This window comes from Anolis sagrei, chromosome 12 (assembly GCF_037176765.1).
Source record: "Anolis sagrei isolate rAnoSag1 chromosome 12, rAnoSag1.mat, whole genome shotgun sequence".
NCBI classification, from domain to species: domain Eukaryota; kingdom Metazoa; phylum Chordata; class Lepidosauria; order Squamata; family Dactyloidae; genus Anolis; species Anolis sagrei.
This window is the reverse complement of record NC_090032.1, coordinates 13,855,864-13,964,057: the sequence shown is the minus strand read 5'-3', so window position 1 is coordinate 13,964,057 and position 108,194 is coordinate 13,855,864. Positions and strand designations below refer to the sequence as shown.

Sequence of the window (108,194 nt, the reverse complement as noted above, 5' to 3'; positions counted from 1 at the left end):
AAGCAGAAAACAAGCTTGCTCCCTCCTCCCTGTGGCTTCCTCTCACATATTTATACATGGCTATCATATCCCCTCTCAGCCTTCTCTTCTTCAGGTTAAACATGCCCAGCTCCTTAAGCCGCTCCTCATAGGGCTTGTTCTCCAGACCCCTGATCATTTGAGTCACCCTCCTCTGGACACATTCCAGCTTGTCAATATCTCTCTTCAATTGTGGAGCCCGGAATTGGACACAATATTCCAGGTGTGGAACATTCCTTGTTTTTCTCTGCTACACAAACCTATAGCTATTTCTCTGCCATACAAGCGAGCCATGTTGGTGCAGCGCATCAGACTGTAAATCTGCAGAACCTGCTGATTGGAAGGCCGCTGGTTCGAATCCACGGACAGGGTGAGCTCCCGTTGTTAGCCCCAGCTTCTGAAAACCTAGCAGTTTGAAAATATGCAAATGGGAATAGATAGAATCATAGAATCAAAGAGATGGAAGAGACTTCATGGGCCATCCAGTCCAACCCCATTCTGCCAAGAAGCAGGAATATTGCATTCAAATCACCCCTGACAAATGGCCATCCAGCCTCTGCTTAAAAGCTTCCAAAGAAGGAGCCTCCACCACACTCCGGGGCAGAGAGTTCCACTGCTGAACGGCTCTCACAGTCAGGAAGTTCTTCCTAATGTTCAGATGGAATCTCCTCTCAAATCACCCCTGGCAGATGGCCATCCAGCCTCTGTTTAAACGCTTCCAAAGAAGGAGCCTCCACCACACTCCGGGGCAGAGAGTTCCACTACTGAACAGCTCTCACAGTCAGAAGATGACAGGAAGATAACGGTGCTCCATGCAGTCATGCCAGCCACATGACCTTGGAGGTGTCTACGGACAATGCTGGCTCTTCAGCTTAGAAATGGAGATGAGCACTAACCTCCGGAGTTGGACTCGACTAGACTTAATATCAGGAGGAAACCTTTACCTTTTTTATACAAACCAAAAAACACAGGATTTTAGAAATGGAAGATATAGGTTTGAGCAGCTCTTATCCAGAATTCTAAAATATTGTGAAACTATCGAAATGAGCAGCTTTGATAGTGAGACCTTCGGGATTCCAATGGTTTGGTGTACACAAACTTGGTTTCACTCATAAATATTGTATAAATCCTACAACACACACACATAAATTGGAAGACGTGTTTGTTTTTTTCTGCTACCCTTTTTGAGGTAATACGATAGAGTGGCGTAATTTAATGGACTGAGGCCTCATCTATACTGCCATATAATGCAGGTTAACAGCATTGAACTGAATGATATGGCAGTGTAGACATATAGAATCCAGCTCAATGCAGTTCAATTTGCATTATATGAGTCTACACCAGGCGTGGACAAGCTTTCTAACTTGGGGGGCCCATGCTAGCACTCCCTGCTAAGAGGACTCGCTGCCTGGTGATGGAAGGAAGGAAGAAAGGGAAGAGAGAAGGAAGGAAAGACAAAAGGGAGGAAGGGAAGGATGGAAGGAGGAAGAGGGAGGGAGGAAAGCGGGAAGAAAGGATGGAAGTGAGGTAAGGAAGGATGGAACGGGAAAGAGGTAGGTAAAGAAGGGAAGGAGGGAGGGAGGTAAGGAGGAAGGAAAAAGAGAAGGAAAGACAAAAGGGGAGGAAGGAAGGGAGGAAGGGAAGGAAAAAGGGAAGGAAGGAAGGACGAAAAGGTGGAAGGGAATGGAGAGAAAGAGGGAGGGAGGGAAAGAAGAGAGAAGGAGGGAAGGAAGGAAGGAAGGAAGGAAGGAAGGAAAAAGAGGGAGAGAGGGGAGGAGCGAGGAAAGAGAGAAGGAAGGAAGGACAAAAGGGAAGGAAGGAAGGTAGGAAGGAAGGAAGGAGGAAGGACGAAAAGGTGGGAATCGAGAGGAGAAAGAGGGAGGGAGTGAAAGAAGAGCGAAGGTAGGAAGGAAAAAGAGGGACAGAGGGGAGGAGGGAGGAAAGAGAGAAGGAGGGAGAGACAAAAGGGAAGAAGGAAGGGAAAGAGGGAGGGAGGAAAGGACGGAAGGAGAAAGAGGGAGAGAGGGATGAAAAGGTGGAAGAGAATGGAGAGAAGGAGAAGGAAGGAGGGAAAGAAGAGAGAAGGAAGGAATGAAGGAAAAGAGGGAAAGAGGGAGGAAAGAGAAGGAAGTAAAGACAGAAGGAAGGAAGGAAGGAAGGAAGGAAGGAAGGAAGGAAGGAGGAAAGGAAAAAGGGAAGGAAGGAAAAAGAGGGAGGGAGTGGAGGAGGGAGGAAAGAGAGAAGGAAGGAAAGATAAAGGAAGGAAAGAGGGATGAAAAGGTGGAAGGGAATGGAGAGAAGGAGAAAGAGGGAGAGAGGGAAAAAGAGAAGGAAGGAATGAAGGAAAAAGAGGGAAAGGGAGGAAAGAGAAGGAAGTAAAGACGGAAGGAAGGAAGGAAGGAAGGAAGGAAGGAAGGAAGGAAGGAAGGAGGGAGGAAAGTAAAAAGGAAGGAAGGACAGAAGGAAGGAAAAAGAGGGAGGCAGGGAAGGAGGAAGGAAAGAGAGAAGGAAGGAAAAGACAAAAGGGAAGGAAGGGAAGGAGGGAAAGATGAAAAGGTGGAAGGGAATGGAGAGAAGGAGAAAGAGGGAGGTAAGGAAGAAAGGGAGGGAGGGAAGGAGGAAGGGAGGGTGCCAACATACTGTTTGCTTACCGTTGAAAATTACCTAGGGCCGCCTCTGCCCATACCTGATCAACACTGACCATATAATGCAGCTCAAACTATACTATATGGCAGTGTAGATGAGTCCTGACAATTAAATACCTTCATAGTTTTATGTGATTGCAGTTCACAGCTATTACAAGGAAGGAATGGATGAATTGAGAAAGTCTGATTTGATAGAAAGAAAATGGAAATAGTTGTTAGTTGCTGCCAACCATTGAAATAACCAAGGATATTCATTCAGGGCAGGGAAAGTGAGCCCTTCTTGGTGCAGCACATCAGTAACATTCACTTTATGAGTTTGGCCTATGCAGAAAACATCCCACAAACACACAAAAAATTAGTTTGAAGCAGAAGAAAGCCCCGCAAGGGACCTGGCAAAAGGAAGGAGCATCCCAACATCCCTTCCTCCCCGTTTTCCTGCTGCCTCCTCAGATCTCCTTTCCAGACCTTGGCCTCCTCCTCCTCTTCCTCCGTTGCTTTGCTTTCCCATTCAATCTGGCGCTGAAAGGCTCCCGGGCCGGGCTCCAAGTCCCTAAGTCTCCCAAGGCTGTGTGAAATTGTGCACATCGGATTCCAGAGCCTACAATTTCCATTTCTGGGGGAGGGAAAAAGGGGATAAGGATGAAGGGATGCCCTTTCGAACTCCCTCCCGGCTGAGATTGTCGAGATGCTCGCAACATAACAAGCCACAGATATAGCATTGCTTTCGAGCAGACTTCAAAAGTTTTTTTTTTAATGCAAAAAGTGAGCACAAATCACAACTCGCACAAGATTTGTAAATACTGGCCAAAGTGCAATACAGTCAGGAGCCACAACCCTTTCGCCTCTCAGCCCAATATTTTCCAAATATGTCTCTGTGAAATTGCAATCTTCACAATATTCCCCGACAATTGCACACCCAACGGGGTACTGAACGCCAACAACGAACACTGCTGCTTTTCGGGGAGATATGAGACATTATACCTGCTTGCCGTTGCCCATTCGCTGATGCCACAACGAACAGGCAAAGAAATATGAAATATTTACAGAGTCAAGGAGTAAAACAAATCCCTTCAGAACCTGCTACAAAACAGGAGCTTTTTTGTTGAGTTCCAGGGCCAGAGAAGCAGATGGCGGAAACAGAAGAACGACCTGCCTCAGGAGAGCGTGCTTGCTCCATCCATGTTCAACATCTACACAAATGACCAGCCATTGCCAGAAGGGACAGAAAGTTTCATCTATGCTGATGATTGTGCCATTACTGCTCAAGCAGGGAGCTTTGAGATGGTTGAACAGAAGCTCTCCGAAGCTCTAGGTGCTCTTACTGCCTATTACAGGGAAAACCAATTGATCCCTAATCCATCTAAAACACAGACATGCGCCTTTCACCTTAAGAACAGAGAAGTATCCAGAGCTCTGAGGATTACATGGGAAGGAATCCCACTGGAGCATTGCAACACACCCAAATACCTGGGAGTCACTTTGGACCGTGCTCTGACCTATAAGAAGCACTGCCTGAACATCAAACAAAAAGTGGGCGCTAGAAACAACATCATACGAAAGCTGACTGGCACAACCTGGGGATCACAACCAGACACAGTGAAGACATCTGCCCTTGCGCTGTGCTACTCTGCTGCTGAGTACGCATGCCCAGTGTGGAACACATCTCACCACACTAAAACAGTAGATGTGGCTCTTAATCACAGGGTGTCTGCGCCCCACACCACTGGAGAAATTACACTGCTTAGCCGGTATTGCACCACCTGACATCCGCCGGGAAGTAGCAGCCAATAGTGAAAGGACCAAGGCAGAGACAGCTCCAGTTCATCCCCTGTTTGGGTATCAGCCAGCACGTCAACGACTTAAATCAAGACCTAGTTTTCTTAGATCTACAGAGACACTCGCTGGAACACCCCAGCAAGCGAGAGTCCAAAAGTGGCAGGCCCAAACCCAGCACCTCAATTCATGGCTGATACCAGATGAGAGACTCCCCCCTGGGCACTCAGAAGACTGGGCGACTTGGAAGGCGCTGAACATACTGCGCTCTGGCACCACGAGATGCAGAGCCAATCTTAAGAAATGGGGCTACAGGGTGGAATCCTCGGCATGCGAGTGCGGAGAAGAGCAAACCACTGACCACCTGCTGCGGTGCACCCTGAGCCCTGTCACATGCACCTTCTTGCGTTAACACCAGAGGCACTCCAGGTGGCCAGATACTGGTCAAAGGACATTTAACCAACTACCAAATTTGCAAAATCTGTGTGTTTTTTTCCTTTTTCTTTTTAATCTGTGTGTTTGTTTTGCTCTGTTAGAATTGTAATACAATGGTTGCTGATGACACGATAAATAAATAAATAGTAAATAAAGAGAAAGACTCAAAAAAGAAAGGGAATTCCAGATAAGAATCAATCAGGGCCAGCCAACACCTCAGGATTAATTTAGTTATGTATGTGTTTTAAATGTGCTTCTATGTATTGCCAAGATGGCTGCTACTGTGAATTAGAAATGCTGTGCAGAATGTTTACACTTTGAGGCTGTGATTAAGCGGACCTGAGAAAAGTAAGATAAGGTTTACTCTTGCTGGGAACAGAAGGGAGTAGCCAGTCTCAGCAAGAAAAGATAAGCAGATGTGAAGAGGCTTTCGTTTTGACTAGTTCCTGAATTGTAGCTCGCTGTAGTAAGACGGGTCTGTTGAATGTACTTCGTAAACTTAGTTTCTTTTGTAACTCAAAGCCTGCAGAGTCCTTATTTTGCAACTCAGTGTCTGCTGATCTAGCATTCCTTCCGTTGGGCATCATCTGACTCTGATACTCCCAACAAAGGATTCCCCCAGGCAGGAAGCAGACAGCCTTTGAAGCCGCAAGGCCATTCAATGCTAACCAAGGTGGCCAATGGCAACATTCACACTTGGCTTCAACAGACAAGAGTTCTTTCTCCCACCCTGGACATTATTCCACAGGTATATAAACCCCATTTTCCTAGTTTCCAATAAACCTCACAACCTCTGAGATTGCCTGCCATAGATGTGGGCAGAACATCAGGACCGAATGCTTCTCAATCAGGGCCAGCTAACACCTCCCAACAAAGGACCCCCCAGGCACGGAGTAGCCAGGCATTGAACCTCTAAGGTGGCCAATGGAAACATTCACACTTGCCTCGAGCAGACAAGAGTTCTTTCTCCCACCCAGGACATCATTCCACAGATATATCAACCCCACTTCCCTAGTTTCCAACAGACCTCACAAGCTCCGAGGATGCCTGCAACAGATGTGGGCGAAATGTCAAGAGAGAATACTTCTGGAACATGGCCAGACAAACAGGAAAAGACACAGACCCAGTGGTGCAATGGGTTAAACCCTTGTGCCAGCAGGACTGGAGACTAAAAGATCGGAGATTTGAATCTGGGGAGAGCGCGGATGAGCTCCTTCTGTCAGCTCCAGCTCCCCATGCAGGGACATGAAAGCAGCCTCCCACAAGGTAAAACATCAAAACATCCGGGCATCCCCTGAGCAACATCCTTGCAGACAGCCAATTCTCTCACACCAGAAGCAACTTGCAGTTTCTCAAGTAGCTCCTGACATGAACGAACAAATGAACGATCAAATGTGTGTGTGTGTATACACACATCTTCACTGCATGACAGCTCCAAGAAAAATGCAGAGAACAAAATCAACCTCTGTACATGGCATTCATCGACCTTGCAAAGGCATTCGACACAGTGAACTGCAGCGCTCTCTGGACCATCCTCCAAAAAATCGGGTGCCCAAACAAATTTGTGAACATCCCGCGGCTCCTCCATGATGACGTGATGGCCACAGTCTTGGACAGCAATGGCTCCCAAAGTGACCCATTTAAGGTGGAATCCGGTGTCAAACAGGGATGTGTTATTGCCCCAACTCTATTCTCCATCTTCATCGCTATGATACTTCACCTTGTTGATGGGAAGCTTCCCACCGGAGTGGAAATCATCTCTCGGACAGGTGGCAAGCTATTCAGCCTCAGCAGACTGAAAGCCAAAACCAAGGTTACAACAACATCTGTTATAGAACTCCAGTATGCTGATGACAATGTCGTCTGTGCGCATTCAGAAGATCTACAAGCCATTTTGCAGAAGCATACGGGAAGCTCAGCTTGTGATTGAACAGTGAAAAAACAAAGGTGCTGCTCCAGCAGACACCAGCCATCCCCTCTCCAATGCCAGAGATACAGCTTAATGGTGTAACATTAGAAAATGTTGACCATTTCTGCTCCTTCGGCAGCCACCTCTCCACCAAAGTCAACATCGACACTGAAATACAACACCGCCTGAGCTCTGCGAGCGCAGCATTTTTCCGAATGAAGCAGAGTGTTTGAGGACCAGGACATCCGTAGGGATACCAAGGTGCTTGTTTATAGAGCTATTGTCCTCCCAACCCTGCTCTATGCCTGTGAGACGTGGACTGTCTAGAGACGTCACATGCAACTCCTGGAACGATTCCATCAGCGCTGCCTCCGGAAAATCCTGCAAATCCCTTGGGAAGACAGGCGGGGAAACGTCAGTGTGCTGGAAGAAGCAAAGACCACCAGCATTGAAGTGATGGTTCTCTGCCATCAACTCCGCTGGACCGGCCACGTTGTCCGGATGCCCGACCACCGTCTCCCAAAGCAGTTGCTCTACTCCAAATCTCTTTGGAAGACAGGCGGATAAATGTCAGCGTGCTGGAAGAAGCAAAGACCATCAGCATTGAAGCGATGGTCCTCTGTCATCAACTCCGCTGGACTGGCCATGTTGTCCGGATGCCCGACCAGTTGCACTATTCCAAACTCAAGAATGGAAAACAGAATGTTGGTGGACAGGAAAAGAGATTGAAAGATGGGCTCAAAGCCAACCTTCAAAACTCTGGCATAGACACTGAGAACTGGGAAGCCCTGGCCCTTGAGCAATCCAGCTGGAGGTCAGCTGTGACCAGCAGCGCTGCAGAATTTGAAGAGGCACGAATGGAGGGCGAAAGAGAGAAGCGTGCCAAGAGGAAGGTGCGTCAAGCCAACCCCGACCGAGACCGCCTTCCACCTGGAAACCAATACCCTCACTGCAGAAGAAGATGCAGAGCAAGAAGAGGGCTCCACAGCCACATACGGACCCACAAGAATACTGGAAGACAATCATTCCCGGAAAACGAGGGATCGCCTAAGGAAGTATGTGTGTGTGTGTATTGAATTGTTGCCTTTGAGTCCCCTTTGGGGTTGAGAAGGGCGGGATATAAATATGACACATAAATAAATAATAAATAGATGCAGTTCAAATTGAATAGCGTCAAAGAGAAGAGGTCTGCCAGTTATATAAGATATCGCTGTTTTCGCAAAGAAAACCAGCCCTAGATCAAAAGACTTTGCACCCTGAGAATTTTGGGTGTCCAATCCAGTCCTTTATCCTTTCAGCAAGCGCCCAAGGCAAAGAGGCCATGTTTCTTTCACTTTTACACAGTTACCAAATACACTTTTTAATAGTCTTACTGTGCATGGATTTTATTGTTAGACTAATAAAATAAATAATGGATATCTATATGTACCTTTCAAGTTGCCGGTCAGCATAATGGCAACCTCATGAATTCCATAGGGTTTTGTTAGGCAAGGATTACTCAGTAGTGGAGTACCCTGTGCTTCCTTTGCACCTACTACCCAGAGATGACCCTGCTTAGCTTTCCAAGTTTAGACAGGATCTGGTGCCTTTCAGCCTAAAATAAATAATACACAAACTAGATTGCAGATAAAGTGCTGGCTTAGAGAAGCAAGTCGCGTGATAAGGAATGGTTGCTTACCTGTAGCCGTGTTTCTTCAAGGGGTCACCTGTGAAATTTGCACAGCCATATCTGACCAGGAAGAAGAAACACGGTTACAGGTAAGCAACCATTCCCTCTTCTTCGTGGTCCCTGTGAAACGCGCACATATGGCTGGGTGAATTTCATGGGTGACCACTCAAAGAATCATAGAATCAAAGAGTTGGAAGAGACCTCATGGGCCATCCAGTCCAACCCCATTCTGCCAAGAAGCAGGAAAATTGCATTCAAAGCACCCCTGACAGATAGCCATCCAGCCTCTGCTTAAAAGCTTCCAAAGAAGGAGCCTCCACCACACTCCGGGGCAGAGAGTTCCACTGCTGAACGGCTCTCACAGTCAGGAAGTTCTTCCTCATGTTCAGATGGAATCTCCTCTCTTGTAGTTTGAACATGGTTGCAGGTAAACAACCATTCCTTCTTCTTCGTAGTAACCCATGAAACGCGCACATATGGTTGTGTGCATTTCATGGGGACCATGAAGAAAAAATAGCAAAGGATACCTGTGACTCAACTCATCACAATTTTTATGAGAGGACAACCTACGATGGGCATTCCTTAAAGATTTCCCCTGACCCACTTCTATTTATCACATGTGCACATGTGTAATGACAAGTCATAGAATCCGAGAGTTGGAAGAGACCTCATGGGTCATCCAGTCCAACCCCATTCTGCCAAGAAGCAGGAATATTGCATTCGAAGCACTCCTGACAGATGGCCATCCAGCCTCTGCTTAAAAGCTTCCAAAGAAGGAGCCTCCACCACACTCCAGGGCAGAGAGTTCCACTGCTGAACGGCTCTCACAGTCAGGAAGTTCTTCCTCATGTTCAGATGGAATCTCCTCTCCTGTAGTTTGAAGCCATTGTTTCGCATCCTAGTCTCCAGGGAAGCAGAAAACAAGCTTGCTCCCTCCTCCCTGTGGCTTCCTCTTACATATTTATACATGGCTATCATATCTCCTCTCAGCCTTCTCTTCTTCAAGCTAAACATGCCCAGCTCTTTAAGCTGCTCCTCATAGGGCTTGTTCTCCAGATCCTTGGTCATTTTAGTCAAGGGTCTGGAGAACGAAGCCCCCTGAGGAGCGGCTTAAAGAGCTGCTTTAGTTTGAAGCCGTTGTTCCGCGTCCTAGTCTCCAGGGAAGCAGAAAACAAGCTTGCTCCCTCCTCCCTGTGACTTCCTCTCACATATTTATACATGGCTATCATATCTCCTCTCAGCCTTCTCTTCTTCAGGCTAAACATGCCCAGCTCTTTAAGCCGCTCCTCATAGGGCTTGTTCTCCAGACCCTTGGTCATTTTAGTCAAGGGTCTGGAGAACGAAGCCCGATGAGGAGCGGCTTAAAGCGCTGCTTCAGAGTCACCCAGGAGGACCTGGGACTTAATTCTTTTACCTTGTTGTGCTAAAGCAGCCAAGTGGACATGAACAGGGTCATACTTACTGGGGGATGAAGAGGGGGACTTCAGACTAAACTTGCCCAGCTCTTCAAGCCAATCCTCATAGGGCTTGTTCTCCAGACCCTTGGGACACAGGCCGTATAGAAATAGAGTAGTCTGCAAATGACACTCAGAAGTCAGCAAAAGGCTAAGAATACCCTGGAATTCCTTGCTGGATTGATGTATACATGATCCCTTTGGATGACCGCATCCAGACCTAGAGAAGGTCTTTAGAAGCATGAGCGATTATGATTTACAACAGGGGTCCTCAAACTTTTTACACAGAGGGCCAGGTCACAGTCCCTCAAACTGATGGAGGGCCGGATTATAATTTGAAAAAGAAAAGAATGAATTCCTATGCACACTGCAATAAATTATTTGTAGTGCAAAAAACACCCAAAAACAATACAATAATTAAAATGAAAAACAATTTTAGCAAATATAAACATTAGTATTTCAATGGGAAGTGTGGACCTGCTTTTGGCTGATGAGATAGGATTGTTGTTGTTGTTGTTGTGTGCTTTCAAGTCGTTTCAGACTTAAGTTGACCCTGAGTGAGGGCCGGGTAAATTACCTTGGAGGGCCATATCCGGCCCCCGGGCCTTAGTTTGAGGACCCCTGATTTACAAAGTCCTCCCGCACCCCATAACTGTTTGAGTGGATGGATTCCAGCAAATGCACCACCACCATTCTGAAATTGTGCACAGGCAAGACAAGAGTTCAGAAAACAAGCCTCCTGCTGACCTTCGCCTGAACAGGAGGAAGAAAAAATGCAACGGCATTGATATCCATCAACACTTATGGATGGGCACTCGTCCAGGATTCAATGGAAAAGTCAGAGATTGCAGCGGTTGCCTCCTCTGAAGGCTGTAGCAAATGGAGCCGGATGAAACCGAGGCGGCTGTCAGGAGTGCGCAAGACAGCCCATGTGCAAGCAGAGCAGCCAGGGAGTCTTCCCCAAGGAGCACACAAAAAAGTCACACATCGTAGTTGGGCAAATAGCTGTAGGAAGGCCTGCTGGCAGATGAGGAGTTGCAGCTGCACGGGAAGAACCAGCAGATCACAAAACCTGGAAAGATAGAATCATAGAATCATAAAATCATAGAATCAAAGAGTTGGAAGAGACCTCAGACTTTGCGCTTAACCACAACCTTTGCGCTTAACCACAACCAAACTTTGTATGACCTCTACATAGAATCAAAGAGTTAGAAGAGACCTCATGGGCCATCCAGCCCAACCCCATTCTGCGAAGAAGCAGGAATATTGCATTCAAATCATCCCTGACAGATGGCTGTCCAGCCTCTGTTTAAAAGCTTCCAAAGAAGGAGCCTCCACCACACTCTGGGGCAGGGAGTTCCACTGCTGAACGGTTCTCACAGTCAGGAAGTTCTTCCTCAGGTTCAGATGGAATCTCCTTTCTTGTGGTTTGAAGCCATTGTTCAGCGTCCTAGTCTCCAAGGAAGCAGAAAACAAGCTTGCTCCCTCCTCCCTGTGGCTACATAGAATCATAGAATCAAAGAGTTGGAAGAGACCTCATGGGCCATCCAGCCCAACCCCATTCTGCCAAGAAGCAGGAATATTGCATTCAAATCACCCCTGACAGATGGCCATCCAGCCTCTGCTTAAAAGCTTCCAAAGAAGGAGCCTCCACCACACTCCGGGGCAGAGAGTTCCACTGCTGAACGGCTCTCACAGTCAGGAAGTTCTTCCTAATGTTCAGATGGAATCTCCTCTCTTGTAGTTTGAAGCCATTGTTCCGCGTCCTAGTTTCCAAGGAAGCAGAAAACAAGCTTGCTCCCTCCTCCCTGTGGCTTCCTCTCACATATTTATACATGGCTACCATATCTCCTCTCAGCCTTTTCTTCTTCAGGCTAAACATGCCCAGCTCCTTAAGCCGCTCCTCATAGGGCTTGTTCTCCAGACCCTTGATCATTTTAGTCACCCTCCTCTGGACACATTCCAGCTTGTCAATATCTCTCTTGAACTGTGGTGCCCAGAATTGGACACAATATTCCAGGTGTGGTCTAACCAAGGCAGAATAGAGCATGGGGAGCATGACTTCCCTAGATCTAGACACTATGCTCCTATTGATGCAGGCCAAAATCCCATTGGCTTCTTTTGCCGCCACATCACATTGTTGGCTCATGTTTAACTTGTCCATGAGGACTCCAAGATCTTTTTCACACGTACTGCTCTCGAGCCAGGCATCGTCCCCCATTCTATATCTTTGCATTTCGTTTTTCCTGCCAAAGTGGAGTATCTTGCATTTGTCCCTGTTGAACTTCATTTTGTAAGTTTTGGCCAATCATCTCTCTAATCTGTCAAGATCGTTTTGAATCCTGCTCCTGTCCTCTGGAGTCTTGGCTCTCCCTCCCAATTTGGTGTCCTCTGCAAACTTGATGATCCTGCCTTCTACCCTTCATCTAAGTCATTAATAAAGATGTTGAACAGGACCGGGCCCAGGACGGAACCCTGCTTGTGGCACTCCGCTCGTCACTTCTTTCCAGGATGAAGAGGAAGATATTAGAGTGGGGAGAAGAGAGGACGCTTGATGTGGCTCATCACAGGGAAGCCCCCAACGCAGCCCTTCCCCTCGGCCACCTCTGCGACTTACCTCGGCCAAACACCTCCCGCAAGAGGGCAATCTTGGGCTTCCGCGTGTGGGACACTTCCTGGTGCGCCTTCTTCAGGAGTCGATTGCGCAACTGTTCAATTGGAGTCTCATCTGTGATGATAGAGACCAGCTGGAGGGCGAAAGGCATACAATGAGTATGGAAGAATATTTTATTTATTTATTTATTATTCGGACTTATATGCCGCCACTCCCCTGGGGCTCGGAGCGGCTTACAAGAACAGGCTAAAATCGAACACAATTTAAAAACAATTTAAAAATAACAATATCAAAGATCAAAGGCCTGTCGAAATAGGTATGTCTTACATGCCCTGCAGAAAGCTGATAAGTCCCGCAAGGCACGGACTTCAGGTGGCAGAGGATTCCAGAGTGATGGTGCCACTGCTGTGAAGGCTCTGCGTGTGGTTGCTGTTAGACGCAAGGTCTTGACACTGGGGACTTCCAATAGATCTTGGTCCTCAGAATGGAGGGATCTCTGGGGTTGGGAGGGGGTGAGGCGGTCCCTCAGGTACATCGGCCCCAGACCATGCAAGGCCTTAAAGGTGAGTAACATCACTTTGAAAGTGATCCGGTGCTCAATTGGTAACCAATGCAGCTGCCGTAAGATTGGTGTTATGTGGCATCTCATCAGAATTCCCGCAAGAAGCTGAGCACCTGCATTTTGTACCAACTTGAGCTTCCGGATCACTGACAGAGGAAGGCCAATGTAGAGGGCGTTACAGTAGTCCAGTCTTGAGATGACCGTGGCCTGGATCACCGTAGCTAGGTCGTCCCTGGACAGGGAGGGGGCCAGCCGTCTAGCCTGCTGCAGGTGAAAAAAGGCAGTTCTGCTAACGGTGAAGACCTGGGCCTCCATCGTCAGCAGAGGGTCCAAAAGGATTCCCAGACTCTTTACCAATGAGGACGGGCGTAGCGCCTCGCCATCCAGGGTGGGCAGATGGATGTCCCCACTGCCCAGTCGACCCAGCCATAGGATCTCCGTCTTTGCTGGATTCACCCTCAACCTGCTGGCACGCAGCCATCCAGTCACGGCCTCGAGGCACTGATGGAAACAATCGGGTACAGAGTCCGGTCGGCCTTCCATCTTCAGCACCAGCTGAGTGTCATCAGCGTACTGGTAACACTCAAGCCCAAAACCTCGAACCAGCTGAGCAAGTGGTCGCATATAAATGTTACACAACAGAGGGGAGAGATTGGCCCCCTGAGGAACCCTACAAGATAGAGGGGACCTCTCAGAAACCAGGCGCTCCCCTCTCCACTTTTTTTTTGTTTTTTTGTCGTGTCAGGAGCGACTTGAGAAACTGCAAGTCGCTTCTGGTGTGAGAGAATTGGCCGTCTGCAAAGACGTTGCCCAGGGGACGCCTGGATAAATTGATGTTTTTATCATCCTTGTGGGAGGCTTCTCTCATGTCCCCGCATGAGGAGCTAGAGCTGATAGAGGGAGCTCATCCGCCTCTCCCAAGATTCGAACCTGCGACCTGTCGGTCTTCAGTCTTGCCGGCACAGGGGTTTAACCCACTGCGCCACTTGGGACTCCCAGGTTATTTGGGTGACGATTCAGAAAATTTCATTGGACTGACCACATCAGCTCTAGTTTCTGATACAGAACATACGCCATCCAGTAGTTGCCATCTGTTCGCCCAAAGAAAACCATATTTAATAAGCCTCAGCACTATAAGAAGGTTTTGTGAGACCAGTTGCTCTCGTTGCACTGGTGTAGTAATGGTGAGGCCGTGGACCATATTTTAGTTCTTGCGGATCACTGGTGGTCCGTGGACCACAGGTTGGGAACCAGTTTTAAATGAATGTCCTACACCAGTGGTTCCCAAACGTATTTGGCCTACCCCCTGGAAATCAATTTTTCTAAATCTTCTCTTCTTTCTTTTATACTTTCACCACCCCCTTACAGTTATTCATGACCCCCAAATGCACCTGTAGCCATTATCCCCCCCCCCCCCCCGATCGCTGCAGCGCCCACTTTGGGAATCACTGTCCTACATCCTCTGAAGTACTCCATTTCACTACTGAACAGCTCACTGTCCACGGTTGTGAAGAAAGGAGGACAGCCAGTTTAAAGCTCTCCCCCTGACTCCAGCAACAGCAAGGCGGTGGGTCAAAAGATTGTGGTTGACTGTGTCAAATGCTGCTGTGAGATCCAATAACACAAGCAGCGCCGACCTGCCCTGGTCAAGCTGGCCAATGATCAAACCTGACGGAAGATGGACTCCAACAATCAGCAAAAGGGAGAGGGTGCCGCAGATTCCCCATTCCTGCCCTAAACACTTACCTGGTCATAAAATATGACTGTGACAAAGAGTCCAAAGAGGATGGATTCCACCAACAGGATGATACGGTGAGCACTAAAAAACAGAACAAGCAAAGGTGCAGTCCGTTTGTTAGCTAGGAACATCATTAGTTCAATTGAGGTTTCCAGGGCGATAACATGCAATGTAAGGCTGCTTTTTCATCAGTTGGCGCATGCATCACACATATATCCTCTGAAATGTTTTTATGCGATGGCTGAAACCGTGGCAGTTGATTACTGGTACCCCAATACTCCAATACCCCAATAAGTACTCTCTATGTGGGGCTGCCCCTGAAGACGGCCCGGAAGCTGCAACTAGTCCAACGCGCGGCAGCCATGATTCTAACAGGAGCGGAGCGCAGGGAGCATACAACCCCCCTGTTGCACCAGCTCCACTGGCTGCTGATTTGCTACTGGGCCCAATTCAAGGTGTTGGTACTGGCCTATAAAGCCCTAAACGGTTCCAGCCCAAGATACCTATCTGACCGCATCTCGGCCTATGAACCCACCCGGACTTTGAGATCTTCCGGGGAGGCCCTGCTCTCGATCCCGCCAGTCTCTCAAGCACGGTTGGCGGGGACGAGAGATAGGGCCTTCTCGGTGGTGGCTCCTCGGCTGTGGAATGCCCTTCCTGTAGATGTTAGGCTGGCACCATCTCTCATGACATTCCGTAGAAAGTTGAAGACCTGGATGTTTGTGCAGGTGTTTGAGTAATTCAGTGCAATTCTGGTAATTTGAACATAGGAACGGAACAATCGACGATGAATTTGGATCACGCTTGGATGATGAGGCGATTGTGATAACTGTGTATTGATGATGGTTTATTAGCTAGTAATGGAAATGTGTAATTTAACTGTTTTGCATATTAATTATTGCTGTTTTTATTGTCTTTGCTGTTTGCTGTCTGGAAACCGCTGTGAGTCGCCCTCGGGCTTGAGATACAGCGGTATCCAAGAATAGTAAATATATATATATATATATATATATATATATATATATTGCAATATGTTAAATGTATGCGTCAGGCCTCAGCAGCAGGAGAAGGCAAGGTGACATTGAGTCAAATAAAGGAAGTCGCTCCAACTCTCCCGTCTCTACAGCTCTTATCTGTCTTTTTTTTCTTTTTTTTTAGTAATTTTTTATTGTTATCATAAAAATAAAAATAAAAAGTGGTATAAAACCCCCCAAAAAACAATTTACAAGTAAAGTGGGGGAACATTGGATTATAGGAAAGTAGGAAATCTTAAAGGTCAAACTGCGTGAGAGAGAGAAAGAGAAAGAAGAAAACAAAAACAAAAAAAGCAAAAACCAAAAACAAAAAACAGAACACGCACACACACATAGTTATTTGACTTCCATTCGGTGCTTTCACTTAATATGAATCCACTTTATAGTCCATATCTATCTTATAGGCTTGGGTAACTACGGAAAAATTTGGTTCTAAACTCGTTTCGTTTTGAGGGGGGCCCTTGCGTTTCGTTTTTTTAAAGAATTCCGAAATTTCCCTTTTAAAAATTTCAAAATATACGAAATTTCGTAAAATTACGAATCGATTCGTTAATGGCGGACGCGATTGCGCAATATGCTAAAAAACCCTCCAAATGGGAGAGGGGGAACTTCTGAAGCTTTCCTCTCCCTCTGTTGTTGACTGTTGGTGTGATAATTCATTTTTTATCACTGATAAAAACAAACAACAACTATAAAACTTGCACCAGACATACGGAAATAATTACGAAACAATTTCGAAACAATTTTGAAACAATTACGAACCAATTACGAAACAATACGAAATAAATTGGAAAAATTGTTTCGATTTTTAATTACTCCTCACAGTAGTCCTGCATGGCTCAATATTGGATCGTAAGCTAATTTAAATACGAATAACGAATTACGAAATTAACGAACGAAACCGCCCAAGCCTACTATCTTAGTATCATGTCATTTTTTATTTATTTAACATCTTTCCTTCATGTAGTTTTCAAATGGTGACCAGTTTGTCTCTTTTATTGGCTTTCCCGAGCTTTTTCTAAAAAAAAAAAGTTAATTTGTCCATATCTTTTATTTCTTGTAGTTTATTTAACCAGTCCTCTATTTCTGGAATTTTGTCTATTTTCCAAATTTTAGCAAATGAAATCCTTGCTGCTGTTGAAATATAGGTAAATAAAATGTCCTTATTTGGATCTGGGGTGAATTCTGAGTCTGTAATATTTAATAGAGAATATTCTGGTTTTTTTCGGAATGACATTCCCAGTATTTTTTGTGTCTCTTCGTGTATAAGGTCTGGAGAACAAGCCCTATGAGGAGCGGCTTAAGGAGCTGGGCATGTTTAGCCTGAAGAAGAGAAGGCTGAGAGGGGATATGATAGCCATGTATAAATATGTGAGAGGAAGCCACAGGGAGGAGGGAGCAAGCTTGTTTTCTGCTTCCTTGGAGACTAGGACGTGGAACAATGGCTTCAAACTACAAGAAAGGAGATTCCATCTGAACATGAGAAAGAACTTCCTGACTGTGAGAGCCGTTCAGCAGTGGAACTCTCTGCCCCGGAGTGTGGTGGAGGCTCCTTCTTTGGAAGCTTTTAAACAGAGGCTGGATGGCCATCTGTCAGGGGTGATTTGAATGCGATGTTCCTGCTTCTTGGCAGAATGGGGTTGGACTGGATGGCCCATGAGGTCTCTTCCAACTCTATGATTCTATGATTCTATATTTTTCCAATAAATTTGTGTTTTCTTGCAGGACCACCACATATGAAAGAAACTGCCCTCTATTTCTTGACATTTCCAACATTTTTTGTCCAAATTTTTATACATTAGATTTAATTTTTTAGGTGTAACATACTATCGATGAAGCACCTTAAGCCAATTTTCCTTCAAATCCATTGCATATGTATATTTTAGTTTTTTATTCCAAATTGTTTCCCATTCTCTCAAATGGATTGGTCTTCTTAAGATTGGTCTTCATAAGAAAATACAGCTCCTGTCTTTCTGACAGCATGCGGTTAAGCAGTTATACAAAAGCGAGCATGGAGCAACCTCCCTTCCCCTCGGCCCCGAGCCAAGACTTTTGTGCTCCAGTTGTTCTTGGCAGGAACTTTGTGACATGGCAATTTCTTTTTTCTTTCTTTCTTTCCCCTCTGCATCCCCTTCCGTACCCTCCCTCCCCTTGTATATGGATTATTTCCTTGACTGGGAGGAGGAGGAGGAAAAAGTGAGTACTCACATTTGGCTGCGGTTGCCAGAAACGCCACCCTCAGCTCCTTCTGTTTTTCCTGTCGAGCCCTTGTCTGTAGGCCACAGCCAGGTGGTCAGGACCAGCCCCATGGCATACAGGCTAGCCAAGCCTTGCCGACCGGGAGAATGAGGTCAAGGAAAGCCAGGAAGGAGGGGGCAGAAAGAGGAAACATTCAAAAAGTCAATCAACGTGACCAGCCATTGTCTTTGGGGGCCATTTGTGATACATCTCCAAATATGGTCAGGAGAGAACTCTTTAGTTGATGACCTTAGCATCTCTCAAAAGTCCAGATTTCTGGACTAATGAGGTCAGCTTAAAGCACTGATTCTCAACCTTCCTAATGTCACGACCCCTTAAGACACTTCCTCATGTTGTGGTGACCCCCAACCATAACATTCTTTTTGTTCAATGTATTGTCGAAGGCTTTCATGGCTGGAATCCATGGGTTGTTGTAGGTTTTTCCAGGCTATATGGCCATGTTCTGGTGGCATTTTTCTCCTGACGTTTCGCCTGCATCTGTGGCAAGCATCCTCAGAGGTAATGAGGTCTGTTGGAACTAGGAAAAATGGGTTTATATATCTGTGGAATGACCAGGGTGAGACAAAGGACTTTTGTTTGCTGGTTGCTACTGTTATGATATACTGTTATGCTACTGGTTCTTTTTGTTGCTACTGTTATGAATTGTATGAGATTGAGATCCTCCGGGGAGGCCCTGCTTTCCGTTCCACCATTGTCACAGGCACGATTGGTGGGGACGAGAGACAGGACCTTCTCGGTGATTGCTCCCCGGCTATGGAACTCCCTTCCTGGTGAGATCAGGTCGGCCCCCTCCCTCCTGTCCTTTAGAAGGATGGTCAAAACTTGGCTGCGGGACAGAGGTGGCCCTAGGTAATTTTCAATGGTAAGCAAACAGTATTTTGCCCCCCCCCCTCCAACCAATCACTGATATATATTTTCTGTTCGTCGTGGGAGTTCTGTGTGCCATATTTGGTTCAATTCCATCATTGGTGGAGTTCAGAATGCTCTTTGATTGTAGGTGAACTATACATCCCAGTAACTACAACTCACATATGTCAAGGTCTATTTTCCCCCAAGAGCACCTCAAGAGCGCCCCTGGGCAACATCAACTATACTGCAAATGCTTACTTTGCATAATGGGTTGAGCCGCCACTGCCCCCAACCATAACATTCTTTTTGTTGCTACTGTTATGAATTGTATGAGATTTAAGATCCTCTGGGGAGGCCCTGCTTTCCGTCCCGCCATTGTCACAGCCACGACTGGTGGGGACGAGAGACAGGGCCTTCTCGGTGATTGCTCCCCAGCTACGGAACTCCCTTCCTGGTGAGATCAGGTCGGCCCCCTCCCTCCTGTCCTTTAGAAGGATGGTAAAAACTTGGCTGTGGGACCAAGCTTTCAGGACAGGGCAATGAAGCAGCAGTGGGAAAGACAACAGGGCCAATTGGATTTGATGTGGATGGCTAGGACAGTTTTAAATGGTGTATTTTAATATTTTGATAAATGTTTTTTAATGTTTATTTTATTTTATTTTAATTTCACGTATTTCTACCCCACCCTTCTCAACCCCCGAGGGGGGACTCAGGGCGACTTACAAAAGACACAATTCAATGCCTATACAACAGTACAAATAAAAAATATGTAAACAGCAATTAAAACAGTTATAAACAGTTAAAACAATCAATTATATATCACAATCAATAAAACCAATCTTATGTATTGTATGTGAATCTGTGTCCTGGCATTGAATGTTTGCCGTGTATATGCTGCGCTCCGCCCTGGGTCCCCTTCAGGATGAGAAAGGCGGAATATAAATGTTTTTAATAATAATAATAATAATAATAATAATAATAATAATAATAATAATGTAAATATCTGATATGCAAGCAGGATGTATTTTCATTTGCTGGACCAAATTTGGCATAAATACGTGATACACCCAAATTTAAATACTGGTGGGTGTTGGGGGGGATTTTGTCATTTGGGAGTTGCTGTTGCTGGGATTTATAGCTCACGTACACTTAAAGAGCATTCTGAACTCCACCAACAATGGAATTAAACCAAACTTGGTACAGAGAACTCCCATGATCAACAGAAAATACTTGAAGGGTTTTGTGGGCACTGGCCTTGAGTTTGGGAGCTGCAGTTCACCTACATCCAGAAATCACTGTGGACTCAAACAATAGATCTAGACCAAACTTGGCATAAATAAAAAAAAAGATCTCAAATACCTTTGACTTGAGCTAGGTCTCTTGAAAAAGAGTTTAGGACTCTGCAGAGGAAGGGAAGGAGGGACTCTCACAAAAGGTCCACAGAATCACATTTCCATTTTTCACGAAGCACCCAGGAAAGTATGAAGCACCCCAAATATCTCTTGTGCAGAGCTTTATCTTAACAAAACCTCACCAAAACTTGGGACTCAAGCAGTAACAGGCTGAGCAGACTGGGTGGTTTAGGAGATAAGAATTCATGGCAGTTTCAAATGAAATCCTCATATAGATGTCCTCAGCGTTTGGGGAAAGAGACCCAAGGAGCCTCAGCTCTTAGAACAGTGTTTCTTAACCTGGGGGTCGGGACCCCGGGGGGGGGGGGTCGCGAGGAGGTGTCAGAGAGGTCGCCAAAGACCATCTGTTGGTCATAGGGATACTGTGTGGAAAGATTGGCCCAATGCTCTCGTTGGTGGGGTTCAGAATGCTCTATGATTGTAGGTGAACTATAAATCACAGCATCTACAACTCCCAAATGTCAAGGTCTGTTTTCCCCCAAACTCCAACAGCGTTCACATTTGGGCATATTCAGTATTCATGCCAAGTTTGGCACAGATCTATCACTGGGTTGTTGTAGGTCATTTTGGGCTATATGGCCATGTTCTAGAGGCATTCGCTCCTGATATTTCGCCTACATCTATGGCAAGCATCCTCAGAGGTAGTGAGGTCTGTTGGAAGTAGGAAAATGGGTTTATATATCTGTGGAATGACCGGGGTGGGAGAAAGAACTCTTGTCTGTTGGAGCTAGGTGTGAATGTTTCAACTGACCACCTTGACAATAGCCTTCGACAATAGATCTATCACTCTTTGAGTCTACAGTGCTCTCTGGATGTAGGTGAACGACAACTCCCAAACTCAAGGTCAATTCCCATCAAGCCAGTATTTTCTGTTGGTCTTGGAAGTCCTGCGTGCCAAATTTGGTTCAATTCTACCGTTGGCGGGGTTCAGAATACTCTTTGATTGTGGGTTAACTATAAATCCCAGCAATTACAACTCCCAAATGACAAAATCAACCCCCCAACCCCACCCTCCATTCATGTTTGAGCTTATCGGGTATTTGTGACAAATTTGGTCCAGTGAATGAAAATACATTCTGCATATCAGATATTTACATTACAATTCATAACAGTAGCAAAATTAGTTATGAACTAACAACCAAAATAATGTTATGGTTGGGGGTCACTACAACATCAGGAACTGTATTTAAGGGGTCACAGCATTGGGAAAGTTGAGAACCACTGTCTTAGAAAGACAAAGGATTTCATTACATGCCTCCAACAATTCCAGTGTTTGTATGCGTGCGTATGTATGCAGAACACATTTAGAACAAGAGCACCCTCCAGTGGTGAAAGACAGACATTGCCAGATTGCCTTTACAGATAGAGCAAAGGCAACACCTACCAAGGTGTGTAGTGTTTTGGTGAGCACAAAAGCTTACGATCAACTAAACATTTCCCAGAGAGGAAGGCGCCTCGCTTCACTCCAGAACAAACTTACCCTTTTCTCCTCCCCCCTCTAGAATTTTATTTATTTATTTATCTATCTATCTATTTTATATACCGCCACTCCCCGAAGGCTCAGAGTGGTATCACATCTGTATGTTGTAACATACAGATGTGATACATTACATTTAAAATCAAAGAAAAAATTCAATTGAAAATGTATGGCTCATAAAAGCATATGGTATGATGGATTATTAAGGAAGGAAATCAATTCTGATTACTACCACAATGCTTTACTGCAATGCACTCTATGTGGGGCTGCCCTTGAAAACGGCTCGGAAATTTCAACTGGTACAACGGGCGGCAGTCAGGTTACTAATTGGTGGGACTTACAGAGAACGGTCAACCCCCCTGTTTAAGGAGCTCCATTGGCTGCCGTTCATTTTCCGGTCCCAATTCAAGGTGCAGGTTTTTACCTACAAAGCCCTGAACGGTTTGGGACCCGCCTACCTGCATGACCGCATTTCTCTTCGATCATCTGGAGGGGCCCTGCTCACGCTTCCACCTCCTTCGCAGGTGCGATTGGTGGGGACAAAGGTGGTGGCCCCCCGACTCTGGAACTCACTTCCCAAGGACATCAGGCATGCCCCAACATTGGCAGTCTTTAGGAGGAGCCTGAAAATGTGGCTGTTCCAGTGTGTTTTCCCAGAATAAGGAAAATTCTCAGCAATATGCCCTCAGAATGCACTTTACTACTGGTTTAGGAGTGACTGCACTCCCTCAGCTCTTTTAAAACCCTCCTACCAGATATATCCTACCTTGTTTTTAAGGCCAGCGTTTATTTTTTAAATTTTTAAACTATTACATTTGGCCCAGCCACAGGTTTTTAAATCCTTGTGTGTTACTGTTTATTGGTTATTGTTTATATGTGATTTATGTTAATTGTATTGTATTTATTGTTTTTTGTTTATTGCTTTTTGTTTTTATTGATGTGTTGTGGGGCTTGGTCTCATGTAAGCCACTCTGAGTCCCTTGGGGTGGTGGCGGCGGGGTATAAATAAAGCTTTACTATTATTATTATTATTATTATTAATTACTCCCCCTCACTTCCCAGGACACTCCTAGGAACGCGAGTCAAGACATTTTTCCACATACCTGTATAGAAGAGAAACTGGATGAAATATTTCTGGTTGAGTTCCCCAACACAGTTGTTGATCCTGTCAAGAGAGAGTATATGCTGTAACCCTCCTTCAGCCAGGTCAGAATCATAGAATCCTAGAGTTGGAAGAGACCTCGTGGGTCATCCAGTCCAACCCCCTGCCAAGAAGCAGAAAAATCGCATTCAAAGCACCCCCAACAGATGGCCTTCCAGCCTCTGTTTAAAAACTTCCAAAGAAAGATTTTCATTTTGGTATGAACGTTTGCTGAAGTTTCCCTTTTCTGAAAAGCACACACATTAATTAATTAATCTATATAAATAAAAATGCAATGTTCGTTTGTGGCATTCACATAACTCAAAAACCACTGGACGAACTGACACCAAATATGGACACAAGACACCTAACAACCCAATGTATGTCCTTCACTCAAAAATTTTTGATTTTGTCATTTTGGAGTTGTAGTTGCTGGGATTTATAGTTCACCTACAATCAAAGAGCATTCTGAACTCTATCAACGATGGAATTGAACCAAACTTGGCACACAGAACTCCCATGACCAACAGAAAACACTGGAAGGGTTTGGTGGGCAGTGTCCTTTGGTTTTGGAGTTGTAGTTCACCTACATCCAGAAATCACTGTGGACTCAAATAATGATGGATCTGGACCAAACCCTACAGGAATACTCAATATGCTCAAATGTGAACACTGGTGGAGTTTGGGAAAAATAGAATCTAGACATTTGGGAGTTGTAGTTGCAGGGATTTATAGTTCACCTACAATCAAAGAGCATTCTGAACCCCACCAACAATAGAATTGGGCCAAACCTCCCACACAGAACCCCCATGTGGGCCACAGCAACACGTGGCAGGGGACAGCTAGTCTATATAAATAAAAATGTAATGTTCGTTTGTGGGATTAACAGAACTCAAAAACCACTGGACAAAATGACACCAAATTTGGCAGCAAAACACATTCTAATCCGATCTATGGCTTTCAAACAAAAAACCCGTAAAAAATGAAGGGGAAATAACTTAAAACTCAAAAAGAAAAATGCCTTACAGAGCATGCGCAAAAGCTCCTCTCCCCATTGCGCGAGAAGAAGTTGTGAGGGAAGAGAAGCCTCGCCATGGAGTCCCTTTCCGTGCGTGGGCCCTCCTTTCTTCCTTCCCTCCCTCCCAGTCTCCTTCCTCTCTTTGTCGGTCCCACGAAACACAGACCTCCTTATTTTCCCCCTGGAGAGGTGGGCGGGTGGCTGCTCCGTGTGGACACTGCTCACCAGGCTTCACCTTCCCTTGCCAGGTCGCCGATGAGAAGGGAGCTCTGCAGCCCCCAGCCTTGCAGGGCCCGGCAGGGGGCGGGAGGCATTTTTCGAGGTGGGCCTTGCTCACCCACATTGGCTCCTTCTTTCTGCCTCAGCCGCAGGGCGCCTTCCATATCCATTCCATTTCCATCAGTGCCTCGAGGCCATTACTGGATGGCTGCGTGCCAGCAGGTAGAGGGTGAATCCAGCAAAGATCCTATGGCTGCGTCAACCGGGCAGTGGGGACATCCAGCTGCCTACCCTGGATGGCGAGGCGCTACGCCCGTCATCATTGGTCAAGAGTCTGGGAGTCCTCTTGGACCCTCTGCTGATGATGGAGGCCCAGGTCTCCGCCGTTAGCAGAACCGCCTTCTTTCACCTGCGGCAGGCTAGACGGCTGGCCCCCTCCCTGTCCAGGGACGACCTAGCGACGGTGATCCAGGCCACGGTCATCTCAAGACTGGACTACTGTAACGCCCTCTACATTGGCCTTCCTTTGTCGGTTATCCGGAAGCTCAAGTTGGTACAAAATGCAGCTGCTCGGCTTCTGATGAGATGCCACATAACACCAATCTTACGGCAGCTGCATTGGTTACCAATTGAGCACCGGATCACTTTCAAAGTGATGGTACTCACCTTTAAGGCCTTGCATGTTCTGGGGCCGATGTACCTGAGGGACCGCCTCACCCTCTACCAACCCCAGAGATCCCTCCGTTCTGAGGACCAAGATCGATTGAAAATTCCCAGTATCAAGACCTTGCATCTAACAGCAACCACATGCAGAGCCTTTACAGCAGTGGCACCATCGCTCTGGAATACTCTGCCACCTGAAGTCCGTGCCTTGTGGGACTTATCAGCTTTCCGCAGGGCATATCTGTTTCGACAGGCCTTTGACTTTTAATATTGCTGTTTTTAAATTGTTTTAAATTGTTTTTAAATTGTGTTCGATTTTAGCCTGTTCTTGTATGCCGCTCCGAGCCCCAGGGGAGTGGCGGCACATAAGTTCGAATAATAAATAAATAAATATGACCCTGCCTGCGTGCCCACACGCCAAACAGGGAAGGCGCTCTGCAGCCATGGCAGAAAGAAGAAGGGGCAGCGCTGGGTGAGCGAGGCCTGCCTCGAAAAGCACCTCCCGCCTGCCCTACGCCTGGCCCAGCAAGGCTGAGGGCTACAGCAAGGCTCCCTTCCTGCTGGTGCCCAGGCAAGAGGTAAAGAAGAGAAGGAAGGAAAGAGGGAGAGAAGAAAGGAGAGAAAGAGGGCGGTAAAGAAAGAAGGAAAGATGGAAGCAAAGAGCAAAGGAAGGGAGGAAAGAAAGAGGTAGAGAAGGAAGAAAGGAGAGAAAGAAGGTAAAGAAAAGGGGAGAGGGAGGAAGGAAAGAAAAAAAGGAAGGAAGGAACCAAGGACACCTTGTCTCCAAAACTCAGACCAACCATATTCTCACCAAGGGCAATGGTGATCCATGCGGCGCACGCAGCGGTGACAGATGCGGCAGTGGTGTGCCCGAGGTGGTCGGTATGTCTCACAGCGGTTGCACACTGTCCAGTCCTAGGGACACAAAAAGAAATCAATGCAAGCACATTTATCTGTACAACTGGGCCTAATTTGCACCAAGGTAAGATAAGGTTCTGTCAGGAAATCATCACAAGACGTAAGCATGAGTTGACATACCTAAATTTATAGGGGAAGTGGACAAAAATATTTGGGTACTGAGTCTTAACAGTGGTTTTTAGTTCTGAATATGTTTTATGGGTTTTAATTGAATTGTTTAATACTAATGATATTGAATTCCCTTTTAATGTTTACCAGCTTGGGTCCCCAGCATTGCCCAGTTAATTAGCGTATATACTCAAGTATAAGCCAACCCGAATATAAGCCGAGCCGCCTAATTTTACCACAAAAAACTGGGAAAACGTATTGACTCGAGTATAAGCCGAGGGTGGGAAATGCAGATGCTACTGGTAAATTTCAAATTAAAAATAGATACCAATAAAATTATATTACTGGGTTGTTGTAGGGTTTTCCGGGCTATATGGCCATGTTCTAGAGGCATTTTCTCCTGCATCTATGGCAAGCATCCTCAGAGGACTGAAAAACTAGGCTTATACTCGAGTATATACAGTATTTGAGCTCAGAGGAGGATGCTTGCCAGAGATGCAGGAGCCTCCACCACACCCCGGGGCAGCTTTTTTAATGTCCCTGTCAAGCCTGAGCTCATTTTGTGCTTCAGCTTTGCGGACCTTTTCCCTACAGGAGTTGGCTATTTGTTTGAATTCTTCTTTGGTGATTTCTCCCTTTTTCCACTTCTTGTGCATGTCTCTTTTGAGTCTTAACACAGAAGTTCTTTGGACATCAATTCTGACTTCTTTGCACTTGTCCTTCATGGTGAATAGCTCACCTGGCTGCTCTTGTGGGGTGCACTGTTGCTGCTTCGCAGGTCTGAAAAGTCAAGAGCAGTGTCGGGAAGCGGGACCATGCCTGAAAGAGAGCCAGAGACCAAAGGAGTGTAAATGCACATTACTTCTCTTCAAATTGGAACAAAGGGTAGAATAGTTCTGATGCACTGGTCTGTGGAGATTCCTTTCTTTTTCACTCCCTCAGACCAGGAATACAATTTGGACGCAGGTACACTCTCCAGTCCTGTTAAAGAGACACCACATACACAGTCATAAAATGGCTGCTCTCAGAGTATTTATTTAAGAAGAGTATCTTTTAATTATACGATTCTAGGTTTTGGCAAGTAATTTGTCAAGCTAACCTATTCCATAGGGCTGTTAGGAGATCAAAAGATTAATGCGGTAGTAACATAAAGGTTTCCCCTTGTCTAGTTGTATCTGACTCTGGGGGGTAGTGCTCATCTCGATTTCTAAGCTGAAGAGCCGGCGTTGTCCATAGATGTCTCCAAGGTCATGTGGCATGCATGACTGTATGGAGCACTGTTAACTTCCCGCTGAAGCGGTACCTATTGATCTACTTACTGTATATACCCGAGTATAAGCCTAGTTTTTCAGCCCCTTTATTAGGCTGAAAAAGCTCCCCTCGACTTATACTCAAGTCAAGGTTATTTATTCTTTTACTCTGTTATTAGTATTATTTTATTACATTTATTATTTTACTCTATTATTATTATATTTAAATTATTTTGTTGTAGGTTTTTTTGGGCTATATGGCCATGGTCTAGAGGCATTCTCTCCTGACGTTTCGCCTGCATCTATGGCAAGCATGCAGGCGAAACGTCAGGAGAGAACGCCTCTAGTCCAGTAGTCCTCAAACTAAAGCCCGGGGGCCAGATATGGCCCTCCAAGGTCATTTATCTGACCCTTGCTCAGGGTCAACCTAAGTCTGAAATGACTTGAAACCATACAACAATAACAATAGGATCAATAGGATTGATCTCATAAGGCAAAAGCAGGCCCACACTTCCCACTGAAATAGGAATTCATTCATTCTTTTTTCACATTATAATCTGGCCCTCCAACAGTTTGAGTAACTGTGACCTGGCCCTCTGTTTAAAAAGTCTGAGGACCCCTGATCTAGACCATGGCCATATAGCCCGAAAAAACCTACAACAACCCAGTGATTCCGGCCATGAAAGACTTCAACAATACATTTTACATTATTTTATGTATTATTATTCTATTTATTATTTTGCTCTATTATTATTACATTTACAGTATTTTACCCTATTATTATTATTATTACATTAATTGTTTTAATATTTTTCTTAGTACTATTATTATTACTACACAGTATTTTAACCGATTATTATTACATTTATTCTGTGTGGGAAGTTTGCCCCGATTCTGTCGTTGGTGGGGTTCTTTGATTGCAGGTGAACTATAAATCCCAGTAACTACAACTCCTAAATTTCAAGGTCTATTTCTCCTAAACTCCATCTGTGTTCATATTTGGGCATATGGAGTATTCATGCCAAGTTTGGTCCAGATTCATCATTGTTTGAGTCCACAGTGCTCTCTGGATGTAGGTGAACTACAACTCCAAAACCAAAGGACACTGCCCACCAAACCCTTCCAGTATTTTCTGTTGGCCATGGGAGAACTGTGTGCCAAGTTTGGTTCAATTCCATCATTGGTGAGGTTGAGAATGCTCTTTGATTGTAGGTGAACTATAAATCCCAGCAACTACATTTTTTTTGAGTGAAGGACATACATTGGGCTGTTAGGTGTCTTGTGTCCAAATTTGGTGTCAATTTGCCCAGTGGTTTTTGAGTTCTGTTAATCCCACAAACGAACATTACATTTTTATTTATATAGATTGACCCATAGTGGATGCATTTCCCACCCTCACTCAAGTCAATATGTTTTCCCAGTTTTTTATTTATTTATTTATTTATTTATTTATTTATTTATTTGCTGCATTTGTTAACCGCCGCTCTCAGCCCTAGGGCGACTCGCGGCGGTGTACAACATGTAAAAAACACATTTCACAATAAACTACAACAAAAACAACCTGTCACTAATACACTATCATCTAATTACACTAAAATAATCCGCTTCGTCTTGTCATAGAATCATAACCAATCTCGTAGTCTACATTCCGTTCCAGTTGTCATTTCCAGTTACTATAGCATTTAATTAAAGGCCTTCTCGAATAGCCACGTCTTCAGGCTCTTCCGGAAGGACATAAGGGAGGGCGCCCGTCTGATGTCAACAGAGAGGGTGTTCCACAGCCGGGGGGCCACCACTGAGAAGGCCCTATCCCTCGTCCCCGCCAGGCGTGCCTGTGAGGCAGGCGGGATCGAGAGAAGGGCCTCCCCAGACGATCTCAAGGTCCTCGTGGGCTCATAGGCTGAGATGCGGTCCGAAAGGTATTTTGGGCCGGAACCGTTTAGGGCTTTGTAGGATAACAGCACCTTAAATTGGGCCCGGTAGCAAATCGGCAGCCAATGGAGCTGGGACAACAAGGGCGTTGTATGCTCCCTGCGTCCTGCTCCTGTTAGTAACATGGCTGCCGCGCGCTGGACTAGCTGAAGCTTCCGGGCCGTCTTCAAGGGCAGCCCCACGTAGAGAGCGTTGCAGTAGTCGAGGCGGGATGTGACCAGAGCGTGTACCACCGTGGCCAAGTCAGACTTCCCAAGGTACGGGCGCAGCTGGCGCACGAGCCTAAGCTGTGCAAATGCTCCCCTGGTCACCGCTGAAACCTGGGGATCCAGGCTCAACGATGAATCCAGGATCACACCCAAGTTGCGAACCTGCGCCTTCAAGGGGAGTGCGACCCCATCCAGCACAGGCTGTAACCCTATACCCTGCTCGGCCTTGCGACTGACCAGGAGTACCTCTGTCTTGTGATAAAAAAATTTATAAAAGTTTTTTGTGATAAAATGAGGTGCCTCGGCTTATATTCAGGTCGGCTTATACTTGAGTATATACGGTACTTTCTGTCCCACCCTGCTCTTCAGCTCTACAGGAACAACCGATGAGCAACTGCTGGAGCATTGGACCAAATGGCTTTTAGATCCAGTCTACTAAGACAATCATTTCACTTCTAAGCAAACAAAGCAGAGGGGGGAGAGTCAACTTTGCCAAGAAGAACCAAGACATTCGTTCTTTCAAAGTATATCATGAACTAAATAAACGAGAACAGACTGAACTCCGAGTAATGATGCAGGCACATGACTCAACAGTAATGTTCCATTGCTTGATGGACACATTGGTGGAATAAATATTTTGATTCAGCATTTGGAGAGGCAGGAGAGACCACACAAACAAAGCAGTCTGGCTAGTTTAAATAATGCCAATTTTGCTTTTGTCCAAATGGCACCAGCAAAGAGGGTTGATGGCCTCCCTCTCAAAATATGGGAACGGGCCAGAGGACCCCTAAGATCAAGGGCCCCTTTCCAAGGTAAGGTGACAGCTCTGACGCAGCCAAAGCAATGACCTTCCACTGGACGCCGGACAGAGGCAAACGGATATGGAAAAATAAAAGGGTCAGCAAGTCTTCTCCACTTCCTGCAGCTGCTTTGTCTCAGTGTGATAAAAAGGGAGCATGGAATATTTAGCAAGCCTTGCTTGATACCGAGTTTGGCTCAGTCTGGATGACCGCAGTGGAAAATAAGACTCTGAACTCATCACATAGTTCTAGGGATCTCATATGTCACTGGTAGAAAAGAATGAGATTGTAACCCTTTGATTTTGAGAAGGAAGAAATAGAGCATGGGAAAGCTCACCTACAAAGCCCTAAACGGTTTGGGACCACCCTACCTGTGTGACCGCATCTCCATCTACGAACCCACACGCTCGCTCCGGTCATCTGGGGAGGCCCTGCTCGTGATCCCACCCACGTCGCAAGCGCGCTTGGTGGGGACACGGGACAGGGCCTTCTCTGTGGCGGCCCCCCGACTTTGGAACGCCCTTCCAAAAGATCTCCGACAGGCCCCTACTCTAGCTGTTTTCAGAAGGAATTTAAAAACTTGGCTGTTCCGTTGTGCCTTCTCAGACTAGGAATCCCCACCCCAAGTCCTAGTAGCACCTTAGCATAACTAATCGTCGCTGCACACCGCACTTTTAATCCTACGTACTTCCTGCCATTTCAGCACTTTTAACCCTTGTACCCCATTGCGCCGGCCGAACCAGTTTTAATAATGTCTTGATGTACTGCCATTGTCGTTATTTTGCTTATTGTTTTGATTTGCTTTGTTATTGTTGTGTTATGTTTTCTATTGTATTGTGTTTTGAGGCTTCGGCCTGTGTAAGCCACATCGAGTCCTTCGGGAGATGCTAGCGGGGTACAAATAAAGTTAATAATAATAAATAATAATAAAGTTGCGCTCACCATGATGGATACAGATTCTGGGACATCATTCAAAAAAGCAACTTTTCTGCACTTTGTCTCCCAAATATTATCGCTGTTTGTATATTTTGTTGTTTTCCTGGATGGCTAACTCAGTTGTTTATGGAATTTTATGGATGTTTATATGCTTTTAACTGTTGCAGCTGTATTTGGCATCTTGAAATCCTGAGTTAGCCATCCAGGAAAGAGTTGGAAGAGACCTCATGGGTCATCCAGTCCAACCCCATTCTGCCAAGAGGCAGGAATACTGCATTCAAATCACCCATGACAGATGGCCATCCAGCATCTGTTTAAAAGCTTCCAAAGAAGGAGCCTCCACCACACTCCGGGGCAGAGAGTTCCACTGCTGAACAGCTCTCACAGTCAGGAAGTTCTTCCTCATGTTCAGATGGAATCTCCTTTCTTGTAGTTTGAAGCCATTGCTCCACGTCCTAGTCTCCAAGGAAGCAGAAAACAAGCTTGCTCCCTCCTCCCTGTGGCTTCCTCTCACATATTTATACATGGCTATCATATCTCCTCTCAGCCTTTTCTTCTTCAGGCTAAACATGCCCAGTTCCTTAAGCCGCTCCTCATAGGGCTTGTTCTCCAGACCCTTGATCATTTTAGTCGCTCTCCTCTGGACACATTCCAGCTTGTCAATATCTCTCTTGAATTGTGGTGCCCAGAATTGGACACAATATTCCAGGTGTGGTCTAACCAAAACGGAATAGAGCATGGGGAGCATGACTTCCCTAGATCTAGACACTATGCTCCTGTTGATGCAGGCCAAAATCCCATTGGCTTTTTTTGCCGCCACATCACATTGTTGGCTCATGTTTAACTTGTTGTCCACGAGGACTCCAAGATCTTTTTCACACGTACTGCTCTCGAGACAGGCATTGTCCCCCATTCTGTATCTTGGCATTTCCTTTTTTCTGCCTAAGTGGAGTATCTTGCATTTGTCCCTGTTGAACTTCATTTTGTTAGTTTTGGCCAATCATCTCTCTAATCTGTCAAGATCGTTCTGAATCCTGCTCCTGTCCTCTGGAGTATTGGCTCTCCCTCCCAATTTGGTGTCGTCTGCAAACTTGATGATCATGCCTTCTAGCCCTTCATCTAAGTCATTAATAAAGATGTTGAAGAGGACCGGGCCCAGGACGGAACCCCGGCGGCACTCCACTTATCACTTCTTTCCAGGACGAAGAGGAAGCATTGGTGAGCACCCTCTGGGTTCGTCCATTCAGCCAATTACTGATCCACCTCACCGTAGTTTTGCCTAGCCCACATTGGACTAGTTTCCTTGCCAGAAGGTCATGGGGGACCTTGTCGAAGGCCTTCCTGAAATCCAGGTACGCTCCATCCACGGCATTCCCCGCATCTACCCAGCTTGTAGCTCTATCGAAGAAAGAGACCAGATGAGTCTGGCATGACTTGTCTTTGATAAATCCATGTTGACTATTAGCGATGACCACATTTGTTTCCAAATGTTTGCAGACCACTTCCTTAACAATCTTTTCCAGAATCTTGCCTGGTATCGACGTATGTCAACATAATAATCCCAGAGGAACCCCACATATCAAAACAACATAAGAGCCAGGCATCAATATGTACCGCTTCTGTGGGAAGGTAACAACAATCTGTGTAGTCATGCTGTGTCTCTGTTCAGAAGATCTCACCTCATGTTCTGTCTCTGTGAGAACTGGATTTTGAAAAATTTGGTTTGTTGTGGAGACAAGGATTGGAGAAAAAAGCTTCAGTGGAGACATGTTTTCACCATTATAAGAACTCTTTCAGGAGTGAATTTCCCTTCTGGGGAGTAGATTTCTCTCATTTCCTGTTGTCCCAGCCCTATTCTTAACAAGGAGTCGTTTGCAAGTCATATGTTTGTAACTCAAGGACTGCCTATATAGATTGATAATTCTAACATCATCACCCTTTTCCTGGAAGTTCGTAATGTCTTTGCCTTATGAGGACGCCAGTGAAATTTCTTCATAAGCAACACAATTTATGCTTTGGAGTTGGGCCAAAAAAGCTCTCACTGCCTGCCAACAAAGCTTTGAAGTATAATTTGTTACAGATAATTGTGTTCAGACAACCTTTGGATTTGAAGCTCTGTATTAGCAATAGAAAAGGCAGCCATTCTGCATGGCCACTGTGGTCACAACTGAGAGACCAAAGAGTTTACCTGGATCTGCAAAGACGGCTCTTGTGTGGCAGGCCAGGAGCATCACGACAATGAAGTTGAACGCCACCGCATGGAAAGGGCACCAGAGGCTGCGAGAAAGGGAAGAAGGGAAACCATGAGCTTCTAGCAAGTTTTCCACTGACTCCTCTCCAATATTTTCCCATTAAATCTGAAAGCTCATTCTATTCCTATGCCCCCATGAGAATCTTCCCTGATATGGTTGAAATGACAATCATCTTACCAAAGTTTTGAGTAAAATTCGCTGTTAATTGTGTTTTAATGTGGATATAACATCATTTTATTTACAGGAGAATTAGTTGGACATGTGGGCTTATTAACAAAAGACCCTTCTCATAAATGTACTGTCGGGACACAGACGCCTTAAAGGGCCAGACTCAGATTTAGTTCCAAAATAGAGTTTATTCAACAAAGAAAAAGGACTCAGAGACACTTCTCGTCAAAACTCAAAGGTAACAACCAGTCCTGGTTCAAAAAGGAAACTGAAGCAATAATCTGGATTATCCGGAGAAAAGAACCGGATTAAAACAAAGTACTCCGAAAGTCATACAAAATAGCACAGCAAGTAAACGGTTAACAAACAAAAGAGCCGCAGCGAAGAAAGTGTAGTCAAATAAAGTCCGAGGTCGTAGCAAGCCAAATCCAAAGTAGCGAAGTTCCAAAGTCCACGTAGGCAGCGTCATAGTCAAACCGGTCCGAAGTCAAGGAAGGGGGAAATCCGCACTCACGAGAATCCAAGCCGAATCGAAAGCACACACGAACGGAAGCAATAACCTGTAGATCCAGGACCCAATGCCGACACAAAACAGGCAGCGACAAGTACCCAATGCACGAACGTAAACCAACACCTTGCCTTCTGCAAAGATTCCCCATTTCAGAGCCTACTTTTACACATCATCATCAGAAGATGAGCTGACCTCCACCCCATCGTTATCCCTTGTAACTGTTCTTGATTCCACACGTGAACTCCTACTCCCATCCCTCCAACTTCTCCATCTTCTGTCAAGACTTAGATCCCCCCAAGGCTCAGATGTATTTCCCGATTGCCAATCCTCATTACCAAAGAACCCCACAAAAGTGTCACTAGACGTCGGCTCTGCACATACATCTTGTACCTTAGTCCAGTCCTATGTATCATCCCCATCTTCATCACTCTCTAACCCATCGCTCCCAGTGAAACCCACAAATGATTCTTCATCTGTGGGAGCAGTAAGTATATCCCGGATCCTCTTCCTCTGTCGCTCTTCATCCGATTCCTGCTCCCAAGTAACCCTCTTTGTTCCCCTATTCCCATCCATTGTATCTCCTTCCTCTCCCTCACTCATTGATCCTTCGTCTCCAGAAAACCCTTCGGATGAGTCTTCATCGGTAGGTGCCATAAGTATATCCCGGATCCTTTTCCTTTGTTGTTCCTCATCTGACTCCTGCTCACGAGTAGCCCTTTTTCCCATACTACTGCTTGCAACATTACTTACAGGCCCTACAACAACATGTACAGCAGAGCAACTTATTGGCAGCAGCGCGACCCAGCTCCAGTAGCCCAAAGTGATAAGAAGAACAAATATACAGAGACCAGTGTTATCTCTTCCTTAGGAGGCTTTTCCTTGTAGTAAAATAATAAGTTGCACTATTTACAAGAACAAGGTTTCCATAACACAAATAAACAAATACATAGTAGCTTTACACGCAGCAGCCTTCACACTGGGGCTTTCTCACACAAGGTTTCTCTCACACACAGAGTCTTCAGGATGATACTAGCTTTGGCCCACTAATTCTAACAGGCTTCAGCCTATTCACTCTCCTCAGGACGACATTAGCTTTGACCCACTGACTCTAACATGCTTCAGCCTACTAACTCCTTCAGTGCGTGACTCACACTTTTGTAATCAAAAATGCCTAGTTAAAATTTAGTACTTCTGACAGAACTTTTGGGCACCTGTACATCACAGGTAAACACAAAAGGTCTATTTTAGGGGCATGATCGACTAGATGTATTTAGTGATAATTTGGATACTTGTGTTTTGTGTCTCCTCCTTCCTCCTGCAGAGAGAGAAAGATGTTATTTAAAAAACACAACATCCAAAGTATTGTCGAAGGCTTTCATGGCTGGAATCACTAGGTTCTTGTGGGTTTTTTCGGGCTATAGGGCCATGTTCTAGAGGCATTTCTCCTGACCTTTCGCCTGCATCTATGGCAAGCATCCTCAGAGGTAGTGAGGTCTGTTGGAAGTAGGACAATGGGTTTATATATCTGTGGAATGGCTGGGGAGGGGCAAAGAGCTCTTCTCTGCTGGAGCTAGGTGTGAATGTTTCAACTGACCACCTTCATTAGCATTTGAAGGCCTGGCTGAGCCTGGGAAAATGTTTTGTTGAGATGTGTTAAGATGTGCCTGGTTGTTTCCTCTCTGCTGTTTTGCTGTTGTAATTTTAGAGTTTTTTAATACTGGTAGCCAGAACACCCAGAGGAAAAGTCTTCCTGGCATACATCAAGGGAACCACTGACTGCATAGGGAAGCTGATGAGGAAACACGACATACAAACAATCTACAAACCCACCAAGAAAATCCAACAAATGCTCCGTTCAGCAAAGGACAAGAGGGATCCTCTCACCTCGGCAGGAGTCTACCGTATACCATGCAGCTGTGGACAAGTCTACAGAGGGACCACCAAACACAGTGGCATCGCCCAAACATGAATCAAGGAACATGAAAGGCACTGCAGACTACTTCAACCAGCGAAGTCAGCCATAGCAGAGCACCTGATGAACCAGCCTGGACACAGCATATTATTTGAGCACACAGAAATGCTGGACCACACCAACAACCACCATGTCAGACTACACAGAGAAGCCATTGAAATCCACAAGCATGTGGACAATTTCAACAGAAAGGAAGAGACCATGAAAATGAACAAAATCTGGCTACCAGTATTAAAAAACTCTAAAATTACAACAGCAAAACAGCAGAGAGGAAACAACCAGGCACATCTTAACACCTCTCAACAAAAGATTTTCCCAGGCTCAGCCAGGCCTTCAAATGCTAATGAAGGTGGTCAGTTGAAACATTCACACCTAGCTCCAGCAGAAAAAAGCTCTTTGCCCCACCCCTGCCATTCCACAGATATATAAACCCATTGTCCTAATTCCAACAGACCTCACTACCTCTGAGGATGCTTGCCATAGATGCAGGCGAAACGTCACAACATCCAAAGTCCAGAATATGAAATGAGCTATAGCCCTGTCTGAACCCTGAAAAGCAGACAATCTTGGAAATATATCAGATTGTTTTCAGTGATATTTACTCTATAGCAATCAGCAGCAATAAATCTTACCAACCGAAAGGTTGGCAGTTAAAAGCCGGGGTCGGTGTGAGCACCTGACCTTCAGCCCAGCTAACTGTCTACCTAAGCAGTTCGAAAACAGCTGTGAGTAAAGAAGTTAGGCACTACTTAAGCGGGGAGTCATTTTACGGCACCATAAAAAGGGAATACCAGAAAAATGCCTGCGATCAAAAAAAGGAGGAAGTCTGTGATCAAGGGCTCTTAGAGGATGGAGCAACAGCACCCCCCTGTGGCTGGAATCGAGCACAACCTCCAGGACAGAATACCTCTATCTATTGTCTGTCCAGTCTGTTTAAGGGCATTGAATGTGTATGTGTTCTGTGATCCGCCCTGAGTTACCTTCAGGGTGAGAATGGCTGAATATAATGTTGCAAATAAAATAAATAAGCAACCGTGTTCAATTTTGTAGTTAAAATCAGCCAAGAGCTATTCAAATGGGGGGGGGGGGGGGGGAGGTACTCTCGGACAGTGTTGAAAAAACAGCTTTGTACAAATTTAGATGCCATGTTAAACTGGATCAAAGGTACACCTATTCTGGCAAATAGTCTATTGCAAGCGTAGCAATAGACTATAGATGAGCAAGCGTAGCCTTCCAGAAATGCTTGCTTTTTAGCCCAAGAGACAATAGACTAGCCAATAGACCATAGAAGCAGAAGTCCAAACACATATGAAAGGAGACACACACTGGAAGGTACCACTATTCCATTGACACTTCACTATAACTGGTATATTGTCCTTTGATAAATAATAATTAATCTTCCCCGTCCTTCCTTCCTCCTCCTTCCCCTTCTTCTTTCTTCCCCTTCCTTCCTCCTATTTCCCCTTCCTCCTATTTCCCCTTCCTTCCTCCTCCTTCCCCTTTCCCCTCCTTCCTTCCTCCTCCTTCCCCTTCTTCTTCTTTTACCCTCCTTCCCCTTCCTTCCTCCTCCTTCCCCTTCCTCCCCCTTCCTCCTCCTTCCTTCCTCCTCCTTCCTCCTTTCCCTCCCTCCTCCTTTCCCTTCTTCTTATTTCCCCTTCCTTCCTCCTCCTTCCCCTTCCTTCCTCCTCCTTCCCCTTCCTCCTCCTTCCTCTTTTCCCTTTCTCCTCCTTTCCCTTCTTCTTCTTTTACCCTCCTTCCCCTTCCTTCCTCCTCCTTCCCCTTCCTCTTTCTTCCTCTTCCTCCTTCCCCTTCCTCCTCCTTCCTTCCTTCCTTCCTCCTCCTTCCCCTTCCTTCCTCCTTTCCCCCCTCCTCCTTTCCCTTCTTCTTTTCCCCTCCTTCCTCCTATTTCCCCTTCCTCCTTCCCCTTCCTCCTCCTTCCTTCCCCTTCCTTCCTTCCTCCTTCCTCCCCCTTCCTTCCTCCTCCTTCCTCCTCCTTCCCCTTCCTTCCCCTTCCTCTTCCTTCCCCTTCCTTCCTCCTATTTCACCTTCCTCCTTCCCCTTCCTCCTCCTTCCTTCCCCTTCCATCCTTCCTCCTCCTTCCCCTTCCTTCCTCCTTTCCCTCCCTCCTCCTTTCCCTTCTTCTTTTCCCCTCCTTCCTCCTCCTTTCCCTTCCTTCCTCCTATTTCCCCTTCCTCCTTCCCCTTCCTCCTCCTTCCTTCCTTCCTCCTTCCTCCCCCTTCCTTCCTCCTCCTTCCACTTCCTCCTCCTTCCCTTTCCTTCCCCTTCCTCTTTCTTCCCCTTCCTTCCTCCTATTTCACCTTCCTCCTTCCCCTTCCTCCTCCTTCCTTCCTCCTTCCTCCCCCTTCCTTCCTCCTCCTTCCACTTCCTCTTCCTTCCCCTTCCTTCCTTCCTCCTCCCCTCCCCCTTCCTCTTCCTTCCCCTTCCTTCCTCCTCTTCCTTCCTCTTCCTTCCTTCCTCTTCCTTCCTTCCTCTTCCTTCCTTCCTCCTTCCTCTTCCTTCCTTTCTTGAGGGCCTACCTGCCCCGGAAGCCTGGCTGGAGTAGCACGTGCTCGAGGACCACATAGTCGGCGTAACCCACGCTGAGGTAGGTCAGGAGGAGGCAGAGCAGGCCGCAGGGATCCGCCCGGCGCCCTCCTTGCCCGCCACACCAGCACCAGCAACGACCCCCGGCCGCAGCCCCCGCCGCCGCGCCCATGGCAACCCTCCGCAGCCGGTTCCGGCCCCGCCCCCTCGCCCCCGGCCAGCCAATCGCCGCGCACGCGAGCCCAGAGCGCCGCCCCTCCACTTCCGGCTCTCTCCTGTTGCTATGGCGACGGGGCCTCACAGGTCAGGCTGAGCCTCTCCTTGCGTAGAGGGCGAAAGGCCTCAGAGGCTTAACGTCACTTCATCTGTGCCCAGCACTAATAGAATGAATGGGAAATTAATTTACAAACCCTACATAAATGAACAATAATTTGGGTTTCCCTTCTAACTAATGTAATATAGACAGCATGGGAGTCTGAGGCTGTCTGGCCATCTATCTGGAGGGCTTTGATGGTGGTTTCCTTTATGGCATCTGAACATGAGGAAGAACTTCCTGACAGTGAGAGCCGTTCAGCAGTGGAACTCTCTGCCCCAGAGTGTGGTGGAGGCTCCTTCTTTGGAAGCTTTTAAACAGAGGCTGGATGACCATCTGTCAGGGGTGATTTGAATGCAATATTCCTGCTTCTTGGCAGAATGGGGTTGGACTGGATGGCCCATGAGGTCTCTTCCAATTCTTTGATTCTATGAAAAGGGGGCCGGACTGGATGGCCTTTGGGGTTCTCTACCAACTGTAATGTAACATAGACTGCCTGGGAGCCTGAGGCTATCTGGCCATCTGTCTGGAGGGCTTTCATGGTGTCTTCCTTTATGGCAATAGGGGGCAGGACTGGATGGCCTTTGGGGTTCCCTTCTAACTGGAATGTAATATAGACAGCCTGGGAGCCTGAGGCTGCCTGGCCATCTGTCTGGAGGGCTTGAAGGTGTCTTTATGGCAAAAGGGGGCCAGACTGGATGGCCTTTGAGGTTCTATAGACAGCCTGGGAGCCTGAGACTGTCTTGCCATCTGTCTGGAGGGCTTTGATGATGTCTTCCTTTATGGCAACAGGGGGCCGGATTGGATGGCCTTTGGGGTTCCATAGACAGCCTAGAAGTCTGAGGCTGTCTGGCCATCTGTCTGGAGGGCTTTGATGATGTCTTCCTTTATCGTCAACAGGGGCTGGACTGGATGGCCTTTGCAGTTCCCTTCTAACTGGAATGTAATATAGACAGACTGGAAGTCTGTCTATATTACATTGAGGCTGTCTGGCCATCTGTCTGGAGGGCTTTAATGGTGTCTTCCTTTATGGCAACAGGGAGCTGGACTGGATGGCCTTTGGGGTTCTATAGACAGCCTCGAAGTCTGAGGTGGCCTGGCCATCTGTCTGGAGGGCTTGATGGTGCCTTTCTTTGTGGCAAAAGAGGGCCGGACTGGATGGCCCTTTGGGTTCTATAGACAGCCTCGAAGTCTGAGGCGGCCTGGCCATCTGTCTGGAGGGCTTTGATGGTGCCTTCCTTTGTGGCAAAAGAGGGCCGGACTGGATGGCCTTTGGGTTCCATAGACAGCCTGGAGTCTGAGGCTGTCTGGCCATCTGTCTGGAGGGCTTTGATGGTGTCTTCCTTTGTGGCAACAGGGGGCTGGACTGGATGGCCTTTGGGGTTCCATAGACAGCCTGGAAGTCTGAGGCTGTCTGGCCATCTGTCTGGAGGGCTTTGATGGTGCCTTCCTTTATGGCAAAAGGGGGCTGACTGGATGGCCTTTGGAGTCTCTTCCAATGTTGTGATTCTATGAGGCTGTACTGCTATCTGTCGGGAGGGCTTGAATGGTGCCTTCCTTTGTGGCAACAGAGGTTGGACTAGATGGCCTTTGGGGTTCCCTACCAACTGGAATGTAATATAGCAGGCATGGGCAAACTTGGGCCCTCCAGGTGTTTTGGACTTCAACTCCCTGTTAGGAATTGTGGGAGTTGAAGTCCAAAACCCCTGGAGGGCCCAAGTTTGCCCATGGCTGCAATCGAGTCTTCCTGGGAGTGTGTGACCTCTTCCTGTGTCCCTTTAAAGAGGAAGCCAATCAGGGCTCCGCCCCGGCGCCTACGTCATCGCCCCGCCCCTTCGGTGAGCCAGCCCCGCCCCTGCATTGCCGGCTCACCTTTCGAAGATGGCGGCGGTGGGGCCTGGGGGGGTCCTTGGGTGGGGCTGAACTCCGGCGTCTCGGCCAGGAAGACTTCCAGCACCCCGGCTACAAGGCCGGGCCCGGTCCGGAGAAGAGGGAAGGCTGCAAGGAGGGTGAGCAGTCCATATGCTTTCCTATATTTACACCAGCAGAGAGGGAGGGGGCTTCTCTTTGGATCAAGTGCCCCAGGATTGATTGATTGATTGATGTCTGTCTGTCAGCCCTTTGGGGAGATAGAAGGGTGAAACCAAGGGAAGGTCAGTACAAGGGCTCCCATAATAGGCATTGGAGTCCCCTCCTTCTCTGGAGGTCTTTAAGCAGAGGCTGGATGGCCATCTGTTGGGAGGGCTTTGATGGTGTCTCCTTGCAACCTACTGGATGGCCCTTGAGTTCTCTTCCAACTCTAAAATTATGTAATTATTATTATTATTTATTAGAAAAATATTATTATTTAATAATAATTTAATTATTATTATTTAAAATATTAAATAATTAATAATAATTATAAATTAATTAAATTAATAATAATAATAATAATAATAATAACAAGCAGAGGCTGGATGGCCATCTGTTGGGAGGGCTTTGATGGTGTCTCTTTGCAACCGACTGGATGGCCCTTGAGTTCTCTTCCAACTCTGAAATTATGTAATTATTATTATTTATTAGAAAAATATTATTATTATAAAAATATTATTATTTAATAATAATTTTATTATTATTATTTAAAATATTAAATAATTAATAATTAATTATTATTATTTTATAATAATTATTATACAATTATTATTATTTATAATAATAAGGTTGATGAGGATGGAGTCTCCTTCCCTGGATGGCCATCTGTCAAGAGGGCTTTGATGGTGTCTCCTTGCAACTGACTGGATGGCCCTTGAGTTCTCTTCCAACTCTAAAATTATGTAATAATAATAATAAGGATGATGAGGATGGAGTCTCCTTCACTGGGTGGCCATCTGTTGGGAGGGCTTTGATGGTGTCTCCTTGCAACTGACTGGATGGCCCTTGAGTTCTCTTCCAACTCCAAAATTATGTAATAATAATAATAATTTATAATAATAAGGATGATGAGGATGGAGTCTCCTTCCCTGGATGGCCATCTGTTGGGAGGGCTTTGATGGTGTCTCCTTGCAACTGACTGGATGGCCCTTGAGTTCTCTTCCAACTCCAAAATTATGTAATAATAATAATAATTTATAATAATAAGGATGATGAGGGTGGAGTCTCCTTCCCTGGATGGCCATCTGTTGGGAGGGCTTTGATGGTGTCTCCTTGCAACTGACTGGATGGCCCTTGAGTTCTCTTCCAACTCCAAAATTATGTAATAATAATAATAATTTATAATAATAAGGATGATGAGGGTGGAGTCTCCTTCCCTGGATGGCCATCTGTCAAGAGGGCTTTGATGGTGTCTCCTTGCAACTGACTGGATGGCCCTTGAGTTCTCTTCCAACTCCAAAATTATGTAATAATAATAATAATTTATAATAATAAGGATGATGAGGATGGAGTCTCCTTCCCTGGATGGCCATCTGTCAAGAGGGCTTTGATGGTGTTTTCCTACCCGGCAGAATGTGGTTCGGCCGGATGACCCTTGGGCTCTTCTAGGATAATTCTCTGATTCAGAGGATAGATGGTCATCTGTCGGGAGGGATTTGATTGTGTTTTCCTGCCTGGATGTCCCTTGGTTTGTTCTAGGATTGGATAATTCTCTGATTGACAAGCTGGAATGTATCCAGAGGAGGGCGACTAAAATGATCAAGGGTCTGGAGAACAAGGCCTATGAGGAGCGGCTTAAGGAGCTGGGCATGTTTAGCCTGAAGAAGAGAAGGCTGAGAGGGGATATGATAGCCATGTATAAATATGTGAGAGGAAGCCACAGGGAGGAGGGAGCAAGCTTGTTTTCTGCTTCCTTGGAGACTAGGACGCGGAACAATGGCTTCAAACTACAAGAGAGGAGATTCCATCTGAACATGAGGAAGAACTTCCTGACTGTGAGAGCCGTTCAGCAGTGGAACTCTCTGCCCCGGAGTGTGGTGGAGGCTCCTTCTTGGGAGGCTTTTAAACAGAGGCTGGATGGCATCTGTCAGGGGTGATTTGAATGCAATATTCCTGCTTCTTGGCAGAATGGGGTTGGACTGGATGGCCCATGAGGTCTCTTCCAACTCTTTGATTCTATGATTCTATTATTCAGAGGCTGAATGGTCATCTGTTGGGAGGGATTTCATGGGGTCTTCTTGCCTGGCAGAACGGGGCTTCATCTGGATGACCCTTGGGCTCTTCTAGGATAATTTTCTGATTCAGAGGCTAGATGGTCATCTGTCGGTAGGGATTTGATGGTGTCTTCCTGCCTGGCAGAACGGGGCTTCATCTGGATGACCCTTGGGCTCTTCTAGGATTGGATAATTCTCTGATTCAGAGGCTAAATGGTCATCTGTCGGGAGGGATTTGATGGAGTCTTCCTGCATGGCAGAATGGGGTTCGTTTGGATGTCCCTTGGACTTTTCTAGGATTGGATAATTCTCTGATTCAGAGGCTAAACGGTCATCTGTTGGGAGGGATTTGATGGGGTCTTCCTGCCTGGCAGAAAGACCCCATCAAATCCCTGGCCCCCATCCAGTCGAGGCCAGCCCCGACTGGATGACCCTTAGACTCTTCCACTTCTAGGATTCGATAGTAGTAGTAATAATAATAATAATAATAATAATAATAATAATAAATACTGTAATTCAGAGGCTGGGTGGCCATCTCTTGGGAGGACTTTGAAGGTGCCTTCCTGCCTGGTGGAAGACACCTTCAAAGTCATAGAATCATAGAACCATAGAGTTGGAAGAGCCCTCATGGGCCATCCAGTCCAACCCCATTCTGCCAAGAAGCAGGAATATTGCATTCAAATCACCCCTGACAGATGGCCATCCAGCCCCTGTTTAAAAGCTTCCAAAGAAGGAGCCTCCACCACATTCTGGGGCAGAGAGTTCCACTGCTGAACGGCTCTCACAGTCAGGAAGTTCTTCCTCATGTCCTCCCAAGAGATGGCCACCCCGCCTCTGAATCACAATATTTATTATTATTATTATTATTATTATTATTATTATTATTATTATTATTATTGAATCCTAGAAGTGGAAGAGTTTGTTTGGACTGAGTCTCTCAGTCTAGGATCCATCCAATCCACTGATTAATCAATTGATCAATTCCTTACACTTCCTTACACGGCAGAATGGAGTCGGACTGGCCCTTGGGGGCGTCTGTTTCAGGTTGAACAGGTTGAGATGTGATGCGATAGTCATTGAAAAACTAGAGGAAAACTAGGATGTCTTGCAAAAAACAAAGTTTGGCCAGTTTAATAAACTTTTCCCATGTTTTGATGATAGAACCAATTAGGAAATGATAACGCAGGTACAAAAATCTACTACATGTTGTTGTTGTTTAAAAGGTCAACCCAAGTATTGTTGTTCTGCAAACAAGCTGCTCTGCTTTCTTCTAGGGGCGCCCCTCTCCTGTCTCTCCCGGTGGGAAGGAGGCCTCTCCGCCCCCAGCATCATGCTCCGTCGGGTTCTGGACCGGCCGTGCACCTTGGCCCTCCTCATCGGCTTCCAGTTTGCCTTCATGGCCTACTTCTCTCTGGGCGGCTTCCGGAACCTGGCCTCCTTCTTTGGGCACGAGGCCAGCCCCGCCTTCGACTACTCCCGCACCCACGACGTCTACACCAACCTCAGCCTCTTGCCCCAGCAGCCCTGGCCGGGCAGCGGACCCCTCCACGCCCTCCCTTTCTGCCCGGAGCGCTCGCCGTACCTCCGTGAGTCCAAACTGTGCGGCTAGTGAAAGAAACAAAGGGCTACTGTATTCAGAGCCAGGGCACAAAAGCATAAGGAGTTAGTGATCGGGCAGGCGAAAGGCTCTGAAGGGGTTCCTCTGTAAAGAAATTCTAATTATTAAATTATTATTATTACTAGCCATCCCCTGCCACGCATTGCTGTGGCCCACTCTGGTGGTCATGTTTTTTTTACTCCTGTTTACTAGGCTTGGGCAATCCATGGTTGTAAATGGTTCTAAAGTACTTACAGAACTAAAGTTCTGGTGGTGAAAATTTCAGAACTCTAACAAAACTTTCAAAATTTAATTATTATTTAATTATTGGTGATTTTAATGACAGAACCAATTAGGAACTGCCATTTATTATGAAATTTTGAAAGTTTTGTTAGAGTTCTGAAATTTTCACCACCAGAACTTTAGTTTTGTAAGTACTTTAGAACCATTTAGAACCAGGGATTGCCCAAGCCTATTGTTTACCTGTCATGATTTATAAAGAATGAATAATGATAGCCTCTAGTATTTTAGGTTAATCATCCTATTATTTATTTTATTTATTTATTTACTGCATTTGTAGACCGCCGTTCTCAGCCCTAGAGCGACTCACGGCGGTGTACAACATATAAAAAACAATTTGCTCGGGGGTCGCATAACTAGTTATAATAATAATAGTTATTATTATTATCATTATTACTATTATTATTTAAAGTATAATCTATATAAATAAAAATGTAATGTTCGTTTGTGGTATTCACAGAACTCAAAAACCACTGGACGAATTGACACCAAATTTGGACACAAGTTACCTAACAACCCAATGTATGTCCTTCACTCAAAAACATTGATTTCATCATTTGGGAGTTGTAGTTGCTGGGATTTATAGTTCGCCTACAATCAAAGAGCATTCTGAACCCCACCGACAATAGTGGCACACAGTTCTCCCATTACCAACAGAAAATACTGGAAGGGTTTGGTGGGCAGTGTCCTTTGGTTTTGGAGTTGTAGTTCACCTACATCCAGAGATCACTGTGAACTCAAGCAATGATGGATCTGGACCAAACTCTACATGAATACTAAATATGTCCAAATGTGAATGCTGGTAGAGTTTGGGGAAAATATAAGTTGTAGTTGCTGGGATTTATAGTTCACTTACAATCAAAGAGCATCCTGAGCCCCACCAACGATGGAATTGGACCAAACTTGGCACACAGTTCTCCCATGACCAACAGAAAATACTGGAAGGGTTTGGTGGCAGTGTCCTTTGGTTTTGGAGTTGTAGTTCTCCTACATCCAGGGATCACTGTGGACTCAAACAATGGTGGATCTGGACCAAAGTCTACACGAATACTCAATATGCCCAAATGTGAACACTGGTAGAGTTTGGGGAAAAGAGAATCTTGACATTCAGGAGTTGTAGTTGCTGGGATTTATAGTTCACCTACAATCACAGAGCATTCTGAATCCCACCAACGATAGAATTGGGTCAAACCTCCCACACAGAACCCCCATATGGGCCACAGCAATGCGTAGCAGGGGAAGGCTAGTTATAATTATAAAGTTCTTGCTGTTTAATCAACACTTTTCATGTTTTATGATCAAACCAATTAGTAAATGGTATTTATAACCCAGGGAAAAAATGTGTTACAGAGTGATAAGCGCTCAACCTTTTTGAACCCAGACTGCCTGCCTGATGATCCTCCTGTCGTTGTCTTCCTCTCTCAGTCGGTCCCCTGACGGTGAGCTTCAGCCGGGTGCCAACGCTGGAGCAGATTCAGGAGAAGAACCCGGCCGTGGCCCAAGGGGGCAGGTACCGCCCGGCTGCCTGCGAGTCTCGTTCCCGCACCGCCATCATCATTCCGCACCGCAACCGGGAGACACACCTCCGCCACCTGCTGTACTACCTGCACCCCTTTCTTCAGCGGCAGCAGCTACAGTATGGCATCTACGTTGTCCATCAGGTGAGTTTGCATGTAGGTGGAGTGACTCCAGGTATTTATTTATTTACGACTTTTATATGCCGCCCTTCTCACCCCAAAGGGAGCTTACAAGATAGATGGATGGATGGATGGATAGATAGATAGATAGATACACACATATACATACATACATACATACATACAATATATTATATTATTAGCATAGTACAATATTAGTATTAAATATTACTATATTGCACTATACCATTGTATTGTAATATTAGTAATATTACATGTAATATAAATATATAATTATAATATTGTAATATTATTAATAGTATAGTAATAGTATATTACATCTATATATATATATATAAATGCTCTGTGTGTAATGAGTATTTTAAAAACAAAAGAACCAATGAACGAAATCACACCAAATTTGGCAACAAAACGTCTCACAACACAAGAAGTGACCATCACTCAAAAAAAATTATGATTTTGTCATTTTGGAGTTGTAGTTGCTGGGATTTATAGTTCAACTACAATCAAAGAGCATTCTGAACTCCATAAATGATGGAATTGAACCAAACTTGGCACACAGAACTCCCATGAGCACCAGAAAATAGTGGAAGGGTTTGGTGGGCGTTGACCTTGAGTTTGGGAGTTGTAGTTCACCTACATCCAGAGAGCACTGTGGACTCAAACAATGTGATCACCACCAACCATAACATTATTTTCATTCCTACTTCAGAACTGTAATTTTGCTACTGTTATGAATTGTTTACTGGACCAAATTTGGCACCAATACCCAATACACCCAAATCTGAATACTGGTGGGGTTGGGGGGTTGTTGTTTTGTCATTTGGGAGTTGTAGTTGCTGGGATTTATAGTACACCTACAACCAGAGAGCATTAATAAAATTGAATGAAATGAACCAAACTTGGCACAAAGAACTCCCACAACCAACAGAAATTACTGGAAGGGTTTGGTGGGCATTGACCTAGAGTTCTGGAGTTGTAGTTCGCCTACATCCAGATGGAACCGTGGACTCAAATCATGATGGATCTGGACAAATACACAATATGCCCAAATGTGATCACTGGTGGAGTTTGGGGAAAATAGAGCTTGACATTTGGAAGTTGTAGTTGCTGGGATTTATAGTTCACCTACAATCAAAGAGAATTCTAAACCCCATGAACGATAAAATTGGGCCAAACTTCTTACATAGGGCCCCCATCAACAACAGAAAATACTGTGTTTTCTTATGGTCTTTGGCAACCCCTCTGACACCCCCTTGCGACCCCCCAAGGTTCCCGACCCCCAGGTTGAGAAACCCTGCAATATATTATATTATTAGTAAAGACATGTTTGCCTCATTCCTGCCAGTATCCTGAGGAATACTCACCCACCATTCTTGCCTCCTCATTTCCTTCAGGGAATTTTGGTATTTATTGTTATTGTTATTGTTATTGTTATTATTATATAAAAAACAACATCTTGACCAACATCAAAGCCCCCATTTAACTTGAGGACCTCTTGCTGGGCCAGCTCCATAAATAGAAGCAGCATAATTTACAGCTGGTAATCTGGCCAAAGGAAGTTGATACTGCTACTATGACACAGATGGAGCAACACCCGGAAAAAAAATCCCATTCTGCCAGAAAATAAGACACCATGAAAGCACTCCCAACAGATGGCCATCTGTCCTCTGGATCATAGAATCCTAGAGTTGGAAGAAACCGCAAAGGCCATCCAGTCCAATCCCATTCTTCCATTCAGGAAGACATAATCTTCCGATCATAACCAACTGCCGCTCTGGGGCCAGAGTGAAGAAGGGGAGCCTGGGCGGCACAGTTCCACTATGTCTCCTGGGTCATCAGTTGGGAGCCCTCCCCCCAGCAACAATATAGTAATATATAATACTAATATTGTGCTTTTCTAATAATATGATTATATATGCATATAATATTGATAATAATATTATAATGTAATACAATCTAATACTAATAATAATGCAATATAATAATTCCAATCAGCCTACTCACCAGGGGGGAGGGGTTTCAAATGGGTCAGGTGCCATTGAGGTGGTGTGGGGAAGGAGGAAGGTCGGTCACTCTCTATCCAGGGAGAAGTGCAACAGAGTTCTTGCGACCCTGGAGAAGGTTAGGTCTCCATGACAGACCACCCCCCCCCCCCCCCCGGACTCAAGATCCTGCTCCTGAATGCCAGATCTGTCAGCAGTAAGACATCTGTCATTCAGGACTTGATCCTGGATGAGGAGGCAGATGTGGTGTGCATCACCAAGACGTGGTTGGATGACTTGGGGTGGGGGTGGGGTAAACCTTACCCAGCTATGTCCACCAGGTTTCGGGGTGCATCAACAGGCTAGGTTTGGGAGGAGGGGTCACAGTGATCTTTCGGCAGTCCATCACCCTGATCAGATGCACCGTTCCACAATCTCCAAGGTTCAAGTGTGTCTACTTGAAGGTGGGAGCCCGAGACAGCCTGGGGATCCTGCTGGTATACCATCCACCCCGCGACCCAGCAGTTTCCCTGTCTGAGCTAGCAGAAGTGCTCTCAAATTTGGCCTTGGCCTCCCAACAACTTTTAGTTTTGGGAGACTTTAACATCCACGCTGAGACCACATTGACAGGCGCAGCTCAGGATTTCATGGTTGCCATGATGACCATGGGGCTGACTCAAGTAATATCTGGCCCCATAAATCAGGTGGGACACACATTGGACCTTGTTTTTATTGTGGACGGTGGGATGGTCAGAGTGGAAGAGCAAAACATTCTCCCATTGTCATGGTCTGACCACCATCTGATCTGTTTAAGATTAGCCGCCCCCTCTAACCACCTCAGAGGTGGTAGACCCATTAAGATGGTCCGCCCCAGGAGGACTCCTGAGGTCTCTTGGGGATCTTCGTGTCCTGGAGACTGACAATCCTGTCAACACCCTTGTTGATCGCTATAATAGTGAGATGGCCAGGGCAATTGACACGATTGCTCCCGAACGTTTTCTCTTGTTGCGCAGAACCACAGCGACTCCTTGGTTCACTGAGGAGCTGGTTGTGATGAAGCGCTGGAGGAGGAGTCTAGAGTGCATCTGGAGGAAATCTCGCGACATATCTGACCAAGCATGAGCTAAAGCCGCTATAAGGGCTTACTCCGCGGCTTTGCGAGCAGCCAAGAAAGCATTCTCAACTGCTCGCATAGCGTCTGCAGCAAATAGACCTTCAGAGTTGTTCCGAGTTGTTGGGGAGTTCCTCCGGCCTCCTAAGGTTGGGGAGCTTCCTGACGACTCTGCAACTCGGTGCAGCGATTTTGCACACCATTTGGCAGGCAAAGTTGCTCAGATACGACTTGAGCTGGACTCCAGTTTAAACGCAGTGCCAGATGAGGTAACCAAGGAATCTGTCTGTTCCATCTTATGGGATTCTTTCCATCTTGTTCTTCCTGATGACATGGAGGGGATCCTTAGGACGGTGAGGGCGACCACTTGCACTCTGGATTGTTGCCCTTCCTGGCTTGTTAAACTGGCCAGAGAGGGGTTGTTGGACTGGTTTGTTGCAATAATAAATGCTTCACTGGGCCAAGGGAAATTTCTGTCCTGCCTTAAGCAGGCAGTGGTAAAACCTCTATTAAAGAAGGCCTCCCTTGACCCGACCAACTACAGACCAATTTCCAACCTCCCTTTTCTGGGCAAGGTTCTGGAGCAGGTGGTCGCCTCGCAGCTCCAGGGATTCCTCGATTACACCGATTTTCTGGATCGTTCGCAGTCTGGCTTCAGGCCTGGACACAGTACCGAGACGGCTTTGGTTGCCTTGGTGGATGACCTCCGCAGGGAACTGGATAGGGGGAGTTTGACCATGCTTGTTCTCTTGGATATCTCAACATCTTTCGATATCATCAACCATGGTATCCTTCTGGGGAGACTCGCTGGGATGGGACTCGGGGTCACGGTTGTACTGTGGCTCCTGTCCTTCCTGGAGGGTCATTCCCAGTGGGTGAAGCTGGGGGACTCCTGCTCGGACCCCTGGCTGTGTCGTCTTCTTCTCTTGTGGTTCACTCGACCTTTGATCCTTCTGCAGGCTGGGAATGCCACTTTCAACCGAGCCAAGCTCCTGAATGTGGGAGTGAAGGAGGCCTTGAAGGACGAGGAGTGGAACTGCCTCTTTGTCCACGACGTGGACCTCATCCCAGAGAACGACCACAATCTCTACGTTTGTGACCCCTGGAGCCCTAAACACGTCTCCATCGCCATGAACAAGTTTGGCTACAGGTGAGAGAATGGCATGGGGTGGGGACAGTAACGGGGAGATGCTTGTCTGCTCTTAAGCATACGCCAGCATTTTAGGTGGATTAGGAATCAGCTAGTTTCTCCTGTAATATTTATTTATTTATTATTTACAGCTTTTATATTCCGCCCTTCTCACCTCGCAGGGGACTCAGGGCAGATTACAGTGTACACATATATGGCAAACATTTAATGCCAATTTTTGACATACAAACAAATATAGACAGAGGCTATTTAACTTTTTCTGGCCGCCAGGGGAGCTGTCGCTTTCATCGTCCATCTCCGACGCTGATGAATCACTACCGCATTCCCCGCATGCTTCCCCGTTAGAATGCTTTGCTGGAGTCTTCTTTATGGCCTCATAAATCAGGTCATTTAGCCTCCCCACACTTTAAGGTGGTACCTAATTTTCCTACTTGACAGACGCAACTGTTTTTTGGGTTGCAAAGGTCGACAACAGGCTACACACAATTGGTTGACTTTGAACTCATGACCTTTTGGTCCGAGTGATCTTAATGCAGCTGACACTCAGCCAGCTGCGCCACAATCCCGGTGCCCAGTAATAGCCAGTAAGAGTGCCTAAAGCTTTGGAAAGCCTCTGTTCGACCATTTCAAATCTCCCTGCTTGAGTGGTGATGGCACAGTCGTCAGCATAGATGAAACTCTCTATCCCATCTGGCAGTGGCTGACTTGCAGCATGCAACCAAATGATCATAATGATATAGTGATAATAATGATAATAATAACAATAATAATATACCAGTAGTAATTAAATAATAATAATAATAATAATCATCATCATCATCATCATCAAATGGAACTCTGAAAAAGGAGACAAAGGAGGGCCTGTTTCTGGCAGCCCAAGAACAAGCCATTAGAACCAATGCCTTCATGGCCAGAATTGAAAAGTCAACGACAGATCCCAAATGTAGACTCTACTTACTTATTTACTTACTTACTTAGGCAATCCCTCATTGGCTGAGTAGGATAGTCTTCCAGGATCAGTATTCTGGTGGGTCCATAGGTGGCTGTGAAGCCCTATTCTTGACCTGCATCTTCTCGCGCAGTGAGGTCATTGGTTTCCAGGTGGAAGGTGTTCCTGGTTGGGTTTGGTCTGACGCACCTTCCTCTTGGCACGTTTCTCTCTTTCATCCTCCATTCATGCCTCTTCAAATTCTACAGCACTGCTGGTCACAGCTGACCTCCAGCTGGAGCACTCAAGGGCCAGGGCTTCTCAGTTCTCAGTGTCTGTACCAGAGTTTTTAAGGTTGGCTTTGAGCCCATCTTTCAATCTCTTTTCCTGACCACCAACATTCCGTTTTCCGTTCTTGACTTCGGATTAGAGCAACGGCTTTGGGAGATGGTGGTCAGGCATCCGGACAACGTGGCCGGCCCAGCAGAGTTGATGGCAGAGGACCATCACTTCAGTGCTGGTGGTCTTTGCTTCTTCTTCCAGCACGCTGACGTTTCACCGCCTATCTTCCCAAGAGATTTGCAGGATTTTCCAGGAGTTGCATGTGACATCTGTAGACAGTCCATGTTTCGCAGGCATATAACGGGGTTGGAAGGACAATACCTTTATAGACAAGCACCTTGGTCTCCCTACGGATGTCCTGGTCCTCAAATACTTTCTGCTTCATTTGGAAAAATGCTGCACTCGCTTCAATGCTGGTGATATTTGTTTCTTCCAGCATGCTGACATTTGTCCACTTGTCTTCCCAAGGGATTTGCAGGATAATCAAATAATAATAATAATAATAATAATAATAATAATAATAATAGTTCTAGTGGAAATCATTGTTTTTTTTACTCTTGTTTACCTGTGATGATTTATAAAGAATGAATAATGATAGCCTCTAGTATTATAGCTTAATCATCCTATTATTATTACTATTATTATTTAAAGTATAATCTATATAAATAAAAATGTAATGTTCGTTTGTGGGATTAACAGAACTCAAAAACCACTGGACGAATTGACACCAAATTTGGACACAAGACACCTAACAACCCAAGATATGTCCTTCACTCAAAAAATTGATTTTGTCATTTGGGAGTTGTAGCTGCTGGGATTTATAGTTCACCTACAATCAAAGAGCATTCTGAACCCCACCAACGATGGAATTGAACTAAACTTGGCACACAGTTCTCCCATGACCAACAGAAAATACTGAAAGGGTTTGGTGGCAGAGTCCTTTGGTTTTGGAGTTGTAGTTCACCTACATCCAGAGGTCACTGTGGACTCAAACAATGATGGATCTGGACCAAACTACACGAATACTCAATATGCCCAAATGTGGAGTTTGGGGGAAATAGACTCTTGATATTTGGGAGTTGTAGTTGCTGGGATTTATAGTTCACCTACAATCACAGAGCATTCTGAACCCCACCAACGATAGAAGTGGGCCAAACCTCCCACACAAAACCCCCATGTGGGCCACAGCAATGCGTGGCAGGGGATGGCTAATAATAATAATAATAATAATAACAACAATAGGACAATTAAGCTAAAATACTAGAGGCTATCATTACTCATAAATCATCACAGGTAAACAAGAGTTAAAAAAACCCAATGATTTCTACTAGAACTATTATTATTATTATTATTATTATTATTATTATTATTCTTTCTACTAGAATTCTTGTTCTCCTGGCTACCTGGAATGATGCATCATTATATTATATATATGTAATGGACAATGATGGAGAGTGTCTCATCATATGCAAAGTGATCTTGTATTGTTTTAGAGATTGAGAGAATGACATTGGTAGCATAAGTCAAAGGATGTGTCACAGAATCGTATGCAAAGGGAGCTTACATCACCATAGAGAACATCTCAGGATGCCAACTCCGTTTTCAAAAGCGAATGGTGCTGCCTTTGTTCTCAAAGGTGATTCAAGCTGCCTTTGCATATGATTCTCTGATCCACCCTTTGCCTTGCAGACTTCTCTCTCTCCCTCTTTGAAGGCAGCAGGCTAATTGGCCTTCTCTCTGTGTCCAGCCTTCCCTATTTGCAGTACTTTGGCGGTGTGTCGGCTCTCACTCCGGAGCAGTACCTGAAGATCAATGGCTTCCCCAATGAATACTGGGGTTGGGGAGGAGAGGATGACGACATTGCCACCAGGTGAGTCTCCGTTTGCCACCGTCTCCCTTCTCAGATGTATTTTCTTGGGCCTTGTTTGTGTCTAAGGCTTCTGGGTCACAATCCATCCTCTCTCCCATTTGTGTGACACTTTGGCACCTGGCTCAGTAGGATCTCCAAAGCCAGGTGATGCCGATACAGGTGGGCCATGGATTGGTTATCATCCTGTTTCTTGGAAATCTTACTCAAACATGCTTATACTTTGTATGGCAAATACTGCTTTACACTCCCAAATGCATCTTGTCAAGCTTAAGGGCTAGAAACTTGTTTTCAAAAGTAGCTGCAGCTCAGCTTTAAGGCTCCATCTAAGCTGCCATATAATGTAGTTTGAAATTGCATTGTGTGGTCAGTGTAGATAGATATTTAACTGCATTATATGAGTCTACATAGGCTTGGGCTGGATACCTCCAGCCCAACGATAGCAGTCAAGTAGTAGTGAGATTTTAAAATTGATTTATCAGACAGGGAAATATAGAAAAATAATCCCACCAAATTATAACGATGACACCTCCACAACTGACTAGCTCACCAAAATATAGAGGGAGTATGGTGGTTGAACCCACTGTCTATTTAAAACTTAGGAACTGGGGACCACTGGAACTGAGAGACTTAAAATGATTCCTCAAAAGATTTCTGCTGCCACCATATTAATAATAAACAGGCTGAGGTATTATTGAGAGGTTGTTCAGTAACACACTCTGTGTCACTATAGTTTTTCTTAGAGGCTGTTAAAAGCTGGCTTGAATAATGCTTTGGCCACAAAGGTATTCACACTGAGGCTGGTATAAGTTGATAAAAATAACAAGAACGTTTATTGAACAGGCTTGAAATATTCAGGTACAAATACTTAATGGTTTCAGTAAAATACTAGGAGCATAGTGTCTAGATCTAGGGAAGTAATGCTACCCCTCTAGTCTGCTTTGGTTAGACCACACCTGGAATATTGTGTCCAATTCTGGGCACCACAATTCAAGAGAGATATTGACAAGCTGGAATGTGTCCAGAGGAGAGTGACTAAAATGATCAAGGGTCTGGAGAACTGCCCTATGAGGAGCAGCTTAAGGAGCTGGGCATGTTTAGCCTGAAGAAGAGAAGGCTGAGAGGAGATATGATAGCCATGTATAAATATGTGAGAGGAAGCCACAGGGAGGAGGGAGCAAGCTTGTTTTCTGCTTCCTTGGAGACTAGGACAAGGAACAATGGCTTCAAACTACAGGAAAGGAGATTCCATCTGAACACGAGGAAGAACTTCCTGACTGTGAGAGCCGTTCAGCAGTGGAACTCTCTGCCCCGGAGTGTGGTGGAGGCTCCTTCTTTGGAAGCTTTTAAACAGATGGCTGGATGGCCATCTGTCATGGGTGATTTGAATGCAATATTCCTGCTTCTTGGCAGAATGAGGTTGGACTGGATGGCCCATGAGGTCTCTTCCAACTCTTGGATTCTATGACTCTATGACTCTGGTTGCGTTTGAGTAAAGATCTTAAAAACTTCTGGGTTTCAGTTAGTAAGTTTAGCAGTTCTGTGCCACCGGGGGCTCCATTTTGGATACCTTCAATATTTTGGACCTTCTTTAGCACTAGAGTCTTCCTCTCATCTCATTTTGTTGTGTTTGTATTGCGATACAGGTTTCCAGCCAGAAACCCCAGTCTTTGGTTGCTGTGAGGTTTCTGGACTGTAGGGCCCTGTTCCAGAAGCATTCTCTCCTGACGTTTCACCTCCATCTGTGACAGGCATCCTCAGAGGTTGTGAGGTACCTCTGAGGATGCTCTGCCATAGATGAGGATGAAACGTCAGGAGAAAATGCTTCTGGAACATGGCCAGACAGCCCAGGAAACTCAAACAACCCAGTGATTCCGGCCATGAAAGCCTTTGACAACACAACCCCAATCTTATTCCATTTCCTTATTTCATTTGCCATGTGCTTCTTTGTTTCCATCATCATCGTTTCTTTTTTTTTCTCTTTCTTTCTCCATTCCGCCTTATGCTCTCTCTCTCTCTTTTGGATCATTGCATGCTCATTTCCCCTTCCCATACAGAATGGGTCATTCAGGTAAGCTGGAACGACAACAAAACTGTATATAAGTCTCATTTAAAGGCAGAAGTCCACTATAGACCAAAAAGTAATACAGTTATATACTCACAATAATGTATCTCATATCTATGCTTAAACATTCAATGTACTGGGTTGTTGTAGGTTTTTTCAGGCTATATGGCCATGTTCTAGAGGCATTTTCTCCTGATGTTTCACCTGCATCTATGGCAAGAGGTAGTGAAGTCTAATGTGTGTCCCAAGGTGGCACCGATGGGGAGAAGAAGGACTCAGAACTGGGCCAAGTTTCATTGCTTTCCGTCCACAGGAAGTGGGTCAGGGGAAATCTTTCATAGGTTATATCAAAAGCACTGGAACGACTTCTCCGTGAATATGGCACCTTAAAAATAGGTCTTATTATTAGCAACAACAAGAACAACAAATCCTTGCAACATATAGTTTTAAAGTTATCCAGTAATAAACAATGGCAAATTTGGATTGGATTGGATTGGATAGATAGACAGACAAATAGACAGATAGGCAATGGAAGAAGGCATGGCTATTTATTTATCGTGTCCGGAACAAACCAAACAGTCGTATTGCATGTTTTAACAAACAAACAAACAAAACACAAAGTTTGCAAGCTTGGTAGTTGATTAAATGTCCTTTGACCAGTAGCTGGCCACTTGGAGTGCCTCTGGTGTTGCCGCAAGAAGGTCCTCCATTGTGCATGTGGCAGGGCTCAGGGTGCATTGCAGCAAGTGGTCTGTGGTTTGCTCCTCTCCACACTCGCATGTCATGGATTCCACTTTGTGGCCCCATTTCTGAAGGTTGGCTCTGCATCTCGTGGTGCCAGAGCGAAGTCTGTTCAGCGCCTTCCAAATCGCCCAGTTTTCTGTGTGCCCAGGGGGGAGTCTCTCATTTGGTATCAGCCATTGGTTGAGGTTCTGGGTTTAAGCCTGCCACTTTTGGACTCTCGCTTGCTGAGGTGTTCCAGCGAGTGTCTCCGTAGATCTTAGAGAACTATTTCTTGATTTAAGTCATTGATGTGCTGGCTGATACCCAAACGGGATGAGCTGGAGATGTCACTGCCTTGGTCCTTTCACTATTGGCTGCTACTTCCTGGCGGATGTCAGGTGGTGCAATTCCGGCTAGACAGTGTAATTTCTTTAGTGGTGTAGGGTGCAGATAATGCAGCATGTCTCATTAAGAGCCACATCCACAGGGGATGAGCTGGAGATGTATTGATTGTTTTTGTTGTCACCTTTGTTTACTGATGTACTGTGGGCTTGGCCGCATCGAGTCCCTTGGGGAGATGGTAGCGGGGTATAAAGTTGTTGTTATTATTATTATTATTATTATTATTATTATTATTATTATTATGTCACTGCCTTGGTCCTTTCACTATTGACTGCTACTTCCCGACGGATGTCAGCCGGCAATACCGGCTAAGCAGTGTAATTGCATGGATAATAAAATGTGAATGTAGCTCTGATGGGCATGCCCAAGGATTTTGCACTCTCTTCCTCAGTTGTGCCGATGTAATGAATTTAGCAAAGAGTGTCCATCCATCCCTATGGCAACTCTTCCTTCTTCCTCAGCAGGGCAAGCATTACATCCTTTTTCTTCTCTCTCGGCTCAAACTTACTTCTGAGCCGAGCCAGGAGAAAGGGAAGGTTGGCATCTTAGGCTCAGGAAGTTGGTTCGTGTGTCTGGCCTTCATCGCTTCTTCGATTTGGAAGGCAAGCCATTGTGAGAAAGAGAAAGAGCCCTAAAATATCCTAATGCCCTTGCCTTGCCTTGTTGCTCCTCCCAGAGTGCGTCTGGCTGGCATGAAGATCGCCCGGCCTCCAGTTTCCATCGGACACTATAAGATGGTGAGGCATAAAGGAGACAAAGGCAATGAGGAGAACCCACACAGGTATGTTGTTGTTATTCTTCTTTGCAATTGATTCAAATGGAACAGCTTCCTGGCCGTAAGAGCTGTTTGGCAGCAGAATATGCTCCCTGTGAGTGGAGGTTTTGAAACAGAGGCTGGATGGCAATCTGTCGGGAGGGCTGGCAGAATAGGGTTGGACTGGACGGTTTCACGAACAACAGATAGCAGCCGGGCTTTCTATTTTTTTCCCATATATTCTATATATTCTATATTCTATATATTTTTTTTATTTATTAGCCATCCCCTGCCGCGCATTGCTGTGGCCCACATGGGGGTTCTGTGTGGGAGGTTTGGCCCAATTCTATCATTGGTGGGATTCAGGATGCTCTGTGATTGTAGGTGAACTATAAATCCCAGCAACTCCAACTCCCAAATGTCAAGATTATATTTTCCCTAAACTCTACCAGTGTTTACATCTGGGCATATGGAGTATTTGTGTAGAGTTTGGTCCAGATCCATCATTGTTTGAGTCCACAGTGATCCCTGGATGTAGGTGAACTATAACTCCAAAATCAAAGGATACTGCCCACCAAACCCAGTATTTTCTGTTGGTCATGGGAGAACTAAGCCAAGTTTAGTTCAATTCCATCGTTGGTGGGGTTCAGAATGCTCTTTGATTGTAGGTGAACTATAAATCCCAGCAACTACAACTCCCAAATGACAAAATCAATTTTTTTAAGTGAAGGACATGCATTGGGTTGTTAGGCGTCTTGTGTCCAAATTTGGTGTCAATTCGTCCAGTGGTTTTTGAGTTCTGTTAATCCCAGAAACAAACATTACATTTTTATTTATATAGACTAGCTGTACCCCCATGCTTTGCTGTGGCCAACCTTCTCTCTTTCTCTTCTTCTTTCCCTCCTTCCTTCACTCCCTCTTTCCTTCCTTCCTTCCTTCCTTCCTTCCTTCCTTCCTTCCTTCCTTCCTGTCTTTCCTTCTCTTCTTCCTTCCTTCTCTCTTTCCCTCCTTCCCCCTTTTTCTTTCTCTTCTGCTGTCTCTCTTTTCTTCCTTCTCTCTTTCCTTCCCTCCCTTTCTCTACATCTTCCCCCCTTCCTTTGTTCCCTCTTTCCTTCCTTCTTTCCCTTTTTTCCTTCTCTCCTTCCTTCTTTCTCTAACTTTCCTTCCTTCTCCCTTTTTCTTTCCCTCTCTCTTTCTCTCCTTCCTTCCTTCTCTACCTCCTTCCTTCCTTCCTTCCTTCCTTCCTTCTCTCTTTGCTTCCATGCTTCCTTCTCCCTTTCCTTGTTTGTTTGTTTCTTTTCTCCCCTTTCCTCCCTCTTTCTTCCCTTTTTTCATTTAGCTTTTTGGGGCTTTTTAAGTCCCTTCTGCTGTGTTTTTCAGTGTTTTTATGAGTGAAGGACATACGTTGGGTTGTTAGGTGTCTTGTGTCCAAATTTGGTGTCAATTCGTCCAGTGGTTTTTGAGTTCTGTTAATCCCACAAACGAACATTACATTTTTATTTATATAGATTACACACACACAGCTACACTAATATTTCTTCAATTACAAAACGCCATCAGCGCACCCTATTTTCAGTATCGCCAGCAACAAAGAAATACATGGGATGCACCTACGATTCTAAGACGCACTCCTTTTTTAGATAAGTCCATCTTATCTTTTTTAGATAAGTCCATCCCCGGCTGGCGGGGACGAGGGACAGGGCCTTCTTAGTGGTGGCCCCTCGGCTGTGGAACGCCCTTCCCATGGACATTAGATCAGCCCCCTCGTTAATGGTGTTTCGAAGAAAACTGAAAACCTGGTTATTTGAACAGGCGTTCGGATAAACAGTGCAATGAATATAATGAATATAGGAAAACGGAATTACGGATGACGAATTGAATCACGATTCTAGTTACGAGACGTTAATGTGTTGTTTATTGATGTGTCATTACTTTGTATATTATGCTGTTAATGTTTTTTTAAATATTGTATGTTGTTAGGATTGACTTTTTGCTCTTGTTGTGAACCGCGTTGAGTCGCCTACGGGCTGAGAAACTGCGGTATACAAGCAAAGTAAATAAATAAATAAAATAAATTGGGGGTGGAGTGGAATGGGTCTTCGAATTGAAGAAATACACTGGATTTTGAGTGGCATTCCTGTAAGACTGTAGGTTTTATATAGCAATATTAAATGATCACTCACAAGGCGGTTTTGCTTGGAAATGAATATATTGCTTGTTTCTCTGCAGCAAAGAAAGACACGACTGACTTTTCCCCACCACCACTTCCTTTTATACACCTTTCCTGCCCACCTCCCCCCTCTTCTCTGTTTCCTTATTAGAGCTTGTTGCTTCACAAGTTCCAATACAAGGTTTCCAGCGCCTTCAGCTGGCTTCACAATGTCAAAGAGAGGAAACTGAGGCAGCCAGGATGATTCAGTCAGGATGTCACAGAGGGAATTTGTGATGTTCAATGTATTGTCGAAGGCTTTCATGGCCGGGATCACTGGGTTGTTGTAGGTTTTTCCGGGCTATATGGCCATGTTCTGGAGGCAATTTTTCTCCTGACGTTTTGCCTGCATCTATGGCAAGCATCCTCAGAGGTAGTGAGGTCTGTTGGAAGTAGGAAAAATGGGTTTATATATCTGTGGAATGACCAGGGTGAGACAAAGGACTTTTGTTTGCTGGGGCTAGATGTGAATGTTTCAGCTGATCACCTTGATTTGCATTCAATGGCCTGGAAGCGCCTGGGGGGAATCTTTTGTTGAGAGGTGTTAAGATGTGCCTGTTTGTTTCCCCTCTGTTGTTTTGCTGTTGTAATTTTTGAGTTTTTTTTTAATACTGGTAGCCAGATTTTGTTCATCTTCATGGTTTCCTCCTTTCTGTTGAAATTGTCCACATGCTTGTGGATTTCAATGGCGTCTCTGTGTAGTCTGACATGGTGGTTGTGAGAGTGGTGCAGCATTTCTGTGTTCTCAAATAACATGCTGTGTCCAGGCTGGTTCATCAGGTGCTCTGCTATAGCTGATTTCTCTGGTTGGAGTAGTCTGCAGTGCCTTTCATGTTCCTTGATGCGTGTCTGGGCACTGAAGATGAACAAAATCTGGCTACCAGTATTAAAAAACTCAAAAATCACAACAGCAAAACAACAGAGGGGAAACAAACAGGCACATAAAATCACTCTCAACAAGAGATTCCCCCCAGGTGCTTCCAGGCCATTGAATGCAAATCAAGGTGATCAGCTGAAACATTCACACCTAGCTCCAGCAGACAAGAGTCCTTTGTCCCACCCTGGTCATTCCACAGATATATAAACCCATTTTTCCTACTTCCAACAGACCTCACTACCTCTGAGGATGCTTGCCATAGATGCAGGCGAAACGTCAGGAGAAAAATTGCCTCCAGAACATGACCATATAGCCCGGAAAAACCTACAACAACCCAGTGATCCCGGCCATGAAAGCCTTCGACAATACATTGAACATCACAAATTCCCTCCGTGACATCCTGACTGAATCATCCTGGCTGCCTCAGTTGACCATATAGCCCGGAAAAACCTACAACAACCCAATTTGTGATGTCTTTGTGCTGTCAGAAATTGACTCCTGACAGTTCCTCTTTGTGTCTCTCCCTCTCCACTTGTAGGTTTGACCTCCTGATTCGGACACACCGGGCCTGGACTCAGGACGGGATGAACTCCCTGACCTACAATCTCCTGTCCAAGGAGCTGCTCCCGCTTTACACCAACATCACGGCTGACATTGGCTCCAACCCGCGAGCCACCAAAGGCGGGAAGGACTCCTTGCCGGGCCTCCGCGTGAAGAACTTCCAGAGTGGGAGCAACCACGACTTCCGGGAGGAGATGCTCCGCAAGACACCCTTCGCCAAGCTCTCCCAGGCCATGGGTTGGGGGGAAGCGACCATCCAAGCCCTGCTGGATGCTGGGAAGAAGGAGAAGCCCAAAGCAGGGACAGAATCCCCCAGTAACGTCAGGACAGGATCCCCCAGTAACGTCAGGATGGCAGTCAAGGAAGCACCAAAGCACACAGAAGAGGGTCGGGAAGAGAAGCAGCAGCTGGACTCAGGCTCTTCCAGGGATTTGGTCGCATCCACAACGCTCTGGAAGACGAGAAGCAATCACACTGGTTGAAAGACCTTGGATTGAAGGAAGGAAGTGGGCCCGAGCGCTCCGAGCCACAACCAGCCTCTATGTCTAGACCCAAATTATTAGGCATTGTGGAGACTCTCCTGATGTGAATTACGCACTTATGGGCCTGGTTTGCCCAATTTAGTCGACAGAAATCCCATTGGGAAGGTACTCCCGTGTTTCCTTCTCTTTACTGGTGGGCTCCCTTTCGGCAAGCAGGAAACGTTGATTACGACTTCCTGCAAGAGAGGAATCTTTTGTAAGCGGCTCAGGGTTGCAGTCACTCATTGGTTCTCTAGATTCACTTTATTGAAGGGTGATAAAGCGTGTGTGCGTGTGTTGCTGTGGAATGGTGGGGTGTCCCAAATGAGATAAACAGCCCATTGTATGTGGATGAATTGGGGAACTAGGTTTCACACAAGCAAGGGTATATCGTTCCTGCAAAGGCCTGGACCTCATCACAAACTGTCGGTTCTGGGCCTGGCTCCTACTACTGACAAATTACTTCACAGAGAGGACCAGGAAGGATATTATGGAATAACCAGACTGTTTTGGGTCCTTAGTTGGACTCCTCCCACCAGGCAAATGGATTTGGAGACGAAAGCAGGCCCTGATCTTGGCTTTGCCTCTCCTCTCGCACTCCATGGGCACATCGAAGAGGAGAGAGGATCCCTCAATCAACTTGACTTCTGTGGAAGAGGCAAGGCCCCAAATCCTTCCAAAGGCCCGTGCGGATCCCACCAACCAGAGTGCAGTCCAAGCAATGACTTCGGCAAATGCACTGGACCAGTACCGGCTGTGCCACTGTTCAGTGCCTTTGGCTCCTTCGAACCAAGCCTGGTTTAATGCTGGAACCTTAGCACCAGCGAGAAATCCATGCCAAGATGATGACTAGTTTGGAGCGTAATCATGTCCTTTTTCCCCTCTTGAGCAATAATCTTTCGTCCTCAGAAAGTTGCTGTAGACTCAGTTCCACGTCTGTGACGGCGACCACTCGAGCTGGAAAATGGCCTCCTTGGACATTTTGGATATTGGGTTCATAGGTCGCAATCACTAGGACTCCAAAAATGCTGGAATGTAGAAGGTTAACAGGAATAGAAGTCGTAGCTCTATGGTGTTGGGCAGCTAACTACAGAAGAGTCTCGCTTATCTGACATTTAGGATATATCAGATTTTAGGTCACAATCACTACCACTCCAAAAATGCTGGAAAGTAGAGGGTTAGCAGGAACAGAATTCATAGCTCTATGGTGTTGGGCACCTAACTACAGAAGAGTCTCGCTTATCCGACCTTCGCTTATCCAACGTTTAGGAGATAATGGGTTTATAGGTTGCAATGACTACCACTCCAAAAATGCTGGAAAGTAGAGGGTTAGCAGGAACAGAATTCATAGCTCTATGGTGTTGGGCACCTAACTACAGAAGAGTCTCGCTTATCCGACCTTTGCTTATCCAACATTTAGAAGATATTGGGTTTATAGGTCACAATCACTACGACTCCAAAAATGCTGGAATGTAGAAGGTTAGCAGGAACAGAAGTTGTAGCTCTATGGTGTTGGGCAGCTAACTACAGAAGAGTCTCGCTTATCTGACATTTAGGATATATCAGATTTTAGGTCACAATCATTACCACTCTAAAAATGCTGGAAAGTAGAGGGTTAGCAAGAACAGAAGTTATAGCTCTATGGTGTTTGGCACCTAACTACAGTAGAGTCTTGCTTATCCGACCTTCGCTTATCCAACGTTTAGGAGATAATGGGTTTATAGGTTGCAATGACTACCACTCCAAAAATGCTGGAAAGTAGAGCGTTAGCAGGAACAGAATTCATAGCTCTATGGTGTTGGGCACCTAACTACAGTAGAGTCTCGCTTATCCGACCTTTGCTTATCCAACATTTAGAAGATATTGGGTTTATAGGTCACAATCACTAGGACTCCAAAAATGCTGGAATGTAGAAGGTTAACAGGAATAGAAGTCGTAGCTCTATAGTGTTGGGCACCTAACTACAGAAGAGTCTCGCTTATCTGACATTTAGGATATATTGGGTTTTAGGTCACAATCACTACCACTCCAAAAATGCTGGAAAGTAGAGGGTTAGCAGGAACGGAAGTCGTAGCTCTATGGTGTTGGGCAGCTAACTACAGAAGAGTCGCGCTTATCCGACCTTTGCTTATCCAACATTTAGAAGATATTGGGTTTATAGGTCACAATCACTACGACTCCAAAAATGCTGAAATGTAGAAGGTTAGCAGGAACAGAAGTCGTAGCTCTATGGTGTTGGGCACCTAACTACAGAAGAGTCTCGCTTATCCGACCTTAGCTTATCCAACGTTAAGGATATATTGGGTTTTAGGTCACAATCACTACCACTCCAAAAATGCAGGAACATAAGTAGTAGCTCTATGGCGTTGGGCACCTAACTACAGAAGAATCTCGCTTATCCAACCTTCGCTTATCCAACGTTTAGGAGATAATGGGTTTATAGGTCACAATCACTACCACTCCAAAAATGCAGGAACATAAGTAGTAGCTCTATGGCGTTGGGCACCTAACTACAGAAGAGTCTCGCTTATCCAACCTTTGCTTATCCAACGTTTAGGAGATAATGGGTTTATAGGTCACAATCACTGCGACTCCAAAAATGCTGGAAAGTAAAGAGTTAGCAGGAACAAAAGTTGTAGCTCTATGGTGTTGGGCACCTAACTACAGAAGAGTCTCGCTTACCTGACCTTCGCTTATCCAACGTTTAGGAGATAATGGGTTTATAGGTCGCAATCACGACTACTCCAGAAATGCGTGAAAGTAGAGGGTTAGCAGGAACGGAAGTTGTAGCTCTATGGTGTTGGACACCATAAGTAGAGTCTCGCTTATCCGACAATCCGTCTTATCCGATGCCCCGTTTTCCTCCAGAATTTCCCATTCAATTAGGGGAGTGCTCCTCAACTCTCTCTCCATTCCCAATCAGTGAAAAAGGCAAGACGAGGAGGGAGGAAAGGGGCAAAAGAGGCAGGACCGGAAGTGGAAGTGTCTTCCCTCCGTGATTTCCACGCTCCTCTTCCACATCCAGGCACTTCCTGCTCAGCCCCTCTAGCCCCAAGGTGTTGCCTTGCCTAAACTCTTTGATTTCCTGTTGTTAGTATTCTAGGTGTCTAGTGCCACGTCGGACGGGTAACAGTAGGAGACTCTGTATTATCCGACATTTTTGTTTATCCGATGTTATGTTGGATAAGCGAGACTACTGTAGCTACTTTCCAGCACCTCTTCCCCCATATTTTTGCCTTGGGGCTGGCCCCAGCCTGCCCTTTCCCTCCCATCTGCGTCTCACAATCTAGTTCTCTGTCAGTGGTGTGTAGCTATTTATTCTATTTATGGAGTTCTCTCTTGGTGTAGCTGCTGCTGTTCCCCATCCTGTTTTTGATAATCGATTTTTACAAAAATAAAATAGTGTCCTACAAGTCATTTTTGGTCACTGCCTCGTTGCCTTTATGGGGACCGATCCACAAGTGTAACTCTTCTATCAGAGCAAGGGAATTTTTCCAAACTACAATTCCCATAGTGTTTCACAATTGCTAGGCTTCTAGACCAGTGTTTCTCAGCCTGGGGATCAGGACGCCTGGGTGGGTCACAAGGGGGATTTCAGAGGGGTCACCAAAGAACATAGTAGGCAATACTCCAGAGCACAGGAGAATTCAAAACGATCTTGACAGATTAGAGAGATGGGCCAAAACTAACAAAATGAAGTTCAACAGGCAAGATACTCCACTTAGGCAGAAAAAATGAGATGCAAAAATACAGGATAGGGGACGACTGGCTCAAGAGCAGTACGTGTGAAAAAGATCTTGGAGTTCTTGTGGACAGGAAGTTAAACAGGAGCCAAAAATGTTATGTGGTGGCAAAAAAAGCCAAAGGGATTTTGGCCTGCATCAATAGGAGTGTAGTGTCTAGATCCAGGGAAGTCATGCTCCCCATGCTCTATTCCGCCTTGGTTAGACCACACCTGGAATATTGTGTCTAATTCTGGGCACCACAATTCAAGAGAGATATTGACAAGCTGGAATGTGTCTGGAGGAGGGCGACTAAAATGATCAAGGGTCTGGAGAACAAGCCCTATGAGGAGCGGCTTAAGGAGCTGGGCATGTTTAGCCTGAAGAAGAGAAGGTTGAGAGGAGATATGATAGCCATGTATAAATATGTGAGAGGAAGCCACAGGGAGGAGGGAGCAAGCTTGTTTTCTGCTTCCCTGGAGACTAGGACGCGGAACAATGGCTTCAAACTACAAGAGAGGAGATTCCATCTGAACATGAGGAAGAACTTCCTGACTGTGAGAGCCGTTCAGCAGTGGAACTCTCTGCCCTGGAGTGTGGTGGAGGCTCCTTCTTTGGAAGCTTTTAAACAGAGGCTGGATGGCCATTTGTCAGGGGTGTTTTGAATGCTATATTCCTGCTTCTTGGCAGGGGGTTGGACTGGATGGCCCATGAGGTCTCTTCCAACTCTTTGATTCTATAAGAGAACATATTTCTGATGGTCTTAGGAATCCCTTTGGCAGAGAAGGCTGAAGATCTCTCCGCCTGTCCTCTTCCTTTTTGGAAACACAGCAAATGCTCCCAACAAAAGCCCTCCTCATGCTGTGAATGGCTGACCTCTGAGCCAAGGGGAAGGCTGTTTTTTAGACTCCAAACAGGGAAAGCAGGCATGCTCAGCCCATAGCAGTGTGATGCACATGTGCAGGTGAGGGAGAGCACGCGAGTCTGGAGGGAGGCTCGTTCCAGTGAGTCTCTCCAAGGCATGGGGGTTCTGTGTGAGAAGTTTGGCTCAATTCTATCATTTGTGAACTACAACTCCAACTCCCAAATGTCAAGGTCTATTTCCCCCAAACTCCACCAGTGTTCACATTTGGGCATATTGAGTATTTCTGCCAAGTTTGGTCCAGATGCATCATTGTTTGAGTCCACAGTGCTCTCTGGATGTAGGTGAACTACAACTCCCAAAGTCAATGCTTACCAAACCCTTCCAGTATTTTGCATTGGTCATGAAAGTTGGGTGTGCCAGGTTTGGTTCAGCTCCATCGTTGGTGGAGTTCAGATTGCTCTTTCAGTGTAGGTGAACTATAAATCCCAGCAACAACTCCCAAATGTCAAGGTCTATTTTCCCCAAACTCCACCAGTGTTCACATTTGGGCATATTGAGCATTTGTGGTAAGTTTCGTCCAGATGCATCATTGTTTGAGTCCACAGTGCTTCTCTGGATGTAGGTGAACTACAACTCCCAAACTCAAGGTCAATGCTTACCAAACCCTTCCAGTATTTTGCGTTGGTCATGAAAGTTGTGTGTGCCAAGTTTGGTTCAACTCCATCGTTGGTGGAGTTCAGATTGCTCTTTGAGTGTAGGTGAACTATAAATCCCAGCAACTACAACTCCCAAATGTCAAGGTTTATTTTCCCCAAACTCCACCAATGTTCACAATTGGGCATATTTATTTATTTGTGGAATAATGTCCAGGATCAGAGAAAAAACTCTTGGGTTGTAGGCTTTTTCGGGCTAAATGGCCATGTTCTAGAGGCATTCTCTCCTGACGTTTCGCCTGCATGTATGGCAAGCATCCCCATAGGTAGTGAGGTCTGTTGGAACTAGGAAAAGGGGTTTACATATCTTTGAAATGACCAGGGTGGGACAAAGAACTCTTGTCTGCTGGAGCTAGGTGTGAATGTTTCAACTGACCACCTTGATTAGCATTTGATGGCTTGGCAGTGTCTGGGGCAATCTTTTGTTGAGAGGTGATTAGATGTCCTTGTTTGTTTCCTCTCTGTTGTTTTGCTGTTGTAATCTTATCTGCTTGAGGCCAGTGTGAATGTTGCCAGCTTGATTAGCATTCATAGAATCCTAGAGTTGGAAGAGACCTCATGGGCCATCCAGTCCAACCCCCTGCCAAGAAGCAGGAATGTTGCATTCAAATCACCCCTGACAGATGGCCATCCAGCCTCTGATGTCATATCTGCTTCAATGCCTGGCTGCTTCCTGCCTGTGGGAATCCTTGGTTGGGAGGTGTTATGTAAACTCCACTTGCCTAGTTTCCATCAAACCACACATCCTCTGAGGATGCCTGCCATAGATGTGGGGAAAACATCAGGAGAGAATGCTTCTGGAACAGGGCCAGACAAACTTGCAGCAACCCAGTGATTCTGGCCATGAAAGTCTTCGACAACACACTGGTATCAGATATGGTTTTTAATGTATTGTTATTATACCTGACCGGGGTATAGGGTGGCAACCTGTGCTGGACGGGGTTACACTCCCCCTGAAGCCACAGGTCCGCAGTCTGGGAGTCCTCTTGGATTCATCGCTTACGCTTGAGGCTCAGGCATCGGCGGTGTCTGGGAGGGCTTTCGCACAATTGAGACTCGTGTGCCAACTGCGACCGTACCTCGCGAAGGCTGATCTGGCCGGTGTGGTCCATGCCTTGGTCACCTCCAGATTGGACTACTGCAATGTGCTCTACGTAGGGCTGCCCTTGAAAACGGCTTGGAAGTTCCAACTGGTCCAACGGGCAGCAGCCAGGATGTTAACTGGGGCTCCTTACAGAGAGAGGTCAACCCTCCTGTTCAAGGAGGTCCACTGGCTGCCGTTTATTTTCCGAGCCCAATTCAAGGTGCAGGTGCTTACCTACAAAGCCCTGAACGGTTTGGGACCCGCCTACCTGCGTGACCGCATCTCCATTACGCTCATCTGAAGAGGCCCTGCTCGTGGTCCCGCTTGCATCGCAAGCACGTTTGGTGGGGACACGGGACAGGGCCTTTTCCGTGGTGGCCCCCCGTCTCTGGAACACCCTCCCCAATGATCTTAGACAGGCCCCTACATTGGCAGTCTTCAGAAAGAACTTGAAGACGTGGCTGTTCCGATGTGCCTTCCCAGATTAGGAAATCTCCAATACCAAGTCCCATAAGCACTATACTAGAACTAAGATTGCTGCGCACCGCACACTGCATAGAATCATAGAATCAAAGAGTTGGAAGAGACCTCATGGGCCATCCAGTCCAACCCCATTCTGCCAAGAAGCAGGAATATTGCATTCAAATCACCCCTGACAAATGGCAATCCAGCCTCTGCTTAAAAGCTTCCAAAGAAGGAGCCTCCACCACACTCCGGGGCAGAGAGTTCCACTGCTGAACGGCTCTCACAGTCAGGAAGTTCTTCCTAATGTTCAGATGGAATCTCCTCTCTTGTAGTTTGAAGCCATTGTTCCGCGTCCTAGTCTCCAAGGAAGCAGAGAACAAGCTTGCTCCCTCCTCCCTGTGGCTTCCTCTCACATATTTATACATGGCTATCATATCTCCTCTCAGCCTTCTCTTCTTCAGGCTAAACATGCCCAGTTCCCTAAGCCGCTCCTCATAGGGCTTGTTCTCCAGACCCTTGATCATTTTAGTCGCCCTCCTCTGGACACATTCCAGCTTGTCAATATCTCTCTTGAATTGTGGTGCCCAGAATTGGACACAATATTCCAGATGTGGTCTAACCAAAGCAGAATAGAGGGGTAGCATTACTTCCTTAGATCTAGACACTATGCTCCTCTTGATGCAGGCCAAAATCCCATTGGCTTTTTTTGCCGCCACATCACATTGTAGGCTCATGTTTAACTTGTTGTCCACGAGGACTCCAAGATCTTTTTCACACGTACTGCTCTCGAGCCAGGCGTCACCCATTCTGTATCTTTGCATTTCGTTTTTTCTGCCAAAGTGGAGTATCTTGCATTTGTCACTGTTGAACTTCATTTTGTTAGTTTTGGCCCATCTCTCTAATCTGCACTTGCCCTATAATGCCTTATATACATCCTGTCACATCAGCACTTTTAATCCTGTACCCATTACTCTGGCCCGGCCCAGTTTTATTGTGTTTTAGTGTATTGTTTATTGCTTGTTGTTTATATTGCTTTAATTGTTTTTAATTTGCCTTACGTTTTGTATTGTTATATTGTGTGTTGAGGCCTTGGCCTTTGTAAGCCGCATCGAGTCCTTCGGGAGATGCTAGCGGGGTACAAATAAAGTTTAATAATAATAATAATAATAATAATAATAATTGTGGGGGTATCAGTTTTAAAAGTGGAGAATCATTGAATACACCCAAAATGGTCAGAAAATTAGAAAATTCAGTCCATGTAAAGGTTGTGAAGAAGAGGAAATTGGATTATTATCTGGTTGTATAGGAGCATCCGGTGGCACAATGGGTTAAACCTTTCTGCTGGCAGGACTGAAGACCAACAGGTCGCAGGTTCGAATCCAGGGAGAGCGTGGATGAGCTCCCTCTGGCAGCTCCAGCTCCCCGTGCGGGGACATGAGAGGACTATAAAATGTCCCCTTCCTCCTTTCAAACCTTTCTCACCTAATGAAAAGATGCAGCACATACTTTTGTTTACTTGTTGACCACAATACTTGGGAATTTTTCTTACAGCCAACATGGCTTACTTTTGCTCTCTGCATCGCATTTCTAAAATACCATCGCAATGGCGACAAGAGGAAAAAGGCACTCCTTCCTGGGCCCTTGCTTGCCATTCTTAGGAAGTCTCTTGCCCGCCAAGAACGTGCATTTCAGTTCCAAAAAGCGCCCACAAAAATACCACCTTCCACCTTTTAGAAGCGATAAGACATCCGAGGCCAATCTCCTGAAAGAGACCCTGAAGCATCCGAGAGGAGAATCCAAGCTGAAGGATGACCTCCCTCCTCAAGATTGGCCGAGAAGCTTGACCACCGCCGTCCGAGCACCGGAGATGCAGTCGTTCACGGAGACACCTTCATAGGAAGCCCCAATCAGGCTCAGAGGGAGCTTCTGCTGCACCAGGTAAGCGGCTGCATTCTCTACAGAGAAGGGGAGAGAGATCAGGAAATAATTTTCCATGTGAATATCCTGAGATTCCCATACTTAGGAATGCTGTTACCCTCATCCAATGACTAATCAGGACCAAACTTGGCACATAGACCTCTCATGACCCACTTTACGTCCTGGTGTGGTTTGGCCAGGGATGGACCATGGATTATGGGACTTGCAGTATGTTTGCTCAATTCTTGAGACCACTGCAACCCTCACCGATAAAGACCAAACTTGGCACACTGAGTCTCCATGACGCACTCTACATCCTGGTGCAGTTTGGAGGAGGATGCACCATGGAAGATGGGAGTCCCTTCCTAAGACCATTACAACTGATGGATCAGGACCACAATTCACACAGAGAGCCCGCATGACCCACTCTACATCCTGGTGCAGTTTGGAAGAATTTGGCAATGGATGATGGGACTTGCAGTCACTTCACTCACTTCCTGAGACCCTCGCCAATGACTGATCAAGACCAAACTTGGCACACTGAGTCTCCATGACGCACTCTACATCCCGGTGCAGTTTGGAGGAGGATGCACCATGGAAGATGGGAGTCCCTTCCTAAGACCATTACAACTGATGGATCAGGACGACAATTCACACAGAGAGCCCGCATGACCCACTCTACATCCTGGTGCGGTTTGGAAGAATTTGGCAATGGATGATGGGACTTGCAGTCACTTCACTCACTTCCTGAGACCCTCGCCAATGACTGATCAAGACCAAACTTGGCACATAGACCTCTCATGATCCACTTTACGTCCTGGTGTGGTTTGGTCAGGGATGGACCATGGATTATGGGACTTGCAGTACGTTTGCTCAATTCTTGAGACCACTGCAACCCTCACCGATAAAGACCAAACTTGGCACACTGAGTCTCCATGACGCACTCTACATCCTGGTGCGGTTTGGAGGAGGATGCACCATTGACGATGGGACTCCCTTCCTAAGACCATTACAACTGCCAACAATGATGGATCAGGACCACAATTCACACAGAGAGCCTGCATGACCCACTCTACATCCTGGTGCGGGTTGGAAGAATTTGGCAATGGATGATGGGACTTGCAGTCACTTCACTCACTTCCTGAGACCCTCGCCAATGACTGATCAAGACCAAACTTGGCACACTGTCTCCATGACGCACTCTACATCCTGGTGCAGGTTGGAGGAGGATGTACCATGGACGATGGGAGTCCCTTCCTAAGACCATTACAACTGCCAACAATGATGGATCAGGACCACAATTCACACAGAGAGCCCGCATGACCCACTCTACATCCTGGTGCGGTTTGGAAGAATTTGGAAATGGATGATGGGACTTGCAGTCACTTCACTCACTTCCTGAGACCCTCGCCAATGACTGATCAAGACCAAACTTGGCACACAGAGTCCCCATGACCCACTCTATCTACATCCTGGTGCAGTTTTGGAGGAGGGTTGACCATGGATGATGGGACTTGCAGTACCTTTACTCACTTACTGAAACCACTGCGACCCTGAACCAATGACTGATAAAGACCAAACTTGGCACACAGAGCCCCCATGACCCACTCTATAGCCTGCTGCTGTTTGGAGGAGGGTGGACCATGGATGATGGGACTTGCAGTATCTTTACTCATTTACTGAAACCACTGCGACCCTCATCCAATGACCAATCAAGACCAAATTGGCACACAGAGAGCCCCCATGACCCATTCTACATCCTGCTGCAGTTTGGAGGAGGGTTGATCATGGAAGATGGGACTTGCAGTACCTTTACTCACTTACTGAAACCATTGCGACCCTGAACCAATGACTGATAAAGACCAAACTTGGCACACAGAGCCCCCATGACCCACTCTGTAGCCTGCTACTGTTTGGAGGAGGGTGGACCATGGATGATGGGACTTCAAGTACCTTCACTCACTTCCTGAAAACAATGCAACCATCATCCAATGACCAATAATGACCAAACTTGGCATACAGAACCGCCATTACCCACTTTCTCTAATAACCCGGGCAGCGCCGGGTCCCCAAGCTAGTAATAATAATAAAGCTTTATTTATACCCCGCTCCATCTCCCCCAGGGGGACTCAGGGTGGCTTACATGAGGCCACGCCCATCAGTACAGTAATAATAATAATAATAATCATCATCATCATCATCATCATCATCTATATAAATAAAAATGTAATGTTCGTTTGTGGGATTAACAGAACTCAAAAACCACTGGAGGAATTGCCACCAAATTTGGACACAAGACACCTAACAACCCAATGTATGTCGTTCACTCAAAAATTTTGATTTTGTCATTTGGGAGTTGTAGTTGCTGGGATTTATAGTTCAGCTACAATCACAGAGCATTCTGAACTCCACCAATGATGGAGTTAATCCAAATGTGGCATGCAGAACTCCCAACAGAAAACACTAGAAGGGTTTGGAGGGCATTGACCTTGAGTTTGGGAGTTGTAGTTCATCTACATCCAGAGAGCACTGTGGACTCAAACAATGATGGATCTGGGCCAAACTTGGCAGAAATATTCCATTTGCCCAAATATGAACACAGATGGAGTTTGGGGGAAATAGACCTTGACATTTGGGAGTTATAGTTACTGGGATTTATAGTTCGCCTACAATCGAAGAGCATTCTGAACCCCACCAATGACAGAATTGGGCAAATTTCCCACACAGAACCCCTATGACCAACAGAAAATACTTAAGGCCAACTCTCTTCACTAGGGCAAGAAAAAGTAATCAAAGCCCTCCTGACAAAGAGCCATCCAGCTACAGATATAAATAGATAGATATGATTCACACACAGAGAGATAATATGCCTGGTCTTAGAGATAGAGTTGTAGTTGCTCTGTTTCTTAGCTCCAAGTCGTCTCCGACTTTCCAAACATTTTACTTTTGGGAAAGGAACTTGCAAAACATTTTACTAAACCTACCTATGTGCTTCCAGTGCCCGATTTCATACTGCGGGATGCAAGCCTGCAAAAAGAAATAATAATTAAAAATTTAAAAAGAAAGAAAAAGAAAGAAATAGATAAAGAATGGGCAACATCTCCAAAAATGAGATTACAGAGCAAGCAGCAAAGTCCAGAAAGCCCCCTTGGTGGTGCAGCAGGTTAAACCACTGAGCTGCTGAACTTGCTGACCAAAAGGTTGGCAGTTCAAATACAAAGAGCAAGGTGAGCTCCCGCTGTCATAGAATCAAAGAGTCCTCATGGGCCATCCAGTCCAACCCCATTCTGCCAAGAAGCAGGAATACTTCATTCAAAGCACCCCTGACAGATGGCCATCCAGCCTCTGTTTCAAAGCATCCAAAGAAGGAGCCTCCACCACACTCCGGGGCAGAGAGTTCCACTGCTGAACGGCTCTCACAGTCAGGAAGTTCTTCCTCATATTCAGATGGAATCTCCTCTCTTGTAGTTTGAAGCCATTGTTCCTTGTCCTAATCTCCAAGGAAGCAGAAAACAAGCTTGCTCCCTCCTCCCTGTGGCTTCCTCTCACATATTTATACCTGGCTATCATATCTCCTCTCAGCCTTCTCTTCTTCAGGCTAAACATTTATTATTATTTTATTTATTATTTATTTACAGCTTTTATATTCCGCCCTTCTCACCCCGCAGGGGACTCAGGGCGGATTACAGTGTACACATATATGGCAAACATTCAATGCCAATTTTTGACATACAAATATATACAGACATACACAGAGGCTATTTTTTAACTTTTTCTGGCCACCAGGGGAGCTGTCGCTTTCATTGTCCATCTGCGACGCTGATGAAGCACTTCCGCATTCCCCGCATGCTTCCCCGCTGGAATGCTCTGCTGGAGTCTTCTTTATGGCCTCATAAATCAGTTAATTTAGCCTCCCCACACTTTAAGGTGGTACCTAATTTTCCTACTTGACAGATGCAACTGTCTTTTGGGTTGCAAAGGTCGACAACAGGCTACACATAACTGGTTGGAAACCCACTCCAACCCAGGCTGGCTTCGAACTCATGACCTTTTGGTCAGAGTGATCTTAATGCAAAGCTGAAGTAGAGAAGACAATGATGCTGGGGAAAGTAGAAGGAAAAAGGAAGAGGGGCAGACCAAGGGCAAGATGGATGGATGGCATCCTTGAAGTGACTGGACTGACCTTGAAGGAGCTGGGGGTGGTGACGGCCGACAGGGAGCTCTGGCGAGGGCTTGTCCATGAGGTCACGAAGAGTCAGAGACGACGGAACGAATGAACAACAACGATCTTAATGCAGCTGATACTCAGCCAGCTGTGCCACAATCCCGGTGCCTAGCTCCTTAAGCCGCTCCTCATAGGGCTTGTTCTCCAGACCCTTGATCACTTTAGTCGCCCTCCTCTGGACACAGTCCAGCTTGTAAATATATCCCTTCCATTGTGGTACCCAGAATCGGACACAATTTTCCAGGTGTGGTCTAACCAAGGCAGAATAGAGCATGGGGAGCATGACTTCCCTAGATCTAGACACTCTGCTCCTCTTGATGCAGGCCAAAATCTCATTGGCTTTTTTTGCCACCACATCACATTGTTGGCTCATGTTTAACTTGTTGTCCCTGAGGACTCTAAGATCTTTTTCACACGTACTGCTCTCAAGCCAGGCGTCCCCCATTCTGGCTGACCAAAAAGTTGGCAGGTCAAATCCAGGGAGCGAGGTGAGCTCCTGCTGTTAGCCTCAGCTTCTGCCAACCTAGCAGTTCAAAAACATGCAAATGTGAGTAGATTAATAGGTTCCGCTTCTGTGGGAAGGCGACAGCACTCCATGCAGTCGTGACAGCCATATAACCTAGGAGGCGTCTATGGACAACGCTGGCTCTTCGGCTTAACAATGGAGATAAGCACCAACCCCCAGAGTCAGACACGACTAGACTTAATGTCAAGGGAAAACTTTTACCTTTACCTTATTGACTTGTTTTAATTTGTTGTTCATTCGTTCAGTCATCTCCGACTCTTCATGACCTCACGAACCAGCCCACGCCAGAGCTCCCTGTCGGCCGTCACCACCCCCAGCTCCTTCAAGGTCATGTTTTAATTTACTTCCTATATTTCTGCCCTGCCCTTGTCAACTTACATCAAAATATATCACCATGGTCAATCATGGTTCTGAACTTCCTCTCCTGGAATTAACACTCAGACCACCAGTTGGCTCTCAGTTAACCCATTTCTTCTTAACTTGATAAGCATTGCGTATCTGGACAGGGAATTGGGCGAAAAAAGCTTGCAAAAATAAATAATAAATAATATATAATAAACGTACCTTCTGCACCTTGACAATGGCCCGAGAGGGCTCCGAGGATATCCCAAGATGTTTCTTGACTGCTGCTTTGGCACACCTCAGTAACACAGTATGGGAAACTGTGTCAGGGTCACCAAGACCCGGCTTGAACCATGCGCCACCCAGCATCACCTGAAAAGCAGAAGAACCCATACATTAGAACTGGGGTGTCAAATTCATTTTCATTGAAAGCCACACCTGTCTTATGGTAGTCTTCAAAGGGCCGTTGAATACATGGATGAAGAATCCATAGATACAGAGAGCCAACTACATATTTATATATGTATATGTATATATATAGAGAGAGAGAGAGAGAGAAAGAGAGAGAGAGATGGATAGATAGATAGATAGATATAGATATATACACACATATAGATAGATATATACACACATATAGATAGATAGATAGATAGATAGATAGATAGATAGATAGAGATATATACACACATACCTACACATCTACACATTAGTCTGTGAGAAGGCCTCACAGAGGTATGCCCTAGTCTGTGAAAGAAGACTTCACAGTAGGCCTTAGTCTGTAAGAAGACCTCATAGTGTGAGGCAGGCCTTTGTCTGTGAGAAGGCCTCACAGTATGAGGTAGATCTTTGTGAGAGAAGATCTCACAGCGTGAGGTAGGCCTTCGTCTGTAAGAAGACCTCATAGTGTGAGGTAGGCCTTCGTCTGTAAGAAGACCTCATAGTGTGAGGTAGGCCTTCGTCTGTAAGAAGACCTCATAGTGTGAGGCAGGCCTTAGTCTGTGAGAAGGTCTCACAGTGTGAGGTAGATCTTTGTGAGAGAAGGCCTCACAGTGTGAGTTAGGCCTTAGTCTGTGAGAAGGCCTCACAATGTGAGGGAGGCCTTGGTCTGTGAGAGAAGGCTTCACAGTATGAGGAAGTTCTTAGTCTGTAAGAGAAGCCTCTGTGTGAGGTAAGCCTTGCTATGAGAAGGCCTTGTGTATGAAGCTCCAGTGTGAAGGCTGAATTTTATTTGTCTCTAAGGAATCAGAAAACAAATTTGGCCCCTCCACCATATGACATCCTCCACCATATATACACTCATACACACACACACACACACCTACACATTAGTCTGTGAGAAGGCCTCACAGTGTGAGGTTGATCTTTGTGAGAGAAAACCTCACAGTGTGAGGTAGGCCTTAGTCTGTGAGAGAAGACTCTGTGTGAGGTAAGCCTTGGTATGAGAAGGCCTTGTGTGTGAAGCTCCAGTGCGAAGGCTGAATTTTATTTGTCTCTAAGGAATCAGAAAACAAACTTGGCCCCTCCACCACATGACATCCTCCACCATATATATATACACTCATACACACACACACATATACTAGCTTGGATACCTGGCACTGCCCAGGTCATTCGAAAAAACCAATTTTTAATTGTACAAAATGCATAAAGTTGTGGGTGAACTACAACTCCCACCATGCCCTAAAAATGCCATCAGTACTTAAAGTTTGTTATATTGGGCAAGTTTGCTCTAGAAGCATCATCGGTGGGGTTTAGTGTGCTCTCTGGCTGTAGGGTAAACTACAACTCCCACTCTGGGGAGTCAGTCCCCTTAAATTCCTCCAATGGGTTCAGGTAGTCATGGGGGTTCTGTGTGCCAAGTTTGGTCCAGGTCCATCATCGGTAGAGGTCACAAATTGGTTGTGGATGAACTACAACTCCCAGAAAGGAAGGTGAGCCCCCCCCCCCCCACCAAAAAAAACTCTCCAGTAATCAAATTTTGGCATATCAGGTCTGTGTGCCACGTTTGGTCTAGATCCATTGGTGTTTGGGTTCACAACGCGTTCTGGATGTAGGTGAACTACAACTTCCCCAAATCAAGGTGAATCATTCCCAAAAACTTCCAGTAATTTTTGCTGCTCGGGGGCGGGGGGGGGGGGGGGGGGGGCTGTGTGTCAAGTTTGGTTCATTGAATTGACTGCAGGTGAACTATACATCCCAGTATCTACAACTTCAAAACATCCAGGTCAATTCCCCTCAAAACCTATCAATATTCAAATTTGAGCATATTGGGTATGAATGCCAAGTTGGGTCCAGATCCATCATTGTTTGGGTTTTTTATGCACTCTGGATGTAGGTGAACTACAACTCCTCTAAATCTCTCCAAAGACCTCCAGTATTTTGTGTTGGTCATGGAGATTCTGCGTCCAAGTTGGTTCCAGGCCTATCATTGGTGGAGTTCAGTGTGCTCTGGAGCTCTTCCCCTTCTCGAAATCAGTTCTTACCGTGAGGCGAAGGGCAGGCCCACTGGATCCATCCTGCTCAGGAAATGCCACCGAGTCATAAACGATGCCGAGTAAGGAGCTGTCCTCAAAAGATGGCACCAGGTGCCCAAAACCCTAGAGCAAAAGATGGTCAGAAAAGTACACAACAGGTTCGTTTGGGCGGTAATAATTTCTGCTTCACTGTAAGAACTCTGGAAAGGAGAGCCAGGTCTTGGAAAAAATAACATCGTAAGAAATAATTTGCTAATGGTAGTTTGAGGGAGCCAGCACAGAATCATCAAATCCTAGAGTTGGAAGAGACCTCAAGGGCCATCCAGTCCAACCCCATTCGGCCATGTAGGAAGACACCATCAAAGCACTCTCAAAGGATGGCCATTTGCACAAACAAACCTCAAGTAAAGGAGTCTCTGCCAGAAATATTGAAAATTAACTAGGTATTTTTAATTACTGAAGGGGTTAAATCGATGCAATGACACAGCAAAACCTGCAGTTCTATATAAGCAAGTGTGCCTGTAGCTCAGTAGCCCTCAGTCTGAGGTAAACCTCAGTGGGAGAAAGGTCTCAGTCTGGAAGGCCTCACAGTGTGAGGTAGGCCTTAGTCTGTGAAAGAAGACTTCACAGTGTGAGGTAGGCCTTAGTCTGTAAGAAGACCTCATAGTGTGAGGCAGGCCTTAGTCTGTGAGAAAGGCTCACAGTGTGAGGTAGACCTTTGTGAGAGAAGGCCTCACAGTGTGAGGTAGGCCTTAATCTGTGAAAGAGGACTTCACAGTGAGGTAGGCCTTCGTCTGTAACAAGACATCATAGTGTGAGGCAGGCCTTAGTCTGTGAGAAAGCCTCACAGTGTGAGATAGATCTTTGTGAGAGAAGGCCTCACAGTGTGAGGTAGGCCTTAATCTGTGAAAGAGGACTTCACAGTGAGGTAGGCCTTCGTCTGTAACAAGACCTCATAGTGTGAGGCAGGCCTTAGTCTGTGAGAAAGCCTCACAGTGTGAGATAGATCTTTGTGACAGAAGGCCTCACAGTGTGAGGTAGGCCTTAGTCTGTGAAAGAAGACTTCACATTGTGAGGTAGGCCTTAGTCTGTAAGAAGGCCTCATAGTGTGAGGTAGGCCTTAGTCTGTGAGAAGGCCTCACAGTGTGAGGTAGATCTTTGTGAGAGAAGGCCTCACAGTGTGAGGTAGGCCTTGGTCTATGAAAGAAGACTTCACAGTGTGAGGCAGGCCTTAGTCTGTAAGAAGACCTCATAGTGTGAGGCAGGCCTTAGTCTGTGAGAAGGCCTCACAGTGTGAGGTAGATCTTTGTGAGAGAAGGCCCCACAGTGTGAGGTAGAGCTTTGTGAAAGAAAGCTTCACAGTGTGAGGCAGGCCTTAGTCTGTGAGAAGGCCTCACAGTGTGAGGTAGATCTTTGCGAGAGAAGGCTTCACAGTGTGAGGAAGTCCTTAATCGAGAGAAGCCTCTGTGAGAGGTAAGCCTGGGTATGTGAAGGCCTTGTGTGTGAAGCTCTAGTGTGAAGGTTGAATTGTATTTGTCTTTAAGGAATCAAAAAACAAACTTGGCCCCTCCACCATATGACATCCTTCACCATCCCACAGTTGGCCATCTTGTGTACTACAACACCCAGAATCCCCTCTGCTGGAGAAAGAAGCCTTGGGAGAGTTCCTTACCATAACCGGGAGCCCCACGTTTTCATACTTGAGGTTGACCACAGCTACAGACACAGCTTGGATGTTTAGCAACTCGTGAGAAAGTGGTTCAGCCCAGCTGGGGAGAGATGCTGCAAGCGCTGAAAGCAAAAAAGGGAAACATATGACGGTAAGAGCCATTTGGCAGTGGAACATCCTGCCTGGAAGTGCAGTGGAGTCTCCTTCTCTGGAGGTTTTGAAGCAGAGACTGGATGGCCATCTGTCAGAAGGGCATGGATTGTGTCTTCTTGCATGGCAGAATGGGGTTGGACTGGATGGTCCTTGAGAGATCCAACTCTACGATATTTTAGGACTCATATAATTATTTTCCACACTTACAATATCTATTTCCTCAAGCTTAAACGTCTGATCTCTCTTACCTTTGGCTGGCAAAGCACTGATGACATGATCTGCCTCTATACTGCCATCTTCCAGCATTATCTAAATGAGGAAAGCACAAATGGTGTCAGTCTTGTTCCTCATTAACTACACTAATGAGGAACAAGAAAGTCGCAGAGGTATCTTCACCTTCGTCTTGGACATGTATGACATGTATGCTTTTTCATCACAGTGAAAGGCCACTGAGCCCAATGATGGTTTTGATGGAAGGAAGGACAACCCATGTAGCATTCAGACATGTATGCTTTTCATCTTAAGAACAGACAAGCATCTCAAGCTCTGAGGATGACCACCTCACCTGCTTCAGAGGAAATCTGCTGCAAAACAGGAGCTTTTTTGTTGAGTTCCAGAGTCAGAGAAGCAGAAGACAGAAGAACGTCCAGCCTCAGGGAAGCATGCTTGCTCCATTCATGTTTAACATTTACACACATGCCCAGGCACTGGTAGAATGGACATTTCATCCATGCTGATGATTGTGCCATCACTGCCCAAGCAGGGATCATTGAAATGGTTGAAGCTTTAAGTGCTCTTACTACCTATTCCAGGAAAAACCATCTGATTCCGAATCCATCTAAAATGTAGACGTGTACTTTTCGTCTTACGAACAGACAAGCATCTCAAGCTCTGAGGATTACCTGGGAAGGAATTCCACTGGAGCATTGCAGCACAACAAAATACCCAGGAGTTACTCTGGAGTCTGGACTGTACTCTGACCTACAAGAAGCACTGCTTGAATTTCAAGCAAAAAGTGGGCACTAGAAATAATATCGTATGAAAGCTGACCGGTACAACCTGGGGATCACAACCAGACACAGTGAAGACATCTGCCCTTGCGCTTTGCTACTCTGCAGCTGAATACGCATGCCCAGTGTGGAACACATCTCACCATGATAAAACAATATCTTACGAAACGATATCATACGAAAGCTGACCGGCACAACCTGAGGATCACACAGTGAAGACATTTGCCCTTGCGCTTTGCTACTCTGCTGCTGAGTATGCATGCCCAGTGTGGAATACATCTCACCACGCTAAAACAGTGGATGTGGCTCTTAATGAGACATGCCGCATTGTCTGCACCCTACACCACTAGAGAAATTACACTGTCTAGCCGGTATTGCACCACCTGACATCTGCCGGGAAGTAGCAGCCAATAGTGAAAGGACCAAGGCAGTGACATCTCCTGCTCATCCCTTGTTTGGGTATCAGCAAGCACCCCAATGACTTAAATCAAGAAATAGTTTTCTAAGATCTACAGAGACACTCGCTGGAACACCTCAGCAAGTGAGAGTCCAAAAGTGGCAGGCTCAAACCCAGAACCTCAATCAATGGCTGATACCAAATGAGAGACTCCCCCCTGGGCACACAGAAATCTGGGCAACTTGGAAGGCGTTGAACAGATTGCGCTGTGGCACCCCGAGATGCAGAGCCAATCTTAAGAAATGGGGCCACAAAGTGGAATCCACAACATGCGAGTGCGGAGAAGAGCAAACCACTGACCACCTGCTGCAATGCAACCTGAGCCCTGCCACATGCACGATGAAGGACCTTCCTATAGTAACACCAGAGGCACTCCAAGTGGCCAGCTATTGGTCAAAGGACATTTAATCAACTACCAAGCTTGCAAACTTTGTGCTTTGTTTGTTTGTAAAAAAATTCAATACAACTGTTTGGTTTGCTCTTGACACGATAAATAAAATATGCTAAAACAGTGGATATGGCTCTTAATGAGACATGCCACATTATCACAGTATGTCTACGTCTTACGCCACTGGAGAAATTATACTTTTTAGCCAGTATTGCACCACCTAACATCCCTCGGGAAGTAGCAGCCAGCAATGAAAGGACCAAGGCAGTGACATCTCCACCCCATTCTCTGTTCGGATATTGTTCGGATTTAAGATGTTGGCCAACATGCCAACATCTTAAATTGAGAAACAGCTTCCTAATCTCCACAGAGAAAACCTGGAACCTCAATCAGTGGCTGATACTGGATGAGAAACTCCCTTCTGGGCACACAGAAGAGTGGGCGACCTGGAAGATTGGCTCTGCATCTCTGGCACCACGAGATGCAGAGCCAATCTGAGTGACATGCTGAAAGGGTCTTTGTTTGAAATTAGCAAAGCTAAGCAAGGGGCTTTGAGTGAAATTAGCAACAAAGGAGAAATGTACCCTTTCTCTAATAAAAAAAAGGAGCAACACGCAAGAAAATGTTTTAAAAACAAGAGATGACATGTAGAGGTCAAACAAAGTTTGGTTGTGGTTAAGCGCAAAGGTTGTGGTTAATTGCAAAGTCTGAAGGTGCAAGAAGGTACTTTCCATCAAGAGGTTGATGGGACAGGAAGAATAAAGGTCAAAGTACTTTCCATGACAAAAATGTTCTTGTTTACTTGAGATATAAAAAGGTTTACAAACACCGAGGGGGGCGCGGCAGTCTGTGAAAGCTCTTACAAAGATGCTGTCTGTTCACCTCATGCTGATCAGCTTGAATAAACAGTGTCTTACATGAACCTATTGGACTCTGGATTTTTTCGAAAGGGGACCCCGCACCCTAAACCCGTGATCCCTTACAATGCGACTATGAGAAGAGCAAACCACAGAGTATTTAGTATAATTTGCTCCTGACACGATAAAAAAGGGAAAAAACCCTCCCTCGCTCCATCTTTGTGAGATCAGAAGAGCAGCACCCACTCACCGCATCCAGAAGTTGACTCCAGACCCATGTTCTTAAAAGTGTCTTACCCTCCAAGAGCCAGATGCCATTCTCTCCAGCTGTTTGACAGGGGCGTCACGGTGGATGTCCACCCCACGCTGCTTCAGGAATCCTTCGAGAGCTTCAGGGAGGGACTGCATCCCACCCCGAAGGGACCACTGGCTCCAGCGCTCCTCCTTGGCCCTGCGGATGAGTGGGGAATCCAAGGGGGCACCTTTCCCTAAACATGGAGAGACAGAAATGACGGATCATCTCCCTTCTGGGTGGCTAACCTTGCCACTTGATATTGCACTGAATATGCACAGTTTTGTTCTGTTTACACCACTGGATCTGGTCCGCAAGCCTATGCTGGACAAATGGTAGCAATGATCAGTGGGCTCAGCCTGGTTCCGTGTAACCGGCTTCCTTTCGAATCCTTGATCCACGGTTATTCCAGGTGAAATTTGACCAAAGCAGAATATATGGGCACCATTACTTCTTTTTCTTTGGACACTAGACTCCTTTTATTGCAGCCCAAACTCTCACTGGCTTTTTGAGGTGATTCTAACAAGCTTCGGCCTACTCACTATCCTCAGAACGACACTATTTTGGCTCACTGACTCTAACAGGCTTCGGCCTATTCACTCTCCTCAGGACAACACTAGCTTTGGCTCACTGACTCTAACAGGCTTCGGCCTACTCACTCTCCTCAGGACGACACTAGCTTTGGCTCACTGACTCTAACAGGCTTCGGCCTATTCACTCTCCTCAGGACAACACTAGCTTTGCCTCACTGACTCTAACAGGCTTCGGCCTACTCACTCTCCTCAGGACGACACTAGCTTTGGCTCACTGACTCTAACAGGCTTCGGCCTATTCACTCTCCTCAGGACAACACTAGCTTTGGCTCACTGACTCTAACAGGCTTCGGCCTACTCACTCTCCTCAGGACACTAGCTTTGGCTCACTGACTCTAACAGGCTTTGGCCTACTCACTCTCCTCAGGACAACACTACCTTTGGCCCTGTTTCGACAGGCTCCGGCTTACTCACTCTCCTCAGGACAACACTAGCTTTGGCCCAGTGACTCTAACACGCTTCGGCCTACTCACTCTTCTCAGGATGACACTAGCTATGGCCTAGTGAATCTAACAAGATTCGGCCTACTCACTCTCCTTGGGACGACACTAGCTTTGGTCCAGTGACTCTAACATGCTTCGGCCTACTCACTCTCCTCAGGATGACACTAGCTTTGGCTCACTGACTCTAACAGGCTTTGGCCTACTCACTCTCCTCAGGACGATACTAGCTTTGGCCCAGTGACTCTAACAGGCTTCGGCCTACTCACACTCCTCAGGACAACACTAGCTTTGGCTCACTGACTCTAACATGCTTCAGCCTACTCAGGATGACACTAGTTAAGACCCACTGACTCAAAAAGGCTTCGGCCTACGCACTCTCCTTAGGACGAGGGTTCAGCCTACTCACTCTCCTCAGGACGACACTAGCTTTGGCCCAGTGACTCTAACAGGCTTCGGCCTACTCACTCTCCTCAGGACGACACTAGCTTTGGCCCACTGACTCTAACATGCTTCGGCCTACTCACTCTCCTTGGGACGACACTAGCTTTGGTCCAGTGACTCTAACATGCTTCGGCCTACTCACTCTCCTCAGGACGACACTAAAATGGAGCCAGAATCCTGAACTAGCTCAGTTCCTATCACATGGACCCTTCTTTCAGATGGGAGTTGGACTTCTTGTTACCCCTTCGGCCTCTCTGAAGAGTTACCTCCAGCCAAAGCCATGCCCAGGATGACGGAACGGTGTGTCCTCTCGGCCTGGAACAGTGCCGGGAAGCAGGAGCGCACACTCAGCGCCCGGCAGTCGCCAGCAAACACCCCGCGGCAGAGGCTGTCAATCACGATGTCCGCCATCTATGGAAGCCAAGGATGTAGTAGTCAAGCAGATGGAATCGCAATATCTTGCGAAAGGTTTTCATGGCCGGAATCACTGGTTTGCTGCAGGTTTTCCAGGCTGTCTGTCCATGTTCCAGAAGCATTCTCTCCTGACGTTTCACCCACATCTATGGCAGGCATCCTCAGAGGATGTGAGGTTTGATGGAAACTAGGCAAGTGGGGTTTATATATCTGTGGAATGTCCTGACAACTCCCAACCAAGGATTCCTCCAGGCAGGAAGCAGCCAGGTTTTGAAGCAGATAGGACATTCAATGCTAATCAAGATGGCAACATTCACACTGGCCTCAAGCAGACAAGAGTTCTTTCTCCGCAGATATATAAATATGCCCAATTGTGAACATTGGTGGAGTTTGGGGGAAATGGACCTTGACATTTGGGAGTTGTAGTTGCTGGGATTTATAGTTCACCTCCAATCAAAAAGCATTCTGAACTCCACCAATGATAGAATTGAACCAAACATGGCATGCAGAACTCCCATGATCAAGAGAAAATACTGGAAGGTTTTGCCTGGCCTTGACCTTGAATTTTGGAGTTGTAGTTCACCATATCCAGAAAGCACTGTGAACTCAAATAATGATGCATCTGGACCAAACTTGACACAAGTACTCAATATGCCCAAATGTGAACACTGGTGGAGTTTGGGGGAAATAGATCTTGACATTCAGGAGTTGTAGTTGCTGGGATTTATAGTTCACCGACAATCAAAAAGCATTCTGAACTCCACCAATGATGGAATTGAACCAAACTTGGCACACAGAACTCCCATGATTAAGAGAAAATACTGGAAGGTTTTGGTTGGCATTGACTTTGAATTCTGGAGTTGTAGTTCACCATATCCAGAAAGCACTGTGAACTCAAATAATGATGCATCTGAACCAAACTTGACACAAGTACTCAATATGCCCATGTGAACACTGGTGGAGTATGGGGGAAATAGACCTTGACATTTGGGAGTTGTAGTTGCTGGGATTTATAGTTCACCTACAATCAAAAAGCATTCTGAACTGCACCAATGATGGAACTGAACCAAACTTGGCACACAGAACTCCCATGACTAAGAGAAAATACTGGAAGGGTTTGGTTGGCATTGACCTTGAGTTTTGGAGTTGTAGTTCACCTATATCCAGAGAGCACTGTGAACTCAAACAATGATGCATCTGGACCAAACCTGGCACAAGTACTCAATATGGCCAAATGTGAACACTGGTGGAGTTTGGGGGAAATAGACCTTGACATTTGGGAGTTGTAGTTCACCTACAATCAAAGAGCATACAACCCCACCAACAATAGAATTGGGCCAAACTACCCATGCCACAGAACCCCCATGCCTTGCAGCTTCAAAGCCTTGCAGCTTCAAAGCCTGGCTGCTTCCTGCCTGGGGGAATCCTTTATTGGGAGGTATTTGTTTCCTGTCAAGACTTCCTCTATTTTCTGAGTGTTGCTCTTTATTTACAGTTATGATTTTACTAATTTACTGGCCAGTTAATGCTAATCAAGGTGACCAATTGCAATATTCACCCTTGCCTCCAACACACAAGAGATCTTTCTCCCACCCTGGACATTATTCCACAGATAGATAAACCCCGTTGCCTAGTTTCCAAAAGACCTCATAACCTCTGAGGACTCCTGCCATAGATGTGGGTGAAATGTCAGGAAAGAATGCTTCTGGAACATGGCCAGACAGCCCGGAAAACTCACAGCAACCCAATCACAGTATCATTTTTTTGTTTTATGACAGGTATTGCCAGCCAAAATGAGCCAAGTACAATGCTAAGGATGCGTGGCTTTCCGCTTTTACAATGGGCCACATCCTAGCTTTTTTGTGCACGTTTCAGAACTCTGATAAGGACGATATGTGAAACTATAGGGCGGAGCAACATGCTTTCGCTGCTTCATCCAGGCAGTGTTGGAAGATGATAAGGTTAGGAAACCAGGTTCCACCCTTGAAAACAACACAGAAAAATATGCACTGACCAACTTTTGAGGTGCCTGGGTGTCCACTTACAGAGACAAACAGCTCAGGAGACACCAATGGCCCTCCCTCCAATAATAATAATAATAATAATAATAATAATAATAATAATAATACTTTATTTGTACCCCGCTACCATCTCCCCAAGGGACTCAGTGCGGCTTACATGAGGCCGAGCCCACAAGACAACAATAAACAATAGCAAAAGTAATACAAAACAACTCATAAGCAAAAATAAGCAATAAACACTAACAGTAACAAGACAAATTTAAAAACCTATGGCTGGGCCAAATGTAATAATTAAAATTTTAAAAAAATAAATATAATGCTGGGCATGACAAGGTGACATGACATGAAACTGAGATAGAAGTTTTTGAAGAGGGATGAGTGTGCAGACAATCTTAAATCACTAATAAAGAGCGTTTAGGGACATATTGCTGGGAGTTTCCTTATTCTGGGAAGGCACACTGAAACAACCACGTTTTTAGGCTCCTCCTAAAGACTGACAGAGTTGGGGCTTGTCTAATGTCCTTGGGGAATGAATTCCAGAGTCGAGGGGCCACCACCGAGAAGGCTCTCTCCCTCGTCCCCGCCAATCACGCTTGTGAGCAGGGCCTCTCCAGATGATCGAAGAGATTGTGTGGGTTCGTACACAGAGATGCAGTCACGCAGGTAGGTGGGTCCCAAACCGTTCAGGGCTTTGTAGGTAAGCACCTGCACCTTGAATTGGGACCGGAAAATGAAAGGCAGCCAATGGAGCTCCTTAAACAGAAGGGTTGACCGCTCCCTGTAAGGAGCTCCAGTTAACAACCTGGCCGCCGCTCGTTCAACCAGTTGAAATTTCCGGGCCGTTTTCAAGGGTAGCCCCATGTAGAGTGCATTACAGTAGTCCAATATGGAGGTGACTAAGGTATGGACCACCCTGGACAGATCCGCCTTCACGAGGTACGGTCGCAGTTGGCGCACGAGTCTCAATTGTGCAAACGCCCTCCCGGCCACCGCCGACGCCTGAGCCTCAAGTGTAAGTGATGAGTCCAGGAGGACGCCCAGACTGCGGACCTGTGACTTCAGGGGGAGTGCAACCCCGTCCAGCACAGGTTGCCACCCTATACCCTGATTTGGTTTACGATCGACCAAGAGGACCTCTGCCTTGTCGGGATTAATCTTCAGCTTGTTCCTCCTCATCCAGACCACCACAGCAGCCAGGCACTCGTCCAGCACCCAACGGGCTTCCTTGGAATTAGGTGGAAAAGAGTAGTAGAGTTGCGTGTCATCTGCGTAGAGATGGCACCCAACTCCAAAACTCCGGATGACCTCTCCCAATGACATTGCAAGTTATAGAGAACGCCCTAAACAATGGCTTCAAACTACAAGAGAGGAGATTCAATCTGAACATGAGGAAGAACTTCCTGACTGTGAGAGCCGTTCAGCAGTGGAACTCTCTGCCCCGGAGTGTGGTGGAGGCTCCTTCTTTGGAAGCTTTTAAACAGAGGCTGGATGGTCATCTGTCAGGGGTGATTTGAATGCAATATTCCTGCTTCTTGGCAGAATGGGGTTGGACTGGATGGCCCATGAGGTCTCTTCCAACTCTTTGATTCTATGATTCTATGTAGAAGAGCCCTGCCAATGTCCTCCATCAACACCACATTGCCCACCACCAAGTGAAGGCTTTCATACAGGGACTATTTCCTCGACCACAAACATATCAGTCATTTTGACTTTCTCCATTGGTGTGGAATTTGCATAACCCCGCCCACTGCCTCTCCCTCAACCCTTTCCTATTTTTTTCTATGGCACACAGCAAACAGAGGAATTGATCCGCAACAGAACATACTACAGAGGTTTGGGGAGAATTTAACATGATTTATAAGAGTTGTAGGTCTTGGGATATATAGTTCACCTGCAATTTAAGAGCTGCACTCTGAACTCCACCAACGACGGACCTGGAACTAACCTGGCACACAAAATCCCCATGACCAACCAAACATACTGGAGGGATTTAGAGGAGCTGTAGTTCACAATGAACCAAAACAATGCATTCAGCCAAACTTGGCATGCATACCCGATAAGCCCAAATTTGAATACAGGTGGGTTTGAAGGGGAATTAGCCTGGACATGTTGGAGTTATAGATACTGGGATTTATAGTTTACTTGGAATCAAAGAGCACTCTAAACCAAAGATGGAATTGGACCAAACTTGGCACACATGACCAGAAAAAAATACTGGAGGTCTTTGGAGAATGTAATGAATGTAATGAAAGGTAGAGAAGCAAGGAAGGAGAGAAGGAAATAAAAAAGTGAAAGGAAAAAGAGAGGGAAGGAAGGAGAAAAGGAACGAAAGATAGGGAAGGAAGGATGTAACCCAAGAAGAAAGAAAGGGAGGAAAGAAACAGGTAGAGATGGAAGAAAAAAGAGAAATAGGGAAAGAAAAAGAGGAAAGGAAGGAAAAAGGGAAGGAAGGAGAGAAAGAGGGAGGGAAGGTTGGCCACAGCAACGCATGGCAGGTACAGCTATTCTATATAAATAAAAATGTAATGTTCATTTGTGGGATTAACAGAACTCAAAAACCACTAGATGAATCGACACCAAATTTGGACACTATACCCCTAACAGGCCAACGAGTGACCATCACCCATAAAAATGCTGAAAAAGAAGTGATTTCAAAAGCAAAAAAATCCCCACAAAAATACATTACAATGCATGCGCAAAACCACATATATACACAATCACACATACATACACATATACACACACACATACAAAACACATATACACAGTAAGAGAGAAGGAAGGAAGGCAGGAAGGAGAGGAAAGGAGAGGAGAGAAGAGAAGGAGGGAGAGAGGGAAAGAAGGAGAGAAAGAAGGAAAGAAAAAAAGGTAGAGGAGGAAGGAAGGAGAGAAGGAAATAAAAAAGTGAAAGAAGGAAGGAAAGAGAGAAGGAACGAAAGAAAGAAAGAGGGAGGGAAAAAGACAAGGAGAGATCGAACCAAAGAGCAAAGGAAGAGAGGAAAGAAAGAGCTGAAGAAGGAAGAAAGAAGAAGGAAAGAAGAAAAGGGAGGGAAGGAAGGAGAGAAAGGAAGAAGGAAAGAAAGAGAGATGGAAGGAAGGAAGGAGAGAAAGGAAGAAGGAAAGAAAGAGAAAGGGAAGGAAGGAGAGAAAGGAAGAAGGAAAGAAAGAGAGAGGGAAGGAAGGAAGGAAGGAAGGAGAGAAAGGAAGAAGGAAAGAAAGAGAGATGGAAGGAAGGAAGGAGAGAAAGGAAGAAGAAAAGAAAGAGGGAGGGAAGGAAGGAGAGACAGGAAGAAGGAAAGAAAGAGGGGGGGAGGAAGGAGAGACAGGAAGAAGGAAAGAAAGAGGAAGGGTAGGAAGGAGAGACAGGAAGGAGGAAAGAAAGAGAGACGGAAGGAAGGAAGGAGAGAAAGGAAGAAGAAAAGAAAGAGAAAGGGAAGGAAGGAGAGAAAGGAAGAAGGAAAGAAAGAGAGAGGGAAGGAGAGAAAGGAAGAAGGAAAGAAAGAGAGAGGGAAGGAAGGAAGGAAGGAAGGAAGGAAGGAAGGAAGGAAGAAGGAAAGAAAGAGAGAGGGAAGGAAGGAGAGAAAGGAAGAAGGAAAGAAAGAGAGAGGGAAGGAAGGAGAGAAAGGAAGAAGGAAAGAAAGAAAGAGGGAGGGAAGTAAGGAGAGAAAGGAAGAAGGAAAGGAAGAGGAAAGGAAGGAAGGAGAGAAAGGAAGAAGGAAAGAAAGAGAGAGGGAAGGAAGGAGAGAAAGGAAGAAGGAAAGAAGGTTGGGAGGGAAGGTTGGTCAGAGCAATGCGTAGTGGTACAGTTAGTAGTAGTAGTAGCAGTAATAATAATGATGATGATGATGATGATGATGGAGCCTCCCTCTCTGGAGGTTTTTATGCAGAGACTGGATGGCCATCTGTTGGGAGGGCTTTGATTGTGGCAGAGGTTGGACTGGATTCTTTTTAAAATACCAAGAGAATAATTAGGTAGGTACCTCCTGGCCGAAGCGACGATTCACAAAGGCATGGATGGTCTCATCAGGTTCGGAGCCTCGAGGAGCTACTATTTCTTTCAGGCCGCTCCAGAGCAGAGGACGGGTGAAAGGAGGCACAGTCCGGACAACGCCACTGGACCCCCGGCCCCAAAAAAGGGAAAAACAAAGAAACCGTTGTCACTACTAGATTAGAAAGAAGAGCTGCTCACAGTCATTTCTAGGGTTCCTGGGAATGTCACTTACCCAATGCTTGAAGGGAGTTTATGCAAAGCCCCTTGAACATAGAGGTAGCGGTTTTTGGAGGCTGGGTGGTCGCCTGGGACTGGAAGGACATCACTCTCGAGTCCAAGTTCAGAGACCTAGGAAGGAACAGCAATCCCATAATACTCAGCCTTTCACTAGATGGACACAATATTGAACAGGTCTCCAGCTTTAAATACCTGGGAGTATTCTATCACTGCACAGGAAACAAGAAAGTACATATGGATTACGTAGCAGAGGCAGCACAAAAGAGCTCATATGCTATCCTAAAGTTCCTCAAAACAGGAGGAGGCCACTACATACCAGCTGCACTTAAGCTCTTTGAGGCAAAATCCATAGCACAAATGATGTATGGAGCCCAACTTGGTCCCTTCACAAACTATGCCCCTCTGGAGCAAGTACAATCAAAATTTCTAAGATCGGCGACGCAGGTCCCCAGATGTGTCTCAAACGCCACCCTGCGATTAGAGACAGGCCTTGTGAGAGTGGAGGCGAGAGTGTGGACAGCCACCCTCAATTATTGGCTGCATCTGTCTTTCTCAACATGTGGCCTTGCCCCATTAACTCTGAGAGATGAATTTCAGTCTACATGGAATAAGGCAGTGGCAATCAAAATCGCAACTCTAGGCTTCTCTCAAGGACAACTGCTAGGTATGGGATGGGACCAAGCCAAGGATCTTATTAGACAACGGATCCTGGATACAGAGCGACAATCAGACTTAGCCTGCTCTCCAGCATTCACCATTAGCGAAGATAGCAGATATCTCATCGCTCCCATGCCTTACTTAGCTAACCTGGAGGTGCCTAAACACCGAAGAGCTTTCACTTTGGCAAGATGCCACGCCCTTCCATCGGCAGTACTGGAGGGGAGGTACCGGAAGACCCCTGCCCAGGAGAGACTATGCCCGTGTGAGTCTGGCTACATCGAAACCACTGAACATGTGCTCCTCCAATGTGTGTTCTATAGAGACATTAGAGCTAATTTCATCACTCCATGGCTTTTAAAACATCCAGGGCGCACTGAAAGATATTACACCTCCCTGTTGCTCTCGGACTCTTGCTCTGCAACAACCTACAGTGTTGCCAAGTTCTGTGCAGCAGCAATTAACATTAGACGGCTGATGACAGAGTCCACCAGGCAACTTCCTGCCGGGAATATAGATAGAATGGTTTGTAATAACTGAAATGCTGTAAATGCTCCCCTCTCATCCCTTTCATAGCTTCCCATATTTGCTATTAGCCGCCCCCTATTTTAGATTCATACATGCACTTTAAACTGTAAGTTTAGTCTGTTTTATCTTTTTAATTTGTCTCTTTTATAACATGTTTTTAATCTGCTTTTAATCTGCTTTTATACTTGATCTACTTGGGAACTGCGATTCCCTCCCTTGGGCACTGATGCCCCATTCTGTACTGTGCTGGTCAAAGACCGTAATAAATCATTGATTGATACTCAGCCTTTCATTTACACCAACCATTAACTGATTTGCATTTTGTGTCACTCTTCCTTTCCACAACACAGACATTCGATATATTAGGGCAGTGTTTCTCAACCTGGGGGTCGGGACTCCTTGGGGGGTCACCAAAGACCATCAGAAGACACAGTATTTTCTGTTGGTCATGAGGGTTCCATGTGGGAAGTTTGGTCCAATTCTATCGTTGGTGGGGTTCAGAATGCTCTGATTGTAGGTGAACTATACATCCCAGCAAATACAACACCAAAATGTCAAGGTCTATCTATTTCCCCCCAAACTGCACCAGTGTTCACATTGGGGCACACTGAGTATCCGTGCCAAGTTTGGTCCACATCCATCATTGCTTGAGTCCACGGTGCTCTCTGGATGTAGGTGAACTACAACTCCAAAACTCAAGGTCAGTGGTCACCAAACCCTTCCAGTATTTTCTCTTGATCATGGGAATTCCATGTGCCAAGTTTGGTTCAATTACATCATTGGTTCGGAATGCTCTTTGATTGTAGGTTAACTATAAATCCCAGGAACCATAACTCCCAAAATCAATTATCCCCCCCCCCAACCCCACCAGTATTCAAATATGTGCATATTGTATATTTATATCAAATACATCCTGCATATTTTTAAGATGATTCATAACAGTAGCAAAATTTTTAATTTCCATTCTTCTTCCGTTGGGTTTTCTTTCATCTTCCAATGTCTTGCAAATACAATTCTGCCTGCTGTTATCATATAGTTGAATAGGATGCCTTGATTCTTGTTCATATTCATATTTATTATCCCTAATAAATAGTATTCAGGTTTCAGTTGAAATTTTATTTTTAAAATTGTCTGGGTATTTTTATGAATTATTTCCCAATAATTCTTTGCAATTTTACACCCCCACCACATATGGAAGAAGGTTCCGGTTTGAGTGCCACATTTCCAACAGCGATCTTTAACATTTTTATAAAATTTTGCCAATTTTTGGTACATCATCTTGTATCAATTTTCTTGTAGATCAAAAGAATATGATCTTTTCTTCCACATTAGTTCCCATTCTTCCATTTTTATTGGTCTTCTAGTATGTGCAGCCCACTTTGTCATGCAGTCCTTGACCTGTTCTTGTTCCGTAGACCATTGAAACAAGATTTTATAAATTTTTGCTATTGTCTTCTTTTTTGTCAACAGTATTTTGTCCCATATTGTATCTTTTTCTGAGAAGGAGCCTTTTCCCATGTCCTTGCATGGGGAGCTGGAGCTGACAGGGAGCTCATCCACGTTCTCCCCAGATTTGAACCTCCGACCTGTCAGTCTTCAGTCCTGCCGGCCACCAGGGGCTCCAATAATAATAATAATAATAATAATAATAATACATAACTATTAATTATATATTATATTAAATATATTATATTATTATTAATATTCCCCTTTTAATTCCCCTTTTAGAAATTCATTTTATGTATGTTTTATGGAAATACATTTTAATATGTGTATTTGTGGAGTTTTGAGAATGTTTGAATTATTCTGTAACCTGCCTCGAGCCATGAGGAGAGGTAGTTAAGAAATTAGTCTAAAATAATAAAAATATATAATAATATATTTAATATAATATATAATAAAAATATAAAATAATAAAACTATAAAGAGGGAGCTAAGTATATTATTATGAGATTATTATTATTATTCTGCACTGGGCTGAACCTTCAAAGAAGGAGATAAGGGAGGCAGGGATATTATTGTGAGAATATTGTATTGTTGTTGTTGTTGTTATTATGCACTAGGCCGACCCCCCCCCCCCCCCAAAGGGAGCCAGATATATTGTTATGAGAATATTACTAATATTATGCACTGGGCTGCCCCCCAAAAAGGGAGATAGCAGAGGAAGGGATATTATTGTGAGAATATTGCATTATTATTATTGTTGTTGTTGTTGTTGTTATGCACTAGGCCGACCCCCCCCCCCCCCAAAGGGAGCCAGATATATTATTATGGGAATATTACTATTATTATGCACTGGACTGCCCCCCCAAAAGCGAGATAGCAGAAGAAGGGATATTATTGTGAGAATATTGCATTATTATTATTGTTGTTGTTGTTGTTATGCACTAGGCCGACCAACACCACCCCTCCAAAGGGAGCCAGATATATTATTATGAGAATATTACTATTATTATGCACTGGGCTGCCCCCCAAAAAGGGAGATAGCAGAGGAAGGGATATTATTGTGAGAATATTGCATTATTATTATTGTTGTTGTTGTTGTTGTTATGCACTAGGCCGACCACCCCCCCCCAAAGGGAGCCAGATATATTATTATGGGAATATTACTATTATTATGCACTGGACTGCCCCCCCAAAAGGGAGATAGCAGAGGAAGGGATATTATTGTGAGAATAGTGCATTATTATTATTATTATTATTATTATTATTATACACTAGGCCAGTGTTTCTCAACCTGGGGGTCGGGACCCCTGAGGGGGTCGCGAGGGGGTGTCAGAGGGGTCGCCAAAGACCATCAGAAAACACAGTATTTTCTGATAGTCATGGGGATTCCATGTGGGAAGTTTGAGCCAATTCTATTGTTGGTGGAGTTCAGAATGTTCTTTGATTGTAATGAACTATAAATCCCAGCAACTACAACTCCCAAATGTCATAGAATCATAGAATCAAAGAGTTGGAAGAGACCTCATGGGCCATCCAGTCCAACCCCATTCTGCCAAGAAGCAGGAATATTGCATTCAAATCACCCCTGACAAATGGCCATCCAGCCTCTGCTTAAAAGCTTCCAAAGAAGGAGCCTCCACCACACTCCAGGGCAGAGAGTTCCACTGCTGAACGGCTCTCACAGTCAGGAAGTTCTTCCTCATGTTCAGATGGAATCTCCTCTCTTGTAGTTTGAAGCCATTGTTCCGCGTCCTAGTCTCCAAGGAAGCAGAAAACAAGCTTGCTCCCTCCTCCCTGTGGCTTCCTCTCACATATTTATACATGGCTATCATATCTCCTCTCAGCCTTCTCTTCTTCAGGCTAAACATGCCCAGCTCCCTAAGCCGCTCCTCATAGGGCTTGTTCTCCAGACCCTTGATTATTTTAGTCGCCCTCCTCTGGACACATTCCAGCTTGTCAATATCTCTCTTGGATTGTGGTGCCCAGAATTGGACACAATATTCCAGATGTCAAGATCTATTTTCCCCGGACTCCACCAGTGTTCACATTTGGGCATATTGAGTATTCATGCCAAGTTTGGTCCAGATCCACCATTGCATGAGTCCACAGTGCTCTCTGGATATAGGTGAACTACAACTCCCAAACTCAAGGTCAATGCCTATCAAACCCTTCCAACGTTTTCCATTGGTCATGGGAGCCGAGTTTAGTTCAAATCCATCGCTGGTGGAGTTCGGAATGCTCTTTGATTATAAGTGAACTTTAAATCCTAGCAACTACAACTCCCAAATTACAAAACCAATCCTTGCCCAACCCCACTAGCATTCACATTTGGGTGTATTGGGTATTTGTGCCCAGTTTGGTCCAGTGAATGAAAATGCATCCTGCATATCAGATATTTACATTATGATTTATAACAGTAGTAAAATGACTGTTATAAAGTAGCAATGAAAACAATATTATGGTTGGGGGTCACCACAACATGGGGGACTGTATTAAGGGGTCACGCCATTAGGAAGGTTGAGAACCACTGCACTAGGCCAATATATATTTTAACACATATATTAAATTTAATTATTGTGTAATACTATATTAAATTATATTAGCTACATTAAATTGTTATGTAATGTTATTAAAATAGCCCAATCCCATTCTGACGCAAGCTGGCTGAATCGGCTGTCACGGCGGCATCTCCATTCCCTCTCTTCTCTTCTATAGGCCCAACATACCATAAGGAGGGTATTCTTGCCCACATTCCCAGCGGGCCGGACCCCTCTGGGGCCATGTTCAAAGACAGCTCCATCCTCTGTCCGCGTGGAACTGATCCAACCTCCCAAGCGGCTGCTGCTTTCCAGAAGGATGACCTAAAGAACAAGAAGACCTGAATGTGATCCAACAGGACAATGCGTAGGCTTTCCCCATCATTTCCTCTATTGCAGTGTTTCTCAACCTGGGCGTTGGGACTCGTGGGGGGTCACCAGGGGGGTTTCAGAGGGGTCACCAAAGACCATCAGAAAGCACATATATCTGATGGTCTTAGGAACCCTTTTGGTAGAGAAGGCTGAAGATCTCTCCACCTGCCCTTCTCTTCCTTTTTGGTGTTGGTGAACTACAACTCCCAGAATTCAAAACCAACGCCCACCTCAACCCCACCAGTATTCAATGTTGGACGTGTAGGTAGTGTACCAAGTATGGTGCAGATGCATTGTGGACTGGGTTCAGAATGCTCTTTGATTGTAGATGAACTATAAATCCCTGCAACTACAACTTCCAAAAGTTAAGGTCTATTTCTCCCCAAACTCCATCAGTGTTCACATATGGGCATATTGAGTATTCATGCTAAGTTTGGTCCAGATCCATCATTGTTTGAGTCCATAGTGCTCTCTGGATGTAGGTGAACTACAACTCCCAAACTCAAGGTCACTGCCCACCAAATCCTTCCAGTATTTTTTCTTGGTCATGGGAGTTTTCTGTGCCAAGTTTGGTTCAATTCCATCATTGGTGGAGTCCACAAAGCTCTTTAATTGTAAGTGAACTATAAATCCCAGCAACTCTAACGTCCAAATGTTAAGGTCTATTTCCCCCCAAACTCCACCAGTGTTCACATTTGGGCATATTAAGTATTCATGCTAAGTTTGGTCCAGATCCATCATTGTTTCAGTCCACAGTGCTCTCTGGATGTAGGTGAACTACAACTCCCAAACTCAAGGTCACTTCCCACCAAACCCTTCCAGTATTTTCTCTTGACCATGGGAGTTCTGTGTGCCAAGTTTGGTTCAATTTCATCATTGGTGGAGTCCACAATGCTCTTTACTTGTAGGTGAACTATAAATCCCTGCAACTACAACTTCCAAATGTTAAGGTCTATTTTCCCCCAAACTCCACCAGTATTCACATTTGGGCATATTGAGTATTCATGTTAAGTTTGGTCCAGATCCATCATTGTTTCAGTCCACAGTGCTCTCTGGATGTAGGTGAACTACAACTCCTAAACTCAAGGTCACTTCCCACCAGACCCTTCCAGTATTTTCTCTTGGTCATGGGAGTTCTCTATGCCAAGTTTGGTTCAATTCCATTGTTGGTGGAGTTCAGAATGCTCTTTGATTGTAGATGAACTATAAATCCCTGCAACTACAACTTCCAAATGTCAAGGTCTATTTTCCCCCAAACTCTTCCAGTGTTCACATTTGGGCATATTGAGTATTCATGCTAAGTTTGGTCCAGATCCATCATTGTTTGAGTCCATAGTGCTCTCTGGATGTAGGTGAACTACAACTCCCAAACTCAAGGTCACTTCCCACCAAACCCTTCCAGTATTTTCTCTTGGTCATGGGCATTCTCTGTGCCAAGTTTGGTTCATTTCCATCATTGGTGGAGTTCAGAATGCTCTTTAATTGTAGGTGAACTATAAATCCCAGCAACTACAACTCCCAAATGACAAATTCAATCTCCACCAGTATTCAAATTTGGGTATAATTGTGTGTTTGTTGAAAATACATCCTGCATATCAGATGTTTACATTATTTATTTATTTATTTATTTAAGGCATTTTTATGCCTCTGAGTCACCCCGAAGGGGACTCAGAGCGGCTTACAAGGTATATATTATATACAATATATTATATTATTAGCATAATACAATATCAGCATAAAACATTGAATATTGCACCATACCATTATATGGTAATATTATTAGTAATATTACATGTAATACAAATATATAATTATAATACCATATTATTATTAATAATAATACTTTATAATACTATAAATTCACAATTATTATTCTATTGCATTACATTATCTGTATATATATATATATAATAAAAGCAAATGCTTGTATGTATGTATGTATGTATGTATGTATGCGGAGGGCGGAAGTGTATGTGGCAGCTTTCTGATTGGTTCTCACTTTCACAGGCCACAGAGACTTGCACAAGTGACGGACCTGGACCAAACTTAGCATACATAACCCCCATGAAGCATTTTATGTCCTGGTGCGGTTTGGGAGTGGACAGACAACGGATAATGGGATTTGTAGTACTTTCAAACCCTTCGGTTCCCACAGACCACTGTGGTCCCCAACAAAGACCAATAAAGACCATCCTGGAGCAGTTTGGAGGAGGATGAACCACAGATGATGGGACTCGCAGTACCTTCACTAACTTCCTGAGAGCACTGCGAGCCATATAAATAACTGATAAAGACCAACCTTGAGACACAATTCCTGTCTCAAATAACCCGGGCAGCGCCGGGTCCCCAAGCTTTGTTGTTGTTGTTCATTCGTTCAGTCGTCTCCGACTCTTCGTGACCTCATGGACCAGCCTACGCCAGAACTCCCTGTCGGCCGTTACCACCCCCAGCTCCCTCAAGGTCAGTCCAGTCACTTCAAGGATGCCATCCATCCATCTTGCCCTTGGTCGGCCCCTCTTCCTTTTGCCTTCCACTTTCCCCAGCATAATTGTCTTCTCTAGGCTTTGCTGTCTCCTCATGATGTGGCCAAAGGACTTCAACTTTGTCTCTAGTATCTTTCTCTCCAGTGAGCAGTTGGGCTTTATTTCCTGGAGGATGGACTGGTTGGATCTTCTCGCAGTCCAAGGCACTCTCAGAACTTTCCTCCAACACCACAGCTCAAAAACATCGATCTTCCTTCGCTCAGCCTTCCCGAAGGTCCAGCTCTCACATCCGTAGGTGACTACAGGGAATACCATGGCTTTGACTAGGCAATGGATCTTGGTTGCCAGTCTGATGTCTCTACTCTTGACTATTTTATCGAGACTGGACATTGCTCTCCTCCCAAGAAGGAAGCGTCTTCTGATTTCCTGGCCACAATCTGCATCTGCAGTCATCTTTGCACCTAGAAATACAAACCCTGTCACGGCCTCCACATTTTCTCCCTCTATTTCCCAGTTGTCAATCATTCTTGTTGCCATAATCTTGGTTTTTTTGACGTTTAGCTGCAACCCGGCTTTTGCGCTTTCTTCTTTCACCTTGATTAGAAGGCTCCTCAGCTCCTCCTCGCTTTTGGCCATCAGAGTGGTGTCATCTGCATATCTGAGGTTGTTAATGTTTCTTCCAGCAATTTTCACCCCAGCTTTGCATTCATCCAGCCCCGCACATCCTCGCATGATGTGTTCTGCATACAAGTTAAAAAGGTTGGGTGAGAGGATGCAGCCTTGCCGTACGCCTTTCCCAATCTTGAACCAGTCTGTTGTTCCGTGGTCGGTTCTGACTGTGGCTACTTGGTCCTTGTACAGATTCCTCAGGAGAGAGGGAAGGGGGCTTGGGATGCCCATCCCACTAAGAACTTGCCACAATTTATTATGATCCACACAGTCAAAGGCCAAGCTAGTAATATTATAAATTACAATTATTCAACAATGGTAACTTTACAGTTCTGAAGTAGCAACGAAAATAATAAACTGTATTACGGGGTCGCGGCGTTAGGAAGGTTGAGAATCACTACTCTATTGGAAATTAATGGAGTCACCATGGCAGCTAAAGTGCTATCAAACTGCATTCAACCTGCAGTATAGATACACTGAGAGGAAAAGGGGCTCACCTTGGGCGCCTGGGGGCTCCTGGAGAGGTAGTAGCAGGCGGCCAAGCCACTGACCCCACCACCGAGGACGGCCACAGTCCGCTGCATGGGAAACCTGCAAGAAGCAGGGCAAAGAGAGAAATCACTGACTACATATTATTATTTACTTACTAGCCATCCCCTGCCAGGCGTTGCTGTGGCCCAGTCTGGTGATCTGGAAAATAATGTAAAGTGTTAGTTTCTAAGTATTGTCAAAGGTTTTCATGGCCAGAATCACTGGGTTGTTGTAGGTTTTTTCGGGCTATACGGACATGGTCTAGAGGCATTCTCTCCTGACGTTTCGCCTGCATCTATGGCAAGCATCCTCAGAGGTAGTGAGGTCTGTTGGAACGTGGAAAACGGGTTTATATATCTGTGGAATGACCAGGATGGGACAAAGGACTCTTGTCTGCTGGAGCTAGGTGTGAATGTTTCAACTGACCACCTTGATTAGCATATAATGGCCTGACAGTGCCTGGAGCAAACTTTTGTTGAGAGGTGATTAGATGTCCTTGTTTGTTTCCTCTCTATTGTTGTGCTGTTGTAATTTTAGCGTTTTTGTTGGTTTCTAATATTTTTAATTTATTTCTGCTTGTGGGTAAACAGTATTTCTTTCTGTTTCTTTGTCAAAAGAAGAAGGAAGGAAGAAAAAGGGAAGGAGAAAGTTATGACGGAAGGGAAGAAATAAAAGGGAAGGAAGGAGGGACGAAGGAAGGAGGGAAGAAAGAAAAAGATGGGAAAGAAAGGGAGGAAGAGACGGAAGAAGAAAAAAGGAAGGAGAAAGGTATGAGGGAAGGGAAGAAATAAAAGGGAAGAGAAAAGAAGGGAAGAAAGAAGGAGGGAAGAAAGAAAAATAAGGGAAAGAAAAGGAAAAAGAAGGGAAAGAAAGGGAGGAAGAGAAGAAAGAAGAAGGAAGGAAGAAAAAGGGAAGGAGAAAAGTATGAGGGAAGGGAAGAAATAAAAGAGAAGAGAAAGGAAGGGAAGAAAGAAAAAGAAGGGAAAGAAATGGAAAAAGAAGGGAAAGAAAGGATGAGAAGAAAGAAGAAGGAAGGAAGAAAAAGGGAGGGGGAAAGGTATGAGGGAAGGGAAGAAATAAGAGGGAAGAGAAAAGAAGGGAAGAAAGAAGGAGGGAAGAAAGAAAAAGAAGGGAAAGAAAGGAAGGAAGAGAAGAAAGAAGGAATAAGAAAGAAAAAGGGAAGGAGACAGGTATTAGGGAAGGGAAGAAATAAGAGGGAAGGGAAAGGAAGGGAAGAAAGAAGGGACGAAAGAAGGAGGAATGAAAGGAAAAGAAGGGAAAGAAAGGAAGGAAGAGAAGAAAGAAGAAGGAAGGAAGAAAAGCGGAAGGAGGAAAGTATGAGGGAAGGGAAGAAATAAAAGGGAAGGGAAAGGAAGAAAGAAGGGACGAAAGAAGGAGGGAAGAAAGAAAAAGATGGGAAAGAAAAGGAAAAAGAAGGGAAAGAATGGAAGAGAAGAAAGAAGAAAGGAAGAAGAAAAAAGGGAAAGAGAAAGATATGAGTGAAGGGAAAGGAAGAAATAAAATGGAAGAGAAAAGAAGGGACGAAGAAAGGAGGAAAGAAAGAAAAAGAAGGGAAAGAAAGGGAGGAAGAGAAGAAAGAAGAAGGAATGAAGAAAAACGGAAGGAGAAAGTTATTAGGGAAGGGAAGAAATAAGAGGGAAGAGAAAAGAAGGGACGAAAGAAGGAAGAAGAAAGAAAAAGAAGGGAAATAAAGGGAAAAATAAGGGAAAGGAAGGAAGAGAAGAAAGAAGGAAGAAGAAAGGAAAAAGGGGAAGGAGGAAGGTATGAGTGAAGGGAAAGGAAGAAATAAAATGGAAGAGAAAGGAAGGGAACAAAGCAGGGACGAAGGAAGGGGGGAAGAAAGAGAAAGAAGGGAAAGAAAGGGAGGAAAAGAAGAAAGAAGGAGGAAAGGGGGAAGGAGAAAGGTATGAGGGAAGAGAAGGGAAGAAATAAAAGGGAAGAGAAAAGGAGGGAAGAAAGAAGGAGGGAAGAAAGAAGGAGGGAAGAAAGAAAAATAAAGGAAAGAAAAGAAAAAAGAAGGGAAAGAAAGGGAGGAAGAGAAGAAAGAAGAAGGAAGGAAGAAAAAGGGAAGGAGAAAAGTATGAGGGAAGGGAAGAAATAAAAGAGAAAGGAAGGGAAGAAAGAAAAAGAAGGGAAAGAAAGGAAGGGAAGAAAGAAGAAGGAAGGAAGAAAAAGGGAAGGAGAAAAGTATGAGGGAAGGGAAGAAATAAAAGAGAAAGGAAGGGAAGAAAGAAGGGACGAAAGAAGGAGGGAAGAAAGAAAAAGAAGGGAAAGAAAGGGAAAAGGAGGAAGGAAAGAAAGAGACACAAATACTACTATTACTATTATATAATAATAATAATAATAATAATAATAATAATAATTTCTTACTTGCCTCTCCTCACAACTCCAGGCTGTCCACTTGGAAACACTCAGGCCAAAAACTACAGGTGAAATCCAAAGGCATCCAAACAGACTGTGTCCACTCTCTGAACAGATGCAGGAAGTGCTGGGCTATAAGCAGATCACGTGAGCGCCACAAGCCCCGCCCCCTTTCTCTGCTCTTTCTAACCATCCCAGTCCCTAGTTTGACACAAGCAAGTACTTCCTGCGCATGCGCTCCACCGCAGACCGCCCCGCCTGCCACAGAATTTAAAACCCCGCCCACTCCGGCTGTGATTGGCTACCGCTGCTGGTGACGTAACGTTCAGGCGCAAAGTGGAATGAGAGGGCGGAGCGAGACCTGCGATTGGTTACCCTCGGAGGTGACGTCATGTTCATGCTCAAAAATAGAGGAGGCAGAGCAAGATTAAAGGCAGTGCAGAGAAAGTCAACCACAGACCACCTATTACAATGCAAAGGACTCTTGTCTGCTGGAGCAGAAAGGAGGAAAACATGAAAATGAACAAAATCTGGGTACCAGTATTAAAAAAAACTCTAAAATTACAACAGCACAACAACAGAGAGGAAACAAACAAGGACATCTAATCACCTCTCAACAAAAGATTGCCCCAGGCACTGCCAGGCCATCAAATGCCAATCAAGGTGGTCAGTTGAAACATTCACACCTAGCTCCAGCAGACAAGAGTCCTTTGTCCCACCCTGGTCATTCCACAGATATATAAACCAATTTTCCTACTTCCAACAGACCTCACTACCTCTGAGGATGCTTGCCATAGATGCAGGCGAAACGTCAGGAGAGAATGCCTCTAGAACATGACCATACAGCCCGAAAAAACCTACAACAACCCACTATTACAATGCAGTTTGAGCCCTGCCACATGCACAATACAGGCCCTTCTTATTGAGGCACTCCAAGTGGGCAGCTTCTGCTCAAAGGACATTAAATAGAATACCAAGTTTTTAAACTTGTGTTTTCTCAAATACATTGGTTTGCTCCTGATACGATAAATACTTGCCTCCAGCAGACAAGAGTTGTTTCTCCCACCCTGGACATCACCTGGATATCAACCCCATTTCCCTAGTTTCCAACCTCTGATGATGGCTGCCATAGATGTGGGCAAAACGTCAGGAGAGAATGCTTCTGAAACATACAGCCCGGAAAACTCAGCAATCAATTATTATTATTATTATTATTATTATTATTATTATTATTATTATTAGAAACACAACAAGATGTGTCCACAGCAGACACTCTGCTGGGGCTGTTGAATTGGATCACACATCTAACACTTCCCAAGTCATAGAATCCTAGAATCCTAGAGTTGGAAGAGACCTCCTGAGCCATCCAGTCCAACCCCATTCTGCCAAGAAGCAGGAATATTGCATTCAAATCACCCCTGACAGATGGCCATCCGGCCTCTGTTTAAAAGCTTCCAAAGAAGGAGCCTCCACCACACTCCGGGGCAGAGAGTTCCACTGCTGAACGGCTCTCACAGTCAGGAAGTTCTTCCTAATGTTCAGATGGAATCTCCTCTCTTGTAGTTTGAAGCCATTGTTCCGCGTCCTAGTCTCCAGGGAAGCAGAAAACAAGCTTGCTCCCTCTTCCCTGTGGCTTCCTCTCACATATTTATACATGGCTATCATGTCTCCTCTCAGCCTTCTCTTCTTCAGGCTAAACATGCCCAGCTCCTTAAGCCGCTCCTCATAGGGCTTGTTCTCCAGACCCTTGATCATTTTAGTCACCCTCCTCTGGACACATTCCAGCTTGTCAATATCTCTCTTGAATTGTGATGCCCAGAATTGGACACAATATTCCAGATGTGGTCTAACCAAGGCAAAATAGAGGGAGCATGACTTCCCAAGATCTAGACACTAGGCTCCTCTTGATGCAGGCCAAAATTCCATTGGCTTTTTTTTTTGCCGCTACATCACATTGTTGGCTCATGTTTAACTTGCTGTCCACGAGGACTCCAAGATCTTTTTCACACGTACTGCTCTCAAGCCAGGCATTGTCCCCCATTATGTATCTTTGCATTTCGTTTTTCCTGCCAAAGTGGAGTTTCTTGCATTTGTCCCTGTTGAACTTCATTTTGTTAGTTTTGGCCCATCATCTCTCTAATCTGTCAAGATCGTTTTGAATCCTGCTCCTGTCCTCTGGACTATTGGCTCTCCCTCCCAATTTGGTGTCGTCTGCAAACTTGATGATCCTGCCTTCTAGCCCTTCATCTAAGTCATTAATAAAGATGTTGAACAGGACCGGGCCCAGGACGGGGGAACCCTGCGGCACTCCACTTGTCACTTCTTTCCAAGATGAAGAGGAAGCCTTGGGGAGAATCACCCTCTGGGTTCGTCTATTTAACCAATTCCAGATCCACCTCACCGTAGTTTTGCCTAGCCCACATTGGACTAGTTTCCTTGCCAGAAGGTCATGGGGGACCTTGTCGAAGGCCTTCCTGAAATCCAGGTACGCTACATCCACGGCATTCCCCGCATCTACCCAGCTTGTAGCTCTATCGAAGAAAGAGATCAGATGAGTCTGGCATGACTTGTTTTTGATAAATCCATGTTGACTATTAGCGATGACTGCATTTGTTTCTAAGTGTTTGCAGACCACTTCCTTAACAATCTTTTCCAAAATCTTGCCCAGTATCGACGTGAGGCTGACCGGACGGTAGTTGTTTGGGTCGTCCTTTTTTCCCTTCTTGAAGATTGGGACCACATTGGCCCTCCTCCAATCTGCTGGAACTTCTCCCGTTCTCCAAGAACTCTCAAAGATGATTGCCAATGGTTCCGAAATGACTTCTGCTAGTTCCTTCAATACTCTTGGGTGTAGTTGATCTGGCCCTCGGGACTTGAACTCATTTAGAGCGGCCAGGTAATCCTCGACGACTTCTTTCCCAATTTGGGGTTGGATGTCCTCTAATCCCTCATCCACTCCATCTTGCTGAGGTTGAAGATGACTTTCTTTTTGTGAGAAGACCGAGGCAAAGAAGGCATTAAGTAGTTCTGCCTTTTCCCTACCCCCTGTCAGCACTGCCCCATCTTCTCCTCGAAGAGGCCCTATCGCCTCCTTGTTTTTCCTTTTTCTACTGACATAAGAAAAGAAGCCCTTTTTATTGTTTTTAATGTCCCTGGCAAGCTTGAGCTCATTTTGTGCTTTAGCCTTGCGGACCTTTTCCCTTTTTTTTTTTTTTTAAATATATGTTTATTGATTTTTCATATACATTAAAAGCGGGGGGGGGGGGGGTGCAAGAGTAAAAAAGAGCTCTTCTAGAGAGGGGGGGTGGAGGGTGGGGGGGTTAGTAAAGGGGAACGGGGGGGGGGGTAGGAACCACTCACAACCAAACGATCATTCTCTACAAACTACATTGTCCTAGAAACACTCAGGGAAGATAGAAGGGAAGAGGGGGGGGGGTGAGGGGGGGATGAAAAAGGTGCTTCCCGGTGCGTCTGTGCTGTCGACTCAGTCTTCTTTCCATATTTCCTTATTGTAGTCACATATGTCCTTGGTCTTTTGGGTTCATTATTTTGTGAGTCATCAAGTCCTTTTTCACACTGTATAGATATTTGTTCTTCTTTCTGTATATGTAAAAGTTGTTTTCCCTAACGTTCCTCCTTTATTCCCTTTTACTGTTTTCTAAGTAGCTTAGGAAGCTGCTCCAGTCTGTTGTCTCGAGGTTGTTCACTGATATTCTTTGCGTCAGAAGATCCATATTCATAATATCATAGACCTTTAGGATCCACTGCTCTATATTTGGAACTTCTCTAGATTTCCAGTTTTGTGCCCATTTGATCCTGGCAGCTGTGGAAAGATAGAAAAAGATCTTACTCTCATTTACATCTAGATCAAAATCTATTATTCCTAGCAAATAGTATTCCAGTCTTGGGGGGAAGGATTTGCATAAGATTTTTCCAGTTTCTTTATGTATCTGTGACCAATACGCTTTGGCCTTTTTACACCCCCACCACATATGTTTAAAGTCCCCGATTGCTTTTCTACACTTCCAACATCTCCCGTCTGTTTGGCCTTTGTTAAATTTTGCTAACTGGTCAGGTGTGAGGTACCATCTGTAGAAGACTTTGTACCAATTCTCTTTATATTCTGTTGAGTATGTGTACTTTAGTTTTTTGGACCAGATTTCTTCCCACTCCTGTAGATTGATCGAGCGGCCGATGTCCCTGGCCCATTTTATCATATTTTCTTTCACTTGTTCTTTCTCTGACTCCCACTGTAACAGCTGTTGATAGATTTTTCTTATGCATTTCCCCTCCGAATTAATTAATTGAGTCCAGAGGGATTTTCCATCTTCAAAGCCTATTTTTTTGTCTTTCTCATAACTCTCTCTTATTTGATAGTATTGATACCAAGAAATCGAGGTATCATAGGCTTTGAGTTCCTCTTGTGACTTTAGGGAGTGTTCACTTGCTTTGCCTTTTAGTATTTCTTTGTAGGTCAGCCATATCTCTCTTGATGTTCCCTTTATTTGGCTGGCCTCGTTTGGCGAGAACCAGAGAGGGGTTTTTTGATAGAATCTTGTTTTGTAGTTGTCCCATACTCGAATAAGTGGAGCTCTCACAAAGTGGTTTGAGAAGTTTTTTTCGCCTCTCGCCTTTCCTCTCCATAAGTATCCATGCCATCCTCGCATGAGGTCAAAGCCTTCCAATGCCAAGAGTTTTTTCTCTTTTAGACTAGTCCAATCCTTGACCCAGCAGAGGGCGGCGGCGTCGTGGTAGAGTCGAAGGTTTGGGAGGGCAAGACCACCTCTTTTTTTGCTATCACACATGTTTACATAGCTTATCCTGTGTCTTCCCCCCTTCCAGATAAAGCTCATGATGTCTTTTTGCCAGATTGTAAACGCTGTTTTAGTTTTAATGATTGGTAGGGTTTGGAACAAGTATAACATCTCAGGCAGGATGTTCATTTGAATTGCAGCAATCCTACCCAGGAGGGAAAGGTTTAAAGGTTCCCATCTCTTCAATTTCTCTTTTATTAGGGTCCATTTTTTCTCATAGTTATTTTTATACAATTGGATATTCTTAGTTGTTAATATAATTCCCAGATATTTGACTTTCTTGACTATTTGTACCTCTGTTTTGGCTTGTAGTTCTTCTTTTTTCCTTTGCGAGATGTTCATCGTTAGCATTTGCGTTTTGTCCTTGTTTATTTTAAAGCCAGAGACTGAGCCGAAGGTTTCTATAGTTTGCCACCACTTATCTAATCGGTTTAGTGGATCTTCCATGATACACACGATGTCGTCGGCGAAGGCCCGAACCTTGAAACTATAGTTGCCTA

The 108,194-nt window shown here is 45.4% G+C and overlaps 3 protein-coding genes across 5 annotated transcripts; 1 reads left to right on the top strand and 2 right to left on the bottom strand.

Annotated features, from left to right (window-relative positions):
• Nucleotides 1–10,049: 10,049 nt before the first annotated feature.
• LOC132764342 (palmitoyltransferase ZDHHC3-like) lies at nt 10,050–38,680 on the bottom strand. 2 transcript variants are annotated; one of them, XM_060758301.2, is made up of 9 exons: nt 38,483–38,680; nt 33,231–33,319; nt 26,655–26,734; nt 25,701–25,804; nt 22,952–23,013; nt 18,060–18,180; nt 14,826–14,898; nt 12,521–12,650; nt 10,796–10,975 (listed from the first exon to the last, which is right to left on the bottom strand). In XM_060758301.2, the coding sequence occupies exons 1-9, from the start codon at nt 38,659–38,661 to the stop codon at nt 10,884–10,886; spliced, it is 930 nt and encodes a 309-aa protein (XP_060614284.2). In that variant the 5' UTR covers nt 38,662–38,680; the 3' UTR covers nt 10,796–10,883. The 2 variants fall into 2 exon arrangements, with proteins under 2 accessions (XP_067328552.1, XP_060614284.2); XM_067472451.1 differs by lacking the exons at nt 12,521–12,650; nt 14,826–14,898 and having other exon boundaries at nt 10,050–10,975.
• A 1,885-nt stretch (nt 38,681–40,565) lies between these two features.
• On the top strand, nt 40,566–62,263 carry B4GALT3 (beta-1,4-galactosyltransferase 3). The gene is made up of 7 exons (XM_060758300.2): nt 40,566–40,811; nt 44,201–44,512; nt 46,249–46,484; nt 50,537–50,727; nt 53,745–53,867; nt 57,731–57,835; nt 61,433–62,263. The coding sequence occupies exons 2-7, from the start codon at nt 44,257–44,259 to the stop codon at nt 61,935–61,937; spliced, it is 1,416 nt and encodes a 471-aa protein (XP_060614283.2). The 5' UTR covers nt 40,566–40,811; nt 44,201–44,256; the 3' UTR covers nt 61,938–62,263.
• Nucleotides 62,264–70,004: 7,741 nt separating this feature from the next.
• Nucleotides 70,005–103,063, bottom strand: PPOX (protoporphyrinogen oxidase). Of its 2 annotated transcripts, none has more exons than XM_067472450.1 (13): nt 102,890–103,063; nt 100,465–100,558; nt 96,633–96,767; nt 91,271–91,386; nt 91,028–91,160; nt 84,879–85,023; nt 83,141–83,331; nt 80,380–80,440; nt 79,982–80,100; nt 78,319–78,432; nt 76,058–76,207; nt 73,727–73,769; nt 70,005–70,780 (listed from the first exon to the last, which is right to left on the bottom strand). In XM_067472450.1, exons 2-13 carry the CDS (start codon nt 100,549–100,551, stop codon nt 70,647–70,649), a joined length of 1,428 nt encoding a protein of 475 aa, XP_067328551.1. In that variant the 5' UTR covers nt 100,552–100,558; nt 102,890–103,063; the 3' UTR covers nt 70,005–70,646. The 2 variants fall into 2 exon arrangements, with proteins under 2 accessions (XP_067328551.1, XP_067328550.1); XM_067472449.1 differs by having other exon boundaries at nt 102,894–103,062.
• Nucleotides 103,064–108,194: the final 5,131 nt, after the last annotated feature.

Coding starts and splice junctions, on each gene's coding strand:
- LOC132764342 (XM_060758301.2), bottom strand. CDS start 38,661: ATGGGCGCGGCGGCGGGGGCTGCGGCCGGGGGTCGTTGCTGGTGCTGG. Junction 25,805..26,654: donor CACCCCACAAGAGCAGCCAG/GTGAGCTATTCA, acceptor TTGTGTCCCTAG/GACTGGACAGTGTGCAACCG. Junction 10,976..12,520: donor GCGGGAGGTGTTTGGCCGAG/GTAAGTCGCAGA, acceptor CTATCTTTCCAG/GTTTTGTGATCTGCTGGTTC.
- B4GALT3 (XM_060758300.2), top strand. CDS start 44,257: ATGCTCCGTCGGGTTCTGGACCGGCCGTGCACCTTGGCCCTCCTCATC. Junction 44,513..46,248: donor GGAGCGCTCGCCGTACCTCC/GTGAGTCCAAAC, acceptor TTCCTCTCTCAG/TCGGTCCCCTGACGGTGAGC. Junction 53,868..57,730: donor GATGACGACATTGCCACCAG/GTGAGTCTCCGT, acceptor TGCTCCTCCCAG/AGTGCGTCTGGCTGGCATGA.
- PPOX (XM_067472450.1), bottom strand. CDS start 100,551: ATGCAGCGGACTGTGGCCGTCCTCGGTGGTGGGGTCAGTGGCTTGGCC. Junction 73,770..76,057: donor CCATTGTCAAGGTGCAGAAG/GTACGTTTATTA, acceptor TTCTTTTTGCAG/GCTTGCATCCCGCAGTATGA. Junction 70,781..73,726: donor CGGGCACTGGAAGCACATAG/GTAGGTTTAGTA, acceptor CCTTCTCTGTAG/AGAATGCAGCCGCTTACCTG.